Genomic DNA, 144,179 nt, shown 5'->3' on the forward strand with positions numbered 1-144,179 from the left:
TGCAAGGATTTGACTGGTAATAACTCTGCCCACTCCCCGGACCCCTCAGAATTGGACATTGTGTTAGTTTGGTGCAGTAAACACAAAAAAACTGTAATAATAATGTAAACATACAGACATCTGGACTGCCTTGATATTTGCCTGTGATCAATGAAGTTTCAGTTTTCCTAACTGAACAGGTAGCCTGGGAGTTTTCATTTGGCAGGCTGCCGCAGTGGTTAAGAGTGCTTTCAACCAGTACTGTTTCTTGTGTCGGTTGTACCCTTCTTGAGGACTTGAAATACCGATCTGTGCTTTATAAACTGCAGGTTTGACTACTGATAAATACTCCCTGTGGTGCTTCCCTTGAAGACTTTTGGGAGGTTTTACCTAGTAGTGCAAGGGTTCTCGAATTGTGGTGTGTGAGCATCAATTCATGTGGTCTGCGGTGCCGCTGGGTACCTGGGTTTGAGGCCAAAGATGGGAGATGGCGCATCCATTGCAGTGAAAGATTCATGTTGCTTTTTAATTGTATATCCACTGCTTTTATTACTTACATTGTATTCTATTGTATTACAGTTTGAATTTTATGGAATTCAAATTGCCATACAATAAAGGGCAATATATAAGAAATAAAAGAAGCAGTTAGAATACAATTAAAAATCATACAGTACATTACAATTACTCAAACAGGAGAAAAATAATTATGTGGTCTGCCAAGACCTTCAGCAATTTTCAAATGGTCTGTGGGGGAAATGGCTTGGGAGGCACTGATCTTCTACCAAATGCAGCCATATCTTCCTTACTATAAGACAAAGGAACTTGGGGGCCTCCTTCTAAAGCTACATAGTTGCTCTGAGAATGATGAGCTTGAACTGAAAGAGTTCAGGGAGTTATGGAGCCTAATGCCAAGCTGCTGTCCTCTCATCTGAGCCAACAGAATGGGTCTCCACTACATCCAGTGGATGAATCAATGTATAATTTGCTTTTAATTGTTTGCAAGCCTCCCTGGACCTTGGGAAAGGCAGATAAAAATGTTTGTCATTCCCCTTTATAAAAACATTACACAGAAATGAATGACACAACATATACATATAATATAAAGTACAACTAATAAGCATAAATGTGTTTATTGCATTTATATTTCACTTTTTGTCAGGCCCCCAAGGTGGTTTACAGTTTTAAAATACTGATTTATTTGATAAGATTTGATCTGACTCTTCCTCTGAGAAGCCTAGTATGTGATTCTCCCTCTCATTTTAACAACCCTGTGAAAAGGTAGGTGGCTCAAGATCAACCAGTATGTTTCATGGCAAGTGGGAATTTGAACCCAGGTTTCCTTCACCCACACTGGTTGTAGCAGTAGCCTGCCTGCAGCACAGAATCAGTAGAACAATGGTTGCTTTTACAGCATTTTTTTTTTGAGGAATTGCAATATATGTGACCACCGCGCCCCATGACAAACCAGTTTCCTCCAAACGCATTGGCCATTTATAGAACTAGGATCCATAAATCTGCCGCCTGCTGACCTGTTGGATTAGTTTTGTTTCGGTTGTGTGTATGTATATTATTATAACTGAAGATATAATTGCAAGATAAGAACAAGAAAAAGCACCATCCACAACTGTCAGTGTTGCTTTCCTGCTCATTCATTCACATTCCGCCCACTATGTTGAAACAATCCTAACACTGCGCCTGCGCACCACAAGCGTTTCAGCATTTCTTTGCTCATGCGTACCAAACGGAACCGCCCAATCCCGCCCCTTGACAGTGCTGCGCACGCGCGGAATATTCATTCATCTCTTGATACAGCAAGCCCAATGCGCGCTCTCGAGTTTGGCGGTCGAACTACGCACGCGCAGAATGCACTTTTATTCTTTCCCTTCCCCGCCTTGAGGGCCGCATGCGCAGAACCCTCCTCACCCCGCCCCGCCTTTTCCCTCACATTCAGCAGCTTTGATTTGCCTTTATCCCAGCGCAATAGTAGGGAAGAACTGCGCATGCGTAATGTATCACCAGTCTCGCGTTTGCCTCCGCCTTGCTTTTTTTTCTTTCTTCCAACCCCCGCTTCGTTCTCTCGCGGTCGCTTGCCGAAGCAGCTGCGCGCGCGCAAAAACGTGTCCGCCTGCGCCTCCCTCCCTCCCTCCTGTCAATCTCGGGCCACCCCCGAGTACGCACGCGCGCGAGGGGAAGGAACGCGAGATCCTTGACAAGAGACCTTTTTTGTCAAGGCGCGCGCGCACGCGCGCGATAGGGACAGACGCCGGAGCGCGCGGCGTGAGCCAGAATGACTAGGTGCGCTCGTGCCTTTGCGCAGGCGCAGCTGCCCGCCCCGCCTCGCGCTGCCCGCCCTCTCCTGTGTGGTGTGTGTGCGCGAAGAGAGAAGATGGCGGCGGCGGGGCCAGCAGCGTGAGGCGTTGAGGGAGACGCTGAGCTCGCTGCTGCCGCCGCCTCCCCCACCGAGCGGGGACGGGGGCGCCATGGCCGTCCACGGCGCGCAGGTAAACGCCTCAAGCCGAGCCCGGAGTCCGCCACCTTTTATTCCCTTTCCCTGCCTGAAGGGGTTTCCCCTCCGCGCTGTGGCCCGGCCAGGCCTCTCCTCCTCCTCCTCAGGGCAGGAGCACGCTGCGTGTGTGCCTGGCTTGGCAAGGGCTGGGCCTACCCGGCCGATTTCTGCAGGCTCATCGCGTCGTGTGTGTGTGTCATGGCGAGCGAGCGGGTTGTGGCGGGAGGGCTTTCTCCCCGCTAAGCCACGGGGCGCCTCTCTCTCTGTACATGATGAAAAGGAGGGGCTGGTGGGGGGGGGCGCGCGCGTGCTCGCGGAGGAGCACAGCCAGGCGAGGGGTTTAAAGGCAACCATCCCATTGCACACTTTACTTGGAATTGAGCAGGAAAGAAGAAATTGCGGGAGCGGGTGTGTGTGTGTGGGGGGGGGGGAGCGATCTCTTCATTGACCTTAATGGAAGAGCACGTCTAAAATATTGTGTATGCGGGATTTTATACCCCCTCCCGAGTTTCAAGCACACATGGGTAGGGGGGTTTCATCGATACATTAGTAAGGATGAATTTGCTTGAGCGGCTTTATTCGGAGAATAAAACCCATTGGTAGGACTTCCCATTTTGTTTTGTTTTAACTCGCAGTTTAAAGCGGGAGGAGGGGTTGTGCTGTTGCAGCTTTGCAGCTTGATTCTCTGAGCAGGTTAGGGAAACTGGCCAATATTCAGTCATGAGACTTTGCTCCTGGGTAAGAGTGCGCTGGTAGGAAACCCAACAGCGTGCTTTGAGGGAGTAAATCTCCCTAGGTTCAGCCATAGGGTTTTATCTATAGGTAAAGTGATATACTCAAGTGATATTACTCAAGAGTAAGCCTCATAGGGTGTATAGGATTGTTGCAGCTTTTCAGCCAGGCACCTTTTACTTTTGTTGTTGTTTAGGAGTAAGTTTCCCTGGGTTCAGGTATAGAAGAATTTTACTGCTAATGTTATTGGGCTATAACTCCCATCTCCCTGATAACTGGCCATGCTAGCTGGGGGCTGATTCCAGCTTGATCCCTGAGCAGGCTTATTATTATTAGGAAGTGAATTATACTACATTCATAATAGGACTTTGGTCCTAGATTAGTGTGCATGAGGTTGTAACCTCAGTCTTTATACCTTTATAAGTGGGTGGGTAGATTAACTTGGGAGGTAAGAAATGGAATTTTACCAGTGATGGAGGCAACAAGTGCAGAAGGTAGGGAAACACTGAAAGTAGGCATTGCTTTTTGTAGAGGAGGGGAGGGAATTTCAAAAAAAGTGCCCACGGACTTGCATCCATTCATTCACTCTTTAGTTCTCACATGCTTAACTTGGAAGTTTTAGTCCTTGCTCACAGACTGCCAGACATGCAAGAGAGTTAAAAGTATTGGACAGGTGCTAATTGTGAGTAGTTTTATACTTGTTTGTTGCACTCTGGTAGTAGGTGAATACATGGGGTATACATAGGACACACAAGTAACTGGGAAGATTTCTTTTGCTCATAGAACTTTCATCTAAAGTTCATGTAATTGAAAAAACTTGTGTTGAGGCAGGATTCTCCACATTCAGGCCTTCCTGAAAACATTACAAGACTGCAAAACAGTCTACAGTCAGCTTCACTAAAGTAAAGTGGAGGATCTGGACACACTATGCTGGACACTGAAGGACAAGGACATTGTTTTAGTAAAATGAATTTGTATGACTTGCATAAAGCAGCTATGTCACAGACTATGTATGAAGGTGACTCACACCCTAGAGTACCCAGTAGTCTGACCTATATATAAAAAAATACCATCTTAATATGATGGATCATGTTGACCCCTGGGATTTCAAAGAAACACGATTATCTCTTCAAGAGAGAGAAAATGTTACTTAAATGCCAGTATAACTTGTTTTGTATCAAATTTCTAGATTTGGGATTCATCTGATGTCTTGGTTTGTAGATGGAGTAATATAAACCCCTTCCCATTCCCAAGTTATTTTCTAGGAGACCTTTGTTTTGGGTAAGGCAGTGGCAAATACTAAGTGCTGTTTTCACAGAGAAAATTGGAGGGGAGATTAATACTGAACTTGAGGTACAATTGCAATGAATCTTTGTCTGGCTAGTTAGAAAATATAACTTGATACTTCAGGGGGGGGGAAGAGATTGGATATGAGTCTTCGAACTGAGACACATGGTGGTATCTTCTACATCATAATCTGAATTCTGCTATGTATGATGCCTGGTTGTTTCGATCTGGAACTGTTACTACTTTGCTGTTTGGATCTAATGCTTGACTTTGGCTCTTTAATAAATTTGTAGAGGATCTTTGGTCAGTGCCTTGAAAAATATAGTAAATGACAAGCAAAACATGAGTGTAGGCATTTTGTGGTTGTATGTTACTGTTCTACTTGGTTTTCCCCTAGCTTTTTGTTCTCATCAAAGACTTCTGAAATAAAGTGCTGTTCCCCATTGTACTGTTCGGCTACTGACGCCCAGAATGATTCAGTTCATCCAGATCTCCAACTTGCTGCCTTCCATATGTTTTGAATTACAGCTTCCATCATCCCCAACCAGCATGGCCATATTGGCTGAGGCAGATGGGAGTTGGACTCCAAAACATTTGGAGGGCTTCAGTTCGGGAAGGCTGTTTTTAGTAGTGTGTCCCTGTCTGACGTGGGATATATATTAAACACAAATGACACCTATAGTCTGTATACATTCTTTCTGGCTAGTCTTTTGGGCATGGCTTAACTTCTACAGTGAGGGGCCATAGTTCAGTGGTAGAGTATCTGCTTTGTGTGCAGAAGGGCCTAAGATCAAACCCTGGCCTTTCCAGGGAAAATACTGTGTCTGAAATGTTGCAAAGCTGCTGTCAGTAACTGTTGACAATATTCGCTAGATGGACCATGGGTGAACCAAAGGTTAGTTCTACTCAGAGCGGACCCATTGAATTTAATGGGTCTAAGTTCATGTCCATTAATTTCAAATATTTTACTCTTGGTTGGGTAGAACTAATATTGGAAACAACCTCAGTGGTTTCCGTTGGTATAAAGTAGCTTACTATGTTCCTGTAGGAAGTTGCTTTATAGAGCAGTCCAAACTGCATATCTGCCATGCTATACAGTGGTATCTCGGGTTAAGAACTTAATTCGTCATGGAGGTCTGTTCTTAAACTGAAACTGTTCTTAACCTGAGGTACCACTTTAGCTAATGGGGGCTTCCTGCTGCCACCATGCTACTTCCACGCGATTTCTGTTCTCATCCTGAAGCAAAGTTCTTAACCCGAGGTACTATTTCTGGGTTAGCGGAGTCTGTAACCTGAAGTGTCTGTAACCTGGAGCGTATGTAACCCAAGGTACCACTGTAGAGGGATTTGGATGAGCTTCAGCTAGTGAGTAACACCAAAGTGTTCCCGCCCAAGGGATGGACAGACAGAAGCTAGAGCAAACACCAAAATTGCCTGATCTGGCCTCCTTGCTGCACCAGTCTGAGAGCTGGTGTAACAGAGTCATTTTTCTTCCAGGCTAACTGGCATGAAAGGCATGGCCATGGCTGAAGTGTTCCATTAAGTACCACTGCTTTGGGGCAGAAATTCGGATTGATTAATCTGGCTTAATATTGCCTGCACAGACTGACAGTGGCCCTATTGATTGGGGGTCCTTCTCAGGCTATCCAATGATGCCAGATTCAACCTGGGACCATCTACATTCAAAATAGCTGTTCTACCACTGAAGTGTGTAGATACACACTGTCCATATAGAGTCCATGTAACATTTAAGTGAAAGTAAAGAGTGTGGCCCATGGTTGGTGTGGCATGGTTGGTGTGGCTATAGCAGTATTTACCCTGTCAACTGTTTGTTTGTTTGTTTGTTTGTTTGTTTTTAAAAGGCAGTACCCTTCAACCCTCCCCTTAGTATTGGTGTAGATCTGGCTGTGTGTGTCCCATAGACTGTTGCTTGATCTTCTAATCATGGTTAAGAGCCGTAGAGCTCTTGCAGGCATGTGTGGCCTCTCTTGCATATAAATTTGCCCCTTTCTTTTCGTTTTGGTGCTAGCTATGGGTGGTGTTATGACAGCATAATTTGGAGATTGTACAGCATTTTCCCTGTACTGATTGATAGTGGGAAAAGTTTATAGAGATGATATTAAACCTTTCAAAATACATAAAGAATGAGAGAAACATGCCTTAAACTAGTCTCATTTAAAGTTTTTTTTTTTTGCTAAACAGGATGTTCTGAACACCTGAAAGGGAGTGTGCATTTGCATTTCTAGCAATTTTAATAGTTAGATTAAAATGTTGTCATTGGATTCAAAATTCAGAACTTTCCACAAGGCTTTAATTTCTACTGCAATAGAAGGTGTTATAGTTGAAGCCATTATGTACATTATTTTATTAATAAGCAATTAGACTTATTCAATGCCGGAGAAACCTCATGGACATGATTCTTTGTAGTTTGTATCTGGTGCAGTGGCTAGAGTGATTGTCCTGAAAGGTAGGATAGAAATCTTTTAATAAATAGTGCTAGATTTGATTAGAAGAAGCCAAGGTTCACATAAATGAACAACTGCAAAGCTCAGTAGATGGCCTTAGACAAGATACAATCTCTCAGCCTAATCTGCTTCTCAGGGTTGTTGGGCATTGTGTGCAGTAATGTTTCTTGTTTGTCATAGATTTGTTCCTGGTTATAAGAAGTCAATTAGGTGACATGTTTGCATGTGGGTATAATGGTGTCCCAACTGACTCATGAACACGCTGCTCTTTGCTACTTCAAGGACTGACCAATTAGTAATAGTGATCACTTATATTGGTTTTTGGAAGTTTAAAAGCATTATCTCAGTACTTGGTAAAATGAAGCAGCTTCTAGTTTGTGTACATGGATGAATAGCTGCAGCAGTCTAATACAGGAATCCCCCCACTTATGCGTGATCAACTCGTGTGCGACGATGTATACATGTGGCACTGGGAAATAAAAATTTCAAATAAATAATTCAATTCAAACCTGAAATGGTGGGAGAGAGCTGGAAAGTTTTTGTGGCTCATGAGGAGACTCTCCCCAGAGCCTGAAGAAGACGTCAGTGAGCCAAAGTCCAGAAAGAAATTTTTAAAAAGCTATTAAAAGAAAAGGAGTCCAAGGGTTCCAAAATGGTGTGCAGGAGCTCTCACTGCTTCCATGTTATCCTGGTCAACAGCTGTTGGGCAGGAAGCTGTATTGCAGCAGGCTCTCCACTTACACACATTTCACTTATGCGTGTGGTGCCCAGAAGACAACCCTCTCATAAGTAGTGAGTCGCCTGTATTTGAAATTAAGGATACCATTTGGCAATGATAGCAGTGGCACAATAGACTGTAATGTAGTAACAGGCAAGTGGTAAAAGTCAGGTCTGCAGTCTCTAACAACAGTTGTGTAAACTAGACTAGTATTACTACCATTCCCTGTATAGCAGATGGGGGTGGAATTGAATTTGAGAGCTAGTGGTTTGCAAAAGACTTCCTAGCAAATTTATGTTAGAGATGATATTTATGTAAGTTATAGGCTGCGGGTGTAGCCAACATGGTGCTTTCTAGATGTTGGAGAGTGTCTGATCAGCACTGACCAGCATAGCTAGTATGCAGGGATGGATGGCCATTGCATAGCAACATCTATATGGCACCACATTAATTATTCTTGCTATACATTTCTTAAGTTGTCCATGTGTAGGTCCTGCAACCATGTTGAAATTACAAAATGATAGTTGCTGTAAATTGATTTCCACCTATTCAGCTGTTCACTTGCAACATCTCTTTAAATACTGCATTAGGTTAGAATGATCCCACTGAAGTAAGTGGCACATGTTCTTTTAATTGTTTGATCTTCAGGCTTGGCTAACTTCAATTTGTTAGTTTAGAGTCTTTGATTTCAATGCGGATTCTTTGGCTTAAAATTTCCTTAACAGGCTCATTCTCAAACTACTAAGTGTACACCTTAACTTTTCTTGCTTGAATAACTTTGATAAAATAGATCACATTTTTAAAAAAGTAGTCTGCAGGATTCACTCATTTATCTTAGTATAGCTTCTCTCTGATATTCAGGATTTTTCATTCTTCATACTTATTAGGCAAATATGCCTGAACCTGAAGTCTGTTAATTCCCTTGTTATTCATATTAAAGGTTCTTGTTCCACTGTGATTATTCTAGTCATTGTATAGCACAGATATGTGGGTTTTTAAGCTGTTACAGTAGTACAATTAATTTTAAAAAGCAAAATATTAACATGAGCATTTCTGGAACTAAATGAAAACACTCATCATTTGTTAGAGTATGATGTTCTGTATATAGCAATTTTTCTATATTTTAAGGCTAGGGGGCATCAACTAGACACTGCTAGGAAGGCTGCTGATTTTCTTGGAGTTTAGACCAGTATTCCTGAAAATGGGGCCCCTCACCCTTTTAGAGTGTTTAGAAACTTGGGGGGGGGGGAGACAATTCCAGCCACTCAAGCATTTTTGCAGTCGCATACAAATGGCAGAAAATGACAGGAGAGCAGCAGCTGTCGGAAATCTACATAGAAGTTTATTTCGGAGTTCAGTATGCAAAAGCAAAGCAGTTAAATCCTAACATTTGAATTTAGGATAACATATACTACCTAGCAAATAAGTTAGCAAAAGTGGAAAGGCAAGATACATGTTTAATAAATAACCTACCTGCTCAAAACATTTTGGTAAGTCAAATAAACAACCTTCATTTTATAAAATGTAGTCTTACAGTTGACAAAAATTTATATCCTTGCTGTTACTTAGTGTAGATGTGTTTTCAAGCTTGTGCATTCTGATTGTAAATGTGTACTTGGAAATATGTACCGGTACCTCTAGTTTCAGTGAAACTTAACTCCCACATAGTTGTGTTAGGATTGCAGCCAAAGTTGAAAGGCCATAGTATGCCCTCAAGTATACCTTTACCTGTAGCATCTGTCCAGAAACCTTGGCTTCTGCATACTGGCCTGAGACATTGCACATCAAGTCTTGTTATGGAAAATGGCTGGGCAACAACAAAAACAAAAACCACCTCAGCTTGACTTTATCTACTTGCTTCTGGCAGTTCTTTGGTTGCAGTAGCTTTCAGGGGCTAAATCACTTGACGTTGAAATACTATTGCTAACTTTATTGGAATAGTGGGCTTGCAGCAGAATGAAAAAACAGGCTGGACTTGATCACTTTAGAGTATATGGGGAGATGCAGTTTTGGAATACTCCCCTATGAGCATCCTGCAGATGGAAAACTGGAACTTTAGCGGGAAGATTCAAACCTCTTTGCTTGCTGTGGTGGGTTCCTGTTTTCTGGGAATTAAATGTTAAGAAATATTTCAGTAATGTGATTCTGTATTTGCAGCCTTTAGTGGTGCAGCCCATTATACCACCATATTCTGTTGCATATACAGACCAGCCCTCAGATTCTGCTGCCTTGATTCTAGAACAGAGTTTGAATATCTCTGCCTCATCACCTTTATTTAACACTGAAGGTGGTGTTTTAGTTTGAAAGGCAAACATGCCATTGCTCTAGGTTTATTATAGTAACATAGCTGTCCAAGGTTTCAAAGATCTTTCTTTACACCAAGAAAACTTCTGTACTGTGATATCGCATGTTTCATTATATGCAAAATACATTGGATATGCAATCTTTTGTTGCTGTTATTTAAAACATGCTTTCTACTTGGAATTACGTTTAGATGGGCAGTATTGTACAAATTGTGGTAGCCTTGAAAGCTGTTGTGAAATTACTGGAATGACATAAGAGAAGAGAAATAATTTCTGCCTGTTTTGTTCTGTGCAAATCAATTGGGTAGAATAATTTTAGTGCTCTTCAGCATTACAGATGTAAAATTTCTGGGAATTTTGAATCCTCACTGGAGGGATTTGGGGAGAAAGGGATTTTTTTTAATGGAAGAAAAATAATTTTGAAAGCTTTCTTTACCTAGGGGAATATTTACAAAAGTTGAACCTCAAATATAAATTCCAGGTAGGGGGTACTTTGTGACCAAGAGTTGTTAATATGAAAGATATGAGAGTGTGGAAAATTGGGTGAATGAATTAATGTATATGAAGCAAAGCTAGATTGGGGGGGGGGGACTGTTATTGAATGCTGGGTGGGAAATCAAACAGAACTATTGTGTAAAAAAATGCGAAAGAAGTGTAATTGTAAAACTCAGAAACTCAAAAATAAAAATCTTAGAAGCTTTCTTTACTTATCAAAAGTCACTTTGTTACTTTAAGAACATGAAATGCCTTATGTATAACTTGGTTTAGCATTTATCTGGTATATTAAAAATAGTTTATTCAGACAAACTGCTGAACTGTAAGGAGTCTATCTTCTCTTATGGTTTTGCAAGTTTATGAAGGGCAGGAAAACCCCCAATAAAGATGAGCCATCAACGTAATAATTACACAAACTATTATTTATTCTTAAAATTATTATGTCTCCTCCAGTCCTACACAGTGTCAAGCAGACATAAAGCACTAATTTGTTTATAAAAAGAGTCAAGAAAAAGGGTAGGGGAAACAAAACTCACTAAATGAAATGTATTCAGTTGCTTTTTCTTCATATTTATCATGGACTTCTAAAAATTGAAAGTTTACCCAGATGGAAACACATGTCTACCCTTTCCCATGTCAGTTTATTTCTTAATTTGGTATACAGTATTTCCAAACATACACCAGTTTCTTTCACGTGCTTCAGAATATGGAGGAATCTGAAGTAGGTAAGAAGCAAGAGCTGGAGGCTTTGTTGTGCAAAGGCTTTGCCACCATGTTGCAAGAGGGATATGTTTGGCAGGATCCCAGACTACATTTCTTGGCCAAATACCTGAAGAAGTTTTGTACTTTGCAATATTTGAAACTACCTTTCCAGCATCAGGTCCTAAGTGTGCTGCTTTTTTTGTAATCCATTCAAATGTGGAAGTAGTGATACCATCACAGGATTTTTAAAATGTATTGTTATTATTATTTCAATTTCTATACTGCTTAATATATTTGTAAAATATCTCTTAAGCAGTGTACTGGAAACTGAAACAACAACAGAGAACTTTAACAAAATATTGCAAAATAACACAGTTACATATAAAAATGATACATTGATTCGCCCAGGGTCAAACAAACTCAGCTCACCCACAAAAGTTTCACAATGAGAAAAGATCTTGGAAACAGCGGACCCTAATCTTTCTTTTTGGACTTGCTTTTTATGGGCTGGCTCAAGGTGGATGGCACCTCTTCAAGGTGCACACAGCTGTGTCCCATTCAGCTGCACTCTCTGCACCCAGTTCCTGGTACAGCAGGTTTATTGAGTTTCCCAGGGGGTCCAAAGGATGGGTAAAGGGGCTCCCTTCACTCACAACTCTTCATTCACCCTCTGTCCTCTCCTCTTCTAGCATTTTTACTGTCCTGTAGCAGGACGTGCTTTTTATGGGCAGACACCAAGGGTGGTACTTCCTCTGGCTTCCCACAGCTGTGTCTCATTCACCTTCTGTCGTCGTCTCCTCCGCCTCCTCCTTCATTTTCTTAGATTCTGACTGGCTGCTGTTACTTATGCATGCATGACACCCAAAATGGTCTCCAAAGTCACTTGCATTTCTCCTTTGAATTTTGGGTCCAACGTATTTGCAGCAGCATGAATTGGATGGCAACAAAATTATGTTCTGTACTTTCAGTCCTTTGAGGCTTAGCGACAAGGAAAAAATAGGTCTACAGTGGTACCTTGCAAGACGAATGCCTCGCAAGACAAAAAAACTCGCTAGACGAAAGGGTTTTTTGTTTTTGAGCTGCTTCGCATGACGATTTTCCCTATGGGCTTGCTTCGCAAGACGGAAACGTCTTGCAAGTTTGTTTCCTTTTTCTTAACACCGTTAATACAGTTGTGACTTGACTTCGAGGAGCAACTCATAGAACGCGGTGTGGTAGCCTTTTTTTGAGGTGTTTAAAGACTTTGGTGATTTTTGAAGCTTTTCCAAAACTTTCCCGACACCGTGCTTCGCAAGACGAAAAAAATCGCAAGACGACAAAACTCGCGGAACGAATTAATTTCGTCTTGCGAGGCACTACTGTACTTTGGCTTCCCCCCTCCCAAAAAGCTCAACAACTTATGCTTGCCTCCGTTAAAAATGCTCAACAACTTCAGGTCCCCCTCCCCAAAATGGTTAGATTACTGCCAGTCCCCCCCCCCAGAGAAGATTGCAGTCTCTTGGGAGTTGGATGTCCCTGCTTTAGAAGAAAGATGGGGGGCGGGGACCCTCCCGGGCCTTCATGTCTCTGTACCTGCTAACTTAAGTTGATTCTAATTCTTCTCTGAATCTTTGTGTCAGCCATATTTTAGAATTCCCATCTAACATTTTTGCATGTACAGAATGTGCTTTCTTTCTGCAAATTGCCATATTGCAAGAACTCTTCCACATGAACCTAATAATATAGGCGACCTACACAGTTCAGTTTCAGTTTACTGCCATAAACATTCTACATGCTGTTGTCTGCTTTGTACAGGTCTGTTTGTAGTAGAACTTGCTGGCCTTGAGCCACTGGATTATAGTCATTTGTCAGTTTAATGCTGCTTCAGCAAAGTAGATATTGAGTTTGAAAGAACTGCATTGCTAGAGCTGCAGTTTTTTTCCTGTTCAGTTGAAATGCTTTATATATAACCATTTAACATACCGCTCAGGATTAAGGAACTTTGTGTGGAACAATGGTGCTTCGTGGCAGGAGAGCTTCTAGCAATTCTAAAACATGTTTATAATTGAGACTAGAAATTCCTGCTTTTCCTGTGCATTATTCACGTTCTTCAAAAGAAGCCGCTTGTGAAAAGTGTGTACTGTGTAGTGGTAGTGAACTTTTGTGTACAGTGTCTAGTAGTAAATGTGCACATTGCTTTGGCTCTGTGGAAGCTTCCAGAGAAGGCTTATTTGTGACTGCAGTTCTTTCTTTGGGAAAGGTGGGACTAATATATAGAAACATTTTTCTGAAGTGGCTTCTCACTGTGTCATAGGGTTACTGTCTGTTTTGTACATTGCACATATTAAATTGTGGGGCATTTTTGCCAAGGTGAAGTCAGAAAGGCCCTTGCAAATGCACATCAGGAACTGTTAGTTCACTGGTGAGACGATAAGAAGCTTATTAGGTCACTCAGTATCTGATTAAGTTGAAGGTGGCCTGTGTTTGATCAAGATAGAACAAGAGTTGAGTGTTGTATTGGAAAAGTTAACATGGCCAGTAGTATTGAGAGTTCTTCAGATGCCATAACTAGATAGTTTGTCATACAGTACCACATGTAGGAGTGTGTTTTTGAAAATAAGTGCAGGAATGTCTTGGACACAACCCACTGGGATTTCTCTTCACACTGTAGCATTTTGTTACATCACACTGCTGTTTTAAATTTGCTAATTTGGCTTGACACTTTTTTAAGCTGATAATTATTTGGTAGAAAGCCTTTATTATGCCCCAGAAACCACTAATCTCTCAACCCTTTCCCTCAATAATTGTCAAATAGGTAAAATGTGTTTTTGACTTGTTGTTCTGGTAGTGGCTGCCACAAACCCTCCTCATCAACTTTGAGAGTTCCCTAGCAGGATTTGCAGGTTTTGGAATGCAGATGCTATCTGGGTATGGAGTAAAGTTTCATTGGACAAGTAGACTACTCCCTGCCTTTTTTTCCACCCTCAAATCATCCTGATTTTATTGTCACACTGAGACAGTAGAGACAGCTTTTGAGACTATTGCATTATACATGTGTTCTGTTTGTGATTGGAACAGCTACTTTCACACCTAGATTGGATGGTGATGTGGTAGTCAGGGTGGTAATCCCAGAGTGTCTCTCTCTGTTTGTATGTGACTGATTTAAGTGTCAAATCAAACTTTTCACAATAACTTTTAGGATTTGAAATGTAAATAGTTTAAAAATGTCTTCAGATGTCCATGCTATCATAGTTTCTCTAGAATTAGACCAAAATTCATAGGTGCATGTCAGAGTGGAAAGGGCTAGTCTGGCTACTGCCTAGCTTCTCATGTTAGTCTCGGCATTCTGGGTTCTGAACAAGAAGACTGGGCTTCTGGAGAGAGAAATTGGCTGGGTATGCATATGTACTTGAATACAGAGGTGGTAAATTAGACTGCAGGTGAAAAATAATGTTGCTAAATATTTCCTCATGTAAAAAAATGTAAAGAGAAAAGAAAAGAAAAGAAACTTCATACTAAATGGAAAACTAGCATGTTGGGAGAAAAGGCTCCAGTGCTGTGCTAATTTTGCTACTTGTAGAAAAATAAGGGGTCACTACTAATTGGTACCCTCTTGCATTCTGAAGGGTTTCAGTCAATTTTTCTACTTCAGTAGTCTACCACTTCATTCTCTTGAATGGTCTCATTCAGAATAGGGCATTATTGAAGGTGGCAAAATGAGAAGGGTAGTGTTTACTTGGGACTGTCAGTGCTAGGGGAAGGTTGTGATGATATACAAGGTAAGCTTGGCTAGAATATGAAATTGCTGCATTAACTTTAGATTAGCTGTGGTTGGTTGGTATATCCTTTGTCTCACAGCATATTTTCATGGCACCAACTATCATCTCTGAATGAGGTGAAGCACTTGACTGTTGGGGCATCCAGCAAAAAATTAACTCACTGGAATGAGTGTATTTTAGTTTGTGGTGTGGTCACAGTTCTTTGGTCCTGAATAAACAAGTGATTTGCCGGCAGCAGCACCAAGGAGGCAACAACCAAAGCAATATCCAGGGCTAGTCCCAAGTTCAGGGTCTAGACTAGCAGAGTTCACAACAAGGTTTAGATGAGAGGCAAGGTCAGAGCACTTCAAGGTCTGGTTTGACACAGGGCACAGAACTGCTACATAGAATGTATCTAGTCCCTTCTCTCCAGAGGTTTCCTTGAGAGGAAAATCTTACGCTTAAGGAGCTTTTACTCCTGAGGAGTCCTTGCCTGCAATCAGACACTTTTCCAGATGGACTAGGCTTCCACCTGGCATTTAAGGCACTGTCTTTCCCTTGGGCTTCAGACTGTTCAGTCTCAGCTTCATCTCAGGGTCCTGGCTTTTTGCCACTGGGTGCAGACTGACCTGGGGCCTGGTGTAAGAACACGGCCTCCTGGGTCTCCTCTGATGAGGGTACATAACACAAGTGTCTGTTGAGTTGGCATTGCATCTCTATTTTGAATCTCTTTTTGAGAAGTTCATGGATACACTTGTCACAGACCTGAGATGATAATGCTTCATTTGACACACTTTCTTGGTGGCTGTAGTATATCAGGCACTTCACATATTGATTTAAGCCTCTGAGAGAAAAATGTGGTGGGAACAAGTTTTATTTGTGTAACAGCGTTTTAAGCTGCATGACTGCATTTCATTCTTTGCATGACTTCATCTAAAATGTTTCTAACAAGTTATCATTCAGTATGTTTTTGTGCAAGCAGCTATTTTTACTTTGGTGTGAAATTGTGTCTGTTGAATTGTTTCATTGAAATGAGTGTTACTCCTTGATTAGTGTTGAGAAATCCACTGAAATATGAGAAAAGGATTCCAGTATACTTCAGTTGTGGCTTACTTTGAGGTGTTACATAGTTGATATCAAGCAGCTGCTTAGATGGTCCTTAACAGATTAACAAAACTTTAACCAAGTTCCAAAAGCAGTTTTCACTTCAGGGCTGTAGCCGAAGCAGAATTGGTATTAGAGGCTGCAGCATCATTACCATTAAAATTGTCTCATTTAGTTTTTGAGCTTTTAAAATCATAAGAGCAGTATCCCTTGACGTATTTCCAGTAGCAGAAAGATTTTTGTTTGCACAACAAAACGTCCCCTTCCCCTCCATGCCCCGCCATCTGCTCCAGAGAGTTGCGGGGATCCCCAACATAGATTTTTTTGGGGGGAAGCATGATAATACGTTACGTTGTTCAGCTAAAAGTCCTTTGTAGTAACTAAGCTACTTCGCAGGATACTTCCCAAAGCTCCTACTACAGTATACATTGGTGTTTCCAGGACCCTTTATATATGTTCACACCATTAGTGGCATATCTCCATCTGCTTGTTAGAAGCTCCATTTGTAAAATTGCTTGAATGGAATCCCCAGACTGCAGTTTTTCTCCACTGATTGAAAAAGTGAAGATGCTTGAACGCCAGGATGGCACCTGACATCTCTACCATCTGGAGGTGCATGCCTGGGGTTCATTGGATTTGGACTGTATAATTCTGTCAGTTATATTTTATCTACAAAATCAGAATGAATTTCAGGAACCAAAATGCTTTTTCTGTGCAGGAGCAGTCACCATTGAGAAAAAGAGGTGGGAAATAAGCCAGTATCTATATGGTCTGTCCATGGATCAAGTGACTTTTCTTTTTTTAGTTCTCAAAGGTCTTAACCTAGCTCAAGGTTGTCATCTGAACTATCCACATGTTTAACTGAGAATCAATCACAGTCAGTCCATCATTTGAAAAATAAGACTTTAGAGCCGTCTTGCCCCAAAATGGCAACTAGACATTCTGTTTTGGCAACTGCAACCTTCATTTAAGGAGCCATTTGGTGCCTAGCTTATATATCTTGCGTTTCTAACACTAATTACATATGTAACCTTTACAATAGCTGTACACAAGACATGGATGTTTAAGCAAAAGCATAAGCATAATTGGTTTAATCTTTCAAAATTTAAATGCTGGGGCCTTCAGTTAACCAGCTACTTGCAGTTCTAGAAGTTGTGGTTGGATAATTGTCAGCTTCTTGTATAAATTAGAGGTCACACAAATTTCCAATGAAGAGATTTCTCAGGATTCTTTTTGACAAAGGCCATTGAAATTTCCAGCGAACATATGCACAACAGCAAGTTGTGTTGCCATGATCAACTTCAGTTAATCTAATTAAATACAATATGTTTTACTTTTTAGTACATCTTTGGGGAATTCAGCCCCGATGAATTTAATCAGTTCTTTGTGACTCCTCGTTGCTCTGTTGAGGTAAGAACTATTTTTAATTTATTTACCTGTACAGTCATACCTCTTGTTATGTTTGCTTCATGATACGTTTTTTCATGTTGCGTTCTGCGGCAACCCGGAAGTACCAGAAAGGGTTACTTCTGGGTTTCGCCACTCGCACATGCGCAGACGCCCAAAATGATGCCATCCACATGCGCAGAAGCGGCGAATCGCGACCCACGCAGACGCGGGTTGCATTCCTTTCTGGTTGCGAACGGGGCTCCGGAATGGATCCTGTTCTCAACCAGAGGTACCACTGTATGTGTGAAATGTTGAAATCTATTGTATGTTGAAAGCATAGAAGAAAGTTAGTTTAGTATAGATCAGTGAGTACCCTATAATACTGCCACACGGTTTTGCTTCACTTCAAATTTTGAATGTTGTTACAGTTGTCAATAGTATATCAGCCCACCCCATAAATCCAATGTGTTTATTTTATCAGTCAGCCTGGTAAAAGACTGCTGTGTATGTCAAATTGTAAAGAAGCAACTGTTAATTAAAGGGCACACTAAATGACTAAACAACAACATGCCAACTTAAATGTCAATCATCATTAAGGGCACAGGAGAATATGTGTACAAGAGAGAAAGGCTGGTTGGTGGTGGGTTCAGATTGTTCCATTCAGTGGAGACATAAGTTATCTTTGGTGAAATCTTCTTTCCCCACCACCAATGCAACCATTTGTTTTATTTTCTGTACAGCTTCCACCCTACAATGAAACCATTTCATGTGGCCTTAAGTCCACAGGAGAGCTCCATGATGGTAAGAAGCCATTCCTTCTTCACAACTGTTTCCCCAATCCTTTTGAAGTCCAATGTGTTGCAGGTTCGTTTCTTCTGTTCAGCTTTGGGGGTTTGGGTTAGTTTGCTACTTAAATGTACTAACCCAGTTAAACTTATAGCAATCCATATTTTATGGTTTCTTTAGCTAACAGTAAACCCTCACTCCCAACTGATGGCTTTGAAAAAGTTCTTTTAAAAGAATCCAGTGGTTTTGAGGCCTTGTTGGATCAGTGCTGTTAGTTGTTGATTATTAGGGACTTGTAAATGTTAAAACTTCAGCACTTCTCAATATTGAAATCTGTTTTTCTTTAAGAAAGAGAATGACTTGGACAGGGCTGGAAAAGTAAGCATGACTGGTCACTGATCTGTTGAGACATGAATGTATATTGCCTGTACTGAAAGTTTCATTAGATGAAGTTTCTTCCTGGGCACAATTCAGACTTTGTACTGGTTTTAATCTTTACAGGCTAGTCTTATGTATGTTTACTTGGAAGCAAGTGCTACTGGGTTCAATAGGGGTTACTCCCAGAAGAGTGTAAATGAGAGGGCAGCCTTAAATCCCTAAATGTTTTAGTCCCATATAGACCAGCCCAGTTATTAAGATAATCATTAGTGGCCTAGGTGTCACCACCTGCTAAGGGGGTTTGTTTGGGGATGGTACTTCAACTTGGTACCCATTGTTTCCCAAATTTGACATCTTTTAGGGGCCAAATGAAAGTATTATATTTTCCTAGGGTTTCAGCAGTTTTTAACATTGGCCTTCAGCCTCTTTGAAAGCAACTGCTGCTGCTTTGATTACCGATTGTTTTTACTGTATTATGTATGTTAGCCACCTTTAGAGTAGTCATTGAAAATATTTTCACCCTTCATTTCAGAAAAAAAGTTGCCATTTTTTGGATGCTGGTATCAGATGTTTACGTTGCTTAGTTGCAGTGACCTTTGAAATTCCTTGTCTTAGAGATGGGACTATGATAGTTTTACAGAATGTGTTTTTGTTTTTCTTGGTTAAAGTCACAAAATTCTACTCTTAGTGCCAGCCATGTGAAATATAGAGCCTTGAACATCCTATTGTTGAAAATCTTTTGACATTCCAATCTATGCTGACATAGTATTGGAAAAATAATTAAGCTATTTTCATATTTTCAGTCTGCACAATTTATATTTGATTAGGAATGTTTTTAACATTTGTGATGAAAAGGAATAACTTGAGGTGAAGACAAGTGATTGCAAACCTATCTTGTATCTGCCCCCACTTCCCAAGAAAAAAAGCACCACTTTAATAGAAGTTTATTTTTCTCTCCTAGGGGAAGAGTATCAGAGAATTGAATTTGGTGTAAATGAGGTTATTGAGGCAGATTCATCTGTGCTGAATAACAATGACTACAGTATTTCAAGTACTCTGAATCCTCAGGCACCGGAATTCATTCTTGGTTGTGCACCTTCCCAGAAGACGCCCAGTGATATACTCAACGAAGCCAACTATAACTCCATAGACTGCCAGTACACTGATTCTTCTCTCGCTTTGGATAGCAGTTCTAATGCTGAAAATGATAGTTTACCTGGGAGCCTTGGGCAAAGGGAACGCAAAAAGAAGAAGAAAAGACCCCCTGGATATTACAGTTACTTGGAAGATGTTAGTGATGGCATTGTTCCTGCCGAGGCTTTGGTAAACGGGCATGCAAGTTCATCAGGACTTAATAGCATAAGCACAGAGGATGTAGACCTTACAGGCGATGCGCCATCGGTCACTCCAAGGACTTGTAACAGCCCTGAAAATTCTGTGGACTTCACTAGCGAAGCTGTGTCTGATGATTCGGTTTCTAGTGCTCTAGATGCTACAAGGACTGCAGGGCAGCCTGAAGTATGCAGTGTTACTAATTTGGAACAGTCTTGTGTCCCCTCTGAAACTGGGAGGGACAGCCCATTAAGGACAGCTGTTGTACAGCCATATGCTGGTACTGATACTACTGAAAACCTTGGTGTTACAAATGGACAAACACTTGAATCCTCTAGTGAGGGCACAGCTGCCAATGGGGTAGACTTGCATCCTGTGGAAAGCACCGACTCAGACCAAACTAAGCCTGAGGATGCTTTGCCTACTACTGAGGCAACCACCCCTGTTTCAGGAGCCGTTTCTGTTAATCAGCCTGCAAAATCATGGGCAAGCCTCTTTCACAATTCCAAACCTTCTGTTTCCATGCCTATGGCTTATGTTGAGACTAAGTATACCCCTCCTGCCACATCTCCTGTGGTCCCTGAGAAACAGGTTGAAGTCAAAGAGGGGCCTGTTCCAGTTTCTGAGGATCCTGTAGCCATAAGGATTGCAGGTATCATTAATGTGCTTCAAGCTTGAGCTACAAAGAGTGTAGGAAGATTTGAAGGAGTGGAAAGTTTGAGTGAACCTAAATGTCCTAATGCTTTAGTAGCACAATAGTAAGAAAATGATTAACTCTGTGTTAGAGTGACACTTCTTGTTTAGTGTAATGGCTTCTAGCTTTTTGTTAATGTAGTATCTGGTTAAACACACAACTGTGGATTGATGCTTACTTCCTTTTCAGTGTACAAGTAAAAGTGAACTCTTGCTTTGATGTGCACACACACAAAAGGATGTGTTTGTTTAGGCTGGAGCAATTTTGTTCTCTCTTCTAGAGCTAACCTTTCGCTGCTGCAGTGAGAGCCTATGTGTGTGACTCAGTTTGGAAAGTTTTGCCAGCTCAGGACTGAGAGCTTGCTATGTTAGGGGGTCTTTGTTCTTTTTAATAACTCCTTCCACCCAGGACCTCTTTTGGGAGGACTGAACACTGCTCATTTATTGCTAGGGAATATTGAATACAACTACTCTCCTTCACTCATACATTTATCTGTCTCACCACAAATAAAAACACACATTTTACTGGCCCATGGCAGCCTTTGAGCCACCAGACTAACACTGACTCTGAATGTATAAGCAGTATTAACAGTGGCCACTAGGACTTAGGCTGTGATCTGTGCTGTGAGCACCACATACTTTGTAATATCTGATACATAGCCAGAATATGCAAGCACACGTAGCTTGACATTCTGCTCATTGTACACAATGTGAAAGTATTCTTTAAAACTGACAAATGCCCTGTAACATGATAACGGGGCACAGAATGGTGCTGAAAGTTGCTGATTCTTCAGAAACGTATAACTTTATCATCTGCATGCATTCAAGGCACAAGCGACCACTGACATGTGTGCCGTTTTCAACCCCAGAAGGGGGTGGAGTGGGGCTGTGGGGCTACGCGCAGTGCTGTGGAATGGCACACAAATGGGGAGTTGCCTGAAATCAGAGTTGCATCCCCATAGGCAACTAGATTGCATGACGAGTTAACTTGTGCTGCAGACAGAACTTTTTTATATATAATACAGAAAAATAATACTCTTGACTATAGAAAGGCTTGTATAACTTCTTGGTCTTGATATAATTTCTTTATATTCCTTTATTTCTAAATATATATATATTTTTCTCTACTAGCAAGCCATTTTCTGCATGTCTAATCCCCCAGAGTGGTAGTTCTTGTCACATTTGATTTCAAGTCTAGGTTTATTAATCTCTTTGACCTAAATTTCAATAGAAACATTCAAAAGTGTAAATGCATGCAACATTGTTGGATGGTGTGCTTATAATGATTTACTTCATACAAGTTGGCAATATGTTCATTTTTAAAAAGATCACCAGTGTTTATTTGGTTTGACTTTTTTAAAAAAAACAACCACTAGTGTTTATTTGACTTTTCATTAAATAGTAGTAACCTCATCAGTAGCATTATTCTACCTGGGTTATTACAACCTTTGGTGGTGGTGGGAACAAGACCTATCTATATATAATGGCAATAAAAGTGTAATATGTGGCATTAAAAAAATTATAAGCTTCTTGGGGTGGCTCCATTCTATTTAGTCATTGGTGTTTGTATCTGCAAAGAAAAAGTATCTTGCAAGAAATAACTTGTTTCTGTAGCAGAGCATTTTATTAAGAGTTCCTGTTGCTAGTGTTGATTACATAAACAGGGTTGGTTGCATGTCAATCAGGATCCAGCTCTTAGAACTTTATGCTGCCATGTAAGCCCAGCCCTGCTTAAGTTCCTAATGCAGATGAGGTCAAGCACTTCAGAACAGGCTTAGAGTAATACTGTCTACTGCTTCATTTTACACCCTGGTCTCTTGTAATGCACTTAATGCTTGTTGCTGTAACAGCAAATGAGATGTTTTTGCACGTCCCTTGATTGTGTATGAGATTAGAATTCAAAAATGGATGTTGCAAGAAGCTTTATACAGAGTATAACTAAGCAAGCATTGGAACTGTAAGTGTAACTCTTAAGCGGGGAAATCAGAACTGTTGTACAGGTGACACAAGTCATTAGTGGACAACTGATGGTACATGCATGTTGGAGTGGTTCCAGGTGAAGTTTTATACCTGTACTTTGCCTCACCTTGCCTGCAAATCTGTGGGAGGATAAATACTGGTAAGCATGATAAGACATAACCAAATGTCTTGCAACAAGAAAACAATGTGTGTAAATTCATTTCATTGGCCACAAGGGGATGCTAAAATACTGTTTGATTTTCCTCCACTACATGTGTAATAGGCAGTATATTTGTTCAGTTGAAAGTGGATTTGCTGACATTTTTGGATGTGTTCTTCATTTAACAGAATTACTGGAAAATGTAAAACTAATACATAAACCAGTATCTTTGCAACCACGAGGGCTGATCAATAAAGGAAACTGGTGTTATATCAACGCTGTATCCTTGCACTGGAAAAATATTACCTGAGTTAATTAACTGCTTGTGTTTCTCATACTGAAAACAAAATAGATCCTGTTATCAGACTTTAAATTTAAAAGTTCAAAATGGGAATGGGGTATATTTCAAATTAGAAGTATCATTAAGGCTGCTGAATGGCTTCCTTGTGCCATAAAGTATTTTAAGTTCATTTTTGTTCTCTCTTTTTGCACAAAGACTTGGGTGTGTTAAATGCTGTCTTTATTAACTGACTCCTTAATGCAGTTCTATAGACACTGCAAGCTTTGGTTGCTTGCCCTCCTATGTATCACCTAATGAAGTCCATTCCAATGTATTCGAAATCACAACGGCCGTGTACTTCAACACCAATGATAGATAGTTTGTAAGTAAATTGCAAGACAATCACAATGTTTGAATTAGAATTGTAAGTCAGTAGACATTCTTATCTTCCTTTTAAAAATAATACTAATTAAAGGTTGGAAACATTCAATGATACTAGGTATTTGGTAGCTTAATTGTCCCTTCACAGAGCAGTACAAGGATAATATTTGGAGCAAACCTAAATTAATCTCTAATTGCCATATTGTTTGATTTTCAAATTATGCTGCCATAGTTACAACTCCCTCTCTTCCCCATTCTGTGATTTGGGAATATTTCAATTTATCAAAGTTAAAATACACACCCATTTCTAAACCAAAGCCCTGAGCTTTGGAGAATCTCTCATTCAATGGCTGGGTTTGGACTACCTTTCCTGATTTCATAAATCAGATCCTGGTTCACTATCCTAGTTAAGCCAGACGTCTCCAGTTACGTATAACAGGGAGCTTTGGTTTAAACTAAAGCCAGCACATAAAGGGAAGCAAGGGCCAAGGATGGAGCATGTGGCCCCAGTGTGCATTCCCAGCTTCATAAACTGTGGGAAAGATTGTCCGAACCTAGCCAGTGGATTTCATTCAGAAACAGTTCAACATTGCCATTGTGAATTGGGGCTCCATCTCCTTCAGCTAACGTGAGTCAACTTTCCCCATCGTGGCTCTCCCTCCAGACGTTTTGGATTATAACTACCACCAGATGGTAGTTGTGGAAAACTTCTGGATGGTGCCAGGTTGAGAAACGCCACTCCAAGTAGTATATATGCTTAGTTCACCTACCACATGGAACAAAAACTTGTCCATCTCAGCGCTAGAGATAAAAATATTGTAATAGTTACTTTTAGTGCATCAGCTGAGGAAGAGGACCGGTAAAATAAATGTATGTTGACACTCAAATGAGATTATAGTAATCTGAAGAGAGGTAAATTACCCATTTTTATCTTGTAACAAACAAGTTAATAATTTTATCTTATGTGAGCCTTTCCAGTATTAGACTTGATCAGATGTTTGTGGCTAGTTGTATCTAGTAACATTTGCTGTCTCTGTAGCTAACACCGATTTCCTTTTGTTCTACTTCAGTGTCCGCCTAATGAATGAGTTTACAAATATGCCAGTCCCGCCTAAGGCAAAACAAGGTGGGTAGAAAATAATCACCTGCTAACTGTCTGGTGACATATTGGTAGAGTGGAGGAGTTCAATGCTGTCTTTGTATGATACAGCTGAGGTTCTTACATTTCTGCAGTACAAATTGGCTTTCACCAAGAGGCTTGTGTGATGTCAGGTAAAAAGAACCTTTCTGTTTAAAAGACATAAAACATTTTTGCAGCATCTTTTTTCAGCTCTTAGGACCTTACATAAAATATGATCTTGTTTCAGAAAGAGAGTGTTCCTTCTGTACTCTTAAGATTGGTTTGTTTTTAAGGTGGCAACAAACCTCTTGCATCAGTTTTGGAGGTGTTGGGAAACTTGCTGTATTCAGACACAATCCTTAGGTTTGATGTATCAGTACAAATAAATTGTATTTCCTGGTTGCATGAAGTCAATTGCTGTCATTCTCTCCATGATGATCCAGTGCCTCAGTTTCTTTTGTATAGCTCTCTTAATCTTTGCATCACTGGCCTGTAGGTTTTTTACCTAAATTCAGTTCTCTGTAATTTGATGGTGTAAGTAGCCACCTATGAGAACTTTAGTAGTTGCCTTGCCTGCTTTTCAGTGTTGTGTGATTGTGGTTAAGCCACAGACAAACCTCCACAGCATAGTGTTGCTAAAAGAACAGGGGCAGTGATTACTTCATTATTTGTTGAAAATGTAGCATTGAATCTGTCCCACCCTGTACTTTAAATTCTGGCCTTTTGTAATAGTTAAGTTGTTGATCTTTGTCAAATTGCTCTGTCTTTCCCCTTTTTGTTTTGGCAGCTTTAGGTGATAAAATTGCAAGAGACATCAGGCCTGGAGCTGCCTTTGAACCTACATACATTTATAGATTGCTGACAGTTATCAAGTCAAGTCTGTCGGAAAAGGTGAGATTAGATCTTTTGAGCTGTTTCTTACCCTGTATTATGTAAGCAGCTGTAGAAAAATAGTTTTTGCAGTTCCATTTTATTACGGCCCTAATATGGTTAATTTCATTCTTCAGCAGTGGTGGCTTATCCTTGGTTGCATCTGGAACACCCAAATAGTGCCAGACATGCTAAGGGAGTCAGAGTTAAAAGAATAGTAGGCTTGTTTAAAAAAATGAGTTAAATGTGTTGGATGTCAATATAAAATGTAAGATAATGATAACTTGTGGTAATACTGAAGGTGTGGTGCCAGCTTCCTCTTCAAACCTTGAGGCCTAAAGAATTAGTCTTCATATGCAGTTCTAGTATTTATATGCTGTGTTTACATTCAAATGCAGACATATAGTATGGATGTTTCCATAACTCTGGAATCAAGAGTACAAAGGAGACCCAAGGATATAACACAAAATTTGTAGTTAAGGTTTTATTGAAAGCTAGAATTAGCAAACCCAATGTTTCCTTCATTCAGCTTCTAAATGTGCCAGAATAAATGCTTCATTGATGAGTGGTACTTTTTATCAAAATCAGTTTCATTCAGACATCTTGTCATTTGAAGTGAGAGCTATTGAAAGGAAGTTCCTTGGACTGATGAAAGGCCATGTTAGAGTACTTTTTCTGTGCAGAAGTTCTTGCACCAAATTCTCAAACTTTAAACTCTCCCGAGTTTTAAAAAGCAGTTTGGAGTACAGTGGGGGAGTAGTACTGCTTTGGAAACTTAATTTAACTTCAGTGCACTGAGTAATGTACTTGTGCCTTTGGATCACTCCCAAGAACCTAAATAGGAAAGTTTTGGAGACTGAATGGCTATACTAAAACACCTTTTTCTTCAGGGCAGACAAGAAGATGCTGAAGAGTATCTGGGATTTATTCTAAATGGCCTACATGAGGAAATGCTGATTCTGAAGAAGTTGCTATCTCCACACAATGAAAGTAAGTTTTTTAAAAAATGTTAATTAATATGTATATTTATATATAGCATATTTGTATATGGACTGTATGCAGGCATAATGCTTATTTATGGGGGTTTTTCCAACTATGCCATGAAGTATGTAAACATAGTTAATGATTTGACCTTAAGCCATTTTGTGAATCAACAGTTTGAAGCAGGTTTGCAAACCGTGGTTTACATTAACTGTAATTAATCGTTACATCTGCATCGCAAACCAAAGCTAAAACAGTTTTCTCACTTCTCCAGCCACTGTGTCCAAAGTTACCAAGCGGTTCTCACTGATGTCTCCCTACTTTCCCTTCCTCTCCCCCAATCTTTGAGTTAGACGGTAGTTTCTCTCTGAGACTTCTGGGTTAAAGAAACAAATTATGGTGTGCCCTAAACAATCTTAAGTCTTACGCCTGCACTGTGCTATAGTCTTATGTTTTGAAAGAATGGAGGTAGAACTACTCATGTAACTGCAATAGTTGCCTGAGCAGGTAGAGGAATAATACTTGCTTTTAATGATAAAGTTTGCATAAAGCAGTGTTTCCTTCTAGACAGAAATTATCTACTCTTGAGTATCACTTACCATATAATTATATATATATATATATATATATATATATATATATATATATATATATATCCAGAAACAGAAAATATACATTTCCTCCTCCCTCCAGAACTTGCCGTTTCCAATGGTCCGGAGACCCAGCCTGTAAATGAAGAGGAAGAACAGGAGGAGCAAGGCGAAGGAAGTGAGGATGAATGGGAGCAGGTTGGACCACGCAACAAATCCTCTGTCACTCGGCAAGCAGATTTTGTCCAGACACCAATTACAGATATATTTGGTGGTCACATAAGGTACAATAAATTGTAATTAGTGTTAATAGAATGTTAGGATCATGTTTATGGGTGAGGGGAAATGGACAAAATCAATGTATGCCACCATAAGTACAATCGAACCTCTACTTACCACCACCTCTTCTTACGGTCATTTCAAGTCGTGACCGCGGCAAACCCGGAAGTAACCGGCGGGTTTGCTGCTGTTTGTGCATGTGCAGAAGCGACCATCACCGTTCGCACATGCGCAGAAGCAGGCCATCGCCGCCTGCGCACAACGGCACCTCTCCCAGCGCCCCTTTTCAACCACCAGATGGACCTCCAGAACAGATTATGGTCGCAATAGAGGTTCCACTGTAGAAGCTTATTGTTCATAAATATAAAATGTGTTGTGCATTAAGGTACACCCCAAAAGTTGATATAGAGAGATTCCTATAAGCTGGTGCTGCCCCAAAGAACGTACCTTCATTTCCATTCCTTGGTTACAGGAACTCGAAAGAGCCAGCCCTACATATTTCTGAGACGACTTCTTTGTATGTTTAATCTGGTAACAATTATTAATGGCGAGCACATCGTCCTCTGTTGACATCCAAAGGAAGCAAGATGAAACTGAGGGATTCCTGTTTTCTTCTTTTTGCTGAATGGGAGAACCACAAATCTCTAATACCACATGTGTAGTCTGCTTTCTGCCACGCCTGTCCTACTCACTATACAAAGTAGGTCACCGCAGAAACAAGATCCCATGTTAGGATGTTGGAAAGCTTTCTCTTGTGAGGCCAGCAGCGGAGATAGGAATGGTCTAATAGTAGTCTACCAAACATAAGCTCTAGAAATAGTTGTATTTTCCATCCCACACAAAAATGTAGATTAGTACTTCCTCCCCCATCGTGTTTTTGGCTCTTCATTGCCTTCATGAGTACCTTGTTTCTTGCAAAGAAAGAATAAGAATGCATTAAAATCCAAATCTGCATATATCTGAACTTTTCATGCCAAAATGTACTTATAATTATCATGCTTCACTCATGTATGTGTCTTTGTGTGGACTTTGCCCTTAAGAGCAGTAGTTGAAAAGTGCTGTGCTGTGGTGGATTTTTAGTATAGAAAAAAGAACTAAAAATTGTGGCAGGGGACACGAGAGAGGTTTATAAATTACGTTTGGTCTCAAGAAAGTAAATACGTAGAGATGGTCTCTTCCCCCCTTCCATTAGAACTCAAGCTCAACAGATGAAATTAATTGGCAGTAGATTTAGAGTGGTTAGAATGAAGTACTTCATCCAGGTTCCAGAATTCATTGGCACAAGATGTGGCGATGGCCACTAGTTTAATGGAGAAAATACCTGTCAATGACTCCTATAGTCAGGATCGCTTTGTAGAATTTTTGGTGTTCACTAAACACCCGTTTCTGGTAGGACATGGAGCGGAGCCCCCCACCCCAGTGAATTCAATGACCAGGCAGAATTACTTTGAATTGGGCTTGAAAATTAAAAACTCAGCACATAATAGCATGGATGTAATATGCTCCAATAAATGTGGCTGCAGCCTTCTGCAATAGCTGTAGTTTCTGAACATGTTTCAGAGGCAACTCCACAAATTCAGGTGTATTTTTTTATTTTCAGAAACAACCTGCATGGTAGCAATTTCAGAAAGTCAAGATAATTTTCATCATTGCATTATTGCTGGTATTGCTAGTACATGCTTATGTTTTGTTTTTAAAAGAACTGAAAGAAAACATTTAGAAGTTGTGGATGCACTAATACAGATAAGACAGCAGACGGAGAGATTGATAGAGATTTTCCATTATTCTGTTAGCCCATAATGTATAAGCTAGAAAAACTTGGTTGCTGTGGTGGATGTTGATGTGTTGGTCAGTCTTGATAGCTTCAGGGTGGATATAGTGAAAATATATTGATGGAAAAGAGTTATAAGGTTGTATGTAGTTAATGTTCTTCTTGTTTAAGAAATTAATGAAACTGCTTCATCTTTCTAAGACAGTATTGTGATGATGATTCTTCATTGCTCTTATTTGATAAGCTAGCTTAGTTAATAAAGTTAATTCCCAAATTATTTTAGCCATTATATTAAGGTGAATGGTTTGTTTGTTTTCTGTAATCAAGCCATGTAGATCTTTGCACAGGTCAGAAGAATTCTGAGTAGCTGTTGGTCATTATTCCAGACTTCTGATTTAAATTCCCAGGATGAAGGGAAACTATAACCGTTGAATATCTATAGCTGGTATAAATTTGTAGCTGGATATACCCTCACTTAAACAAATAAAATTTTGAGGCCAGTCTTTATTCCTGGTGGGCAGCAGTTTAAAGAAAGAATGAGTGTGCGCCATGCTCCTGGACTCTTCACCAAACATTGCAGTTTTATTGGTGTTTTTCTGTGTTGTGGAAAAATACCGCTGCAAAATGCTAACCTGAAATATTATCTGGATTAAGTGTGGTCTCATTCTGACTTGAAGAAGCCTCTGAATAAACAGCATGTTAGTTCTTGATGAGAAAGGTATCCCAAAAGTGGCTCTCATGTAATGGGTGGGGCAAGTTGTCTCTTACAAACATCAACCTTGCCATTATGAGGGCTTCACATCATCCAAGAAAGACCTTATTCTTTCCTTAAAATAAAGATGCTACTGTATAAAGAGGTGACTGGGTGCCAGTATTAAAGAGAACCTGGGGTTATGTGTGAACCAAAGTAACAATTTTCTTTAGCTTTTCACATTCAGTATTCATGAATAAGCTTAAGCAAGTTGAATACAATTGTTTTAAGAATCTGGATGTGTTGGTATCTTTCAGTGGACTGTAAATTTGAAAAATAATTGGACATGAGAAAGGAAGTCCTGTATGTGGCTATTTCCCATTCAATCCTAATAATACTTTTAAAGAAGAGGAGGAGAAAGGAAAGTATTGTGTTTAAGCTAGGAGGATGGGTCAGTAACTGAAAGAAGTACTATTCTTTCCTCCCCATCCCATGCAGGGGACGTATCTTTAAACTGTATTTCATTTCTGCATAAAACCTGACATATTCAATTTCTGGATACTGAATCTGGTCATTACTTTAACCATATGTCTTTATATCTGTCAAAATCTGGCAGGACTTTGTAACACAAGAGCCTCATTTTAAGCCTGCCTACTGAGTTTGGCCATGAGACATTTTTATATGGGTTTCAGGAAGATATATGTGAAGGTATGTGTTGGCAGTCTCACCATCAGTCATTCTAGAATTAATTTTTGAACAGTTTTCACAAGTGCAACTTCTAACTCATTTCTTTAGGTCTGTGGTTTACCAACAAAGTTCGAAGGAGTCTGCCACTCTGCAGCCATTTTTTACTCTGCAGTTGGATATCCAGTCTGATAAGATACGCACAGTTCAAGATGCTCTGGAAACCTTGGTGGCAAGAGAGTCTGTTCAGGGTTATACCACAAAAACCAAGCAGGAGGTAAGTTATTTAATGCCTGGGTACACTTTTGAAGTCAAACATTACCATTAATCATTATGTCGGTGTTTAATATTGTCTGTGTTGACTGACAGCAATTCTCAAAGATTTCAGGAAGAAGTCCTTAATCCTGTTACCTGACATCCTTTCAACTGGTAATGCTAGGTACTGGACGTAGAACCCTGTGCAGTCAAGACACATTCTGTCCCATTGAGCACATTCATAAGACAAGTGCAATATGTGTTATGCATCCATAAAGCCTAGAGTCTCACATCTGTGGCTGATTGAACACAGCCATATCGGGACAAACTAATGGGGCAGTAGAAGAGAACCAGGAACCAGACAACTCTTCCGGTCTACTTTGTGCTCCTTCCCTTTTATATGGTAGCTGGGTTGTTTGTGACTGGTCTTTATTATGTCTGTGTAGCATAAATATTGCTGTGCTGCTTCATTTTAAAAGCTGATTCAATGAACTGCTTTTTGCAACCAAAGTGATTTCCCCCCAGTCTGTTCCTAATGAGAGTCTTGTGGAATTTAGTGCTCTAGAATGACCTAGTGCTTAGCTCATTTATGTAATTAATTTGCATACTTTCTCAATTTATCTTGCATTCCAAAGAACCCCAAGCAATGTACAAAACAGAAATAAAAGAGACTATTAATAATTGAATATAAACCTGTGAATTTTGGGACAATGCAATGTTATTTTAACAGTGACCATGCCAAGATTACTTTTCTGGGAAGGCCTGTTGGAATTAAAATGTCTTCAGTAGATGCTGAAATCACAAATATTATTGTATTAAAATGGTTTCTTTTACATTTTTTTGTGATGTCAAGCCATGCAGATGAGTAAAAATTGCAGTGCTTTTGTCCTGATTTTTTCAATAGTTAATAGAACGATGTGCCTAGTTGTATTTTTCCACTGCTGTGCTCTCGTCGTCAGATGATGCTTTGATAGAATCAGAGGTGGGTTATTTAACTAGCCTTAATGTAGGAAGCACACACCATCTTTGTAAACAGAGTGGTTCTTTACAAGATAGAAAAGAGTGGGCTTTACCACAGTGCTTAGGCATTGGGAGGAGAGGGCAAGAACCTGAAAAAAGGGTGAGAAGCATGTTGCCCTGAAATTATGTGTAGGCAAACGCAGCCCGTCTGGATTTTATGTCTGACATGATGTGTGGGAGTGAAAGTGGCAGAACATCTCTTTGGTTGTCTGAGAGACCTCCTTGTATGGGAGGAAAACTTGCAGTGCAAACTTCTCAGGGCTTGCCACACGGATTTTGTTTGGCCAGCCACTCACTTCTGGGTTTTGGTACATATATGGTTTTAGTCTCCTCTTTACTTGACAACCCAAATGTTCAATTATGGCTTCTAGAAGAAATGGGTGTTCACTTGAGGTGCTAGTCTGGTCTGGTTTATATTTTAGTGTCTAGTCTGGGAAGAGTGCAAACATCTCGTATTGCATTTTAAAAAAAATAGTTTTCTCTAACATATTTATGAACAAAATCTCCTTTTGCACTTTGCACCAGTCATTAACAAAAGCTGATTAAATATGTGATCATTAGCTCATAGGAGTAGTGTGCAGAACTGGAGTCAAGAGCTGAACTGAAAATAAATTTTGAACCAAAATTTGTCCACCAAGTGCTTTCTGCAGTGAAAGCCTTCATGCCTATGAAAGTAGATATATATAGGCAGGTGACTTTAAATGTTGTACATAGCCAGAAACATTATTCTGCTCCCCCCCCCCCCGGGGTGGAAATCCCTCATCTGTTAGTCTGGCAGTGCCTAAAAATGGAAGGAAGAGGTGTTTGTGTGTGTATTAAACTGATTTCAGTAATTTCCACTTCTGATTCTGAGGAAATAAGCTTAATTAGTGACTAGCAGAGATTTGAGGTCCAACTAAAATTCTGCTTTCACCATGCTAGGTGGAGATCAGTCGAAGAGTGACACTTGAAGAACTCCCACCAGTCCTTGTCCTACACCTCAAACGATTTGTCTATGAGAAAACTGGGGGGTGCCAGAAGCTCATAAAAAATATTGAATATCCTGTTGACCTGGAAATAAGTAAAGGTAAATCTTCTGAACAAAGCATCTGGGTTTTTTGTTTGTTTTACAGAAATAGATTATTGTTCTTTATGCTTTTGGCGTGGGGGGCAGGCCTGTTTAGGGATTTCAGAATCAGTGTATATCTTCAGGACTGGTTAAGCAGCCCAGATTGAGCTGAGTTTAACGCCAAATATCATCTCCAGTGTCATTTTCAGTATATTTCTTTATCTTAAAAAGCTTGCTGTACATTAGTGCCACAGTCTTCATAAATCAGCACATGACTATTTCTTCCTCAGAATTTAATCACCAAAATCTTGCAGCACTTGGGTGGACTTCAGTGTAGTGCTAAGGTTCCATCAGCTTAAGAATTCTTGCTTGTGCAATTGAATGTTTTGCTCCCTCAGTCTGTTCAGGATGTTTCCCCAGCCCCCTGGGACAGATTTGGGGAGGATGTGGGGCACATGGAGCTGGAGTGGTGGCATCCTGTTAGACAAGCAGAAATCCTTGTGCTGACAGGACATGGTACCAGAATACTGCTGTTTCTCTCAAACTGATGCTATTTTAACAATTTTGCTATCTTGTTCTCTCATTCCAAGGTTTGGAATGCTGTGATTTAACTCCTTGAAATAACAATCTCTGAAGTTACTTAATCTCACATCCTAATGTATAAACATCTATTTTTAAAAAATAAAATAAAGACCTAAAAATAAAGATCTTCACACCAATGTACTATAAAACTTATTGCTTGCCATTTACTCTTGTGTGTCATACCCAAATCTTGGCCAGATATCCGACAAAAGGAAGCCCTCATGTTGGCAAAGATCAGTGAGAAGCTTATATCTCCTCAGGGAGGATGGCCATACATCCTGAGCCGGTCACAGTGGAATAGAAGAGCTATTGTTGACAGGCTCAGCTTTCAGTAGTTCTTTTGTTCCTTGCAGTGGGTGCATGCTCTTTGGTTCGTTAAATGTGGGTAAAAGATAGGCGGAAGTAATCCTACAATACTAAAGACAGTGATTCACTTGAAATTCTGTTTGCTTTTTCAGAGCTGCTGTCTCCGGGGGTCAAAAGTAAGATATTTAAAGGCCAAAGAACCTACCGGCTCTTTGCAGGTATGTGCTCATTTATCTCAAATGTAATTAATTTTGTCACAAGGGCTCTTGCTCTTTTAAAATATTGGCAGTCCTCTCAGATCAAGCATATGCACTGCTAAAATTAATTCTTTTTTTAAAAGTTCCCTGTTGTGTGCCTTAATCCAAGAATGCCAGTTCAACAAGGATGATATTCTGCAACCACTCCATATTATTCAAATTAAGAAAGTTATTCAGAATTACTTCACATTACAGTGGTACCTCAGGTTAAGTACTTAATGCGTTTCGGAGGTCCGTTCTTAACCAGAAACTGTTCTTAACCTGAAGCACCTTTTTAGCTAATGGGGCCTCCCGCTGCTGTAGCGCCGCTGGAGCACGATTTCTGTTCTCATCCTGAAGCAAAGTTCTTAACCCGAGGTAATATTTCTCGGTTAGCGGAGTCTGTAACCTGAAGTGTATGTAACCCAAGGTACCACTGTACTCAGACCTTTCAGTTGATGGCAGCCAAATGTGCAGTCAACCTTGTGGAATTTAGTACTTGAGTCAGTACTGACTGTGATTGTGACTGTGGATTGAGAGATAGTCGCTCGCAAAGTATTGAAATTGGGGAGGGAAGTAACCTGCTGCTTTCAAAAAGCTTGCATTTAGTTGTTGGTTGTTTTGCTGCACAATTTTAGTGATTGCAGAAGTTCAGCAAACAAACGAATCTCTCCTAAGCAGTCTAAACTAAAAGAGTCAGAGTTTTATCTCTCCCCCATTTTTAATATTCTCCAAAATTACTGAATGAATTTCAGGTGACTCCCCTGTTTTCTCAAGCCCTCTGGCAAGTAAGTTTGGGAGAGAGATGGAGTTTTCTTACACTTGAGTTGAGGTTTGAAGAGCATAAAAAAAATCAGTATCTCCCACTATTTCTGACGTTTTGTGCCAGCCCAATTGAGGGCACTCCTTGCTTCTTTCTTAAGCCCCTTTCTCATGCCCAAGGGTTCTGGTCTTTGTGTGACAAGGTGTAATCATCTGGCTAATAAAGCAAACTGATATTTGTGGAACTCCATCCGTCCGCATAAGTAGACAAACATTTGGACAAGCCAGCATCCATTGAAACTTGTTAATGTTGCTTCCTTCCCTGTTGTCTTATTAGTTGTTTGGTTTTGGTTTTTTGACAGTTGTCTACCATCACGGAAACAGTGCAACTGGTGGACATTACACTACAGACGTCTTCCAGATTGGTCTCAATGGCTGGTTGCGCATAGATGACCAGGCTGTCAAAGTGATTAATCAGTACCAGGTGGTGAAGCCGTCTGCTGAGCGCACAGCCTACCTCCTGTACTACCGCCGAGTTGACCTGCTTTGAAAACTCCCCGTTTTTCTGCTGTGTTTGCCAGATTACCTGCTTTCTAGAACGCCAACTCTCTCTAACCCTTATTTCTCTTCCTCCCCTCAATGAATTCTTTTCCTTCTCTCTTCCTTCCCCTTGCAACTATGGGATAGAGTGAAAGAGAAGACTACCTTTTTGAGGTTTGTGAACAGCCTAGTTGGTGTTGGCTTATTGACTTTGCTGAATGAAGTCATTAGGGTTTGAAAGACTCAGTCTCACGAATCACACACAAAGTATTTCTTCTTCTTTTTTTGCGCTAATGCTGAATCCTAAGAGATTATTAAAACGGGGGATTTGCAACTGATTCCCACTTTCTAATTGCATAGTAGAAGCAGCCCTGCACCAGCAACAGAACTTGTAGATTTCTGTGAAAATGTTTTATCTTTACTTAAATAAAAAAACTAAAAAAAAATCCTCTCTAATCCTCCCCCACTAGTTTTTTGATAAATGGTAAAAATGAGCCAGTGTCTATCAAGGAAAAAATGGTCCTCCTTTAAAAGAAAATACTCTACAAAAAAAGTATAATATACAGAGTTGCCGGTTCCTGATAGGGAAAAATACACATTTTAATAATTGTGCGATGAGAAACTGCTTAAGTACACATTGCAGATCAAAATACTTTTGAGTTAAAATGTTAGTCTATATAGATGGGTGATTGTAACTTTATTGCTATTAAGAGATTTCAAAACTGCATTTATGCTTCTGTGTACATGGGATTTTAAAACAAAAAATGGGCAAAATAATGAAAGTTGATATTTTTTTCAGTCTGCTTTGTTTAATTTTGCTGTCCGCTCTCCTATAATGTTGAGTTCCTAAGTGTACACAGTCTAGTGATATCTAGGAGTATAAAGTTGTCGCCCATCAATAAAAAAAAGTCACAAAGTTGATTTAAAGCTCTGAGAGTGTTCTTTGACCACGGGGCTCAGCTGAAAGCAACAGAGACATTCAAATGAACAGGAAAAGCTGCGAAGCCAAGTCTCCTGGTGGGGTGCCAAAGACAAAACTGAGAAATACCAGTTTTGTACTTCCTGACCGGCTTCACTTTCATCTCCAATCAAATGGCTTTAAAAGGACATTAGACAAATCAATTTGGTGTAGTTCTGTCAATGGCTATTAGACCCAGTAAACTAAATGGATGTTCAAAAGCTGTATGCCTGGGGGGTAGTTTGGGGAGGGTTGCCTTTGGGGCATCTGTGAAACATCTGGATAGGATGCTAGACTAGATCAACCTTTGGTCTGATCCAGTAGGGCTCAGGCCACGTGTCTAAAGTCTCCCAATCCAAGCTTGTAAATGACGTTTCAACTTGATTGCCTTTTGAATTGGAATGTTCATAAGGCAACAACACAAAAAGCTTTTGTAAACTACCGAAGTTAACCCTTTGTTCTTTCAGGCTGTCCATGTGCCACACAAATGGGTACAGTAGGCAAAAGTTCTGTAAGCCAGTAACATGGAAGGCCATTTACGAAGTTCTGCCATTTAAAAAAGTTTTTTATTTTCTCCTCTCCCAACACAGACCACCAACAGTTGACAACTTGAATCTATTCTGACTTCAGAGCAAATGGCATCTGCTTTCGTTGCAGTGGCTGTTGGTTCTTGGGAGTTTTTAGCGGTGGGGAGAGTCGTTTGTCCCACAATGCCAGCTTGTCATCTCTATTGTTCCATACACATGTCACTATCATCCAGCCCCCCCCCCTCCATATGACACATTACTCAACTTGTACTTAGGATAATTCTGGCCTACAATAATTAGCAAGCACAGTATGATTTCTGGGGAGGGCACCAGGGCCACGTCAAGAGTCCTGCACTTCCAAGCTGTGTTAACTCACCTCTTCATTGATTTTATATTTCAAATCCTTTTGCCAGAAGGGAGTTAAGAAATCTCTGAGCTTCAGTAGCTCTTGCTGTTGTAAATTCTTAGAATATTTATTTCCCCTATCTCTACCACCCAGAGGAAAATGTAAACTTGAAGACCTGGGTGGAGGGCAGTGTCTGTTATAAATTATCTTGAAGGTGTTGCAAAGGCAGGGGACTCCCCTTGTCCCCTTCATGGGACATACTCCTGTGGCCCTCGGTTACTAAATTTCTCATACTTTTGTGCCTTCATACCTCTCTCTATTCAGTTACTCCATTTCCACTCAAAATAGTGTGCAATAAAATGCACATGTTTATAAAAATATGCCTTCTGTGTTAGTTGTAATTTCAAATTTTAATATTTTTTATTTTAAAAATAGCTACGTAAACCATGTAGAGGTTAGGATTGATTAAGCATTATATACATTTTGTTAAATGAATAAACCATGGCTTTTATGATTCTGTACATTTCAGAAACAAAAATAGCAGACTAGCAGCTTGGAGATCTGTTACACCAGAACACCTCTGGCATCCTTTGCTGTTCCGAGATAATCTCTCTCAAAAAATTTGGCACAGTCAGCCTATTTTGAAAAGGTAGCACGTCTTATCTGCCTTGTATGCAGAAGGTCGTTTAGTCCTGGCATCTGCAGCGATTCAGTTAAACGTGTTGTAAACTTAAAAGTTCCCTTGGCAAAAAATGGGACTCCACAGCACTATGTGGTGTCCTAGTGCTATAACGCATTAAAAGCGCTTCATCTTTACAAATGTAGCTGAGTCCAAGGTAGGGTTGGGAAAGACCAGGGTTTGTCAGCCTAGTCCCTACTGCCCACTAGAGGGCATTTCAGGATTCTAGGTGGGTGTTAGGGGGTTCTACAGCACAAGCTGAATCCTCCTGTCAAACACTGCTGGGCGGTAAGGAAATTTTACCATCAAGAAAGATACATTAGTGGGTGGTAAGTATAAAAATATTGACTATCCCTGGGAAAGACACTTGCCTAAAACACCGGAGAAGCTGTTGCTGGTCAGTGTTGACAATGCTGAGCTAGATAAACCAATAGTTTGACTCGGCATAAAGCAGTGACCTATGTACTGTACATCTCTTTGTCCTTGATCCATCATATACTGCCTATGTTTACTCCCATCTTGTAAGCCCTAATTTTGTCTGTATCTTAACTGGATCAAAATGTAGAATGAACTGGCTTCCTGCATGGAAAAACTCTTGTGTCCAAGTCCTACTTGGAGTAAATACCATTTAAGTTAATGAACATGGGTTGATTGTGTCCATTAGTTCAAAGAATCTCCTCTGAATAGGACTAACATTGAATGCAACCTTCCTTTTTTGGTTGGCTTTCTGTGTTGTCCTAATCCTAGATCATTATCTTGAGTTTTACCTCTCATTGGAATCCAATTCAGCACTTTATCTCTCATTTGAATTTTAGCTACTGCTATCCTTAAAATAGTAGAAACAGGAGATCAAAATATTTGAAAGCCACCCCATTTAGCCTTGCTCCAAGATGAAATGTGTTGCACAACTACTGAAAGTCTCTCATCTTTAGGTCAGATTTTTCTAGAGGAAAGGATTTCAAATGTGGACTGTGGCTACAGAGAATGCCTTTGTTTAAGGGTGGACAGCAGCTACTGCCATCAGGCTATTCAGTGCTCTCGGAGCCACTTACAAAGAAATACTATTGCAATTTTTAAAAGCCATGGGCCATAAAATCCATAATTAAATAGTGCTTTGCCTATAGTCATACATACATCTGGAAAGGACCTAAAAGTTCATTTAGTCTCAATCCCTTCCAGTGCAGAAAAAATCCAGTATTGCAGCAGAGCACTAGATTAAAATACTAGAACACATAAATAAGAGCCAGAGGAGTATAGTGGTTAGAGTGTTGGACTAGGACCTGGGATCAGGGTTGAAATTATCACTCAGCCATCAAGCTCACTAGGTAATCTTGGGCCAGTCACACTCAGCCTAACCTATCTCACAATGTTGTGCAAATAAAAATGAGGACTTGAAGAACCATGTATGCCGACTCGAACTCCTTGGAGGGAAGATGGGATCGAAGTGTCATAAATAAGAATAAAACACTAGTATTCAATATTTCACAAATTCCTGGGTAAATGAGGGTTTTCTTCATATGAAAAAGAAAAAAAGTTTGGAAAGAGTTAAAGATATCAGCTACCACTGCTGAAAAAGCCTCATCTTCATCACTCACTTCCTCTCTAAGATTGGTGGGACCCAGAGAAAAGGCAGATATTGCGATAGCTTCAGTGGGAATAGGTTGTCTTTGAAGTAGCCTGGTCTCAAGCCACTGATGACTGTCAAAACCAACCTACGGTAAATTGTATCCCCAAAAGATGGGTAGAGCATGTAGCTGTTAAGAACCTGCAAGGTAGGCTGTGCTGGTGTAATTGGCCCTGTTGTACTTTCTGAACACAGAAGGACTTGGAAAGTTGCTGTCAGAGGAGGTACCACTTGGCTAGATGGGCCAATGGTCTCATTTGGCATCAATGCAACTTCACATAGAAGAGCAAGCCTTATAGCTTTATAGATTTGAAAATGATGCTCTGACAGTCACTAAGTGGAAGTTTAGAAGCTAGAGTGTTAGCACTCCACTGGGGCCAAGTCTGTAAGGACTGAAGCACATGTAACAGCTTCCTGAACCTCGGCCCTCCAGATGTTTTGAGACTACAATTCCCATCATCCCTGACCACTGGTCCTGCTAGCTAGGGATCATGGGAGTTGTAGGCCAAAAACATCTGGAGGGCCGAGGTTGAGGAAGCCTGATCTTGATGTTCCAAAAGCAAGAACTTGTCTTCATACATTAGGAAGACGTGTTAAGCCTTCAGAACCCACCACCAAGAGTATTTGCAGCTTTGGTATACCCACAGTCATACCTAGGAAGACCTGCTTGATCAGTCTGAAGTATCCAAACAAACCCCTGTGTTGCAAAGAGAACGTCAACAATGTCTAGGCAACACGATGACCATATACATACGTAATAGACAATCTTTATAGAATACCTTCAAATCATAAAAAGTTCAAAATGAAATCTTTAGTATCAAAGTCTCTGAAAATCTTTATATGAAGCGAGGTACCAAACTTTGTACGGTGGAAGACAAGCTGTGAAGCTTTGTGTATTCAACAATCATGTCCAACACTGAACAGTAATTCCAGATACTGACTACTGTTTCGTAGAATTCTTCATCAGCGTGGTGGGTGGATATAGAATGCTTCACTTATTTCAAATGAATATATATATAAATGAAAATATCAAATTCTGTGGAGCAGTGCTCATGTAATAATGTAGTCCCTTTTAGTTTTTCACAAACTAAATAATCCCAAATTATGCAATTCTTCCTCATAGAGGAGTTGCCCCAGTCTCTGGATTATTTTAGATGCTGTTTTTGTCACTTTCCAGATCTGCCATATCCTTTGTGAAATGTGATGACTAGAATTATTAACACAGTACTCCCAAGGATGACATCACCATAGATTTGGGGGAAAACATTAAAATATTGGTATTTTTATTTCAGGACCTTTTCCCTAATGATCCCTAGCATGGAATTGAGCTTGCTGCTGCACACTGAGTCAGCAGTTTCATTCTCCACCATAATCCCTATATCCTGTCAGGAACCTTATATATTTCCTGCCATCATCTGTATATATTTCCTGTCAGGTCAGACCCTCGCTAAAGAAACTTTGACCCTTTATTTGGACTTGTGTCTATTAGTTGTTGTGTTTTATGGTCATTTCCAAAGGACAGCTCCTTCTGAAATATTGCCCAACAAATATCCTGTTCTTTTTACTTCACCTTTATGAGAAAGTTGTACACCTTTGCTAAGAAATGACAAGTATGGCCCACTTCTTCTGCAATACTTGCCCTTCTAATTGCATGTATGTTTTTAACGATCCTCTTGGATTTTAATTGCTATGTTTACTTTTATGAGGAATCTCTAGTGCAGGCTGTAAAGGAGACATTATCTGAAGTGGGCTCCTTTATGATGCATTAGATTGGAAGGAAATTGTGAAAGAGGGAAGGAATTGCGTGGTTTACAAATGAAACATCCTGTCTAAAGTGAAAACTTGAGAGCGTGGTTTTGTGTATTGACGTTTGTTAACTAATTGGATTTGGGTTCTATCACTTTTGAATGGGCCACATTAACTGAGAACTGCAACAAGATACCATGCTGGCACAAAGCAAAGATAACTAAGAACATTCTTTTTCTTAACAGAATACTTCTGCCATGTAATCCTATGAAAAACAAGTGTTGAAATCCTGTCAGGACTGAGTGACTTAATTGGCTTTTTCATCAAGGATCATGCAATTGCCAAGTAGCAACACTGAGGCTCTTACAGGAACTAACCAGCTTCATTGAGTAACGCACAACATCGTTATCATCTAACCACAATTTTGATTTTAGTGTGGGCTTCATGGCACCACATTCTTTGCTTTGGAACAAACTGTGTGTTGTCTTAAAAGAACTCTGTAACTGACTGCCTGTGCAAAAGGTGGGGAGAGTATTGTGTTACAGTTATTCTTCGGTGTCAGGGAAAGGCTGTAGCTCAGCAGTAGAGCGTCTGCTTTGCATGCAGAAGGTCCTAGGTTCAATCCCTGGCATCTTTAGGAGTCCCCTGTATAACACAAGTCAGTCAGTGAAGGCTATACTGAGCTAGATGGACCCAGTGGCCTGACTCAGTATATGACAGCTCCCAGTGTTCCTGTCTAGATTTCAGGCCAAGAATAACTGGTTTGACTCACTATTAAAGTCTGGGTTTTGTAATATGGAGACCCCCAAATGAGAATGCCCCCCCCAGCTGTGGTGAGATTCCAGGTGGGCCTTATTTCTGAGAAAGGGCATAGTACAGGGATCACCATAAAATGGCTTCTCTCTGTGTGTGGCATAGCACAAAATGGTGGTGATAGGGGTGTAGCGTAACAACATGGCTGCTGCCTTTAAAAGACCAGAGGAAAAGGACCACAAAATGGTGCTGGCATGCCACCCCAACAATGAATAAAGGTGCATTGCCATGTTTGCTCACAGAGAGAAGCTCTTCTGTCCAGAATGGGAGGGAGGTTGGTGTCCCATCTTATTATTATTTAGACCACTTTTATCCTGCTTGATATATATTTAAAAATCTCTAAGTGATGAATGGGAAACTAAAATACCAAATGTTATAGAAATGCAGCGTTACCTGTTCAAATATTACAATATACAACTTCCTAATAAATATATAAACAGACAGTATTTCCTTCTGCTTCTGATCTCCCCTGTCAGCATCCTGGATCTCGCTTGTATTGAGGGTAGAGAGAATATAGCTATATTTTTCAGGAATGTAAAAACAGTGCTCACTGGAAAGCTTTAAACTGTAAGAGACAAGAGGTTTGGTGGGTCTCCTGTGATGTTGGCACCTGTCTGTCTTGAGAGACAAAGGAGTGCAACTCTAGGGGTGAAGTCAACCTGTTGGAGAACCACAGGGCCTGCTGTGCCTGCGGAGACTGGAAACTCGTAACTGCTGCCTCCCACATTGTTTTTGCTGTGTTAGTAACACCTAACTGAACACTCAGGTGCAAGCCTGGACAGTGTATATTGGCTGCCCAGACGACAAGACCCCCCTCTCAGCCTCGCTGATGTGGTCCAAAGGAGATGTCCCACAAGGCAGTGGGTATGGACTTTTCCTTGAGGTTTACTCCAGAAGCCTTTCTCACTTATGAGTATAGCTGGCAAGGCAGTGGAGGTTTAGGATCAGAGTTTTCCTTCTCCTACATGGGCTACTTTCCCAGGTTGACGAGCCCCATCTGCCCCTCATTTCCCTCTATGGCATGTGCAGAAACCGCCTTCTTGACCATTGGCCCTACTATTGGTCTCATCTTGCCCAGTCTGATGGAGCCTGTCTTTGCATGCAGGGCAAATCCCTCACTCACTGAGGGTTTGAGGCCCATCAGCTACCCTCACCTAGTTTAGCCAGTCGAAGCCGTTTCCTGGGATGTGGCTGCTGTCACATGCTGACAGCTTCAAGGAGACACAGGTGAGAGCTGAGTGTAGGGTGGGGACCAAAGGTGGACAAACTACCCCAAAAGGAGTGCAACCTGTCCCCCACCAGAGGTGCTACCCGTCCCTTAATACCTCATACAATCCATATACTCCTATGTAGAGTTCTGGATAAAGGAAGAATCAGCCCCCACCCTTGCCATAGTCTGATGGTGGCATTTTGGACCATGTGAAGTGTCTTGACTTTTCAAGGGCAGCCCCATATATAGGATGCATTGTAGTAGTCCAGATTTAATATCACTAGAGCACGAACTCCTGTAGTCATGTTTATCTTCTGCAGGAAAAACTACCCACATCACAGCCATCATTTCTGAAAGAATTTCAATGCTTACTTATTTCATTTAATAAACACTTTATAGAAGTATTTATAGACCACCCTAGCAGAAAATATCAGGGTGGTATACGACAATTGGTATATATAAAAACCTTTAACACAGAACAAAGGCATCATTAAAGTAACAGACTAATCAGAACGTTTTTATAGTTGCAAAGGCCTGCCAGCATAAAAAAAAGTCTGCAGGCGACTCCTGGAAATCAAAAGTGAGGCTCCTACCAGATCTCTGCTGGAAGAGCATTCCACAGCATGGGAGCTGCAACACTAAATGTCTGGCTTCTAGCTGAGGCCAGTTGGGCCTCTGCAGTATGGTACACAATGAGCAGAGCTCCTTTGGAAATTCACAGTGATTGAGCCGAATACTTAGCCCTCTCTATGAAGCCAGGTATGCGGGTGGCGCTGTGGTCTAAACCACTGAGCCTCTAGGGCTTGCCAATCAGAAGGTTGGCGGTTTGAATCCCCATGGCAGGGTGAGCTCCGTTGCTCAGTCCCAGCTCCTGCCAACCTAGCAGTTCAAAAGCACACCAAAAAGTGCAAGTAGATAAATAGGTACCGCTCCGGAGGGAAGGTAAACAGTGTTTCTGTGCGCTGCTCTGGTTTTGGTGTTCCTTTGTGCCAGAAATGGCTTAGTCATGCTGGCCACATGACCCTGAAAAACTGTTGGCGGACAAACGCAGGCTCCCTTGGCCTGTGAAGCAAGATGAGCACCGCAACCCCAGAGTCGCCTGCAACTGGACTTAACTGTCAGGGATCCTTTACCTTTACCTTTTTTAATGAAACCACTAGGCCCACAGTTACTCCACATTTTTAAAGCAGTATGAAGCCACTTTAAACAGCCCTGGTTTCTCCCAAAGAATTATGGGAGCCATAATTTTGTAAAAGGTGCCAAAAGTTGTTAGGAGACCCCTGTTTCCCTCCCAGAGCTACAATTCCCAGGGTGGCTTAACAGTTAATCCATCTTCACAGGAAACTCTGGAAGTTGTACTTCTGTGAGGAGAATAGGGGTCTCAGCACTCTTAACAAACTAGTGACCTGAATTCTTTGGGGGAAGCCATGACTCTTTAAAGTGGTATCGTAATGCTTTAAATATATGGCATGGATGTGATCCTGGTGGTTTACTAGGTGAGGCTGTGAGAAAGTGAGCTAGGTCTGAAATCCTACCCAATGCACTTACTGCTCTGGATTTCTGTCAGCATCTCAGCAGCCATGTTTTACATTAGAGCTTAAGAAATGTCTGCCACACTAGTCCAGTGTCCTGTGGGAAGTTCAAAAAGCAGGGGCTAAGCGCAACACTTCTCTATCCAGCTATGACTCCTAGCACCTAGTATTCAATAGCCATTGATAGCTTTATCCTCCTTGAATTTGTCCAATCTTCTTTTATTTTTTTTATTTTTATAAATTTTTTATTGCGTTTCTTTCCAAAGTTTTATAGATTTCATACAACACAAATAATGTAGATACAAGAAACAATTTTTCTTTTTCTTTTTAACAAAAACAAAATGAAAACGAAGAAAGAAATATGAAAACAATTCACCTATTTGGACTTCCCCACACCTTCCGGATCTGCGTTCTTTAAACTTGACAATGTCAGCAATCTGTTACCTTATTTCAAACCTTATTGTAATTTTCATTTGTTATGTTTCCAAATTCAATGTATTGTATCTCAGTTTTAATACCTTTAAAATAAACATAACATGTTCGATTCAAATTTCCTCCTTGTCTCTTTTATGACTTAGTTTACCATTTACTTATTCATATTTGCTAAAGCATAACATTTCCTAATCATGCACTATCTTAAGATTCATACAGCTTATAATGTTTTTGCAAATAGTCTTTAAATTTTTTCCAGTCCGCCTCAATTGTTTCTTCATCCAAATCTCGGATTCTGCCGGTCAGTTCAGCTATTTCCATGTAGTCCATCAACTGCGTCTGCCATTCCTCCAGCGTGGGCAAATCTTGTGTCTTCCAACTCTTTGCAATAAGTATTCTTGCTGCTGTGCTAGCATACATAAACAAAGTTCTGTCCTTCCTTGACATTTTCTGGTCCACCATACCCAGCAGGAAGGCCTCTGGTTTTTTGGGGAAGGTATACCTAAATACCTTTTTCAACTCATTGTAAATCATTGTCCAATCTTCTTTTAAAGCCGTGCAAGTTGGAGGCCATCACTGTCTCCAGTGGCAGTGAGTTCCATAGCTTAACTATGCACTGTGCAAAGAAGTATTTTCTTTTGTCCATCCTGACTCTTCCAACATTCAACTTCATTGGCTGTCACTGGATGCAACAGCATGCATGACTCTGGATTATACATGCTGCCCTTGAAAATACTCCCCTCCCCACCCCCCATCCCTATTTCCTTCTTATTGAAGAGTGAGCTTTCCTGGGTTTTAAAAAGTTCTATTAGCTGGTTCTTTTGGGGGAGCCTCCCTTGATGTGTACACACTCTCCTAATCCAAAATCCCCCGCCCTTGTCCCTTTTGCTAAGGTCTCACATCAAAGCTTTGTGTGGCTTTAGAGCTCTGTCCAAAAAGTGGATTAGGGAGCAAAATTTATGGCGTATTAATTATGTGTCTGCCAGTAACTGATTTATTTTTCCTTAAAATAATAATAACGGAAAACACCTTAGTTCTCTTTTTGGCCAACCATCTTCTGACTCAGCTTTTTTGGTAAAGAAATCCATTGAATGGTTTTTGGAATCAACAGAACTCTGTAGTGGTTCAGTGGCTCACATTCAGGAGACCTGACCTTCAGTCTTGGAACTTGCTTAATTTCCACATTGCACATTGAAAAAGGGGGTTCCTTTACTCACTGCACAGCAAAGTAATATAGCAACTCCCCCCCCCGCTACTGACCTGTCATCTCCAACCACTTGTGAAACGTGGAAGGGTGGGTGATCAGTGGGGCAGGGTTGGGAGCTTTTAACCTCTCTTCTCCACAATTTTTCCACACTGATCTGCTGACATTACAGCTCAGCAGTGGAACTTAGGAACATAGGCAGCTGCCTTATACCAAGTCAGACCCATCTAGGCCAGTATCGTCTGCACTGACTGGCAGTGGCTCTCCAGGAATTCAGTCAGGAGTCTCTTTGCAACCCTACCTTTGCAAAGATGCCTTTGGGGATTGAAACTGGGACCTTCTGAGCCCTTCCCCTTCAGTGGTGGATATGGCTTTGGCAATCAGTTTAGCCCGTGTGCTGCTGCTCACCTTCCCTATTTATCCCATGAAAAGTATCTGAAGCGAGACCTTACACACAGAGCAAAACGCTCACCAAATATATGTTTCTGGAGGGGCGGTCAGGTAAGTTGATTGTGGTGAAAACAATGAAATAAGAACCTTAAAGCTTAACATAAGCTTCTGTAGACTTCATAGAAGGCATGATATAATCTTCAGTTGCAAGAACAGACCCACAAAGCTGAACTGAAAACTGTGAGGTCTTAAGGAACAAGTGCAAACAGTGATAATTACACTATTACCCTTGTGACCATTGTCAAAAAGCAGTTGTATTGCCAGTACAGACATCCTGGCATTGGTGAGACAATTAACTCCTGCTTTGTGATGAAAATCCATTGTCCCAGTTCAATCCAGAAGTGATAGACACATGTTGGTGAATTGCAATGCACTCATTTTATGTTCCAGTCTTCCTGTGAAGTCCCTTTGTTCCAGAATGACCACTTTAATGTCCATTAGATTGTCCTGGGAGGATGCAATGATCTCCCATAGGTTTTTGGATATTGCCATTTCTGATGGCAGATTTGTGCCTATTGATTTTTTTTTCCTGTAGCAAATGTCCTGTCCAACTTAGAATACAAAAGGGCACTGATTTGCTTGTTTATTAAAGTGCTTCTGTGCCACCATATCATAAAATATCAGAGCGGTGTAGAACCCTAAAATATAAAACACTGTTAAAAATGATACTGAGAAGCATTAGAATGACTGCTAAAAAATTAACAATTAAACTGCTACAAAGACTTGTCAGTGTAAAAATGTATTCCAAAGACACCTAAAAGTCAAAAGCAAGGGTGCCTCCTGAATCTCTGCTGGAAGTCTGTTCCACAGTATGGAACCTGCGACAGGAAATGCTGAGACTTTTGTGACACCTCTGTGACATATATGACATTGGAAGATCAGCTGTTGCCTTTGGTAGACAACTGGGAGTCTGACACCTCTGCTAATCTACTGCAAATCATCCAGAGATAGTAGTTCCCCTTCTACCCATCTCTTCTCTACATCATAGAACATACAGTTGATTTAAAGAATTTGCTGCCAAGAGTTGTGATAGCCTGTAGTTTAGAATGGTATCAAAGGGGTATCACAGACATATTCATGGAGAAGACGTCTGCAGATGACCATTAGTCATGACGAGCCCTAATGGAACTTCCACGGCCAGAGGCAATGTATTACTGAATACCAGTTGTTGGAGAACAACAGCACAAAGGAGTGGTGGCTTTCATATGCTCATTGTGGAGGTAATGGTTAACCACTGTAGGAAGCAGGTTGCCAGACTGGATGGGCCTTCCAGATATTGCTGCGTCTATCAGCCCCAGCAAGGAGGGCCAAAGACTGAGATAGATGAACCATTCTCTCTGATCCAACAGGGGTCTTCTTCCATTCTTGACCAGTCTAGTACACTTTTTGAAGGCCCAAAATCCACCACTGGGAAAGAGCTTTATTAGGAGTTGTTCCTACATGTCTCCAAAATAGTGAGCCACCTTGTGAGTTCTTCATAAGAACACAGAGTCTGATGCATCAAACCAATGGCTCATTTAGTCCAGCATCCTGTTCTCTAGAACGCTTTGTCATTTGTCCTGGAAATCATGAAAGCTTGCTCACTATTTCTTGACCTTTTGTGTGGTCCTAATAAAAGTACTTTGGTCCCCCCCCCCCCAATAATTTTTTATTGTTTTCAGTAAACATACATTTACAACACGTTTATAGCATATATGCACCACATAATTATCTTTAGCTCTGCTGAGCTTCGGACTTCCCTCCACCCCTTCGGTAAGTATCATATATTTTCTAACCTTATGTATTTTGTTTAATTAGCTTATTTTTCCACCCATTGTGAGAGTTATTCCAACCAAGCCAGTGTCTTTAATGCTTTACAATTGTCTTTTATATACATCAAATATTTACTCCAGTTTTCTTGAAACTTCTGTTCATCCTGGTATTGTATTCTTTCTGTTAATCTGGCCAGCTCTGCATAAGTTGTCATCTTAACCTGCCTAATCAAACCTGGTCCTAATAAAAGTACTTTGGACTAGCCAAGCTGCTAGCAATCAATCAATCAACCAACCAACCAATCAATCAATCAATCAATCAATCAAATATTTCAATGTGTAGTCTCACAATCTTTTTCTAGACATACTGTCTTGGAATATGAATGACGGTGAAACAATCGATCCTTTTTGATAAAGGATCACACCAACAGAACCTTTCCATTACATTAAGCAGACTTTTTCAGGGAGCTAAAAAATAATCACTGTTATTAAAATATCATTTTTTCCTCAAGTGGGACAGCTCTTGAGTATAGCATCAGAGCTCCCCCTAATGTTCTTCAGGGTACAGGAAGCTGCCTCTTTGGAAACATGGTCTATGAACATGCCAACTTCTTGGGCTCAGGTTTTTTCTGATTACTTTTTGCATCATGGCTTATGACACTTACATGTTTCTGGAAGGTTTGTGGCAACTTACGCAGTGGCTTGCCCTGTTTATCTCAAATGAGTCAATCTGGGAGGGAGAAAAGAATGTGGGTTGCGGTCTCACTGGCACTGCATTCTGCAGCGTGCCCAGGTACTCTGAAAGAAATGGACAAGAGATTCAGAGGCTGATGCAAAACAACAACAACAACAACCTAATCAGGACTCAAATCACTTCCACATTGATTATTTATAGAGCAAACATCCTGATCTGTTTGCACAAAGTTTGCAGGAAGTTTAGGCTACACTTGCTATTTAATGAGCATTCATATTCTGATTTGTTTGTAGGAAGCTGATAAGCTGTGTCAAGCAATTATTATTCCACACCTTCCTGATCACACAAAAAATGGGTGGGAGTATGTTTGTTGCACAAGAGTTTGGAATTAACCTCCCTCCCTTCCTTCGCGTTTCTAAACTGCTTGCTATTTTAAAGTATCTGAGAAGAAGACAAACATACATCTAAAAAGCAATCACGTATTGTAAAAGGAGAGATTTAAAACATTTAAAATAGTATTTTAAAAACAGGTGGAAACAGAATTTCAGTAATAACAGCATCCGATCTCATCCACAACAGGGAAATCCTGTGGAAAAATAAATGTCTTTATAAGACACCTGAAACAACAGATGGATGGTGTTTCACAATGGGCAATAGGGAAGGCATTCCACAGTGCTTTGTGAAATTCTGTATTGCGTTTTGGTTATTTAATGAGCAGTTACTCTGATTTCTTTGTGAGAAAGTTAGACAACAGTACATCAAAGCAATAAAAGGTAAAGGTAAAGGACCTCTGATAGTTAAGTCCAGTCACAGATGACTCTGGGGTTCCGATGCTCATCTTGCTTTACAGGCCAAGGGAACGAGCGTTTGTCCGCAGACAGTTTTTCCGGGTCATGTGACCAGCATGACTAAGCCGCTTCTGTTGCAATGGAACACTGAAACCAGAGCAGCGCACGGAAACACCATTTACCTTCCCACCAGAGCGGTACCTATTTATCTACTTGCACTTTTGGCGTGCTTTTGAACTGCTAGGTGGGCAGGAGCTGGGACCGAGCAACAGGAGCTCACCTGGGGATTCGAACCAGCGACCTTCTGATCGGCAAGCCCAAGAGGCTCTGTGGTTTAGACCACAGCGCCGTCATGATGGCTATGTTCTGTTTCCATTGTCAGGGACAGTACCCTTCTGAATACCAGCTGCTGGGAATCACAGGTGGGCAGAGCGCTGTTGTGGCCAAATCCTGATGTGGGCTTCCCAGAGGTGGCCCAATCCAGCAGGCTCTTCTTGTGTTTTTGTATTCATGCATTGCAATACATTTCCCCATCACTTCACTTCCTGCAGTTTACTGTGCAAGACCTCCCAATCAACTGTAATTGCATAAACAGAACTTGCTGGCATGTGATTGCATCACATCTAAAAAAACAGTGACAGACTGGAAATGTCCTAAGCCAATGGGAGCAAATGCTCAATATACAGATTGTCTGGAAGTGACCTTGACTGCAGATGGAATAGCTCATTACATCTCAGCTAACTACACCAGTGAGGTTGCAAAGGCAAGAGCTATGGGAATGGCCACAGCTCAGTGACAGAGCATCTCTGTCGCATGCAGAAGGTCCCTGGTTCAATCCCCCATAGCATCTCCATGCAGGGAGAGCTGGGAAAGTCTCCTCTGAAAGAGAGCTGCTGCCAGCCAGTGCACTTAACATCCGAGCTAGCTGGAGCAATAGTCTGGTTCGATATAAGGCAGCGTCTCATGTTCCTATGCTCCTTCACCCCGTCAACCTCTCGCAGCTTCGGAAAGGAGACTCTCGGCAGTGCCTCCAGTCAGCCCGCCTGGGCAGTGGGGAAGCCGCGTTTCGGAGCCGAGCGCAGCCATAGCAGCATCTAAGAGCCGGAGGGAAGCAGCGCCTGCAGAAACGCCATGCGCATTTGTAGGGAGGAGGCGCGCGGCCAATTCTGCAGCCACTCCGGCCAAAGAGGTCAGCCCGTGCCTTCCTCTGAAAGTGAAGGCAGGGGCAGGCGGATCGGGGATCTACCGGCAGATCTCAGGATGCTTTTCAGCAGGGATTTGTGTCCCCCAATTTCTTCCCGCCCTAAAATTGCCCTGCTGGAATGAAGATAGTTCGGACTAGCCAGAAGTAGATTAAAATAAAAATGCCAGAGAGCTCAGAACTGTGAGTTTCCACATCCAGTTTTGCTGCTTAAAACAAATTCCTGGACTCCGCGCGCTTTTGCGCCTGGGTCCGCGTGATGGATGGATCTGGGGATTCTAGTAAAACACGCGCAAAGTAAACACCACAAGCCCGAAGCTCGCTCGCTCGCTCCCGGTCTAAGGTCCCTCCCTCGCCCCCTTATCTCGCCAATCCACTTTCTCAGGCAGGAGGAGACGTCTAGCCAGCTTGCCCATTTCACTCTGGTTACCAAAATGGATTGCTCCTGTCTACGCTTCTCCCTGGCGCTGTTCGTTGGGGCAAGTGCAACACTTTTGGGGAAGGGATTGCAGTGAAAAAAATCTGGCAGCAATTATTCAGCTGCCCTAACCGTCTCCTTTTAACTTCACACGTTAGGTTCTGTTCAAGGGAAGACTGCGGGGATGGGAAGGGAGGAGAGGCGGCTTTTTTGTTTTTTGGTGGAGGGAGTTTCAGTCAAATCTGTTGAACTTCGCCTTCAGTGCAAAGCCCCTTCTCTCCTGCAGAGGCTCAGATGCTGCTAAGGAAGCGCATCTTCCAGGGAAAGAGAAATGATTCACTCGTATCTTGTCATAAGGGGTGGGCAGTGAGGGGGGAGGAGGAGGAGGAGGAGGAGGAGGAGGAGGAGGAGGAAAGACAGGATGGTATAAAGCAAGAGACCAGACACTGCTCTGCCACAGTTGCTCTGAGGTCCTGGGAGAGAGACGGAGTACACACTCTTCTTCCCGCTTCTCGTCTGCCCGCCTCTCCTAATACTTGAAATAAGAGACTTCGCCACCCGCAGGTTCCAGAGGAGTAAATATAACAAAGAGGGTCTCCTTCCCCCTCCTTCTTCATATTTTGCAAAGGTGAGTGCCGATTTTCTTCCTTAAAAAAAATTCCTTACAATCGGTGTTCTTGCCCCTAAAGAATCCAGAGGGCGTAGCATTTTAAGTGAGAATTCTAAGCCTGATCCTTAGAGATCAGTCTCAGGGGCTCTGGAGATTTATAGCCAGTGAATCCGGACTCCTTCCCCTCATCTGCTTCCTCAGAGGCATGGGGTAGTTTTGTCCATTTTGGCTCTGTGCTTTTATTTTTGTGTCTTCTTTTTTGTGTAATGCTTTTATTTGCTTGCATTTTCAGCCTGCTCTTTGGATTGCATCCAACTTAAGTTAGAGCTAGGCCCATTGAAATGAATGGACGCCAATAACTTGGGTCCATTAATTTCAATGGGTCTACTCCAAAGAGGACTCGGTTATTTAAAAATTGCATTTATGTCCCACCTTTCCTTCCAAGGAGCTCAAGGTGGTATACATGGTTCTTCCCCTCCTCAGTTAATCCCCACAACAACCCTGTGAGGTTCAGCTTCATGACTAAGTGGAGATTTGAACCCTGGTCTCCCAGGTCTAAGTCAAATGCTCTAGCCACTGCACCATACTGGCTCTAGATACATCCCTTTGAGAATTATTTAAAAAAAAGAAAGTGGCAAACAAGAGCAATTATTATTATTAGATGGAGCTGATATTAAGTTGTATATCCACTTTGTTTTATAGCTATGTGTATTTTTTATTTTTAATGAAAAGGTGACTGAGTTTATTTATTAAATGAAACTCACATGCGTCCACATCCATCCATGCCAGCTCTATGCAAACTGAAAGAGTGTGACTGACAGGCTCATATTTGTCCACTTACAACTTTAACCCAGTCCAAAAGCCAACATTGTGTCTGCTAGGCTATATACTTGCTCCCTCACAAGGGCTGAGTCCTTGGTATGTCTGTCTCCTGAACCAGATCATTTTTGCTCAATGTTTTATGGAACACAGCAGAGCATCTGGTGCAATCTTCACCTCTCCTCATCTTATGCATGGATAACCTTTGTTCCATGCATTGCCTGCTAGTAAATGCTTCAGTGAAGATGACTAAAGAATTTACATTGTGCTTGATTGTAGACCTGCTGCAATCAATGCACCTAAAATTAGTCATGCCCATTAACTTCAATGGGTCTACTCTGAGTAGGGCCAGCATGGCATACAACCTACTTTCTCTTCCTCCCACATTAGCTCATTAAAAACTGCTGACTTGAGTGCCAGTAGACCCAAGACGTAGTAATTTGAATAATTGTCAGAAAATATTGGATAGTTTTATTTATTTATTCTGACATTTAAACCCCATCTTTCCTCCCAGGAGTTAAGATAGTGGACATAGTTCTTCCCCTCTCCCATTTCTTCCTCACAACACCCCTCTGAGGTAGGTTAGGCAGAGAAACAGTGACTGGACCAATATTCCTAGATGACTGAGGATTTGAACTTAGATCTCCCGGGTCCTAATACACCACACTGGTTCTCAGCAATAATGTATTTACCTGTCTAGATGTTGGATGAGTTGTTGTTTTTTTAATCAGGAATGGGGGGGAACCTGTGGCTGCACAGATGTTGTTGGATTCCAGCTCCCTTTATGATAGGATCATACAACATAGTCTTGCACTGAGTCAGATTGTTGGTCCATCTAACTCAATAGTGTCTACACGGACTGGCAGCAGCTCTCCAGGGTTTCAGGCAGATGGACTCTCCCAGCCCTACCTGGAGATGCCATTGGGGGATGGAACCTGAGACCTTCTGCATGCAAGGCAGAGGCTTTTCCACTGAGCTATGAATCTTCTGGGCTGGGGCTGATGAAGGGTAAAGTCCAACAGGGTCTTCACCTTAAACAAGCTGCTACTTGTGTGAAATAGCAAGCTGCTTACAAGTTATATTAAAGCAACATCATTCATTCTAAAGCTGGCACATCCTAATAGGCTTGCTCCCATCTATTCAGCCCTTCTGAAACTCCTCATTTTCCATCATGCTCTTTCTATTAGGAACCCATGGCGGATGGCAGTCTTCAGCAGATTCACACGACTTAGGCTGTTATCCTGTAAATACTTACCTGAGAGTAAGTTCCATTAAACGGTACTTCTGAGTAGACATGCATAGGACTGCTCTGTACTAATCCAGGGCTATGCATGTTTACGCAAGCCTAAATCCTACTCTGTTTGGTGGGGCTTGCTTACTCCTGGAACAACATGTACAGGATTGCAGCTATCGTTGGTTAAAATATATTTTTGCGGGAACATAGCTGATGCTGAAGAACAACCAGAGAACATGTTGTTCATTTTGGTTAATGGTGTAAGAATTGCTAAATGCAAAAAGGAAAAAAAACAATATCCTTAACTAGTCAGCTCTTCAGTGGGTTGCTATGTACTCTTAAGAATCAGAAGGGTTGACTATTTGGGCTGGGGTAGAATGAATAGGCTTCTATGGCCTATAAACTAAGTGGGCTATAATTTTAAAAGGGATTATTAGATCCTATGGGCTGATTTCAAGATGGGACAAATCTCTGTGTTGAGAATGTGAGTTCAGCATGGACTGCTGTGGCTGCTGGAAGGATTAATCCCATCTCCCGGTTGAGAATTAACCATTATCTGTTTATTGAGCTGCACAGTTCAAATACCTATCAAGTTTTTAAACAGATCTGTAATATGAAGACAGGGGTCCCCAACCTTTCTGGAGGGAGATTGGGGGCACATTTCAGAATCTGTCAATGTACCCATTTCACAGAAGACAAACTGACAATGCAGAGAAACCCCTCCTCAAAGAGCAGGCAAAACATCTACATTCCCTCCCCAATAAAATACAGACACAGGGACACAAGAAGCTGCCTTATACCAAGTTAGGTGACTGGTCCACCTAGCTCAGTATTGTCTACACTGACTGGCAGTGGCTCTCCCAGGTTTCAGACGGGAGTCTCTCCTGACCCTACCTGGAGATGCCATTGATGATTAAACCTGGGACCTTCTGCATGCAAAGCAAGTGCTCTACCACTGAGCTATAGTCCTTTCTCCAAATCCCAGTTCTCAGGGTTCCATGTACAGCATAGATTGAAATCTCTTTGCAAAAACACAAAGCAATGCTCTGAGCACTTGGCCAAGCATTCATCTGATAGTTTCACCTGCTGAATGCTGTGCTCATGCACAGATCCACCATGCCTTATTTTCTAAGAAGGCAGTTTGCTCTTGGGAATCATAGCTGATGGGACTCTGTGCAAGAAGTGTGACAGAACAGGGGCTTCTTTTATTGGCCAATCCTGCCTCAAGCCAGGGGTGTGGGGTGACTCTGCTTTTGTTCCCAGATCAAATATCACTTCAACTGATCATACCAAAGGTTTCCCTTTTGTTCCATCCCTCCAGATTCTTTTTCCACATGAGGCTTCTCCTGGGTCTGCACCAGGAGGCATTTTTTCTGCCGACTCATGGCTTTCTGATCCATCCCAGATGTTGACGCGGCATCCGTAGCCTAAGCCCGGCGGATTGAAAAGGAGGCCATGCTCCTACAGTTTCCTCCTTCCTCCTCCCCACTCCCACCCTCTTGCTTAAAACAAAAGCAAAGTTTATTCAGCTGCCTAGATGGCAGCAAGATCCTTTCAAAAGAACTTCAGGCGCATACCAAAAACTTCCAACACAAACACAGTTTTGTTTGGGCAATTTTCTTTTTGGAAGGAATCTCAAATCCTGTGAGCCCACGAGAGCTTGACTTGAGGGGTCGGTGGTGGTATAGAAAGCCCTAAATTACGGTATTGGGAGCCCAGGTATACCAGAGAAAGGGCCTCTTCCAGGCATACCCTGCCCAATTATTAAGATCCTTCTGGTGATCCACTGCTTGCTATCTCAGCTGGTTTGCATGTCGCTCTTTTATCCCAGGGGAAGAACCTTTGTATTTAGCCTTTGGGGCCATCGTTCTTTGCTGACTCTGCTACTTTTGCTTTCTTGCACTTCATTGTTTCCTGAGACAATTGGGTGCCAGCAACAACAGCAAAAGCTTCTCCTGCTTTGTTTTTGTTTCCAATTTAAGCGTGGTTCCCAGGAGTGCAGTGGCCAATTCAGAAGCACAGGATACCTTCGTGACAGTCACCGTCAAGTCCCCTCACACCCTTCCAAGATTATGCAGCTTTCTAAGATTCTACAACAATATTATCATTATACAATATTAATAATTAGGGGTGCTTTGCAACAATCAGTGCAGAACCTCCATGTGTTGCCGTTCAGCTACTATTTTCTGTACACATACATGGGCAAATGACTTGGAGCAATCCAACATCTACTTTTGGAGTTACATGTTTTCCATGAAGTTCCCTTGTTTGGAACAGAAGCTGCACACTATTCTTTTGAAATGGAAGCACCTTCTGCTCTCAGTGTTCCTAAATACTTAGCTTTGGCTCAAAAGGCTCCCGTTTCATGCTGACTGGATGCTGGAGACAGGGACCCTGCTGCAGAAACCCTGGACCACGACCCCACTGATGCTGCCAGGCTGTCATTATTCTTAGGTGGGATTCAACCACATATTGGCAAATACAGGTTGCACCATTGTCAGTCAGTGAGGACATTACTGAGCAAGACAGACCAATGCAGACTCCTTAAGAAATGCAAGAAGAGCCCTGCTGGGTCAGGCCAATAGCCCACTGAGTCCAGCATCCTATTCTCATAACGGCCAACTGGCAGATCACGAGTGGCATCAGTGTTCTCCCTGCATGTGATTCCCAGTGACTGGTATTCAGAGCCATACTGCCTCCAATAGTGGTGGCAGAACCCAGCCACTGATAGCCTTATCCTCCATGAATTGGCCTGATCCTCCTTTATAGGCATCCAAGCTGTTGGGCATCTTGGAAGGAGGCATCCCTTGGGAATGAATTTCTCCAAGAAAGGAAGCACAGCAAATCTTGGAGGAATGTGGTGTCCATGGACCCACCACCTGATGAGAAGTCTGGTCTATCAGGCTTCTCCCTTAACCCCCCCCCCCACTATAGTGTAAGGAATGGGGAACCTCTTCCTGACCCACCAGGCACCTGACCCAATGCGGCAGTGAAAGGCATGGCTTAGATTCAGGGATGGGGGATGAGCAGCTTAGCCATTGTGCTACATAATTGATTGATTGAGAGAGAGAGGGGATCCTGCTGTGGCTTAATGATCTCGAGTCTTCCAAAGTGAATAGCGGGTCATTCCTCTGCTTCCCTGCACAGGGGCACCTTGGAAATCATAAGCTGGGAGAGAACTCTTGCTTCTGCTCCCCTTTATCACAAGACAGAAGAGCAGCGGCCAAGCTCCCAGCTGGAGGCCAATGCTAGACAGTGCTGTTAGCTTAAGCTGCATAAAGAGCAGACAGTTCCCTTCGAGGTCAGGATGGGATAAGGAGGGGAGAGTAATTAAAGTGTTTGCCTGTCCCCACATCTGGACTGTGTGTGACACAGCAGGACTTTTCTCTCTGAACATATTTATATGGGGCTGCATCCAGTGTTGCCTTTCGGCTTGCATGGCAGACTTCCACTGGCGCAATGGGATTCCCCCCCCATCTCTCTTCTCCCCCACAGTCCCACTGGTGATACACCCTCAAAATTTTCTCCAGATGGTTGGAGAACCCTTTGAAGCAGATTTTTTGGGGTGTGGGTTTGTGTGCAACAGGAAATCCCACTGGGCAAGTGGAGTGTCGCCCATGCAGTGCTGGATAGCATTGGCTAGGTTTATGACGCTCTTCCTCCAGGTTGTTCTGGGCAGCATTCATAGGGTCCACCAAGCAGGGGTGGATGGGTCAGCCTAAGCTCACCCCATTCATTTCTCCTGGTGTCCTACCTTGATCTCTTCAATCCGGTTTTGTGCAGATTTCTTTGAAAGAATGCATGAAAAGATTGCATTTAAATTGGACACACTATTTGTACGCATTTCCTTCAAATGCACATTTTCCAATGTTTTCCAGTGCAGTTTCCCCATAAAACACTTGCTTGAAATGCATTTGAACTATAAAACATGCATTTTTTTTAAAAAAAAGTGGAAACTGCATTGCAAAATTCAAAGGGGTACAAAATTCAGAACTGTAGTTTCAAGAAAGTTCAGGACCGTCAAATTGAAGTCTTCTGCAAAAGAGAGGCCAAACAACATTTAAGGCTGTGCCTACTCCACACACACACACACACACACACACACCTGCAATAACCTTGGGAGGAAGGTTAGCCTAAGAGATAGGGACCAACACAGGTCATGGAGTGAGAAGGATTCAAACTCTGGTCTCCCTATTCCTTTCTGGAGGCGGAGTGCTGGACTTGAGAGAAGGTTGTGGTCTGATCCAGCAAGCAATATAAAAGGTGCCTTGCTGGCCTATCCAGTCCAGCATCTTGCTTTCCACTGTGGCCAATTAGATGTCTTTGGGAAACCCCTAGCAGGGCATGAATGCAATAGCCATCTCTTGCTGTTGCTGTCTCTGGCAACAGGTGTTCAGACTGATACAGCCTCTGAAGAATAGAGCTGGAGCAGAGGGATATTGATTTTGTTCATGCTACTGCTCTTTTGGGGAGTTAAAAGCTGGTCAGGAGGCTGAAGTTAGAGCTAATTAGAGAGAATTGCTCAGAAGCAGGATCTAGGCCAGGCATAGGCAAACTTGGCCCTCCAGATGTTTTGGGACTACAACTCCCATCATCCCTGACCACTGGTCCTGTTAGCTAGGGATGATGGGAGTTGTAGTCCCAAAACATCTGGAGGGCCGAGTTTGCCTATGCCTGATCTAGGCTAAGCAGAGGAAGTTTGGGATCTTTCTTCTTGAACCAGATTCCATTCCACAACCTTAGGTTGATCCTCTGAGCCTTTGGATTCTGGAGAATGTCAAGGAATGTGAGACTGGCCGACGAGTCAATGCTTGCTTGGCGCATAATTTCATTATTTCATTTTAAATCATGTCATTGCTGAAATTCCTGGTTCTGGCCACTGTCAGTGACAGGATACTGGATGACTTGAGAGGGGAAAGAGAACTTGTGGACATTTTGGCCAGTCTCTTTGGCCAGTGTTTACTTCTCTTCTTCCACAGATTTTTATCAGTCTTGAACCGGCTCCTCCTTTTAGAGAAGCACTTTCTGCATCTTGTAAATTACTCACGCAGGACACTGCAAGTCACTCAGCACTCTCAGGCGGAGAGAGGATTGTCTCAGTGTATTCTTTTCATAATCCCTCTGAGAGCTGGTTCTGACACATGATGGTTGCCATCTGGAGGCTGCTTTAAATTGGTCCACGTGGTGGTTGTCATCACGTGGAGAGCTGCTCACTCTAAAACAGCTATCCTAGGTCTTAGACAGTGAGATGGTTCCCAGCAGCTCTGTTGAGAGTTCTTAACTCGGGGACCTACAGCCCTCCAGATGTTGTTGGAGACCATGAACATCTGCAGGGCTGCAAGTTTGCTGCTTTTGTTATAAGTGAACTGGAAACCTTTTCTGAGGGGGTGGGAGAAACAAAGCTCAATAGCAGAGCACCAGCTTTGAATGCCGAAAGCCACAGCTTCAACCCCTGGAATCTATACTTTGAGGGGGATAATTTAGCCAGGTGATAGGGTAGAATTCTTTCTAAGACCCCGGAGAGCTGCTGGCAGAGAAGACAATACTGAACTGGATGGGCAAATAGTCTGACCAGATTAGGCATCTCCTGCAACCTCAATAATGCAAAATGTGTGCTCGGCCACTGGACTTTGACACCTGTCCCCCCAAATTAACTGCAGTGGGTCCCTAAATCTGATAGATGGCAGGAAAGGATTTTTGGTGGGTGTAAAGGAACACAGGAAGCTGCCAGCATTGTGTGCACTGACTGACAGCAGCTATCCAGGGTTTCAAATGGGGAACATTCCCAGTCCTAACTGCATGCAAACTAGTTGCTCTACCACAGGGGCATTCCTCCATTAGATGAATGGTTTATCTAAACTGGGAGGTTGTTCCCTACCTGTTCTAGATGGGTTCACACTCTCCCGAAAGGGTGAACCACGTCACTTGGAGCAAGCTCAAGCTTTGAAGCTGTGCTTGGCAAAATGGGCGGTCACTCTCCTATATTGTTGGGCCTCCGCCAGGCTTACCTGGTTCCAGCAGGTTCACAGATGCATGCTGGGCTGGTGCCCTTTAAATCCCCCACAATTCCCTTTTAAATTAGTGCTGCTCCAGAGCATTGTGGGAAACTAAATTGGTGGCCTCCATTGAGTCAGGTGTTGCTCATATGATCCATTATCTGGTATTTTCCATTCAGAGACGAATAATACCTCTGGGAACAAAGAGACAGTGGTCACATTCACACCATATATTTATACAAATATGGATCTACAGTGGTACCTCTGGTTACATATGCTTCAGGTTACAAACTCTGCTAACCCAGAAATAGTGCTTCAGGTTAAGAACTTTGCTTCAGGATGAGAACAGAAATCGTGCTCAGGCGGCACGGCGGCAGCAGAAGGCCCCATTAGCTAAAGTGGTGCTTCAGGTTAAGAACAGTTTCAGGTTAAGAACAGACCTCCGGAACGAATTAAGTACTTAACCTGAGGTACCACTGTACTTTAAACAGTCATGACTTCCCCCAAATAATTATGGGAACCGCAGTTTGCTGTTCAGAGCTTCCCTATTCTCTTCCCAGAGCTGCAGTTCCCAGAGTTCCCTGTGAAGAAAGATTGATTGTTAATCTGGAAACTGCAGCTCTGGGATGGGAATAGGAGTCTCCTAACAGCTCTCAGCACCCTTAATAAACATATAATTTTTTGATGGGTGGGGGAAGCCATGACTGTTTAAAGTGGTTTTAAATGTGCTTCAAATGTATGGTGTGGATGATTGCAAGGACAATACCCTGTCTGTTAACATGGTAAGGTCTAGCTGCTGGAAGGATTTAAAGAAAATTGGCTGAGGTGTCCGATCCTGCAGGCTCTCCATCCTCAGTGTGCCTACATAAAGCAGCTAGTTTGCTGCCTCTTGCGTGTCTGTGTGTGTGTGTGTGTGTGTGAGAGAGAGAGAGAGAGAGAGAGAGAGAGAGAGAGAGAGCGCCAACAAACATTACATCAGATTGGCACATTGCTTCCTCTGTAGCTTTACTGCAGAGAGAGCAAGCGAGCAAAGGCCTGGCCCTGTTTGGGAAAGACGGCCTGCGAGGTCTGATGGGGCAGCGGGGGGGGGGGGAGGGGGAGGGACGGGACGACGCGGCTTATGGTAACCGTCTGCTTCCCTACCTAAAAAGCTGTCCGCCTTGAGCGATGGGCCAGGCTAAAAGGCCACATTGTGGACGCTTTACAGAAGAGCATCTATTTATAACCCCCTCAGAGAAGCCTCTGAAAGTAGGAATTGTTCCCCTGAAGTAGGTCAGACTGTCTACAAAAGTAACAGCTTGAGGTTAGCCACACCAAGCCAGCCTCTTGCTTGAGTGGGGTTTTGCAGGAGGGTGTGTGTGTCAGTTGGGCGACGAGGACAGGACCAAATAATGCTGGAAAGAGAATGAGGTTAAGGCAATATTTGCCCTGAAAAAAAGGTGAACTCATCAGCCAGGAAGCTAACAGGCACATAGTTTGAGAAAGGAGAGGGGGTGGCTGCCTTAGGTTTATCAGTGACTGTTGGATGGGGAGAGAATGAATGGTGGAGAAGATGCTTTAGATGCACAGAGCTTAGAAGGCAGGGGCCCCTCTAAAGGGAGCTTGTTTCAAAGAGATTTCCTCTGCAGGGGGAAAAAAAATCTCAGTCTCCCTCTCCCTCCCTCTCTTTCTTCAGCTAGAATTGCCTAAAAAGAAATGTTTCTTGCTAAAGTTTCCCTCAACTATACAGAAGTGTCAGCCTCCAGATGCTTGGATTTTAATGTTTAATGTGTTTTACAAGGCTGTCTTCAGTTTAGGGACAGAGAGGAATTTGCTTTTCTTTGAATTTTTATGACAAGCACTATACTTGGAATGTTGCACTTCTGTGAGTTTTGCGACATGGTTCTCCCACCAGACAATGTGTACGAAAATGCATATATTTGGGGAAAATGCATGTAAAATGCATAGGTTTGTGAAAAACAGAGGCAAAAATGCTTCCCTTTGGGGGGAAATGCATACAAACATATGGGGCGGGGGGAGGGGGGGAAGAATCACACTACGGTGCTGACAAATTTCCATGATGCTTTTTCTCCTTATATACACAAAAGTCACACTTTGCAGTTCATGTGGTCACGGAGAGGCTGGGAAGTGCTCCCCCCACTCTGTGAAACAAGTTTAATGAAGGGAAGGAGGTGCTTGACACAGTGGCTTAGCAAGTAACTGTCTGGAGTGCCTCCCATCTTCTTTAAATGGGGGTGGGGTTTAGGGTGAGCTGTGTGGGGAGAGGTGAGGGGGTAAGTGAGGTTGTAAAGGGAGGGTTGGTCAGGTGCAGAGGGAGGGCAAACAGGTTTTTGGGGTTGGCAGGCAGAGCAAGCAGAAGTGGCAGCCCCTAGGTTGTCGGCTTTTAAAAATGCAGATTGCTGTGGAAATGTGAACTGAATTTAAGACCGGAAGAGTGAGAAACAAAGAGAAACTGAAATTGACAGTTCCATTCGTCCCAACTTCAGTTATTATATATGATTATATGTACATATATGATTATATGATATATGTATATGATGATATATTTCACAATATATCATATAGTGTGTTATAAGAACACAGTGCATAAACAAACAAAAAGAACCATGTAATCAAAGCATAGCCGAATAAACATGCGTGCTTAAACATCAGGCGTGGCAATGAAAATATTTTATCAGGAGCCTGGAAAGTTGGAAATTTTAGCAGGGAAAGTACATCTGTGCAAAATGGCTTTATGGCTTTGGGTAAAAAAGCTTAGCTGAAAAGTGTTTGTTCATGTGTGAAATGTATGGGTAGCATCTCACTATGAGGGAATCTGACTGCGCGAGACCACTGGACACGTGTACTTGTTGCATCAAAGCCATTCTCCGTCAATGTTACCACTGACTTAGGGCACATCCAGGCATCCTTTTGTGTCCTGGCACTTTCCCTGGGGAAACCCACATTTTATCGCTGAATCAGAGCAAACGGCAATCCACAGAAAACCTGAGTGCTCTGATTCAGCAGTAAAGCACAGGTTTTCTGGGGAATTCACTGGGACAAAATGAAAGAAAGAAAAGAAAAACCACTCAGACATGGAGCATTAAAACCCGGACTGGTGCCGAGAAACATGGCACAAAAGGAAGTCTGGATGAGCCCTTAGTGTAGGCATCTGGCTTGCTTTCCAACGGCCAGCTCTTTCCATTCCAGCTGCCTGAAGAAGGAATGTCACAAGGTCTTTGTATGCAGTGTTGGCTGCAGTTCAGTGGTAGAGAAGTTGCTTTGCATGCAGACTGTTCCAGGTTCAAAACTAAGGCAGATGCCTATGTTTCCTGTGCTCTCTTAAGTCACTATTAAAATTGTTCAACATCTCAGATCCATCAGGGCTCATCTTACATCGTTGCAGCTAAATATCTTTTTTGCCCAACTCCATCCCCAGACCTCACGGATACCATTCTAGAGCCAGTCCAGCACCCTTGTCTTTCCCCAGCAAAGTGACATATAAGCAATATAGTAAATTAGAGAAAATCCTGGTGCTTCCTTTGCAAAATGGACCTTTCATTTGCTCTGATATTGCTGGTGACAGATTTTGGGAGCTGGCAGAGGGTTCTGCGTCTGTTTTTCTGCCAGGCAGAAACAGCTCATAGCTCATGGCTGACCTCTTCAACCTGGCTCTTTGGGAATGTCTGCTGTCCTTTTCCATTAAGATGGGATTCTGCTTCCATGATAATACTTGGCAGGACCTCTTCTCCTGTCTGGGCTGACCTGGAAATCAACAGGGATTGGGGCTATTGAAGAGCTTATACAGGGTATAGATTGTAAGGGCATCTACTTTACATGCAGAAGGTTCCAGGTTCAATCCCTGGCATCTCCAGGCACGACTGGGAGTGATCCCTATCTGAAACCCCAAGACTCACTGCCAGTCAGTTTAGACAATACTACCAACGTCTAGGAGAACGCTGGCCCTACTGTTAGGCAGAGTGAAGCATCCACCTCTGGTAGCAGATGCTTGGTGCAAGGGGTAGTAAAATCTCAGAGGACAGAGTTTGTGCACCATGCAGCCTGCCTTTCACATAAACTAGCTTGCTGCCCTCAGTTACAGTAAAGGATGCTGTCATCTGTCTGGAAGTTAGAGCCTGTTGCTAGCACAGTTGGCTCCTGAATATGTCATGGGAAGGTGCCATCTACTCTTTCATCTCAGACATCAAAATGTCTTGGGTCAGCCCTGTCTGAGAGGAGGGGCACTGATGTGGGAATGAACCAAGTAATGGATTCCTCTCATGTTGAATGGGAATTCTGCCATTACCCCCCAAAACATGGATGACCTGCTCTGCCGAGGCCCCCATTCCATGCAGCTAATGTCAGAATGGGCAGCAACAACAACAACAACAACAATAACAGAAGAATGTAAGCTTTCTGTTTCATTTAATGGAGAAAAACATGACAGCTTGAAGAACCCCATTTTATAAGTTAGAGAAGCTTTTTCTTTTCTTTTTTCCAATTATTTTTTATTGAGTTCCAAAGATGTTAACAATTTAACTCCTAATTTAATACAAATTTAAAATAAGTTTTATAACTTGCTTTCCCACCCTTCCTCCTTGATGTTTCCATCTCCACCCTTTCCCACTGCATTATATAACATACTTTTATCTGTTACATTTTTCCTTCATTACGACTAATTATTCATTAGGGTAAGGAAACTTTTTCAAGCCACATTCCCTTCTGAGGGAGACATGCCAATGGTGGGTGTGCAGGGTCAGAGCCAAAAGTGGATAGAGCAGTGGATGTGAATTTTACCTTTTCTCCAGGACAGTAGTCCTAATTTCTTCACACTCTCACATCCTCCATCCAAGCGAGCAAGAAACATTAGAGTTCAAGGGCATGTTTCAGCCAGCCAGAAACATAAAAGCGTGTGTGAAATAGGGATGGTGAGGGGTGTGGCTAGGAAGAAGGTGTGGCTTGGGTAGTGTCATGAAGGCCAGACAGAGAAGCCCAGAAGCCCAAGAGCTTGCCCAGTGTCAGGCTGAGAATAACTAAACTCTCTTCACTTTCCCTCTTCACTTTCTAGATCTGTTGCACAGACCAGAAGAGATCCCTTTGTGGAGTGTTTCTTCTCTCATCCCAATTCCACTGAGCAGAAAATGGCCAGAAGTCCCACTCTGACTTGGACTGTCGTACCATTTGGGCTACTCTTCCTAGTCCATGGAATCCATTGCTTTTTCTTGCCCAATGCTACCGAGTTGGAAAGCATCCTCAGTAAATACCAGGAGGAGCAGCCCCACTCAAGGACCAAGAGAGCCATTTCTCGATCGGACAGAGAAGAGATTCTAATGCTTCACAATAAACTGAGAGGTCAAGTCTACCCTTCAGCATCCAACATGGAATACATGGTGAGTTCAAAACAATAAGTGAGGCTTAGCTCTGCCTCAGAATTTCCCTTCCACTCCTGCTCCTTTGTGTGCCATTTGTGCTTACTTTCCCAAGTTCTGGACATTAATTTTTAGGAAATATGCACCACAAACAGAAGCCGTCTTCTTGTACAGCTTGTAAGTAAAGACTATGTATTTTCCTTAGCTGCAGCTTTGGTGATACACAGACTTCAAGATCCCAGTCGTTACATTAGGATGACCAAAGATACGGTAATACTCAATTAAATGGAAGCAGGGCACAGGAAGGTTTTATTACACATTACAAGGGAGACTTAATATAGGCTTGCCTGCTTGGGTGACAGCCACCAAAACTGGTAAGCAAGCATCGATATCCCCTTTGTAATGTGTAGTAAAAGCTTCCTGCTGTCAGGTTGAGGTGTATTTTCCCATCTTTGCTCTACATCACTGGCTGCCACTACTGAGAGCGAATAAACACACCATGGTTGATTCCTATAACTTTGCTCTTTAGCACTGCTAAGGAATTGCTTTTCCACAAGCAGCTGGAGGTGAAATAAAAATGATGCCTCCATGTATAATTTAATATAGTGCTATATTATCTAGTGTTGCCCTTTTCTGTGGCCAATTTTCTTTTATAATGTTGAGACTCACAGGTAACTACTGTTCAGAGTATTCAGCCACCCAGAGTTATTCAGCAAAAGGGCTTTCGGATATTAAATGAAACTTGTATTGCTTCTGGTTGAGTGTGGCTGAGGGATTAACAATCATCCTTATTTTGCTATATAAAAGAGTGGGGAATGAAAGGTCACCAGTAATTTAACTGAAGAAGGAAATTCACTCATGAGGGGGCTTTAATCACTTATCTCCCAAGCCACACTCAACAGGAAGAAATGAACTAAGTGGAGCATGGCAACAGAAACCTTTTCTGTTTCCTTTTCCTATATCTAGTTGTACCACTTTCTGGTACCCAAAGTGTTTCCATAATTAGAAACAATCAATAGCTGGTTTGTTAGCAGAATGTTAACAAGAAAGGCAGATGTTAAAACCAGACCCAGAAAAAACCTTTCCAATATGTATCAGAGGGTTAGGGAGGAATTTGTTTGGACCATCTTTTGCAGGGGACAGGTGCAGCTGAAATATGCCCTTCACCAGATTTTGCAAAGCTGGTGTGATGCACAAAAACTACAAACCCCCACCCCCAAATATGTATTTTACATATGTCACAGATGATGCATTGGAAAGCATTGAAAAGTGGGTATTTTGGGCAAGAAAAGTGCGTACAAAATTCATATATGTTACATGCAGACTTTTCCTGTGTTCTTAAAAAAGAAAGGAAAAAGCATGGAAGATAAGAGTGTGGCATGTGAATGTGGAGAAACTGGCCCACTGAAGAGAAGGAACATTCTTATGTGTTGCTCTGTCCACTTTTGTCTCTGGTCCTGGCCATCTATAGCATGTGGTTCCCAGAAGGTTGCTCAGAAGGGAGTGTGGCCCTCAGGCTATGGCCCAGCTTCATAACGGACTCCTTGACTTAGGATGGGAGGGAAGCATCACATTTTGGGTGCCATCCCTGTATTGACTGTATCTCCATTCTTCAGCCTGGCCCTGGAGACTAACCTATTTTTGGTCTCATTTAGGCCATATGCCTGTTAACAAATTCCAGTAACAAGGAGTTTCTCCTTCAAGTGGTTTCCTGAAGCAAATTCAGCTCAGATTGCAGCTTCTTGAGTCATTGCAGCTGGAAAGGAACTGTTAGTAGGTCAGGTCAACCCAGGGCTACCCTCTGCATAGTTTGGTTATTCGCTCAACCTCTCTTGCTAGAAAAAAAAGAAGGCTCTTTTGCCAGGGCTCTGTCATGGCCTCGCCTGGCCAAGCTGTGAAACTCAGGGTGGAGCTATGCTGATGAGGAGGGTGGGTCTACTCTTGGTGCTAAATGCCTCCCAATGAATTCTGGAGGAGAAAGTAAAGCTAGATGGGCTGTGAATATGGACCTGTTGAGCCCAATTCCCTCCCCAGAGGATCCCTGAATAACACAGAGGGCCAGTGTGTTGTGCTGGACTTCAGATAAGGAGGCCTTGGTTCAAATTCCTGCTCAACCATGAAGTCCACTGGGATGGGTCTTGGGCCCATCAAGATGGGTGTCCCTGATTCAGAAATGACACATTCTGGAAGAATGGAATGTATCTCAGCCGGCTTGTTTGAATGTCCATTATTGAAAGTGATGATGCATAGAACATAGAAAGCTGCTTTATAGGGGCCAGACCATTGGCCCATCAAGTTCAGTATCATCTGTACTGACTGGCAGACGCTGTCTAGGGTTTCATGCTGGAGTCTTTCCCGGCCCTGCCTGGAGACGCTGGGGATCGAACTGGGGACCTTCCACATGCGAAGCAGTTGCTCTACCACTGAGCCAAAGCCCTTTGATGCACATCTAAGGCTATATACACCCAAGGAGCATTGCTCCTCACTCACCCTCCTCTCTCTCCCAGAGGCAATTCAGGTGGCACGAGACCATTTCTCATGTTTCCCCCATAAGAACCAGAGGTGAGTTTCTCACCTTCCGGGGAGAAAAGGAAGCAGTGTTATTTTCTTCAAAAATAGCACCTTAAAAATTAGATGTGGTGAAAACAGAAAAACAAATATTTTTAGCCCAGCAGCTTTCCAAGTCCTTTACTATTTGTCATCCAGGTTTTGTCAGTGAAAGAGGAATTTATAAATCCTTTCCAAGAAATTTCTATTACACACACACACACACACACACACACACACACACACACCCCTTAACACATTTATGTGGAAATCCTAAGCCTTTGGAATGCGTTTGATATAGGTCCAGTTTTCCACAGACTAATGAGTCAGAATGTGAATAAGTGTCCATGTACCCTACCTTATAGAGAGCAGTTCTCTCTTTGAAGGTGTCCTCTGTTGGCAGGAGGAGACTCCTCTGTTTGATTGTCCTGTCTGCTCCATGCCTGGTTTAAGGTATATATTTTAAGATTTTATATATGGATGTTTTATGATGGCCTATATTTGTAATGCCTAATAAAGGTTTGGCAAAGTAAGGAGGCTTAAGGTAAACATCACTTAAGAGGGGAGAGCAGGAGGGTCTTGATGTTGCCCACCAATAATTTGCAGCACCTTGCCAGCAGTCAACAAGAGCAAGCAAACTGGCCGCAGTCTTCCTTGCTATGTTGCAGAGTCTCCTGTATGTATTCAAATAACTAATTCATTTAATTTATTTTAAAGCACTTATAAGCCACTTAATCTTTTTATAATAAGTGGCATACAATGTGAAACAAAGAAACAATATCATTAAAACAAAAGCACAACCTAAAACCAGCAAAACAGCAACATAAAAGCATATAAAAATGAAAAATAAAATAGGAATTGAGGGATTTATTTTGTTTGCATCTAAATGTATAAATTAGCGTATGCCAATATTATGCAATTTGGCACCTTCTTCATTCTCTTTTTGGGAGTGGTGTTGATGTGTAAAGGACTACCCCAATTAGGAAGCCAAATTCTGTGATACTACAACAAAGAAGGCAGGTTGGCAGGAGTGGGAAAGCTTTTTTTGCTCCATGGCTCAGATCCTCCAAAAGATCTGCTTTGTGGGCTAAGTTTGAGAGATGAGTGGGTTTGCCCACTTGTCAAAACTCCTTGTGCTTCAAACTGAAAAGGAGAGGGAAAGAGACTCTCATCTGTTCCCTTTTAAGCTCTAGATGTCTGCAGCCAAGCGCTTCAAGGCAGTCTCCACACTTCACCCATCTCCTCACTTAAAGCAAAGGGCTTTAACTTCTGAGATTAAATCCTGCCGTCTGGGCTGCAGGATCCTGTTCCCTGCTGGAAGCAGGTGCTGTGGCTGATACAGGATTAATAAATACACTGTCTTCCCACACATCAGCCAATGTCAGCTGATGGGCGAGTGGGCATGATTTATTGTGGCAAAAGCAATTCAAGTGTTTCATGGAACCTGATGGGCAACATGGTCCAAAAACATCTGGAGGACCACATGTTACCCATCCCTGGATTACCTTTCAGGCACTTGGCATGGCTCTGCTAGAGTCTTACACACACACACACACACACACACACACACACACACACACACACAATTATAATCTTTGCAATGAAAGCTAAGATCCTCAGGATGTTAAATTGGGTGTGATCTCTTGCTCTCCATAATTTGGTGGCCAGGTGCACGAAAGACATGGTGTCCCCGTCGTGTGCAGTCTCCAGCTGCAAATCTATTTAGAATCACAGCTTCGGTTACGGCTGGGCAGACAGCAGGCGGTTCCAATGCTTATGAGGGCAGAAATGGCCCTGCTGCTTCTCTGAAAGTAAACACACAGCTGAGACGTATTTTCCTTGGCTTTTGGGTTCCTTGCAGCTCAGTGTTGCAGCAGCAGCAGCAGCAGCAGAAGACACTTCAGGCTAATGTCTATTTACTCATCCAGCATGGTTACAGCTTCATGTTTTGCTTTCGCTCAGTGTGCTTGTCTCATGTGTTCCCTGCCCCCCTTTTTTCCTGGGGGCCATGAAGCCTATAAAAGAGTCTCACAGACCAAGCAGAAAGGCCAACTCTAAACGACTCTCCTGGGGCTGGCTCATAATCCGCCTTTCATCGAGTCATATTTACCTAATAGGACTTGGAAATCATCAGCATTCACCTCTGGAATACAAACGGAGCTTTGAAGTCCTTTGTGTTTCAGTGCAAGCAACACACAAGCCAGTGAGTCCTTGGTGCTTTTCTTTTTCAGTCCAGGAGCTCCTCCGGAGAGGGGATTAGCAATCACAAATGGTTTTATTTTCTGCACGCCCATAGCAAATGCTTCCAACTAGAGCTGGTGCTAATTTGAAGCGCTTTGCAAGAACATGTGTTCTTGGCTCGAGTTTAACAAATCCCCCTCCCCAACTCCTCACCATGCTTTGGCTCAGAAAAGTTACACGATCTAAGCATGGGATGTACTTAAATGACCCAAACACAATGCAGGGTTGCCAGAAAGCCAGGTACTTTTACCTTGTCTTGGCATGGGCTTGGTTTACATTTATGTTGAACCTATGATTCGATGCTGCACTGCCAATTTTATATGCCTGTGAAACACCTCTTTTCTTTTAAAGAAGAAAACACTCCCAGTAAAGCCGAACTCAGTGCTATGTCCCAATTAGCACTCTAGCACAAGCAGGATGATGATGATGCTTATAGCACAGGATTGGGGAGCCTGTGATGCTCTGGTTGTTGTAGGGCTCCCAGCCAGCATGGCCAGCAGTCAGGGATGATGGGAGCTTTAGCAGTGCGCTGGTTTCCTCATCATCCCCGTGTTATCATAAAAGTCAGTTCCCTTGGGGGGAAAAGGCACCAACCTTCCCATAATTTCCATGGTACTCACCACATGATGCCCATAGCTATTTCATCATTTCTCCGCAATTACAATTTATTTCCATTAAAAAAAAAAAAGAAATTATGGGATGCATATTTCTTTTTGGCCAGCAATTCCTCCCTAATGCAATGCATTTCTGTAAGTCACCTTCACAAAGAGCCATTGATGGGCAGGATCAGAGCCAGTGATTGGCAGAGCCAACTGATTCCAGTTTTGTCCCACCCTCCTTCCTGCTGAGTTCTACAAGGAGCAGTGCTGAGACAGAGGAGGGGGAAGCTAACAGGCAGTACCACCTCTGGACTGGTTGTTAAGTAAGATGGCTGGGCAGGTGGATGCAAACTGAGGGTGGACTGAGGTTGGTGGGTCAGTGCCCCATTCACACCAAAGGACCAGCCTCCACTGGTTCCAGTTCTTTCCCAATCTTTCTGATGTTCAGGCTGCAAGTGCTAGTCTTCCTGCATGACCTCTAAACAGTTAAAGCAACCTTTTCCCACAAACTGGACAGGATGCCCAATATGGAAATAACATCACAGTATAAGCACTTCTTCTTTTCCTGGAATGCAAGGATGCTCTGCAACATTCCGTACTGAGACACACTCAATGTCTTGCTTCTTTGGGTTTAATTCTGAGGCTTGGTTGGAAAATGCCGCCATCTTCATTTTGCCTCCTCTAATGCCTTTCTGTCTTTCTTCCACATAGAGATGGGACGATGAGCTGGAGAGATCGGCCGAGTCCTGGGCCCATGAATGCATTTGGGATCATGGGCCTGCCACCCTCCTTAGGTCTATTGGTCAAAATCTGGCTGTTCACTGGGGCAGGTAAGATGTGTTAATTGTCTTATGGTGTCTGTGCTTGCTGCCCTGAGCTCCTTTGGGAGAAAGGGTGGGATAAGAATTTAACTATGAAGACAGATAATGAATGAATCTAAGATGGCTACCAAGCCAAGCAAGGCACAGTTCTACACATATCTACTCATGAGCAAGCCCCATTGAATTCAATGTGATTTACTAGTACGTAGTTAAGTGGTTGTAGTATAGAAGCCTTTAGACCACGCCCATATGGCAAATTTACAAGTGTGTAGGCAGTTCGAAAGCACGTTAAAGTGCAAGTAGATAAATAGGTACCCCTCCAGCAGGAAGGTAAACAGCGTTTCTGTGTTCTGCTCTGGTTTGCCAGAAGCAGCTTAGTCATGCTGGCCACATGACCCAGAAGCTGTACGCCGGCTCCCTTGGCCAATAAAGCGAGATGAGCGCCGCAACCCCAGATTCGGCCACGACTGGACCTAATGGTCAGGGGTCCCTTTACCTTTACCTTTAGGCAGGCGGAAATGCCATAGGAAGGTTTATTCTAAATACAGGTCTTCTCTCCACACACTCTTCCTATCAATAGAGCCTCTGCATGTGTTGAGCTTCACTCATCAATGGAAACTTGTTTAGTTTCCCACTGCCAATGCACAACTTTTAGATGCCCCCCTCCTGGTCTGTGGCAGTGGCTCAACCATGCAACAGGGAGCAGCATTTAAATGTCTCTGATATGTATCCTGGTTTAAATGCCCGGACCATTCATACTCCAGGATTGCAGAGCTATTGTTGTCACACACATTTCCTATATGTTTGGGTTTTTTGTTTTTTTTTAAATTACTCTGTGCTGCATGAATTTTCTCCATTAGGAAGAATGTTGGTGATATGATGCAGGCAGGGAAATGGTCCAAGACGAAGCAGAAAGTCAGTAGCAAGACAGAAGCCAGGGCAGAATCTTCTGTAACCTACAGAAATCCATATTTGGTGACAGAACACGACGTCCAAATGGCTAAGCTCCTTAATCCTTAGTGTCAACCCATGTCCTGCTAGGCTCTGTAGCCTGCTAGGCACTTTGGGTTCATTCCCTGATTGTGAGCACATAACGTGGACTAAGAGGGAGCGTACTTTCCATAATCCCAGTTGAAGGCTTCATCCTAACACTGTACTGGGCAGGGTAAGAAATCATGCTTGTTGATGCAGCTGAATGTTTTTGCCAGCTCCTAATTTGAAGAACTGGCTGCCAACTGGAGAGTGGGCTGAGCTCCACTCCCTACTTTCAATTCAGGGTTTATATCTTCCACTTCCCACACAGCCTAATGGTGAAGTTGTTATTTATTTTGCTACACCTGCAGCCTGGTGAAAAGAGAGTCCCTGAGTTTCTGAAGAGATTTTGCTTTCTCTTCATTAATGTCCCCAGAGAATGAGAGGGCTCCTAAAAAGAAACAGCGTGGGAGATTTCATGCTCAGAACTTTATAATGCAACTCACTTTGAATCCCATTTTTAAGGGGGGAAATTCCATTCTGCTCAGTTGCTAAAAGTCACCAGTCCCAACCTGCCCACACGTATACCATTCTGGAGTCAGTCCAGGGCTCATCTCCACTTCTTTCCCCAGCAAAGTGGCATATAAAAAAACCTTGTGGAGAAATTCATGGTGCATCTCTTGCAAGATGGGAAACAGGAGGCTAGGCTAGACTGGCCCTGGTCTGATCCAGCTGGGCTTTTCTTCTGTTGTGGATTCTTGACTGTGTGAGAAAGGTACTCTGCCATATACTCAAGAGAGGCAATGGTATTCTCTGCCCGATTAAGAACACAAGAAGAGCCTGTAGGACCAGGCCAATGGCCCATCTGGTCTAGCATCCTATTCTAACGGTTGCCACCCAGATGCCTATGGGAAACCAGCAAGCAGGACCTGAACACAAGAGCACTCATGCAACATGCAGCAACTAGTATTCAGAAGCATGAGTGCCTCGGACTGTAGAGGCAGAGAAGAAGAAGAGAGTTTGGATTTGATATCCCGCTTTATCACTACCCGAAGGAGTCTCAAAGCAGCTAACATTCTCCTTTCCCTTCCTCCCCCACAACAAATACTCTGTGAGGTGAGTGGGGCTGAGAGACTCCAAAGAAGTGTGACTGGCCCAAGGTCACCCAGCAGCTGCATGTGGAGGAGCGGAGACGCGAACCCGGTTCCCCAGATTACGAGACTACCGCTCTTAACCACTATGCCACACTGGTAACCATTGATTGCCTTCTCCACAAATTTGTCATCTCCTCTTTGAAAGCCTTCCAAGTTGGAGGCCACCACTGCTTCCTGTGGGAGTGAGTGCCATAGTTTAACTAGGTGCTGCAAGAATAAAAAGTAAAGGACCCCTGACAGTAAAGTCCAGTTGCAGATGACTTTGGGGTTGCGACGCTCATCTCGCTTTACAGGCTGAGGGAGCCGGCATTTGCCCGCAGACAGTTTTTCCGGGTCATGTGGCCAGCATGACTAAGCCACTTCTGGCACAACAGAACACTGAAACCAGAGCAGTGCACGGAAATGCCATTTATCTTCCCGCCGGAGCGGTACCTATTTATCTACTTGCACTTTGACATGCTTTCGAACTGCTAGGTTGGCAGGAGCAGGGACCGAGCAACGGGAGCTCACCTCGTCGCGGGGATTCGAACCACCGACCTTTTGATCGGCAAGCCCAAGAGGCTTAGTGGTTTAGACCGCAGCACCACCCGCATCCCTTGCTGCAGGAATAGGCACTGCCTTTTATCTGCTCCGAATCTTCCACCAGAACTGGAACATATCTTTGTTTTCCTTAGGTATCGCTCTCCAGCTTTCCATGTCCAGTCTTGGTATGATGAAGTGAAAGATTATACCTATCCCTATCCCCACGAATGTAATCCCTGGTGTCCAGAGAGATGTTCAGGACCGATGTGCACCCACTACACACAGGTAAGGAAAACAGGGTGGGGCTTCTGTTGGAACTTGCTGCTTCTTGTTACAAGTCTGCCAGAAGTGGGCAGATGTGAAAATGCTAGAGGACTGATCTCGTGTGGTGAGTGTTGACATCATTTGTGCCCTTGTGCCCATTTGCAGGTGGTCTGGGCAACGACAAATAAGGTTGGCTGTGCTGTGAACGTCTGCAAAAGGATGGACGTGTGGGGCCAAATCTGGGAGAATGCTGTCTACCTGGTCTGCAACTACTCTCCTAAGTAAGGAATTGGGAACGGGGTTACATTCATTTCTCTTCCTCTTTAAAGGGGAATCTAACACATTTGGGTTTTCTGAAACAACATATGAACTGAAGCACAGAGATCCTTTGAAATTTGCACTTTTCTGAATGTTGCAATGCAATTCTCCAGCCAAGTAATATGCAGAAAAGGAGGGTAAAGATTGCATATATTAGTGAAAATAATATGTAAAAATGCAATTGATTAGGTGCCAAAATGTGTACATTATGAGGGGGTGATGAATTTTCATGAGGACTTTGTTTTCAAAAAACCCACAAACAGATGTGGATATGTGGAGAGCTGAACTTAGGGCTGGAAAGATGAGAACTTGATAGGCACTGATTCACCTGTCTCTATAAGGGATGCAAGCTGAAGTACCGGTAATTGCAGTTTTGTGCATATTTTATCTCAGTTGGCAGGAACTGGGCAGGCTATTTCCAACTGTCTTTCTGGTTATGAGTAATGCCAAAGCCCAATGGGTCAGTTAGGGACACTGCTGGCACTGCTGGTGACATAAAAGACAGGGGATTGTATCCAATGTAATGCTAAGTTAAAGTCACCTAGTGGTATACTTATCTGCTGGCCAAATGTGTTGCACCAGCAGAACATTGTTGTGCAAGCAGATAATCAGATTGCTGGTAACTTTGTTGCACAACAGATTGCACAATCCATTGCTAGAGCAACTGTTACATTCAATTTATCTGTTGCACAATAGTTAAAAGTCACCTATCTGCTGTAGCAAGAGCCCGCCCTCATGCTTGCAAACACTGGAGAACACTGGAGACAGCCCCATAGTGTAAAGACCAATGTTGAACACCAGGCTGGGTTGAGGAAATGTAATCAGTTTTGGACCCCACCAGTGCTTCCATCACTTAAGAATATAAGAGGAGTCTGCTGGATTAGACCAATAGCCCGCCTAGTCCAGCATCACAGTGGTTGGTCAAATGTCTACGGGAAGCCTGCAAGCCAAACATGAGCACAACACTCTGCTCACCTGTGATTCCCCACCAACAGATTCCCTGACAGTGGAGGTGGAACAGAGGTATCCTTAATCCGAACCTTGCGGGCTTGTTTGTATCAAAATGGCAGCTCCCGCTCCTTGAATGTTTTGAGAAGTGTGTTTCTGGACAGGCGTGGCTCAAACATAGGTCTCTCGCCTCTCCTGAAGACAAATTTGGTGCTGAGTGATTTCTGCCCAGTAAGGATGAGTGGGTTAGCATGAAGGAAACATTGTGTGAGTCTGATGTTCCCAGACACTGGCAATTTGTCTGGCTCACACATCACAGCTAGTATTTTGGATCTCTTGGAAGACTCTTCGGAAGCTCTCCAGGATGGGGAATGGAACATGTTCCTGAGTGGGGAAGACCTGAACATCCGTGCTAAGTTCCTCCAGCCACCTGAATGTCCTGTGAGGAAAGAAATGGAGGCAGCCTTGACTAACGGCTTTGTGGAACTAGTGAGGGGGAGCCAGTGGCAAAAGCCTGTCAGTGACTGGCTGGTTGTGAGGTATATAAAAAGGCAGCTTCACTTCTGAACTCTGCCAAGTTATCGCTAGAGTGCTGCTCAGCTATACATTTGTGGAAGGGAGCAATCTTTTCCCATATTTACAGTAATCTATCATTGAGTAAGTACAGTAAGGACATTCAGTTCTTCCGTAACTCCACGGTGCTTAGAGGCCTCAGGAGGGTAAAGATCCAGGCAACTGGCCTGGAACAGTCCAGTGAAGCAACTGCATATGTTAAAGTGTGGAACAGAGGATGCTTGAGAGAGGAGGAATTAAGGAACTTTCAAAATGTGTGCTCACTTTTCAGAGGCAACTGGATTGGAGAAGCACCTTATAAAAACGGCAGGCCGTGTTCTGAATGCCCGCCTAGCTATGGAGGAAGGTGCCAGAATAATCTCTGTTACAAAGGTACGTGGTTAAATGGTTTGCAAGATGTCAAGAGAATTGGTGTATGCTAATGCATATGCATAGATGCCAATGTAGAACTGTATTTTCCCCTTAAGGCTGTGACCAAAGGGAGGGGGATCTGTGTGCTTGCTCAGTTTGCTGTCCAGCTGCTTGCTGTTGATGGGTTAGCTTCAAGGCCCACCCGCTCTCCCTTTGTATGGTTCTGACCCCATAGTCAGAGGCAGTAATGCTTCTGAATTCCAGTTACTGAGAGCCATGGATGAGGAGGGGCAGAGTGTGCTTGCGCTCAGGTTTCTCACAGGCATCTGGTGAGCCACTGTGAGAAGAGGATGCTGGACTAGATGGGCTGTATCAATGTTAGTCCTACTCAGAGCAGACCCACTGAAATGATTGGACACAATCAACTGAGGCTCATCAATTTCAGTGGGTCTACTTTGAGTAGAACTTTGCCGGTGGCAACACAATGAACGCCAGGGTTACTGATGTGCAGTGGGCTGGCTTCTACACCAAACTCACATACCCTTCTCTAGTCCCCATCTAGGAAAGCACGAGTCACAATCAGAGATCCAGGGCAGGCCAGCCAGGCAAAAATACTCCCAGAGGGTGCAAAGCGAGGCCAATAGAGATTGTGGCCTTGGAAGATAAATGGACGTGCCTTGGGGATATCTCATGGGCTGGACAGAGAGGCATAGAGGTCTCCATTTGATGCCTGCCCCCAGGTGTGAGGTTCCCTATGCCTGGGCTAATCAGATAGTAATTTTTATATTTGTACAGGTCTTGTTTGTTACTTCATACTCCAGTCAAAGCCACACCGTAAATATAAAACACATGGCTTTCCCCAAAGAATCTTGGGATCTGTAATGTACTCTCCACAGAGGTGCTGTGGTGGTGTGGGTGTGACCTTTAGAGGAGAACGACCCACTTTCCCCTTCTGTTTGCTTTGCATTTTAAGCTTTCAAGCAGGAGCGAACTTCTAGGCAATGCAGCCAACCCCCCTAAGTAAATTAAAGGGAGCAGTCGCTCCATCCCCTGCGCCTCCACCACCTGCCCCACTGACCTTAAATATTAACAAGATGCTTTTTCTTTCAACCTGCTGGGATGAAAAAAGATGATGGTTATGTCCAAAAACCCGAGACCGAAGAGACCAACGAAGTGGAGACGCCCCAGGTGTCGGACAGCAAACCTGTGTGGAAGCCCAAAGCCACAAAACCTGTGAAAGAAAAGCCAACTGCTGTGTCTTACATGAGTAAGAGAGCATTACTGTCTCCCTCTCCTGAGTTTCAAGATCCTTTTAAAATATATATATAAAAAAAAACAAACAAACCTGCAAGGGAATTTTTGGTCACCTGTAGCTTTTTAAAGGGAGAACCCCCTTAAAGCTTCTAGACCAAGGCTGGGGAAGCTGTGGCCCTGCAGATCTTGTTGGACTCCAACACCCATCACCAGCATAGTCAATGGTCATGGATGATGGGAGTTGTAGTCTAGCAACAGCTTGAAGGCTTCATCTACACAAGTGTGACCATGTGGATATCTGTTACAGTACTTGCCCTGCTGATGGTTCTATATTTTCTCTTCCCCCTTCCAGCACAAGTGATCAAGTGTGACACCAAAATGAGGGATAAATGCAAAGGATCGACATGTAACAGGTAATCACTCCCTCCCTCTCTTTCCTTTCCCCACCTTGCTGGGAAAGCAGAGGCCTCACCCTTGGCAAAGTCTCACTATATTTTCAAAGCAAAAGATGGGTTGTGCTCTGTTTGTTGTGACACTGATCCAGTGGCTATGTAGAATCCCCTTGTCTATGAAGCCAGCCTTTCAGGGCCCGTTCATGCAAATGACGCAGCCAAATTCAGCCAAGATTAAGGGGCCTCAGTTGATTTCGTGCAAGTGCCTGCGATGTGTAACCCGCAGTTCCCAAAGTGGCCGACACTGTTTGGCTAATGTTGGCACTGACCTTTCAGCACCCTCGCTCCAGCAATGTTTACTTATCTCAGCTGGACCATCAATTGCCTCCACCCACCTAGCCTGCGTGTGATGGTTTTAGTTTAAGTACAGTACAGTTTATCACTTTGGGGTTTTTGTGTGTGTTGGGGGGGGGGGGACTGGGGAGGGAAGCATGCCAAATCCAAACCAAACATTGGTATTAAAGAGAGGGTTGTTTGAAAACGTAGAGTGGGGATGGTGTTCCGTTTTTATGCATTGCTTTTTTTTGTTATTGTTTCTCCTTAAAAACGTGGGTAGTTCAAATGAGGTTAGTAAAGCTGCACAACATTTTATTTGCAAATCAGTGGAGTCTGAGTACTTGCTTTTGCAACATAGCCCACACTCAGCCTAGCTCTATTGGAGTTTTAAATTTTTTTTTGCCATTGAAAAGTGCTTCTTGAAATGTCGTGTGTCCATTTAAGTCACTAGTCAGTAAGACTTAATTTAAATAATTTTTTTTTACAGAAAGACCTATTCTTGCTGGTATAATCTTAATATTTACAACCAGATGAAGGTTTCATTTTTTGAATAATAAATTTTCAAAGTAGTTTTTACAGTTATATCAAAAATTAGTGATTTGGTTATACTATTAGAAATACAAAGACACGTAATTATGAAATTATTATTTATATTTGGACAACTTTTCTGCTGTACTTTATTGGAAGGAGAAAAATAATCATTTCCTTAATAACAATTTAAACAACTTATTTAACTAAAACAATAACATTATAGCATATGTATCCATGTTTGTTAACTGATATGGTTCAATGATTTTAAAACAACAAAACTTAGACTGAGTTTCAGCACACATGAAAACTTAAAACAAATCCATCCTTATCACCCCATTTCAGGGGAAGTTTTTATTCATTTGGGGTTCAAAGAAGGAGGAAAAATGAAGGGAGGGAGGAACAAGAGAGAGACATAGAAGAATGGGCAAGTCGGAATGTATGATAAAAATAAAAAGTGGGTTCTCTGTTTCAGGCAGGGTCTACAGATAGTTCCTAAAGGCTTGAAGACTATTACATGGCTAACTATACTCATTTTTTTTGCTAGATACCTGTGTCCTGCTGGCTGCTTGAACAATAACGCAAAAGTGTTCGGAACCTTCACCTATGAAAGCGTAAGTAATAAAGTAATAAACAGAGAGATATTTGCAAGTCCCAAGAAATGGAGGATAATGATGTGCCTTAGTGACCTGCGTGATGATAGAACCACCAGGCATACTCACCCTGGATAAAAGCCAAGCACACAATCACAGCCTTGTGTTCTGTGTAGGTGGCTTTCAGTTCAATAGGGCCACTCCCATAAAAAATAAATAAATGCATGATGTCTGGCCTCCAAAACTGGGATGTCTGCAGAATGAAGAAGCTCCAGATTCTATTGGAGCTCGAAATTCTGCTAGACATCATGCATCACTAGCTAGGCCTTACCTTGGCTCCATCCAGACAGATACTGCTCTAGCTTACTCCTGATAGGTCACATTCCTCTTGGCTCTGTCTCTAATAACGGCAAGCATTTTATATACAAAATGTATGAGCCACACCCTTCAACATAAACTTCCAGGGCAATGTACAATTTAAAGACTATTATTGTAATAATAAAACTAAAATTAAAAGATCTACAATAAAACCAAAGCACAGAAACAGTAGCATTCATTTAGTGATCAGCAAATAAAATCAACAAATTTTACATTCCACCCCTTGAAGTCCAGGTTTCCCTTGTACTTGTTCCAATCTGTGTGTGTGTGTGTGTGTGTTAGTATTTTGAAAATCAATGTTGTCAGCTATGCTCCATATTAATTGTGGCTTGTAGGCTATGAATGGCAAGTGCCACTAGATCAGTTCAGGATTTTGAGACAGCCCTGTGGGCATCAGTTACAAGATTGCTGCCATAGGGACATGACACAACACAAAATGGCTTTCAGATCTAAAAGAGCAGAAAAAGAGGGCCACAAATTGATGCAATCATTGGAAAAAAACCCATCTTCATTAATCACCACTATACTCACTCATAGAGAGAAACTCTTTCAGCCTCTCCTCTGTTCAGAACTAAAGGGAGGGAGGGTGTTCTGGAATCTGATGGCACATGGGCATGTTTAAGGGGATGTATTCAATGTGGGAGAAGCTGAGCCAGAACAAACAGAAACTGAGCAGGAAGAGCAAACAGTCTCCCATACATTACAGATTTTTTTGGGGGAGAATATTTATTGAGGCCTTTTCCAGGTGCCATAGGGGGGTACTGGAGGGCACTGTGGCACCCAGGGGCACCGCATTGATGACCCCTGCTCTGGATTAATGAGAGACTGCTACCAAAAATGCAAGCTATTTATCAGCTAGGAAGAGTCTTACAAATAAACTCTATTAACTGTCTTCTGTAAAAATAATGTTCCTTGCAGTCATCCAGTATATGTCGGGCTGCCATCCATTCTGGGGTGCTGGATAACAGAGGAGGCCTGGTAGACATCACCAGGAAAGGCAGAGCAGATTTCTTTGTGAAGTCTTCAAGAAATGGCATCCAATCATCAAGGTAATTTACCACGGGGGGAAATCTGAGCAGTAAATATTCTGGGTGATGGTTTTGGTGGGATCAGATTTTTACTTGGGCCTGATGCACTCACCAGTTGGTTTCTACATTTACTGAGCTGCCTGGAAGGCTCTGTAGTCAAGGGCATATGGACATCACAAGATTGATCTAGCCAGATCTAGCCCAGGATAGTGTTTCCTTACAATGGCCAACCAGAAGACTCTGGGAAGCCTGCAAATAGGGCTTGAAAGAAGTAGCCTTCCCTTTATTCTGTTGCCCATGGGCAAATATTTGGAGGTATATTGCCACTGAATGTGGAGGTTCTGCTTAGATCTAATGGCTCATAGCCTTATCTTCTGTGAATTTGTTTATCCCCCCCCCCCCTTTAAAGTATCTAAGCAATTGGGGGGTGAATTCCATTGTGTTTTCTGCAAAAAACTACAGTGGTACCTCTGGTTACGTACTTAATTCGTTCCGGAGGTTCGTTCTTAACCTGAAACCGTTCTTAACCTGAGGTACCACTTTAGCTAATGGGGCCTCCCACTGCCGCCGCGCCACCGCCACCGCTCGATTTCTGTTCTCATCCTTAAGCAAAATTCTTAACCCGAGGTACTATTTCTGGGTTAGCAGAGTCTGTAACCTGAAGCGTCTGTAACCTGAGGTGCCACTGTACTTTCATCTGCCCATCCAGAATGTCCTGTCATTCAGTTTCACAGGAAGATTTCGAGTTCCAGTATTAAGAGAGAGGGGATAAATCAGGATCTGCAGAAGAGAAAGTCTAACTCCAGCTTCAGCAGTGATGCGCTTTAAGGAAATGCTGAGCCATGGCTATGTGTGTGACTTCCATTATCTTCTGATTGGTCCCTTCTCCACCTATGAAATGGAGTTCCTGACATACTATTATTAATCTGAGAAACCTGAAGTTTCAAACTTCAGACTCCTTTAGGGGTGGCCAAATGATCACAGAAAAATGGCCTGTTTACTCTTCTGCCTTTAACTGCAGTATAATTCAGAAAAATAAATAAATGCTGGTGAGTATTTTCATGGCATTAAATACACAAACACACACTCCTGCTAGTGGCTGCAGGTCAACTTGTGATACGCCCAGCAGCAGGGGCTTGTTTAACAGTTACAAAATCTGGAATTTATGCATGCTTACTCTTTCATCCTGCCTACTTCCGATATCTAACAGATGCTGGTCCTCCTATAATGGTGCATGGAGATTTGATTTATTCAGTGCATATCTTTTAGTTAGAAACAGCCAGTTAATACTTTTTGTTTTCTGTCTTTTGCATTTCACAGCAAATTCAAACCTTCTAATTCCTTCATTGTTTCGAAAGTCACAGGTACGTTTTCTTTATAGGGAGCCTATAATAGCTGGTAAGATACCATGCCATTCAGGGGTTTGTTAGGCATGGAAAAGCTTCCTAGAACTGTACATTATACTAGAACTGGCCTTTGGTTTACATCCAGGATGTGGGGGATGGGATCTGGCAGACAGGTCAGGCTGCTCTCTCCCCCACCTCTTGTGGGCCAGGTTTGACACGTGGAGTTGTGGGGACAGAACAGGGGATCTTGCAGAGGGCTTGGCAAAGCCACTCTGTAAAACAGCACTCGAAAGACAGCTTCTCTTGATCCAACAATCAACTTATTGTCAAGTGTTGCTGAACCCATTTCAAAGCTCCACTCAAGAATGCCACTTGGTGGATGATAATTCCCTCACAGGGTTGTAGTCCCCAGAGTTCTCTGTGAAGAGGAAATGACTGTTAAACTTGGATTGCCATATTTCTAAAAGAGGAAATCCAGACACAAAGGTTGTTGAGCCCAGACACTGTTTCCTATTGCCATATTCCGGCTACGTCCGGGAAATTCCAGATGTATGGCAACCCTAGTTAAACCCTTCTGTGAATTGCAGCACAGTGTGGGGGCCAGGGGTGTTTCTATTAACTCGCAGCACCCTTCACAAACTACAGCTCCCAGAGTTCTTTGGGGGAAGCCATGGCTGTACTATCATAGTCCTTTAAATGACTGCTGTGAAAGTAGCCACAATCTCTTCCATTATAATAATCTTCTGATGGCATCTGGCTGTTACTCATCTCTAAAATGAGATTAGGAGTGACCTACTTTGCAGAGGTGTTGCAAAGAGTTACAGAAAACATGGTGAAGAACATTACAAGTAAAAATTGTTATCTAGGTGAAATAATAATGAAAATAATAATACTAACGAACATTGCTAGTTGCATTGTCAATCTGTGACAAGAAACAGCAAAGGAGCTGCTTTCAAAATCCCAGTTTTGATTAGGTTGGTCCAAAATGTGTCCTGCAATTTACTTTGAACTGAAACAATCTCTTCCTCTTGGCTTCCCCTGCCACCCCAGCCATCAAGATGTGTGTCTCTTTCATGTGCCTGTAAAAACAATATTCATAATTATGACAAGAGCAAAGCATGAAAGCTCCAAGAAAAAAAGAACACACACAAACACTCAAAAGCTAACTCTGGCATTGTCCTGAAACAGACCCATTTTCCATCCAGTTACAGTTCTGATCCAGGCTAAACACAGCTTTTTGTGTGTGTGTGTGCCAGACCCCTGTTCGCCTGAACAAAGGCATTAGAAAGTTAGAGACGGAAAGGGGGGGGAGAGGGACTTTCAAAAGCAATGCCATCAAAAGCCTTTTAAAGTTAGGATGCCACTTATAATCTGCCAGGAACAGAGTGCAGACCAGACAGGACACTTACAAGGAAGAATGAGGCCACTTAAAAAAAACCAAAAAAAACAACAACCTTGGATTCCTTCCCTCCTTTTAAATGAAGGAATCTTTTTGCAGTTTAGCCGATCTCCAAGATAAAGACTCTCAAAAATGTCTCCTTTGTGTAAAACTGTTTGAAGAGAAGGGACTTGGATGTGCAGGGCTGGCATCTTTCGGCACTCTGCCTTCCAGCTGCTTCCAGGACCCTAATGCCCGTTAAAGCACCAGCTGTCCTCCCTGGATGGCCCCTGAATTTTTCTTTGCTTCTGATCCTCAACAGTTTCTGGATTTAGACTCCCTTTTAAATTTCCCACCATGCCCTTGGAGTTTGCGTCACTCTGGAGTCACCAAGGGAAATGTAAAGGGTGACCTGACCCGGCTGGTTCACAGCAGCCAAGACAGGTTAGCTGACAGAAGGGGTCCACCAGAGGATGCTTAATGGTCCTCCCTTACTAGTGATCCAGGGACGGCATGGGGTGTTTCATTTATCACTGACTGGTTAGCACAGGCATAGGCAAACTCCAGCCCCCCAGATGTTTGGGACTATAATTCCCATCATCCCTAGCTAACAGGACCAGTGGTCAGGGATGATGGGAATTGTAGTCCCAAACATCTGGAGATCTGGAGTTTGCCTATGCCTGGGCTAGCAGTTCCCGACATCAACAGAGGCTGCTTTCCAATCAGCAGCTGCAAGGCTTTCAAGGGGATGACTGAGCCACTCAGGAGCTCCTACTCAGGATGCATATTTCCTCTCTCTGCTTGATCCCGCTGCAGCAGCACCAGAGGAGCCTTTGCCCAAGGACTTCTCACCCCTGGAACTGGTCCTCTTAATATGCAATGGGTGGTGTGTGCATGGGGAGTCTGTCTCAAGTGCTTCCTTCCATCCCATGGACCTCACAACTTGACCTTGTGTTCATTTCCACAGTGCAGACTCTGGATTGTTACACCACAGTAGCGGAGCTTTGCCAGTTCAAGAAGCCAGCCACTCATTGCCCAAGGTAAATGCTGGAGTTATCCTTGGTGGGTATGAGTGGCCCAGGACTTCCCCCTGCATGAGTCCCCATTGCAATGAAAGGGAAATTCATTTGTTTATTTTACTCATATAAAGTATTTATATGCTGCACTCTTGCAAAACATCAGAGTGGTGTTCAGCAATGCAGAAACATTAAAAGCACTATGATGCAATCATAAAAATGAAAAGCCACTCATAGGATGTTTTAAACAATGGTATAAGCCTGTTAGCTTGGAAGTCAAAAGCAAGACTGGTGAAAGCAGAGAGAAGGCTGGGAAAATCCACAGCAAACAGCAGTAGCTGGTGGGATGGTTCTCTGGTGGGGACAATCAGCACCACAGAGAGCAGAAACAGCTCCCTCACTGGGAGGTACCGTATTTTTCGCCCTATAGGATGCACCAGCCCATAGGATGCACCTAGATTTTTTTTGGGGGGGGGGGAAATAAAGGGGGAAAAATTATTTTCCCCCCCCAGGCGCAGAGCTGGGGCGGGGGAAGCTCGGGCTTCCCCCGACGCCAGCCCCCAGAACAGGACCCAGAGCGATGCCGAAGCTGCGTGTAGCTTTGGCATCGCAATGGGAGCTTGCGGGGCTGGAGGAGGGGGAAGCCCTCCGCCAGCCTTCTAACCAAGTCGGGGGACAGCGGGAAAGGCGCGCTGCGCCTCCCGCTGTCCCCCGAGTTTGCGGGGCTGGCGACGGGGAGGAGCAGGCTTCTCCCCCCCGCCAGCCTTCTAACCGAGTCGGGGGACGGAGGGAAAGGCGCACTGTGCCTCCCCGCTGTCCCCCGAGCTTGTGGGGCTGGCGGTGGGGCTCTCCTGAAGCCTGGAGAGCGAGAGGGGTCGGTGCACACCGACCCCTCTCACTCTCCAGGCTTCAGCGAAAGCCTGCATTCGCCCCATAGGACGCACACACATTTCCCCTTCATTTTTGGAGGGGAAAAAGTGCGTTCTATAGGGCGAAAAATACGGTAAGTGAGTAGCAGGGGCATTTCATTCAGTTCCTGACTGACTAGCAGCTCCCAATGTGGTTATATCTTCTGAAGCTGCTAGCCGGTCAATAGCCACAGAGCTTGGCAGGTGCTGACTGAGCCAATCCTGCCTCCCTGTTGCCTCTCACCAGTCAGTGGTAAGGATTTCTCTTCCCCATCCGGCCCAGTAACTGCAAAAACAGTAGCTGGTGACTCCCAGGAGCAAATTCCTTCACCAGCTGACAATGACTCTTGGTTTGATCCAGCAAGCCTGTTCAAATATATATATGTGCCAGGCAAATTTTGTAGGGTGGTGGGAGACAGAATCCGGAGCTTCCTGCCTAAAAGCTCATTGTTGTAACATAAGGGGTAGTGAAAGTGGCTCTGTAGGGAAACAGCTATTCTCATACAGTGCCCTCCAGATATTGCTGGGCCACAACTCTCTCATCATTCCTGACCATTGGCCAGGCTGTCTGTGGCTCACAGGAGGTGGAGTCCAAAAACCTCCTAGGTGGAGTCCAAAAACTCATTGGCTGTCCGTGGTGCAAGATGCTCATTTCAATGCATTGCCTTTCAGGTCTTACTGCCCAGCTTACTGCAAAGATGAGCCATCCTACTGGGCACCGGTGTATGGCACCAACATTTACGCAGATGTAAGTAACCTTCTTTTCATCCTGCTTGGCAAAATGGGCTGTACATAAACAGTGGAGCTGTTGTGGCATTTTTGGCTTCTGTAGTTTTATGAATGACAGGGCGCCTTCCACCGATCGTGCAAGTTAACCCCTCTTACGAGGGCTGAATATCACATCCAGAGTGCAAGCCAGGCTGTGTCACTGAGAAATCTGAAGGCTTTCCTGAAGAGAGGCAGATAAAGCTGGATGAGGTTTATTCCTTCCATTTATTACCCAAACAATCTCAAAGCGGTTTACCGATAAATAAATAAATAAGGGTGTTTTATCACATTGAGCTAAGATGTGGTTGCAAACCTGCTTTCCATGTGATAAATGTAAGGTGGAGGCAGACTCATATTTTATAGGCAAGTGACAGAATTTGTAGTTCACTGGCAGCCAGAGGATTGCCAGAAGAGAATTCTCAGCACTTTGGGAAGCCTACAGTTCCCAGGATTTCTTGAGCAAGTGGTGTCCTCTGTATTCTAACAGCATTGAGCTGGAACCAATGGTCATGCTGACTGGGCCTGAGAGGAGTTGTAGTTGAAAGCACCCAGAGGCCATTCATTTGGTGAAGGTTGGCATAGGGACATTACAGAGCAGGCCTGTAATTCTTATGATTCCTTGAGCAGATAGAAAAACCATGAGATACTCTATAGCAGAAGGTGAACATCCTCTGCATGTCAATAGCACAGAGGCTTAACACACCAGGAGTTCTTAGGGCTCAGCAGAAGGAGCCAAAAACATTTATTCCCTGTTGAATTAGGGATGTGTTCAAGAACAACATCCATCTTGTTTGGAGACCAAATCTTTGCTCTCCAAAATTGTTGGCTGGCAACAGAGCCTGACAGTGTTTCATCAACGTGTGGGTTGGCAGTGGAATAAAGTTACTACTGCACAGCTAGAATGGTCCAAATTATTTGATGATTTTGTTCCTACTGTAGAGCTTCTTGAATTGCGTTTTAAAAAAGGAGAAAAACCCAAACAAAAACTTACAGTTGTTTCCCTGCAAGGGATAAAGCTCGTTTTGGACACTGTGTGGCCTTAGCATAAGATCTATTTCTTTGTATGAACTGGTTTCTTTTAAACTCCTCTTTAGATCCTAAGTTAGCACTCTTCTGCCAGATCTTCAGCAGTGGGTCGAATGGAAGCATGGCTTCCTACCCAAATATGACTGCTCAACTGCCTTGGCTTTGGCAGTTATGAGTAGTGGACTAAATTGGATATAAGATAGAAGGAGGGGATGGGTCAGGGAAGGTTTGTGCTAAAGAAATATGTGCCAGTGTGCATAGTTATCACTTGATGCCTACAGGATGAACTGATGATTGCACACAGTTTGGTCATGGTCTCATTCTGCCTTATGGGAGGATTGGCTCTGGGATTTCCATTGCACTTCCAACACATAAAGATTGGCACTCAAGTGGTTGAGTTGATCTCTCTCTCTCTCTCTCTCTCTCTCTCTCTCTCTCTCTCTCGGAACATCCCCAAATCACAGAAGCCAACCCCAACTTCTGTTTGCATCCTGGAATGTCCCAGTTTTTGGTCCAGTACTCTGGTGCGAGTTCTCGTGTCAGACTACAGGAGCAAAAGATGCTTACTCTGGCGTGAGTCAGCAAAGACGGGCCAAAGTGCTGAAGGTCCAGTGATTTTGGGGGATGAAAATGTTGAAGGGTATGAGTTGTTGCCTTCTGTATCTCAGAGGGGAGACCATTCCACAGACTGCATGGCACCATAGACAAAACTCTCTCTCGTTATTACTACTACTATTCCAACCACATGAGTAGTTGGCACTCTCCCACTGTTTTTGGACTCCCAACAGCACCAGCCAGCACAGCCTTGGGTCAAAGGTGATGGGATTTGTAGTCCAGCAACACCTGGAGGGCACCGCATTGACTATACTATATTACTTCTGCTTGGAAGCATGCAGTGATCAAGTGCAGAGACCATGTGTGAACTGGTCCCTGTTCTTTATATGGCAGGTGACTTTTTGCAACATCGAGACCAAGCAGATTTCCATTTGGGGCTTTAAATTTTGCCCTTTACACATCATTTAGCTCAGGGGTCGTCAATGTGTGGCCCATGGGCCAGATGCGTCCCACAAAGACCATTTTACCGGCCCATGAGCTGCCTGCAAACTGAGCTGCCCGCTTGGCAAGTCCCCCGCGCACTGTGCTAAAGCGGTGCGGTGTGGTGCAGTGCAGCGCAGCGCAGGGACTCACCAAGTGGCACCAGAAATGGCATCTGTGCATGCGCAGATACCAGAAATTGCTTCTGTGCATGTCCAGACGCTGACAATCGCTTCTGTGCAGACACGATTTTCAGCATCTAGGCATGCACAGAAGCAATTTCCGGTGCCGTGGACATGTGCAGACGTGATTTCCAGCGTCGCGCTGCGCCAGTCCGGCCCACGGATGATCTCCTTGGGAATGATCTGGCCCATGGCTGGTAAAGCTTTCTGACCCCTGATTTAGCTCATTTGCTTGAGTACATGTGTATCCAAAATGAACTCTGATCACGGCACAGGGCTATAGGGAAGTAGGAACCAGTCTTTGCGGAGGACCTTGGACTCAGGCATCTTTCCCCTCTGCAGCCCCATAAAGACTGAAGCTTTTTTTTTGGTTCCCCCTCCCCCTGAGACCTGTTTGGTGTGCTTTCCTCCATGGGGATAAAGAATACTTAATTCTGGCCTGTGTGACTTGAATTAAAAAAAGAAAAAGAAAGACAAGCTCACTTTTTTCCCATAGAAACCAGCATACTATTTTAGCTGGCTCAGGACTGAAGCCTTGGGAAAGGTATGTTTGCAGGGAAAGAGGTCATGGTAGCTCTGGAAACGCTCTTGAGAGCTCAAGGAGCCAGAGTGCTTGTAATCAGTGGCAAAATAATGAGACCACAAATGTGCCGGAGGCGCACTCCAGGCTTGGATGAACTGAGGAAGCAAGCAGTTGAAAGTAGTGAAAGCTTATCATCAAAGCCAGATGGCCCATCAAAACCCTGCATAAAAGTGGTTTCCCGAGTTAGAATGCCGTTCTGCCACCCTGCAGAGAGCAAGGGATGGTGCTCAGCTGTTTCTAAAACAGACCAAGGGGAAGAAAAAGAAAAGAAAACCATATTGAAATATCAGCTTACAACAGCCAAGGGTCAGCAGAATGTAGAGTGGGATCTGATTTGCAGCAAGGGTTTCTGATTCCCGGTTGTTTGGCAATAGTGACAACGCCAAGGCTCCCCACTCCACTGAACAAGCAGGTTGCTGAAATTAATAACTTTGGGGGGAGCATGGGGACAGGAGCAGATTTATATTCTATTATTCACTCATAAACTTGATAGTGACTTTAAATAATAGTAAAATGCAACACAGAGGACAGCAGTTGGGGGGGGGTGTGCTGTTTGTATTGCCAACAAAGAGAAAATGCAACCCCTCCCAAATAAGATTAAAAAAGAGACATATTTGCATAAAAATTGCATGCAAAATTAGAATTAACAGGCTGTATGCTTGATTGTATGTCTCCCTGCTATGTACAAGGCCAGAACAAAGAAAGTCAAAATCTCTCTGTTCTTTTCTAGTGAACTTACATGCAGCTTTTGTTCAGTAAGCTCAGTAAAGTGTTATCAGGATTTCTTTTCTCTCTTGCCTCCATTTCTGTTGGTTAAGTGATTTTGCTGATATGGGTTTTTGTTCCTCCCACAGCACTGTGCCAAAAAAATCTCATTTCCCCCCCATTCTCCATCAATTTATAAGTAAAGAAGCTGCTTTTGAAAATTATCAAATGCATGGTGTGGATGCATTCCAGGCTAGGGATAGAGAAATTGAGGCTGCTTGGCCATCTTTTTATATCATAATTGCTGTTTTTTAAGGAAGGGAGGAGATTCCTTCCTGTGCTGGGGCTTATCCTCTTTAAATAATTTTGCAACTTGGTAGTGAAGATAAGAAACTCTTGCTGGGAGCAAGCGAAAGGCAACACCAGGGGGTAAGGGGGTGGAAGGGGTGTGCCTTGACCGCACTGGAGGTGAATTTTGGAAGGCAGAACAGCCCGGAAATGAAGGCTTTGGAAAGAACTATTGGAAAGGGAGGCTTCCGTAGTGCATAGCTGCAGAATAATGGCCTGTGTGACTTTCTTGAGGACAGGGTGATATATATTTTAAATGTCCCAGTTTTAGATGCTTTGTGGCTGCATACTCAGGCAAATTCAAAGCATATCTGCTTTAGCTGTGTTCCTCCACTCTCCTTGACCATATATAGAAGCCCCCAAATCAAGCTGGCAGTCGGAATGGGCAGAGCTGCCAGCACAGAGGCAGTGATAAATGTTAAAAGGGATGAAAGAGAACCTGCCTTTTATGGCTTGGGTGGGAGAGAAGGAGGGGAGACCATGATCTCCAACGTGTGTGTGTGTGTGTGTGTGTGTGTGTGTGCGCGCGCTTTAGCTCTTTCTTCCTCTGTAGCTGCCTATCCACAAATCCTCTTGAATCCAAAGACTGGCTTCCCCTACAGCTTCGGTGTTCCGTGCTATTTCCCTCTTTCCCAAATAGCTTTTAAGATGCAGTGATCTGTCAATGGTTGTTGAGATTCTCTCAAGTTAGGCTTGACATTTTGGTAAACTTTAATGTGATCTGGTATAAAGGTATACATGGGCCTGTATTTTATTTTATTTTAAAAAAAATTAATGCTGCTTTTTGAAAGATGCTGGGGTGGACATTGCTGTCACGGTTGACGATGAGGGAAGAGAGGATTTATTTTGGACCAGGATGCTGAGTGCTGGGGCTGGTGTTGAATGCCCTGTGCCCTCAGCCCTGGCACAGGCCAAGCGATAACAAAATGATAACCTGGAACTGTGTTTGTGTGAATAATGTCCCAGCTAGTATGCAACATTGGTTGAGTTCCATGCGATGCCTCTGAGCCTCTGGGCTTCGTAAGTAACTGTGGTTGTTCTATGACCTTTCAGAATTCCAGTATCTGCAAGGCTGCTGTGCATGCAGGGGTCATTGGGGACAATGCTGGCGGGTACGTGGACGTGATGCCTGTGGAGAAGAAGAAATCCTACAGTGGCTCTTCAAAGAATGGGATCCAATCTGCAAGGTATGGCAGTCACCCCTCTTCTGACTGGGCTCTTTCTGAAATGGTTCTTCTGTTGTCTTCCTTGTTCTGCAACGTAAGAACTGAAGAAAAGCCATGCTGGACCAGAGCACAGGTCCATCTAACCCAGCATCCTACAGTGGCCAGTCAGATGCCTACAGGACATCCACAAACAGGAAACAATAGCAATTCTCACATTTGTTTCACACAATTGCTACTCACACACAGAGAGAGAGATAGCATGTGAGCATGTGAACTCCATATGGCCACCATGACGAGTAGATCATAGACTGATAGATCATAGAGTTGGACCCTGAGGACCATCTAGTCCAAACCCTATGCATTGCAGGAATATGCAGCTGTTCCATACAGAACATCTTGGCATTATTAGTATCATGCTACCATCTGAGCTATCCAGACTGATAGTCACTGGCAAGACTTTTCCTCTATGAGTCTGTCCTTTCCTCCACATCTGATTTACTGAGAAGCACCACATCCTCTGACAACAAATTCCATAAATCAGTGATTGGCTGTACGGCAAAGTATTCAGTAAAGAATTGATTCACAGTATTTTTCTTGAGAGTGATCAAGGGGGGTAAAGAAAGTTGGTGCTCAGACATGTTCCATGTTTCTGCTTTGTCTGAGAAGAGAACTAGTAAGAGCAATTATTTACAGAAATTTAGAGGGATTCATCACCTGGTTCTGATACTTCCTTTTACAAAAGTGATGGTCCTTTGGCATGGATAGGAATCATAGGAAGCTACCTCATGCTCTGAGCATCCGGCTCAGTATTATCTAGTCATACTGGCTGTGTTTCTCTAGGATTTCCAGTGGGATTCTTTCCTAGACTTACCTGGAAACAGCAGGGATTGAACCTGGAACCTTTTGCATGCAAAACATGGCCTTTACCACTGAGCTATGGCCTGTCCCTGGTGATCCTCAGATGTTTGGGGAGAGCATCTTCTTTGCAAGCAGAAGGTCCCAGGTTCAATCCACAGCATCTTCAGCTATGACTGTGAGAGTACCCTGCCCCAAATCCTTGAAAGCAGCTGCCAGTCAGTATGGACAACACTGAGCTGGATGGACCAATGGTCCAATGGTCTGACTTCGTATGTTCTTATGTTGTTGGACTCTACTCCCATCAGCCTAAGCCAGTGCAGCCAATAGTCAAGGATGATGGGTGTTGTAGTCCAATGTTATCTGAAGAGCCACAAGTTCCCCATCCTTGTTCAATGGAATGCAAGTGATGTCCCTCCTCACCATTAGAAGAATTTTATTTCTAGAAAGCATATAACAAGGCAATAAAACACTGACGGGCTTTTCTAAATATTATTTTTTTACACTGACCCTGTAGGATGCTAAGCACACCTCTATGAGTTAGTTTGTGGGGAGGCCCCTAGATCTCAGATGACATCAAACAGTCAGGCATGGTGCCTCATCAATCTTGCCTTAGATCCCATGGGGGTTTCTGGGAAAGTACATCTTGGATAGCTCCCTCCCTGCTCTTCTCAGTCCTGCGTAAGCTTCACTATGTTGCTCCCTCAGGAGGAAAAAGGCTTTTGGGAATATCCCAAGATAGCTCACATTGGGACTTCTGTAAAAGCCAAAACTCTCAGGGTTGTGACTGGTTCCAAGACTGTTGCTTTTTTCTCCCTTTGATGGAAGCGAAAAGGGAGGGCGAGTCAGCAAGGCAACTTTTGAATACTCTGAGCATGGTGAGGAAGAATGGGAGAAAGTAGCCCACCTAGTAAAGCAAACAACCCTATACAGTCATACCTCGGGTTACAGACTCTTTAGGTTGCACATTTTCGGGTTCCGGACTCGCCGAAACCCGGAACTACCGGAACTGGTTACTTCTGGGTTTTGGTGCTTGCGCATGTGCAGAAGTGCCGAATTGCGACCCGTGCGTGCGCAGATGTGGCGCTGTGGGTTGCGAACGCTGCAGGTTGTGATCACGTTTGCAACCCGAGCGTCCACTGTAAATAACAAATTTGTCTGCATCAGCCAGCCACCATCTCAATTTTGAAATTGGTTTCAGGGTTTCAAACATTGAATAAAATCCCCATTGCCATTAAATGAGTTTGAACAGAGGAATTAGCAAGGAAACATTGACTGCTATGCCCCACCGCCAACCCAAAGAGCCAAGCTTTTCAGATGGGGCCTGCTGGGTTTACTTTGAATCTTATCTCCTCTCTTGTAGCCATTGGAGAGTCACCTGAGACCCCCCCTGTCTTTTCAGGGTGAGGGAATCCATATAAAGAATTTCCTATTGGCTGTGAGATGGGGGGAGGGGGGCAGAGGACTGGACAAAAGTGTGGAGGATAAATGGCTTCTTGGCCATCATAGATAAGACCAGAATATCCCTACTTAGAAGCTGTTCAGAAGACCAGATACTGGAGATATGGTCCCCAGGAGGCTTCCTATGAAGAAAATATGACAGGGTCAGACCTGTTTATCACTTTATGCAATTTTCCAACTATTTAAAACAATCAAAAGAAGATGTAGGGGTTTCCCTCCACTCCTGTAATGGAAAAACTGCTTATGCCTTCCCTTTTTCTTATTTCTTGTTTCCAGCTTAAAGACACAGACAGAAGGAAACGCCTTCCGAATCTTTGCTGTGAAGCAATAAATTTCCAAGAAGCGGAACCCCGTCTTTCGGGAGGAGGAGGAGGCGCTATTCCTAAGTGATGGGAAGCCCACACATGATGGCGGTCGGTCCTGGCATGCAGTACGACGAAGTCCTCTTGGTCAAAACTCTTTCAGGAACGACAAAGACTGCTGCTGGAATCACATTCTGACTTAACTATCCACATCCCATTGGTGTCAGCTCAGTGTTTTATTATTATTAATATTACTTTCAAACATTTAGGGTCAGATTTTGAGAGCGGAGTGTTCAACACCTTATTTTCTGGTGCACAGCTTATATTGCTCAAAGACAAGAGTTTTGCACTTCATGGAATGAACCTACCGCTTAAGGGTGAGTGTTAGCTTGAATAACTATGGAGGCCTTGCTATGTGTGTGATAGTTTGTGTGTGTGATTGGGTGTGTTGGAGTGCAGGAGACACAGAGAGAGAATCCAAGTCTCTTTGGATTCTTTTCTTGGGTTAACAACAGGCCCATTAAGTGCAGTGCTGAAACAACATGTGGTAGACTGTTCTGTGGATAGTTCAAAAGACACACCTAGCTGTCGGAAAAACAAAATTGCCTTTCAAAAAAGCACCATCTCCGTAAACCGGGAATTTCTCTCAAACAAAGGGAAAAAATGTGGAATAGCTGGGTTTGCTGGCCAAACAATTGCAGGAAGTTAGGAAGGCTAGGGGTGTTAAAAATAAATCAAGGAACTAGAACCCCTGTCCAGGCACATTTCGCTTGGTAGACAGCATTAGACAGCATCGTTTTATTTACAATTACCTACAATTTATTTTATTCAGCAGAGCTGGTCATATCTTAATTATGCAGTGATCTCTAGAAGTTGATCTTTATTTTGTTAGAAACTTACAGAGCGTTTGCTTTGCCCCTGTTTTTGTACAGATGTGGGGCTTTATTTTATTTTTATTATTATTATATATATTATGTATGTTGGGGTTAACCACAACATATATATTAGAGAACTAATAGATCTGGTTTGTTTCCTTGTATTCAATAAGTATATAGTTAGATCCCATGCAGATCTCAACTGTCTCCATGATGAATGGAGTTGTAACATTCACCCAGGTATTTCAAGGGTTGGATTTTAATCATTTATCATTCTCACCCCCCTATTAAAACCTTTTAAATCCAGCCCAATCCACAGCTGGGATCCAAAGAGTGTGCTTTTGTCTGTCTGCTGGGAATTTGGACATAGCAGTTCCTCTAATGTCCAGGCTCTGAGTATCATAGAAAGCTTGAATTTTTTTAAATTTTATTTTAAGGAATTCATTCCAGTTCCAGTTCATTCCCTGCAAAGAGGGACAAATTCCATTCTGGTTCAATTAACATATTTATAATAATTCATAATTCCTTCATGTAGTCCTAGGTGTTATTGTTTTCCTCTATCTCTCTAGACATCAGAATTTTTAAAAACTGCTCTGGAGAGGTATAAAATAGAAGAAAACAACAAAACACACACACACAGTGCAATGTGGGGAAAAATTAATTCACATTTGGTTCACCTGGAAATTATAGGAACTGCTTTCTGGTGTAGTTCAGAGATAGCTGGATTAATTCAGTGAAGTAGTTCATTCCGAGCACTAATGCGATCACTTATGTAACCAAAATGGCACCATCCATATATAACAGAAGTATCAGTGGATCTGGAGGGAACCCCAAAGTCTGCATAGGTTCAACATATCTTTAGGTTAAAAAAAAAAAGTAGAAAAGAGGCAATGCTCATGCTCATTTGCCATGGAATGCTGACTAAGGAGCGGGTGGGTCAGAAAACATGGGCGAGGGGAAATGGAATGGAGCAGTAGAAATCTTGAACAGTGTCCCACGCCACAACATTTTATTGCAGGACACTCTGAATATTGGCGTCTCATCTCATGCCATATCACATTCTGCCAAAGATTATAATCTGAACATTTAGTTTCTATTTATTTAGAGTGAATCTTTACAGGAAGCAATAGTTGTTTCTTTGCTTTTTAAAATAATAATGATGCAGATGATTAGATAAGTCAGTGCCTTGGTGAGCTTTGCAATCCTGGACTTCAAGGAATGCTTGTCAGCTGTGGTGCTAAAGTGGTGCTAATCAGGGATAAACAGAATTACATCCCACCCCCATAGCTGCCCCAGGAATTGTCCCCCATAAACTGATTTCATATTCCAAAAAGTCTTTTGAACAAAGGAGGGGGGGATGTAATACACAGACATTGTTGTTTTATCCAAAATATACCAGTGGGTGCATTCAGATATAGAACAACTACAACAAAGAATAGCCTTTCCATTCCTGGGTTCATGATTGCTTATTTTGGATGCGTGATCTGAATAGATCTCTTCTCTGTAGGCTGCAAGGGCCTGCAGGGCTGGTTTTTTGTATATTTGCTTTTTTTCTATGAAAAATGATGTATTTTTTACTATTTCCTTTGTAAAAGAAAAAGTTTACTGTAAATGACTTTGTTTTAGCTTTGCATGGTCTTCTCGATGGGTTTAGGATTTCAGACTGATTCTCTAGCACCACAGCAAAGTATCTCTACAGCAAAACAGACTCTTTTCCGGCTGTTTTGGTTTATGACATTTGTGGAAATAAAACTCTTGAGAATTAAATGAGACCATTTAGCGCATAGCTTGTTTGTTTCATATCTTGTCTTGCTGGGTTTGTTTCAAGGCTTTTCAGAATTGTCACACAGAACAAAATTAACTCATCTTCTTTTATATATCAGGGGTGTCAGCCCCCAGGCCTGGGGAATGAATTCAGTTCTCCAGACCCCTCAGTCTTGCCCTCAGAACTCTTCCCCAGACCACATTCTTCACTGCCTCTGCTTTGTGCCTTCCTGGAGAGTTTTTGTCATGCTGGAATATGTCCTCTAATTCTAGTGACAACCCTTGCTTGCCTGGATGCAGGGTACAGAGGGGAGTGGGAGTGTGTAGAAACTAGCCTACAGTATAAAAGGAACATTTCCATGTGTTGCTCCACCCAATTTTGCCTCTGGCCCCACCCACCACTGGTATGTGTCCCGTCCCCCCCCCCCCCCCAAGTTCGCCCAGAATGAAATCCAGCCATCAGGCTGAAAAATAGTTTCTCCTTCATGACATACAGTATTCTTATCTATTCACTTTTGGGGGGCAACAGGGCATATATACTTGTGATTCAAATTCCAGGGAGGGTGTCCTCGCAGTTAGGAAATGAACACACAACATGCATCCAGGCAGGCAGTGAGCTGTGGCAATCTCCTCTTAGAGATACAGAAACATGTAGCACAGGAAGGATGTTTTGGACTAATGGAGCCTGAAGTATCTAGTTGTGTTGTAGCATTGATAAGACTGAGCCACACTGTCTTTGACACTTGTAGCCAGCTTTGCTTTGTCTGGTCAAGCAAGGAATGAGGAATTTTCACTTGTTTTGATCATAAGAGCCCCGGTTCACCTGAAAGTTTCATGTAGTCTAACAGGAAACAAAGCTATCCCAGAAAAAATGTATCACCTTAGTTCAGGTGGCTGGGGTTGACTGGAACTGTAGTTCAAAACATTGGATTATCAAAGGTTCTCTGGCTGTTTATTTCCACCTGCAGTGTCCTAACACGAACTCCTTATTATATCCGGATCTCCCAGTTTAACAGATTTATAGATTGCCTTGTTTATATCAAGTGGCAAGCTTGCCAACATTTTAAAAAATAAAATATGTGATTTCAGTAAATAAATGAAGGGTTTTTCTGTGGTCTTTTTTGCAGAATGTAGCATTCAGCTATGGCAGAATTGCTGGCAAAGCTTTCGCTTTGCACCCCTTGCTTTGCTCTGTGATCCATACTTTAAAATTAGCACCAGGAGAAATTCACAGAGAGGTTTGTGCATGCCCGTTCTTAGGGATGTAGTGTTTAGAAATGGGGTCTCCTGCAAAGAGCCAGCAGCCGAAATATAAACAGCAACCCAGGAAGATGGTGCAGGGAAGTGTTCCCTGACTGTGACAGAAAATGGCTTCCTTCAGGACTCTCCGTGGGCAGGTTGGTCAAAGTTTATAAAAAGAGCATCCTTCAGCAAACATTTGATCCTCAAAGTCAAATATTAGCAATTCATAAATTGAGAATCTAAATATGAGTCATTTTCCCATAACCAGCCATTTGAAAAAGGAATGTTGCATGAAAAAGTAAGAAGAACCCTGTTTGATTAGGATGAAGGCCCAATTAAGGGAACCTGAACACATGCATTTAAAGCACTATGATGCCATTTTAAAAAGTCATGGCTTCCCTCAAACAATAAATCCTTGTTCAGGGTGATGTTAGGAAGGTTGGACTAGATGACGCTTTGGGTCCCTTCCAACTCTAGAACTCTATGATTCCTTGAGTCTATGGAGTTATATCCCAGAGTTCCCTGGGAAGAGGAATTGATTGTTACACCACTCTTGACACATCAACAAAACTTTACTACACGTTTGTGGGATGGGGGAGAGATTTACCACCATATTCCCTTTCACAAAACTCCACTTTGACTCCTCCCTTTGAAAGCAGTCGTAGCAATGAGTTCTGGAGAGTTTTGGATTTAATTTAAACCTGGGAGACACACAAGCCTTTCAGCTCAGAGCGCTATGGAGTAGAATGTTCGTAAATCTTTGAGGGCTGGTTTTTTTTAATATAGAACATTCAGAGAAGCTGAGCAGGTGACAACCTCTCTCCTTCCAAATTGCAGGCTTTCCCTTAATAGTGTTCTTATTTTGGAAGGTGGATTCTTTCCAGCCTGGAGAGAAAGGGCACTCTGTGATCCACTGTGCAGCTGGTCCCTAGATGCCAGCACAGGCAGTCAAATGAATGCCAGCTTGTACCTCTCACGGCCAACCCACCCCCAGGAAGTGGAGGCAAGGGTTCTCCTCTGCCTTTAGGAATCTGCCTTATACCAGGTCTGCTATAGGCACTTCCACATGAGATGACCTGTTTACTGAGCATTCATCCTCATTTGTCTGCAGGGAGACTAGAAAACGTTGGCTTTTTGATTCAGTCTCATTTGTTTATAAGGAGGTTAGATCTCAATGGGGCAGTGGAAAACCTCATATTTAAAGGTGACCTATCTAATTATCAGGGACTCAGGTGGCGCTGTGGGTTAAACCACAGAGCCTAGGACTTGCTGATCAGAAGGTCGGCGGTTCGAATCCCCACAATGGGGTGAGCTCCCGTTGCTCGGTCCCTGCTCCTGCAACCTAGCAGTTCAAAAGCACACCCAAAAGTGAAAGTAGATAAATAGGTACCACTCCGGTGGGAAGGTAAAAAAACGGTGTTTCCGTGCGCCTCTCTGGTTTGCCAAAAGCAGCTTAGTCATGCTGGCCACATGTTCCGGAAGCTGTACGCCTGCTCCATCAGCCAATAAAGTGAGATGGGTGCCGCAACCCCAGAGTCAGTCACGACTGGACCTAATGGTCAGGGGTCCCTTCACCTTTACTTTATCTAATTATCGCTTCCTGAAGCAACATGTAAACTGAAACACTGCCATTCTTCACAGTTCACACTCTTCCATATTTTGCAATGGCATTCTGCAGCCACATAATGTGTGCAGAAATGCATTTGCTAAGGTAAGCTGTACGTTATAAAAACGTGTATGTTAGCAAAAGCAGCATACAAAACTGCATTATATTAGAGGAAATAATATGTTAGACAAAATACATATTGCAAATATGTTACATTGTCCAGAAGTGCACACAAATCTGTGTATGTTAGGAGGATTTTTTACCAAGATGATGAAGAAGTTTCATGAGGACTTAAAAAAGAAAAAGCAAGTGGATGTGGAAATGTGGAGAACTGAACTTAAGAGTGGAAAAATGAAAAATGGAGAGAAATTTAAATGAACAGATTTGCCCATCCCTACACCAAAGCAAGTGCTAATCCAATTCCACCCTTGTCAATGCATTTCCCTGTCACTTATTGCTAAAAGTTTGATCATTAGGGAGAAGCAGGTTTGCTGTGCAAGATCTCCTGATCGACTCTAATTGCATGACCTGAATTGCCAACACATGACTGAATCCCACCCCCAAATAGCGATGGTTTGGAAAGAATTTGTGTATCTGTGTAGCCTAGTGTTGTTCTGTTCTGACTGGCAGTAGCTCTCCAGGGGCTCAGGCAGGCGGTCATTCCCATCACCTGGTATCTGATTATTAATTTTTAGAAAGATTCGTAAACATCATTCAAATTTCTGTCTAAGTGTTGTGAATTATAAAATTGTTGATGGAACACAGGTAAAATCCGCACAACTTTTTCTTAAAGAAAAAAACCTAGTAAGACGTAAAATAATAATTAAAACACAAAGAAAACCAGTATATATTTAAAAATGAATATAGATGACTGCACTATTTATCTGAAATGGGGGGGGGGGGGGAATCAGCAGGCATCTAGAACAAGTTGACGTGCCTAAGCAAAATTGGCTGTGAGGTCCAAAGCACAAGTGCTGCCACATTGCCACGTCTTACACTTAAAATAGGGTGACCATATATACCGAGGGGTCTCCATATGTCCATGGGGGGGGGGGGTTGGTGACCGGGGGCAATTTTCAACATAATAGTAAATGTCTGGGGTTTTGTCTGTTCCCTGGCAGAAACGGAAGCGCTCTGCGGCGGTCGCTTCCTTGTTGCCTCCTAGATGATGATTTATGAAGTCCACTCACCGCCCCGGCATCCGCCAATGCCAATCGCCCAAAAACAAAGCTCAAGGACTTTTTTTGGAGGAACTGTGTTTGGATTTGTACTTCTTGAAATATGGCAACCATAACTTAAAGCACATTTAAGCCACAAAGGCTTCCGCCTAGAGGGAACTGTAGTTTATCCCTTTAAGGGCTGCAGTTCCTAGCATCCTTAAAAAACTACAGTTCCTAGGATTCTTCAGCAGAAGCCATGCACTTTCAATGCCTTTTGTGGATGTGACCTTCAGTAGGGTGGCCTGTTATGAACCATCAAAATGAGGTCAAAAAGAAGACTGTCCAGAAAGTCTGGTTATGAAAGATTGCTGGTTACCGAAAGCCAAGCCCAAATTTCAGAGGGCCTTTCGGCTCAGCTCATAATGAGCTTTGCTTTACCCTCCCCAAACTGAGAAAGCTTATCTATTTTGATTGATCGATTTCTCACATATATAGCCCTCCTTTCTTCCCGAAGGAGCCCAGGGTGACATCTCTGTAATAATAATAATAATTATAAAATAATAATAAAACTACAATAAAATTGTAGATCCAACCTATTCATTCTTAAGGAAATCAGCCCTGAGTGCTCACTGGAAGGACAGATCGTGAAGCTGAGGCTCCAATACTTTGGCCACCTCATGAGAAGAGAAGACTCCCTGGAAAAGACCCTGATGTTGGGAAAGATGGAGGGCACAAGGAGAAGGGGACGACAGAGGATGAGATGGTTGGACAGTGTTCTAGAAGCTACCAGCATGAGTTTTGACCAAACTGCGGGAGGCAGTGGAAGACAGAATTGCCTGATCCATGGGGTCACGAAGAGTTGGACACGACTAAACGACTAAACAACAACAACAATAAAATTAAAAAGTTCATTTCTCAACCAACCCCAATTCTGAATTTTGATGCCATCAACTAGTTAAGTTATAACTAGGACAATGTTTATTTTATTTCATTTTTTGAAACTCTGCAACAGGATTAGTTTAGGTTTGCTTATGTAATTGTGAGTGCTGTTGTGCGGTCCAAAAGAGAGACAGCCAAGGATGCCAGGGCTCACTGGCACAGAGAAAAAGGCATCTGTTCCTTACCATTACTTTCAGATAGAAGAATTCTGCTTCATCCATCCTACATTGTTTTGAGCATTCCGGCTGGTGTTCTTTTTCTTTAACCCACACTAAGGGTAAGTGGGGATAATTTATTCCTTTAATAATAATATTAAAAGAGAGGGGAAAAACACACCCAGGAACATCTCATCACTTTGCTTGGACATGATTCAACTAAATTAACACAAGTGGAATGACTTCCACTTGAGCAATGGGACTTCCCCCCCTACTTGTGTGAGTGTCCTGTATCTTCCGCAGATCTGTTCCAGATAGTCGGGGGAACCTTTGGGGGGGTGGTGCAGCAAGGGGCAAGGCGGACAACATTCCGTTATCCAATTCCCTCAACTGTTCCTCATATGGCTTGGTTTCCAAACCCTTGATCATCTTGGTTGCCCTCCTCTGCACACGTTCCAGCTTGTCAACATCCTTCTTAAATTGTGGGGTGCAAAACTGGACAAAGAGCTCCAAAAGGGTATTGTATAGTTAGAAAAGGGCAACCAAAATGATGAAGGTGATGGAAGGTCTTCCCTGTGAGGAAAGGTTGCCATGTTTGGGACTTCTTTGTCTAGAGAAAAGGCAGTGAAGTGATAGAAGTATATAAAATTATGCATGGCATGGGGAAAGAGAAAAGTCCGCCCGTCCCCCTTATTACACCAGAACTTGCAGACAACCAATGATGCTGAATGTTGGAAGATTCAGGACATTTAAAAGAAAGTACTTCTTCACGAAGCACATAGCTAAACTATGGAACTCACTCCCACGTGAGGCAGTGATGGCCACCAACTTGGATGGCTTTAAAAGAGGATTGGACAAATCATGGAGAACAAGGCTATCAATAGCTACCAGTGACACTTTTGAATACCAGTTACTTGACACCACAGGAGGGGAAAGTGCTCTTGCGCTTGGGTCCCGCTTTGGGTTTCCCACGAGGATCTGCTTGGCCATTGTGTGATGCTGAACTAGATGGCGCCTTGGCCTGATCCATGCACCCATGACAGACTAAAATTCCCAAGATTCTTTGGGGGAACCCATGCCTGTTAAAAGTGGAAACTGCTTTAAATGTATAGTGTGGCTGTAGTCTGCATCACTTTAAGGGTTATATTGCCAGTCCGTGTGATTTCAGCTTCTTCTGTTGCTGTTTCAGATCCCGAAATGGAGGCTATCATTATTGTAACGACCCATCTGTTCCTCTTCCTCCTTTCACCGGAGGCACTTTGCAGGGGCCAGCACTCTTGGCAGGCAGAGAATCAGAAAGGCCGCTCTTAATTACACCAGGTTGATTTTGACGTCAGTGCCCATCAGGAAAAGGGTTTGAAGTGAGCTGAGGACAGGCTCTACTTCTGGCTAAGGAACTGGGCCATGTCTTGGCTTCAAAGTCTCTGGTCCAGATTTCCAGGACCAAAGGCTACGAAATCAGGCAGGGCAAATGAGGTGGCAAAGGACTGCAGCATGCAGAAGGTCCCAGGTTCAATCCTCATCCATGTATGGCTGGGAAAGTCCCTGGAGAGTCTCTGACAGTTTGGGGGTTGGAACATTAGCTTTGCATGTGGAAGGTCTCAGGTTCAATTCCTGGCATCTCCAGGTAGGGATACGAAGGACCCTTGCCTGTAATCTTGAAGAGCCACTGCCAGTGGTATGAGGCAATGTCTTATGTTCCTACAACTGTTTATTGATTTATTTTTTAAAAAAGGGATTTCAGATAGGAAAGACACCAAAGAACAGGACAAAGGACACATCTGTATAAAACATGCATGTGCTAATTCATAAGCATAGATGCCCATGGTGAAATAGCAAGGCAACCAATGATCCTTGACATTCTGCATGACTGTTAAAGAGTTTTAAGAACACTTTGAATATATGGTGTGGCTGTGACCCAAGACCTGCTGGCCACTATTCAATAACAGACAAGCAGACAAAAGAGAACACCAGAAGGCGGAAAGCTGGGGGGGGGGAGGGGAAACCCAGGTTGTTTAGTATGATAGAGGGAAACAAGTCACCCTCTCCTGAAGACAATAGACTGTACCCAACATAGCCCTAAGCTAAAGTCTTTGCTTTATACTTGTTGCGCAGATGGGATGTTGACGTGCAAGGCAAAACAAAAGTGCACAACCAAATATTGTTGCACTTCAGATTGCATGGCAAGAACAAGCTTTTGCACTACAAGAATCTTACCTAGCAACCTATGTTTGGTTACTACATTTCCCCATGTCACTAATGCCACCCAGCACTGCCATGTGGCCCCTGGAAGGATGTCCAGATAGGAATGTGGCCCTCTGGCTGGAAAAGGTTTCCCACCCTTGTGTTAAGAGAAAAGAAACTCTGCACCACTTTCCTTAGTTGGCAACCTTTCTTGCTGCCATGGATGCTAATGAAGAGATCTGACTGTTGCCCTGAAAGGAGCCAGATCATTTGCATGTTGGGAGAAGGCTGGAAAGGGGCCACCTACCCTTTCTGCGAGCTTTGATAGGTGCTGCTTTCCTGTTTCCATTGGAAGAGGGCGCAGAAATGGCACAGCTTCGTGAGGCAGGGAAACAGAGCTGAGCAGCATCTGCTTTTTCTCAGCTGTCTCTTTGATCTCCCTGGAGTGCAAAAGGATGCGAGAGGCCAAATCTCAAAGAAGCCAAGAAGCGTCTTTTTCATTCCCCCTTCTCTCCAAACTGATGATGGTGATGGTGATGGTGCTGATAAATATGAAGGGTAATTATTTTCTCGTTTTGTTTTTTATGAACCTTTTGCAAATTATATAAACTCCAGGAATCAGCTCTACGGATGCAGCTGTTGGACAGATGTTTCCCTATTAAAAAACAACAACTTCCATTTGTCTTTGGATTATTAGTTTTTATAAGGAAAGGGCTGCCATGGCACGTGACTCTCCTTTTGTTTTAGTCCAGAGGTTCTTAGGTAATGAAGGAAGATCTGCCATACGCATTGCAATGCTGGATTGCCCCTTTTATATGAGGATATTAGCACAGTGCTAAAGAGGGACTGGGACAGGGATGCAGGTGGCGCTGTGGGTTAAACCACAGAGGCTAGGACTTGCCGATCAGAAGGTCGGCGGTTCGAATCCCCGCGATGGGGTGAGCTCCCATTGCTCGGTCCCTGCTCTTGCCAATCTAGCAGTTCGAAAGCACCTCAAACTGCAAGTAGATAAATAGGTGCCACTCCAGCAGGAAGGTAAACGGCATTTCCGTTTGCTGCTCTGGTTCGCCAGAAGCGGCTTAGTCATGCTGGCCACATGACCCGGAAGCTGTACGCCGGCTCCCTCGGCCAATAAAGCGAGATGAGCGCCGCAACCCCAGAGTTGGTCACGACTGGACCTACTGGTCAGGGGTCCCTTTACCTTTACCTAAAGAGGGACTGACCTGTGTAGCAGCCTCTCTTCTGACTTGTCACTATTCTGTGGGAGTTGTCTCTGGTTAAATCACTGCCCCCATTTTTCATGCCCCCATTTTTGCCTTTTGGAGAAGGACCATAGCTCAGTGGGGCAGAGTGCTTGGACTGCTGAATTTGCAATGAGTTTTAGATACCAGGAATGGAAAAACAGGGTAGAAATCTGCCCTTCAGAGTGAGGGCACTGGTGATCCTACTCGCATTGACCTCAGTCTGAACTGACTTTAAGATGCCATTATATAGCCAAGTCTTGTTGGTTACTTAGTGACTTTATCCACGTCAGTATGTAACCCTCAAATTCCCAAGGTGTAACAAAATAATGAAACTGGGCTTTCAGGCTTTGGTTTGTAGACAGACAGTACCTCCAAAGTGATAGGGCAAAGCCCACAGTGTTTACACCAATCTCACTGTTATGTGTAGTTTAACAGTTTAGGAAAGTTGCACCAAATACCTGCAAAACCTAATCATGTATGTATGTATGTATGTATGTATGTATGTATGTATGCATGTAGTTAGTTAAAAATGACTATTTCCTACATCAGAGACAGTGAAGCCTCAACAGCGCCACCTTCAAAATTGTCTCCAGCATCCCCCTGTAACTGAGAGAGTATGTAGTTGTCTCAGGCTATATGTGACTGAGGTTATTTCTCCCTCTTTCATAATACTAGAACCCAATAAGACCATCCAACGAAGCTGAATATTGGAAGATTCAGGACTTCTTCACATAGCACATAAACTATGGAACTTGCTCCCACGAAAGGTAATGGCTGCCAGCAACTTGGATGCCTCTAAAAGAGGATTAGACATTCATGGTGAATTAGGCTACCTATTAGCCATTAGGCTATGCTCTACCTCTACTGCCAGTTGCCTGGTTGCACAAGTGGTGGAGTTCTGTTTGTGGGCATCTAGCTGGCCACTGTGAGAACAGACTGCTGACCTAGATGGACCTTTGGCCTGATCCAGCATGGCCCTTCATACACTCTGTGTATGATTCTGCCTTGAGCCATTTCTCTACACCTCTTCTTCATGAACTTTTCTGGTGGCCTGTAATATTCCTGAAAAGATACAGCAAAATGCCTTAGATTTGGGACTTGCGGGGGCAGGAGATCTGTTCCTTTTTCAATTTGTTTAATTCCAGATTTTGCCAGTGCATGCTTAAAATTCTCTTCTTGATTCCTATCCCTTCTGAGTCACCTATGGGGCAGAAGTGAAGTCAAGTAGCAGCTTCAGAAGAGGAAGAGGAGAATATGGTTTGCATTACGAAGAACCTCCTTCCAGTGCTGATTGGCAGCCCTGCCTCAATGTGTGCTTTCAATTTCCCCCCTGAAATATGAACCAGGTAATGCTGCCAACACAGACTCTGTCCTCTCAAATGCCTCGCCTATTCTAGCAGTTCAAAATAGTTTGAAGGGCAGTTCTTTCACTGTATTGCAGTGATGGGGAACCTCCAGCCTGCAAGGCCAATTTCGGCCATGGTCAACTTGCCCAATACCTGACGATCAGCTAACTATCAGGCTTTGCAAAGCACTATGCAGTGGTGGGGGAGACGAGCTTCATCCACAGGCTTTGCAAAACTTGGCCAGTGGATCATTGGTGCTTTGCAAACTGTGCCTTTGTCTGTTGGTGTCAAACCATGTGGGCACAAATGGGCCACCTGACATTATTGTGGTGCCAGGTGATTGTCTAGTAGGCAGTGCTGCCCACTTGTCAAACTTGGTCTGTGGAGGTTGAGGGAATGACTACATCTCCCCACATGGGAGATTCCCAATTTTCCGGGGATCCTAAGAATAATAATTTAATCAAATGGCACAGGAGGAGCAGAAGTACATCAAGGAAACCAAGCAAGCAGGGGTAAAGGATCAAAAACCTTAGTCAGAATAACCTCAAATCGAGTTAGAAGAATTGCTAAAACCTCTTCCCTAATAAATGCATTTTGGTGTGCAGTTTTGTCTATACAGTGGTACCTCGGGTTACATACGCTTCAGGTTACACACTCCGCTAACCCAGAAATAGTGCTTCAGGTTAAGAACTTTGCTTCAGGATGAGAACAGAAATTGTGCTCTGGCGGTGCGGTGGCAGCAGGAGGCCCCATTAGCTAAAGTGATGCTTCAGGTTAAGACCAGTTTCAGGTTAAGAACGGACCTCCAGAACAAATTAAGTACTTAACCCGAGGTACCACTGTATACACATTTGTGTAATCCGCTTCCCCTAAAATAATTCAAGTTTGTACGTTATTTTCCCTAAGGCCTGCATTTCCATGCACATTTCCCTCCAATAATCCAACCACATTTTGTGGGGTTGCAAAATTCGGAGAAGTGCAAATTTCAAAGGATAGCTATGTCTTGGTTCACATATTGCTTTAGAAAAGGCAACACCGTCCAAATTTCTTTCTGCAGCTTGGCACCCAATCAACACTTTCAGAACAGGGGTGGAGTGGGGGGAGAGAAGGGTGTTTTGCTTTTGACATGTGTACAAATTTGCCCTTGTGTTTGCCATGCCAACAAGTTGCTCTAGAACCAAAGTTTAGGCTCTGAGGGAAGGAGGAGGGATTTTGCCAAGTCATTTTTTTTAAAGGAGCACCCATTCATGTAAGCATGCTGGGAAATAACAGTTCCCAAGTCATTTGGAGCTGAAATATAGGAATCTGCCTTAACCGAGTCATACCACTGTCCCATCTTGCTCAGTATTTTTGACATTGATTGGCAATGGCCGTCCAGGATTTCAGGCAGGATTCTCTCCCAGCCCTATCTGCCAATGAGTGAATCTGGAACCTTCTGCATGCAAAGTAGATGCTCTAGCACTGAGCGATGGTCCCACCCCAGGTGATAATCATCCTAGGGCAATAGTGAAATACACTCATACCTAGGAGTGAATCCCATTGAACTCATTGGGACTTAATTCTGGATAGATATGGATAGGTTTGCAATGTGAATTGCACAAAGTTGGATTAAAAATAATTTTAAAAATAGGCTAGTATCCAATTAAGTTGTACTCAGGATATATCTATTGAAATTAATGAACCTATGTTAGTCATATCCATTAATTTCAATGGGTCTATACTGAATAAAATGTAGCTGGATGCAATCTATGACTGATTCTAAATTGCTATATATATTTTTCTTGTTTGCATACATTATTTTTCTCACACTACCCCCTCATAAATGACATTTTTTCATGTTTGCATGCTTCCAAAATTGGATGAAGTGCTATTTCAACAAATATCACCTGGTTTCAAATAGTACAGGAGTAGAGGACCATTGCACTTTTTAAAGCTTCATTAATTAAAGAGAGGGAGAGGTGTTTTTTTTTTGTTCTGCCTGGTCCTTGTTGTCCTCTAGAAATATACCCACAAAATATTTTTTGCACACTTGACAAAGCATGAAATGGCATGCAAGGTTACAGACTCCTTGGCAGTCTTTTACTTGCTTTTGGAAAATATTTGAAATTTCTCTCTCCCTAGTTCTCCCCTTACCCGATTAAACTAGGGGGAAAGCCCCTCCTGAATGAGTCATGTCAAGCTTGGTTTGTTACCTCAGTCAAAAAGGTAGCGTCCTGACTACAGGTTTATTTTGGAGGGCCTGTTAACTGTTTTGTGGGATTGTTTTTGGCAGTAAAGAATTCAGCAAGACTATTTCAGTCACAATCCTGAATAACCCAGCTGTATTTAGTGGGGTAGAGTGCTGAACTCTGATGTAAGAAGGTGGCATTGACATTGTATGGATGAAAAGAATTGTAATATTTTCCAGCAGCAGTGCAATCCCAGTCACCTCTTTCTTCTCTGGAGCTCAGGTCTGGGAAAACAGCAGCAAAAGAAAACAAACTTTTGCAAGTTTGAAGCAAATGCATTGTGGTGAGGGGGCAGGTGTGATGCTAGGTGATTGCCTCCTTTGCAATGATGTCATGAAGAAACCTTCTCCAATCCATGAAGCAGTTTTGTATCTTTAAAAATGGGCTCTTTGCCAAAAACAGAGTTTGCAAGCACCACTCATCGCTTGATTACTGCCGCCTCCAAAGCCCTGTGTCCTTGCCTGCCTGGTTTGATTTCATGCTGTTAGGCCTATGTAATCCCATTGAAATCTTATCTTGCAATGGTACAAGTCAACTTTGGCACAAATCAGCCCTTTTGTATGCTTTGAGGCAGGGATGGGGAGAAATTTAGTTTGCATTTTCTGACCTAATTTGCATTTCCTGAAACAAAAAGCAAGCCAAAATGCAGCTATCCTTTGAAATTGGCACTTCCCTGAATTTTGTGGTGCGGTTCTTTGACCCGAAAGAACATGATGGGAAAGTGTGCATAAAAATGCATATGATGGTGAAAACAAATGCATTATATTAGGGGAGATGGTTTGCAAAAGAAATAGGAAAAATGCACTCTATGGTGCATTTTTATAAGGTCTTTATTCTCCCTCCACCCCAATCAAGAAATGTAGCAAACTAAAATGAAAATTGGAAAAATGAGAAAAGTCTGCATTGACATTCTTGGCGAAGTCTCATTCTCAGAGGCTGGTCTGTCTTCCTTATGCAAGCTATCTTTCCAGAGCTCTGTATTCCTTAAGTTGTTTTGTGCCCTTTTGCAGATGCCAGTGGAACGGTAAGATTTAGGGATTTCCTTTGCAATAGTTCAGAAGACCTGCTTTTCTAAGCAACTTCTTGTAGCACCTGTTGGCTTTTGGTGCATTGCTCATCTGAGACTGGGGCCATCTTGCTCTGACCAACACACCCCAAGGCAGTTAGAGGATTCATATCATCAAACTGGGATTAAATTAAGCTGGACAAACAGGTGTTCTGGTCTCCAGGGGTCAAAAGCATTGCTTGCAGCCTGACATATTGCAGGCACATATTTCATTTCATTATTTATTGGTGTTTCTTTTTTTAATTGTTACTTGCTCTCCATAGTCACAGGCAATCCCAGAACAGGGTACAAAACTTACACTGAAACAATACAATAGACATACAGTAAAAAGTACATATCAAGCTACAGTATGCTTTCCTGTGCTCAAAGGAGACATGGCCTTGCATCCTTTGATGTGCCATATCAGAGTAGTCCTTTGTCTGTCATAAGACCCTGTCAAGATGCAACAGAGCTCATGGTTATTTGTGCTCAATAAGCAAAATTTATTACTTTATTTATAGTTTATGTTCCACCTTTCATCTTACTGGATCCCCAAGGCAGCCTTGGTTCAATGTCAGGGCTGTGTTGAGTTCAAGATGGCTTTGATTCCTTGGGATCTAAACACAGTTTAACAATGCATTGGATTTTTCTCACTCCCTCATATTTTTTGTTTCATTTAGGTGTCCCATTTTTAAATCCAGGAGCTGGTCTTCCAGATACTCTTCTTAAGCTTAAGAGCATAAGAAAAGCCTCCTGAATCAGGTCAGGGACCCATCTAGTCCAGCATCTTGTTCTCACAGTGGTCAAAGAGATGCCTATGAGAAGCCAAGAAGCAGGATTTGAGCACAAGAGCCCTCTCACCTCCTGCACTTTTCAGCAATTGATACTCAGAAGCATTAATACCTCTAATCATGGAGGTAGAGTATGGCCATCACAGCTACTAGTCAATGACAGCCTTCTGCTCCCTGAGAATGTCCAATCCTCTTTTAAAGTCATCTAAGTTGGTGGCCATCACTGCCTCTTGTGGGAGCGAGTTCCATAGTTTAACCATGAGTGAAGAAGTACATTTTTTTTATCTGTGCTGAATCCTCCAACATTCAGCTTCACTGGATGTCTGTGAGTTCTAGTGTTAGGAGGAAAGGAGACACCCCTCCGTTCTCCACCCACTTTCTCAGGTTCTTGGATATCTCAAAACCAAAGAAGATTATGATTTACTCCCAGGTCAAAGTTGTGCTTGAACAAAGAAGGAAGTGCATCAATGTTTCCCTTCATTTAACATTTTAGGAACTGCCAAAGAAGATAAAACACACTGGTATCAATTGTATAGCTACCATAATGCTGAAGACTGACTTTTTGCATGATGGTGACTCATAAAGATACTTAAAGCAAGGATAAGGAACCCTTCTCAACCTGAGGGCCACTTTCCCTTCTGGGCAATATTCTGGGGGCCATAGGCCAGTGTTGGGCAGGGCCAGAGGCAATTAGTATGGATTTTTCTTTTGCACAATAGGCTAGTTTCTGCACACGCCCTTCTCTAAACTCCACCCAGACAAGTAAGAAGCAGTATCAGAGTTCCAAGGAAACATACCAGCTGGAATAAAACATTCAAGGAGGGTGCAATCAGGGCAGCTAAGGTATTTGGCCTAGGAAGAGTTCCACAGACCAGATACAAGGTTTTTGAGGGCCCAATTCACCCCCCAGGCATCAAGGAAAAGAAAGAGGCATAACACACAACAGAGGGCTTTGTTTTAAATGTGCCTTTTGAGGCTGACCACTAGTAAGGAAAGTATAAACCCCAATAAGAAGTAAATTCATGTGGGCAGTTCTGAAATGCGACCAAATTTCATAATCTGGAAACATTTATTGATGGAACAGCCCAAGCAACAAAAACAAGATCCAAGGACATGTTGCCTTCTGCTTAATATAGGCATGGAAAACAAGCCCAGATGATAATGGGGAATTAGTACAATGACAACTACCCATAACCCATCCGTGATAGTGTGCAATGTGGAGAGCGCGCACCAGTAGGTAAAATGCCAACCCCAGCCAATATGTATCCTGATCCTGGGTACATTGAATAACATTAAGAACACACTGGATCGAGCCAGTGGCTTCTCTAATCCAGCACTCAATTCTCATGGTGGTCAAGCAGGTGTCTGTAGGAAGCCTGGAAGCAGGACCTGAACACAACAGCACCTGGAATTCCAGAATCATATTTCTTCTGACCAGTGCTTTTTTTCTAGAAAAATGGCACTCGTAATGAAGTTTTTATAGTAAGTGCCACACTTTTTAAAAACAAAAAAAGAGGTGCTGGTACTATGTACTCTTGGGTATCTTCTGGAAAAAACTTCTGACATTGGATCTGGAACACAGATACTGAGGTAAACATAGGCATAGTGGTAAGTTTGTAGCCACTGATATGCACTTGAATCAACTTGCCTGACAACTCCTGTTGCTATGGGGACTGTGGCAATCATGTGAATATATGGAGCCTCCTTCTGTAGGATCAGATCATTGGTCCAGTGCTATCTATTTTGGCTGGCAGTGACCCCACAAAGTGCAGTTTTTTGGTTGCAAGGTTACATAACCATAGTAATAATCATAAGAATTATAATGCATTCACATTTTTCACATTTGGTGGCTGTGCAAGAAGGCAAAGCAATTCTGGAACCAAATAAGAGGTGCAATAAAAAGACAAGCAGAAGCGCAAATAGAACTAGATCCAGTTTTGCTTTGATTGACTTTGTATAATTAAGACAGTTACTTTGCATCCCTCAGTGTGGTTACTGGGAAGCCACAGCATAATCCTAACCACATCTACTCAGAAGCCCTATTGAAGTCCATGGGGCTTTCACCCAGGTAAGTGGGGCCAGGATTGCAGCCTACATGCAGTTGAACTCACTAGGCATTACTTCCTTGTAAGCATGCTTAGCATTTATTCAATTATCTTCTACAATTCTTGCTGCCAGACTTCTTTATGCAAAATATTGGAGACAGTCACATTCCGATAATAATCAAATGGGAATCAAAGTTGTTTGAATGTGCCATTCTGGCAGAACATCCTAGTTACATAAGAGTAAGATAGAGGTGAAGACAGGCCCTCCAGATGTTGTTGGACTCCAACTCCCATCAGTCCCAGCCAACATGACCAATGGCCAGGGTGGTAGGGATGGTAGTCAAGTAACATCTGGTGGGCCACAGGTGACCTACAAATCTGCTAGACCTACAAATTTTAATTTCTCTGAGTTCTTATTTTTATTTTCCCATCTGATTTTGTCCCATTTCTGACCAGTTTGTTAAATTTTTCTTAAAAATTAACCACAAAATTTGCCAGCATTTTAGAATGCACATTTTTGTATGAATTTTTGACTAGGTAAGAAAGTGTTTTTCAAGCAATTTCTCCTACTATGATGCATCTGGAGGGTGCCTCTTGGAGTAAGAGAAGGTAGACAGAAGTGAAAATATTTTCAAAGAGAACTGGAAAGCCTTTATTATTATTATTTTGCATAGTAGTGCACATCCTCTAGAAAATCTAGGCTGTTTATTTGCAATGCTCTTGATTTAGAGTTTTTGTGCGACTTTAAGAATAAGAACATTAAACAGTGTGCAATATTACAGTACTATTATGAGTATTGTCAAATGCAGGCTCCCTCAACCTCAGCCTTCCAGATGTTTTGAGACTACAATTCCCATCATCCCTGACCACTGGTCCTGCTAGCTAGGGATCATGGGAGTTGTAGACCAAGAACATCTGGAGGGCCCAGGTTGAGGAAGCCTGGTCAAATGCTTACTGCTTATTTTCAAAGTTATTTGATTAATTCTGAAAGCGAAAAAATGCTTAGTAATAATTCTCCTTTTTGGTACTTAAATTTGAAAAGAGATCCCACATGCTTCATGCTTTCTCTAAACCCTTCTGCTTTCCATTCAGAAAAATCAGACGCCAACCAGGAAGCAAGATGGAGATTTGGGTTTATTGGATTATTAGCCCTGGAGCAACATGAAGCTTCATATTTTTGCAATATGACGTTTTGCAGGAGGAGAGATTTTGCGAAAGGTCAGTGGAAGTGTCAAACCTCAAGAGCATATTACACAAGCGAGTGCTGAACTGCTGCTGCTTCATCTGACCTTTTTACCTTTATAGTCCACAGATCTCTGACAACAATGATTCTATGGTTCTAACAGACTTGGCTTTTTGGGGTGTGAGAGTGTGTGTGTGTGTTATTTAACCAAGAGTAAGCGGTCTCCAATAAGGACCAAGCAGAAATGACTCAGGGAGGCTGGAACCCATTGAGACTGATAGGGCAGAAGGCAGGGAGGCCAACAGTGGGTGAAGCCAGAGGCCACATTCTCCCCATACATTTAAAGCACTGTAATGCCGCTATGAAGTCCCCAAAGAATTCTGGGAGCTGCAGTTTGTTAAGGATGCTAAGATTTGTTAGGAAGCCCCTATTCCCCTCCACGGGCTGCAGGTGCTTCACAGAGCTACAACCAATACCTCTTCCCAGGAATCTCTGGGAATTGCGGCTCTGTGAGGGGAAGGGGGGAGGTCTCCTAACAACTCTCAGTGCCCACAACAAACTACAGCTCCTATAATTCTTTGGGGGAAGCCATGACTGCTTAAAGTGGTATCACAGTGCTTTTAATGTATGGTGGGAATGTGGCCAGAGTCAATGGCAGGCAGAGCAAGGTAATTTTAGTTTTGTTCCCACTGTCCCCCATATTGAGTGCAACAAATACAACTTTGAGACCAAGGAGAAGGAGGAAGCCGACAGCCACTGCAGCCCTCCGGTAGGGATGGTGGTGGGAATTCAACTCAGTTCACATTTAAAGGTGAGCTTTTTGTATTTGCCCTGTGTGAAATAACATGCAAGACAAAACACAGCCACCTTTTGAAATTCATGCTTTGCCAAATTTTGCAGCCAAGCAATGCATACCAAAATGTATATATTAGGGGAGAGTGTGCATATATTAGTGAAAATAGCATACAAAAGGCATTATATTAAGGAAAATTGTTTGTGAAAATACGTAAGTTAATCAATGTGATTATTAGGAGAAATTAACACTAAAATGCTAAGATTTTTATTTTTTTAACTCCACACACAAATTGTGAAGAAGTGAATTTAAGATGAGAAAAATGAGAACCAGGGAGAACAAAAAATGGGTCAATTTGTCCATTGCTCCCCTCTGGATTGGTTCTAAGTAGGAAGGTGGCTGGCTGGCTGGCTGAGGCGCATCCCCTTTGCCCTAATGTGCCAGCCTCCTCTGCCCCTAGTCTTAAACTGCTGCATTGTATACAAAGCTGTAGCATATGGACTTGTGGCTGGCAGCTTCTTACATTCCTAAATGGAAAGGGAATGGAGGAGGAGGATGAGGAGGTGAGCAAGTAAGAAGAGGTGTAGGAAAATGAAGAATGGATTCCGCCAGGACAATTCTGAGTAAAACAGGGAACAGGGTAGATCCCAAAATATTGAATTGGACTGCAAACTGGTACATTCTGTCCATCTGCTAAAATTAGGAGTCGCTCCAGTGGGAACACAGTTGTGTACAAGAATGTCTTCAGCAAGGTCTTTTGCCAAGCCACTGACGCCCAGAAAGGGAGAGATCTGTCATGTAAAAGCAATCTCAAATGACAGATGGTATAATTATTATTATCTGCTGTACAAGAATGCCTGAAGACCACACCGAACTCTCTGCCATTCACAGGTCTGCCAAAAGGAGCCCTTTTCTGTGCCAAGAGAATTCATATTCCACGCTCATAATAACTCCAAAGAAGGAGGGCTGGCCTAACCTTGAAGTGGCAAGGAGCCGGTGCTCTTGGCAGCAGGTTCAAGAGGACAGACCTCTTCCACTGTGTCCTTTGGGGTGGGGATGGAGAAGAGGGGGAGAGTATTTCCCTCTCTTGCACCAGACACCCAAGTGCTCAAGCTGGTTCTGAGATGAAGTTCACATATGGCACTCAGTTATATTACCATATTTTTCCATGTATAACACGCCCCTTGTATAACATGCCCCCGAAACGACCTATTGTCACAGCCAGCAGCCACAAATCCCCTCCCGATTGCCACAGTGGGAGCCAATCGCAAGCAGCACTAACACCCGCCCAATCGCCACTTGCAATCTCCTGCTCGCAGTGACAACCATTCACCCGTCCACCAAGCCCCAATAAGACGAGCCCCAATTTTACACATAATTTTTGGGGTAAAAAAACTCATCTTATCCATGGAAAAATATGGTACTTTTCAGATTTTTAAAGAATTTGAAATGGCTTTAATCAATGCTTTTTTTCTGGGGGTACGCAGGGTGTGCACATACCCCTAAACATTTTGTGAATCCAATGGTGGCTTCACTTCCTTTCCTGATGATTTTCTGGAGTCCAAATGCAAGTACCCCTAAACATTTTTAAAGAAAAAAAGCACTGGATTTGACTAGAATCAGGATTGGACTGAGGCTATCTGAAAGACTGCATATCCCTATACAAACCTGCCTGGGTGCTAAGTCCCTTGGCATACCCTACAACATTTATCCGATGAAAATAGGGATGTCCCATTCCATAATCTTACTGGGTTGCCTGAGCTACTCTGGGCAGCTTCCGATATATATAAAAACACAATAAAACATTTAAAAACCCTTCCCTATACAGAATTGCCCTCAGATGGCTCGGGGTTGGATAACTCCATACCCTTCAACATTTCTCCAATGAAAATAGTGACATCCTAAGGAAAAGTGGGGCATTCCAGGATCAAATCAGAAACTGGGACAGCTTCTTTAAATCAGGGATGTCCCTGGAAAATAGAGACACTTGGAGGGTCTGTCTTGGCTGCAGTGGCGTAGCGTGGGGGGTGCAGGGGGGGCCGGCCGCACCGGGCGCAACATCTGGGGTTAGGGTAAATCCACGGGTTAGGGGGCGCAAATCCACGGGTTAGGGGGCGCAAATCCACGGGTTAGGGGGCGCAAATTACTTGCCTTGCCCCGGGTGCTGACAACCCACGCTACGCCACTGCTTGGCTGAGCACATGGGGACATGGCTGGAGGCGATAGAGAGTGAGCCTTTTCTGTGGCTGCTCCCATACTGGGGAATTCCCTCCTGAGAGTGCTTAGATTGGCTCCCTTGCTGTTTTCCTTCCACCAGCAGACTAAGCATGCTGATCACTGGGCTGCTGTCAGGGCAAACTGTATTTTAACTTCTGGTTCTAAATTAAATCACCACCATCAGTATAGGGGTTGAGAGAAGGGAAAGCAAAGAAGCCCAACCTATGTCCAAATCTGGTTCATTAGGGTAAATGGGGCAGTGCCCCACTAACGTCAGTCTGCCCTCAGCCTACCTATTGTTTAATTAAGACATTTTGGCACTGAGACAGACCCCAAAATGGTGCCCCCCTCTCTGCCAGTGAAGAAGGGGTGAGGGAATATCTACATCAGGAACAAGGGGGATGGGTGGGTAGAAAGACCAACATTGGGATCTGCTGCCCCATGGATCCTGCCTCCTGAGGCAGTCACCTCATCCTGCCTCATGCATCGGCCAGCTCTCGCAGTTGGGCTGCTGTGGGTATTTCTGCTGCTGTCTTTGGAGCCAATGTGGCTTCTGTGTTGTTGTTTTTATATTGTTGTTGTTGTTTAGTCGTGTCCGACTCTTCATGACCCCATGGACCAGAGCACACCAGGCATTCCTGTCTTCCACTGCCTCCCACAGTTTGGTCAAACTCATGCTGGTAGCTTCAAGAACACTATCCAACCATCTCATCCTCTGTCGTCCCCTTCTCCTTGTGCCCTCCATCTTTTCCAGGGAGTCTTCTCTTCTCTTGAGGTGGCCAATGTATTGGAGCTTCAGCTTCAGGATCTGTCCTTCCAGTGAGCACTCAGGGCTAATTTCCTTCAGAATGGATGGGTTTGATCTTGCAGTCCAAGATCTCCTCCAGCACCATAATTCAAATGCATCAATTCTTCGGCGATCAGCCTCCTTTATGGTCCAGCTCTCACTTCCATACATTAACTATACGGACCTTTGTCGGTAAGGTGATGTCTGCTTTTTAAGATGCTGTCTAGGTTTGTCATTGCTTTTCTCCCAAGAAGCAGGTGTCTTTTAATTTTGTGACTGCTGACACCAATAGACACTATGTAAATACACATTAGTTTAATGTTTTTATATTACAGACATTAAACTAATGTGTATTTACATAGAGTCTATTATTATTAACAAGTAGGATCTGGACAGCAGATGGAGTAATCTTACAAGTCACCTACACCACTGGCTTCCCCAGGATGAGTTTATTGAATTTACAGTGGTTACCTCAGGTTACAGATGCTCCAGGTTACAGACGCTTCAGGTTACAGACTCCACTAACCCAGAAATAGTACCTCGGGTTAAGAACTTTGCTTCAGGATGAGAACAGAAATCGTGCAGTGGTGGCACGGCAGCAGCAGGAGGCCCCATTAGCTAAAGTGGTGCTTCAGGTTAAGAACAGTTTCAGGTTAAGAATGGACCTTCAGAACGAATTAAGTTCTTAACCTGAGGTACCACTGTATATTTAAATTACAGGCATTCTAAATCAGCTCCTCTATGCAAATTAGTGTCCTCTTTTGTCCTCCTTTTTGGGGAATGCATTTCCTCTTTTTAGGACCAAAGCATATGTGGCTGCTGTTAATGAAATGAGGCTCCATCATCTTAACAGTTCCTCTAAATATATGTGCTTGAAGCTCAGGGTCTCAAACAGTCCATACTTTGAGATGTCAGAGTTGAAACAGTCTCTCTAGGCACCTAAGCAAGCCTTGTGTGCTGTTTATGTCTAAGTAAACAGAGGTTTATTGAGCCAGCAGTGCCTGGGTGGCTTCTTAACTTTGGTATTCTGTATGTGTGTGTGTATTTGTACATAAGGAACAGTTACACAACGGTGATGTAATATTACACCACACAGCAGAACGAAGTTGTGTTTTGATGCACCAAAGCTCATGGCTGTGTTTTCCAGGAGCCTTGCCACTCTCCTAAACAAGTTCATCCTCTATGCTAGACACTTTTTCCAGTAATATTTGGCAGAAGGAGATGGGCAAGATTGCATAATGATCTGACAATGAGTCAAAAATGGGGAGGGAGGAGAGATAGAGATTCCTTCCAGAAGATACTATTTCTTTCTATATTTTTAAAAAGGTTGTTGTTAGTTGCACAACCTGCAAGACGCAAATGTCCCAAGACCCACGTTACCACCCTTTAACCTTACATTTGCAATATGTGGTTGCTTTTAATTTTCTACAGTGCCTTATTTCCCCCCCCCCACCTTTTAGGGTAAAACTCTCACAATGTGACTCACAGCAATGAATAAATACAATATATCAAACGAATAAAACTTTAAAGACAAAACCGGTCCATTTAAAAATCAAAACAGTCACAGCTCAGGCTTGAAGCCAAATAAAGCTATCGATAAGAAGCTGAGCTGAATTTAAAATGATCTAATATCCATCAATGAACAATACACACCACCAGGGAAGGGAATTCCAAAATGTGGGGCCACCATTGAAAAGGTCCTGTCTTTAGTACTTGCTGATATATGGTTGTTCTTAGAGGCAAATCAAATAGTAGAACCTCTGATGATGATCCCGGGTCTCAAAATCCCAGACGTCTCCAGTTGAAAGAACCAGATACCATGGGGAAGGATAATACCTCAATCAGAAAGTGGCTGCTAATCCAGATAGACAATACTGGGGTAGATGGACAAATAATTTGACCAGAAGACTAAGGCAGCTTCCTATGTTCTCTGAGACTAGATGTGGCTGAGAGAAGTGGGCGTTGCTGTGTTTGTGTATTCACATGCCAGCAAATAATCATTTTTAAAAGTCACGTACAGCCTCTTAGCACATTGTAAAAAGTTGCTGATAGCAATGGTTTCGTCACTGCCTGTTATGAATTAAATTATTTGCTACCCTCTGTGTAGCTGCTTCTGATTATGTTTCCATTTGCTCCAGGCTGCTATGAACGGAAAGCACTCCACATTTATATAGAGCCACCCCCTGCGGATTCTGGGCTGTTGCAAACTAAACCATTTAGCGCTTCATATATAAAAATTGCTGCTAATCACCCCTTCCGCCTGGCCTGTTCTAGGCTATGCTGTGTGTGCTGAGGAACTCTAGAGGAGTAATGAGCTGGCAACAAACATACCAAAATTTAAAGATGTGAGCAGCCACGATAATCACAGATGGTATCTTCTATATCGCTGAGTAAGAATGATTATTTCATTAAGACTGACAGCTGGTTTTGAAAAATGCCTTGCTGGTAATTGGGTTGAGCACTGACAGCTAACACTGTAGCACCTAAAAACAACAACCCTGAATCAAGTCCTATATTGGGTGGTTTGTATCTTGAATGCATTAGTGATTAAAAAGGATGGAAATCACAGGTGAGTAGGAGGAAGACCAGGATTTACTGTTAGGTCTCTAGGTGATATGAGAAATATAATTCATTGATTTGCATTTATGGTATATCCCACCCTTTCCCCTCCCTTATTTAACCCTCACAACCCTGCAAGGTATGTTTGGCTTAGAGGCAGTGAACAGCCTATGGTCACACGGTGAGCTTCATAGACAAGTGGGGGATTTGAACCCTGGCCTCACTTGATGTGCACTACCTGATTTGTTGCCCCATCCACACTTCTCTTCCTTTAAGTCACCACCTACCTGTGCACAAGGGACACGGGTGGCACTGTGGGTTAAACCACGGAGCCTAGGACTTGCCGATCAGAAGGTCGGCGGTTCAAATCCCTGCAACAGGGTGAGCTCCTGTTGCTCGGTCCCTGCTCCTGCCAACCTAGCAGTTTGAAAGCACATCAAAGTGCAAGTAGATAAATAGATACCGCTCCGGCAGGAAGGTAAATGGCATTTCCGTGCACTGCTCTGATTTGCCAGAAGCGGCTTAGTCATGGTGGCCACATGACCCGGAAACTGTACGCCAGCTCCCTTGGCCAATAAAGTGAGATGAGCGCCGCAACCCCAGAGTCAGCCATGACTGGACGTAATGGTCAGGGTCCCTTTACCTTTACCTGTGCACACACTGTCATCTATGCACATGCAACAGAGGCAGGGCTGTCTTTACCTGGGGATGCAAGGGGTGCAGGGCACCCAGGCGCTGAATTCTAGGGGGTGACAGGCGCCTGCTGCTGAAGCTGCCTAAGCTCTTTATCTATCTACCTGTTATGAAATAATAAGTAATATTGATCAAGCTAGAAAAACAAAATACATATATACTGAGGTACTGTATACCTACTGTTTCACTAAAGGACTTCCGACTTTGTGCGCTCATTTACAAAGACACGCCATGCCAGCATTGGCACTTGTCATTCACAATGGCGGCACTTGTCAGACTTGGGGGTGCTGGGCGGATCTTTGCACCCCAGCGACACATATGCTAAAGTCTCCCCTGAACAGAGGTCTGAAATGCACCCACTTCCGCTTAACCACGGCTTACTTTTTCAAAGCTGATGGAAGCTGTTTTGAGGGGAAATGCATGAAGCCCCTGCATGCAACCACAATGATCAAGGGATGGAGAAGGATTGATCAACAGAGAAAGATTGCAGCAAAGGTGAGTAAGACAGAAGTTTACAAAATTACCGGTATGCATGACATGGAAAAAGTGGATAGAGAAAACCTTTTCTCCCTTCATTTTGAACCAATGAAGTTGAAACTTAGAAGATTTGGGACGTATAAAAGAAAGTGCTTCTCCATGCAGTGCATAATTATGTTATGACATTCAGTCCCACAGGAGGTAGTGATGGCCACCAACTTGGATGCCTTTGAAAGAGGAGATCAAGGCTCTCAATAGCTACCAGCCATGATGGCTATGTTCTCCCTCTGCTGTCAGGGGCATCATACCAGTTGCTGGGAATTGCAGGTGGACAGAGTGCTCTTCATCATTTTTTCATCATCATTTTTAATTTGTATACCGTCTTTCTGTCTTGCAATACTCAAGGCGGTTTACAAGCTGAAGAAACAAAAAATGTACATCTTATAACAATCTAATGCAATACAAAAATGTGATAATAAAAATAACTTTAAAATAGGCAGCCTACATCAAAAAAGTAACACTCAACAATCATTAGAATAGTATAAAATAATATCAACATATAAAAGTTAAACAGAAATCCACTCAACAGTTACAATAAACAATATCTAAACTATAATCAATAAAATAACGGCAAGCCACAGTACATAAAACAATACAATACACATTGAGAAGCAAAGACTAGAGGGTAGAGCAAGGTAGGTGGAAGGAGGCCTTCCCTGATGGAGTCTCTCCCCTCACAGTTCTTCCTCCAGGAACAGCTCCCTTATGAGGACTCCTGGGGCCAGAGGGTGGGGCAAGGCAGGTGGAAGGAGGCCTTGCCTGATGGAGTCTCTCCCCTCACAGTTCTTCCTTCATGACCAGCTCCCTTATGAGGACTTCTAGGGCTGGAAGGTGGGGCAAGGCAGGTGGAAGGAGGCCTTGCCTGATGGAGTCTCTCCCCTCACAGTTCTTCCTTCATGACCAGCTCCCTTATGAGGACTCCTAGGGCTGGAAGGTGGGGCAAGGCAGGTGGAAGGAGGCCTTGCCTGATGGAGTCTCTCCCCTCACAGTTCTTCCTCCAGGAACAGCTCCCTTATGAGGACTCCTAGGGCCAGAGGGTGGGGCAAGGCAGGTGGAAGGAGGCCTTGCCTGATGGAGTCTCTCCCCTCACAGTTCTTCCTTCAGGAACAGCTCCCTCTTGTGCTCGGGTCCTGCTTGCCGGTTTCCCACAGGCATCTGGTTGGCCACTGTGAGAACAGGATGCTGAATTACATGGTTATTCTCTTATTCTTATTTCTCAAGAGACTACAGGATACATATTGACTTGGCTTCAAATACTGGTGGTGGGAGTGTGCTGGAACTGGAGTAAATGGTAATATGTGCACAGCCTCAGTTTTCCCCATGGTATTCAAAACAAATTCCTAGGTGGAGAATTCTTTAACTCTAAACCTATATTCATGTGTTCTTCTACACATAGGTAGGGGACGCGGGTGGTGCTGTGGGTAAAAGCCTCAGCGCCTAGGGCTTGCCGATCGAAAGGTCGGCGGTTCGAATCCCCGCGGCGGGGTGCGCTCCCGTTGCTCGGTCCCAGCGCCTGCCAACCTAGCAATTCGAAAGCACCTCCGGGTGCAAGTAGATAAATAGGGACCGCTTTCTAGCGGGAAGGTAAACGGCGTTTCCGTGTGCGGCTCTGGCTCGCCAGATGCAGCTTTGTCACGCTGGCCACGTGACCCGGAAGTGTCTCCGGACAGCGCTGGCCCCTGGCCTCTTGAGTGAGATGGGCGCACAACCCCAGAGTCTGTCAAGACTGGCCCGTACGGGCAGGGGTACCTTTACCTTTACCTTTACACATAGGTAGAACTGGCCTGCAAGGGGCATGCACTTAGCCTCACCCCTAATATCATGTGAATTTCCCTGGCACTTAGTGTTATAAAAAGCACACTTCTGCGTCGGGGGAGAGGTTGGGCTCCCCATGCAATCTAGAACCCTGATCTTCCACATGTATGAATGATCAGTCCATCTGATCAGCATGGTGTTTATTTGACAGAGTGATTAATGCATGGCTCTGACCACTGTGTACGTACACACAGTTGGATCGGGGCCAAGAAGCTTAATACAGCAATAAAGCACTAAAAGTACAGCATTCCAACTTATGCAAGTCAGCCAGAGGTTACATTAGGAACTCACTTTGTTTATTTTCTAGGGTGTCTTTTCTCTTGCATCTCTGTTTCGTGTGGTGGTTTTGACGAATCCTGCTTTTACACACATACACACACATTTCGGCCCATGATGTTCTCTGCACCTGAAGCAAGTGGTTTACTGCCGGCAATATTCAGCTCAGCAGGCATTTCATTTAAGATTCCTGCTCTTAAATGTTTGCAGAAGGAATCACCCATAAATTCAGGTTGGTTGTTTTCTAAATGGTGCATTTTATGCCTCATTTCTTGCTGGATTTACGGCATTTGCGCAACTGGCTTAGCCTTGTTGGCTCCAAGCTCTTCTCGGCAACATCTGCAGAAAGTTCTCTTTTTGTTCTTCTGAATGTTGTTATTGTGTGGAGAGGACGGGTGTGTGGGGAGAGTATGCACATGTTTTTGTGGACATAAAGTTAAGTGCTATTTTGTGAATCAAATTGAGTAATGGTCACTTTGGGGTTTGCTGATATCAAACTGGAAGAGATTTCACAACGCTGTTCATGAAACTGGCCATTTTCAAGGAGGCAGATAAGGCTGTGAGAATCAACTAGACCACAACCCAAGGGCAAGATGCTCTGTAGCATGGCATGCACACCAAAACACATTTCCAATTCAGTGGATCAGGGTGGGTAAAACTGTTAGGTAGCAGCAGCGTTAAGACTTCTAGATCAAATTGATTCTGGGCAGCCAAAACTCTGGATTCCATTCTATTCTGGAGCAGAATCCAGAATGGCCTTGGCCATGGTCTGCTAACATCTAGAGCATGGAAACCTTTGGCCCTCCAGATGTTACTGAACTACAACTCCCATCACCCCTGGCCATTGGGAATTGTAGTTCAGCAACATCTGAAAGACCAATGGTTTCCCAGAATTGTTTTCAGGTAAGAAAGAGCAGGAGACAAACCCCTGCTCACTCCCTTTCCATAATCAGGGATTATGAAGGAAAATAAATCCCTTTTATTTTCCCCACAGATAGACCCTGGACCAATTTGTCTGCAATCTGACAGGCTTAATCCACTCTGGCTCCTATGCCGGTGAATTTCATCTACTTTGGCCAAAAGAGGAAACGTTACCGTTGCTTTCCCATTATACTGCATGGGAAATACAAACCTTTGTTTTATACAGAGTGGTTTGGAATCAAAACACAGATTGAAATCAAGAGAACACAGATCAACTCAGAAACAGACTAGACTTTTAAAAGAAAAGAAAACACAAAGATACAAGGCAAATTTTGGTGCCCATTCACACCCCTATTTGTAAACCCATCTCAGTTATATACATCTATGGTATATTTTGTACCTAAAATTTAATTGGATTGATGGCCTTTTTTCCTTTGTTTCAAATCTGAATTGCCTATATTTCAATGAGTCTAAAGCTATAAGTAGGAGCCAGGAAGGATCTCCAACAATGACAGAAGAGAGAGATGGAGAAAAACAGGGAAGGCCAATAAAGGTCACCCAATGAAGGCGAACATTGGAAGATTCAGAAAATTGCTCTCAGAGGAGATAGTGATGGCCACCAATTCAGATGGTTTTAAAATAAGCTAAGGCTATCAATGGCTACTTGCCCTGATAGCCATCCCTCTACTGTTGAAGGCAGTATGTCTCTGAATACCAGGAGCTGGCAACCATAGGAGGGGAGACTGCAGTTGTGCTCACATTCTGTTTGTAGGCTTTACATGAGCATCTGGTTGGCCTCTGCAAGAAAAGAGTGCTGGATTAAAGACTTAGGACATGAACAGGGTGATAAAGGGGAGAGGCACATTCTTCCCCTCACTTCCTTGCAAAAATCAATGATGACTGTCTAAAACATGCAAGCCCTCACTTGCCACTACAGTCATCAAGCCTTCAACATGCATGTATAAACTCAAACAAGAGTTTTCTTATTGGTGTTTTGTCAGCAGTGACTGTCTTAAACATGCAAGCCTCACTTGCCATTGCAGTCACCAAGCCTTGGCCATGGACCTGTGAACTCAACTCTAGAAGCTCAGCACTCCCTGAACTAACCTCTTCTAGCTGAAAGAACAGACTTCTACAACGTACAGAAATGTCTACTGTTTACACCCTGATTAATATGATGAAGGTTAAAACACTGTACATTTCCACCAAGTCCTGTGAATATTTTATTTGTTCCAACTGGCAGGATGTAAGGGAGGAAAAGTTCCTTCCGTTCAATAGCACTCCACTCATGGTGGTCTGGCGCAAGTTTAAATGATAGTTTTGAAGGCTCAGAAGACAGCATCTTGGAGCCTTTCTTAGAAATCAATATGTGCGATGCAATTAATTTTCTCTCCTCTGACGATGACAAAAAACAAACCACACACTTGTAATAATAATAACAATTATAGGAAAATCCAGGAACATTGATTGAAGAGAACTGAAAAATGCAATTGAGAGCCAATTGCAATAGATATTTGTAAGCAAAGCTAGGGTGGGTGTGTTCCTCCCTCTTTAATATTCTTAAGAGAACATAAGAAGAGCTTGCTGGATCAGAACAATGGCCCATCTAGTCTCAGATGCCTGGTGAAAGCTGAAAAGCAGGACCTGAGCACAAGAGCACTCACGTTTCCTGTGATTTCCAGCAAGTGGTATTCAGAAGCATTACTGTCTCTGGCCATGGAGGCAGAGGATAGTCATCAGTTGCATTGGCTCACAGTACGTTTCCGAGCACAATTCAAAGTGTTGGTGCTGACCTTTAAAGCCCTAAACGGCCTCGGTCCAGTATACCTGAAGGAGCGTCTCCACCCCCATCGTTCTGCCCGGACACTGAGATCCAGCGCCGAGGGCCTTCTGGCGGTTCCCTCATTGCGAGAAGCCAAGTTACAGGGAACCAGGCAGAGGGCCTTTTCGGTAGTGGCGCCCGCCCTGTGGAACGCCCTCCCATCAGATGTCAAAACGATAAACAACTACCTGACATTCAGAAGACATCTTAAGGCAGCCCTGTTCAGGGAAGTTTTTAATGTATGATGCTGTACTGTTTTTAATATTCAGTTGGAAGCCGCCCAGAGTGGCTGGGGAAACCCAGCCAGATGGGCGGGGTATAAATAAATTATTATTATTATTATTATTATTATTATTATTATTATTATTATTATGGCTAGTAGGCATTGAGAGCCTTGTTCTCCATGAATTTGCTGAATCCTCTTTTCAAGCCATCCCAGTTAGTGGCCATCACTGCCTCCTGTGGAACATCATTGTTACTGGGATGGAAAAAGAAAATAAAAATAAATAAACACCGACAAGAATAGCAGCCAATCAAGGATGTGAATAGACACCTATTCATTTTTGTTTGTTTGTGCTGAAAAAAAGTCACCAAAGGATATTCAGCTCAATTCCACCATTGAGTGTTTGTCCAAAAGTTGAAGATGCCAAACTGAATGCACAGCTGAGCTGTCCGTTCAGCACTATAATCTCCAGGGAAAATTGGGAATCATAACAGCTGGCTCTGGGTTTTTATAATCTGGAAGATTGTACAGTGCACTTGAAAAGTGAGTGTTCAAGTTTCTGATTTGAACTGACTTTATCTTGCATGTTTCCTGGCCAAGGGTCGAAGAGTAACCAGGAGCAGTGGGGCCAGAGAAAATATGTTGGAAAGGTGAACAACAAGGTAGGAAGCTTGAGGAAGCAAGGGTGAGGCTAAACTGGTTGCAGAACATTTTACAGCCTGAAGGTCACGTTTGGTGCTGGTGGGTGGGGCTAGAAGCAAAAGTGGGTGGAATAATTAATGTAAATTTTGCCTCTGTACCATAGGCCAATTTTACACACGGTTCCACAATGCTCTCTTGCCCATCTGGACAAGAGTTCAAGGACACATTTCAGCCATGCAAATACACTCAGAAAAAAATGCAAAGCACAGTCAGTGAAGGCATGGCTGGAGATGGGGTGTGATCTGGGGGAGAGTGCTGAGGGTTTCCCCATCCCTGGGTTAAAAGGTAATGCAGCAAATAGTGGGAAAGACCTCTGTCAGAGTCCCTGGAGTGATCCTGCCATTCACAGTAGGCAACTGATGGATCAATGGTCTGACTCAGCATAAGGATATTGTCATATATCTTCATTTGCTGCCATATGTCCACCTGCATGCTGGCCGTAAACATGAGTTTGGGAATCCTGTGTTTGCTACTGAACATCTCCTTCCATTATGGGTTGCTGTGCTACACTGGAGGCATTACAAACATGTAACTGTTGACCTGAGGGGGGCAGAGGGGAAGAGTGTACTAGCTTCACCCTCCCCTGCCTGCTTTCATTGCCTTCCACGAGTTGGAAGCTACATACGGTGGGGAGCCTTTTGTATCAGTGGAGGCTCCCTGCATGTCTTGGAACCTTGGTACAGGGAACCTCCATGGATACAAGAGTCCCCCCCTTTTAGACAGCAGACTTCCAGTGTGTGGAAGGCAATGAAAACAAGCATGGAGAGGGCAGTGTGATCTCTCCATTTCCCTGACTCACTCAATGGCTGCATTCACAGGGCACAGGAGCTGGTGTGGTGTAGTGGTTAAGAGCGTTAGTCTCGTAATCTGGGGAACTGGGTTCGGGTCTCTGCTCCTCCACATGCAGCTGCTGTGTGACCTTGGGCTAGTCACACTTCTCTGAAGTCTCTCAGCCCCACTCACCTCACAGAGTGTTTGTTGTGGGGGAGGAAGGGAAAGGAGAATGTTAGCCACTTTGAGACTCCTTAGGGTAGTGATAAAGCGGGATATCAAATCCAAACTCCTCCTCCTCCTCCTCCTCCTCCTCCTCCCCTTCTTCTTCTTCTTCTTCTTCTTCTTCTTCTTCTTCTTCTTCTTCTTCTTCTTCTTCTTCTTCTTCCTCCTCCTCCTCCTCCTCCTTTCCCCAATGTTTCCCTATCAGTTTCCTCACTATATCTGAGCTTTCACACCATGTAAAAGCCACTTCTGCAAATCTAATGGAATATAGCACATCTTTAGCACTCATTTTCTTTTTCCAGAAAAAGACCCATTTACAGCTCCTTTAACCCAGAAAATTGTGGCAGTAAAGTGATGTGATTTTGAGTGGTAGACTGGCATATAGTTCTTTCCTGCTGTTTCCCTGGGGGAATCATGGAAGAACAGATGTAAGAATGTGCAGAAAGGGTCAGGAAGCTGTGACATTGCCCAATGACATCTGTTTTGTATCACATCATGCCCACTGGTATGAATGACATTTAGCATGGCATGCTGGTATATTGGTCATAAAGCCACTGTTTCAACATTCAGCTTCAGTGGATGTCCATGAGCTTTAGTGTTGGAACAGAGGGAGAAAAACTTTTCTTTCTCCACTTCTATCATGTCCCCTTTTACTTGCATTTTCTCTGAACCAGTCAATCTGATGGTTGGGGACGTCACAATTTTCATCTCCATCAAGGCTTTGGGTTCAGCTTACTCCAGCTGTGTCCACAATTTTTGTTGCCCTTTTTACTCCTCCACCAAAGTTGGCAGGGGCCTCGAAAAAAAAATCTTTTGGGGGAATCGATCAAGCTGCCAAACTGAGCGCTAGTCGCCCTGCCCTAGATCAGGTCCCTTTCCAGGTTACACCCCCTCTCTCGAGGTCACAACCCTTAATGGCTCTGCTCTGCACCTCAAATAATTTTGCATGGCAGGAGTGTGCACTTGCACTGTGATAATGCCTCTTGCTAGCCTGAATGGAGAAGTGTGTGGGTATAAAGACCCCTGGATTTCACATTGCTAGAATGTAGCCTACTTTCTGGAGGGAAAAGTTGCACCCCTTTTTCCTCCACCCACATTTGCGTCTGGCCCCGCCCACAGTTTGCTCCAGCTCTGCCAACCATGCAGCCTCATTGTAGCAATACCTGTACAAAGGGAAGGTGGGCCTCAGGTTGAAAAAGGTTCCCCACCCTTGTGCTTGAGACAAAACAGGAGCAAATGCCTCTTGGTATTGAAAAAAGTGGTTGGAAAACCCCAATATGGAAAGCTCTGGGAAATGTGCATCAGACACTTCCCTGAATCTCTCTCCTCCAGAGTTTCAACAGATGACTGAAATCACAACATCCCCAGTCTTTAAAAGCCCTTGTAATTTCCCCCTGGACATTTGCCAACTCCAGTGGTTAACAAGAATGGGCTCCATATTTTGCAACTAATAACATTTCACCCTCTGCGTCGGGCTTTTTAGGGGAAGATTGTGGCCTTTGAGCTTGACTCTGCTTGTTGATGACTTAACAAGCATTATTGTCTTCAGGCTGATTTCATTGCAATCAGTTTATTCCCAGACTGAGTCATTTATGTGATCACGGGAATTTTACAATTAAGCTTCTCCTCTTGGGCTCCTAGAGCCAAGAGGCAATGAAACACAGTGGTGTTGGAGCAGCTTCCCCAGGATGCAACCCCACATTGCTCTGTGAATGCGTATATAAAATCAGCAGCGGAGATCCTTTTTTGCAGGCCAAGGGTCACATTCCCCTGAGGGCAACCTTCCAGGGATCACATCCCAGTGGTGCGAGGGACCACAGGTGAAAGTGGGTGGGGCAAGAGCAAGGGTTGGGAAAGGGATCTGGCCAGAAGGTCATTACAGTGACTTCACTTCCTGGAAGCCAAGTTGCAGTGATGCCCTTTCTTTCCTGCCACTTCTGCATCATGGGCCACTTTAACACATGGGGTGGAGCCACTCTCTTGTCAATCAGCTGGTGTCAGGCAATGGAGGCCTTGGTGGTGGGGCTACCACCAGAGGCTTCCTGGTTGATGCTGACCCGTGACAGGGCCTTTTCAGTGGTGGTGCCTCGGTTGCAGGATGCACTCCTTAGTAAGGTGCACCTCACTATTATTATCAACTTTCAGGAGGAATTTGAAAACATTCTTGTTTACCCAGGCTGAAGTATTCTTGCTCCTGACATTAAATGTATGGAAAAAGAAGAATGAACAAGTGTCTTTTTAATTGGATTGCATGAAAAAAAAGGAACTCCCCAGCCAGAGATGGAAGATTCCAGGCGGGCTTTTTGTAGGTGGAAATGTTCACAGGGCCATCCCATCAGGCAAGAGGTGGGAGGGAAGAGAATGTTCAGCCCATCCCTTGCTCCAGCTTAGAGCAAGGAAACAATGATGACTACCGGTAATTCATAAAGAATTACTAGCTTACTTTGCTCTGAACATTTTCTGCCAAAAAATAGATGTATTTTATATTGTGTTTCACTCCTGGTTATTCCAGACAGTCCATTTATAGCACAACAAATGCAAAGGTGTTGCTTAATTAGTTGTTTTGGTTTCAGAGATCATCCTTCAGGGGAGGCATTTCTGCTTCATGGAGATCCTTAGCCAAACTATGGAACTCACTCTTTCAGGAGGCAATGATGGCCACCAACTTGGATGGCTTTAGAAGAGGATTAGACAAGTTCATGGAGGAGAGGGCTATTGAAGGCTACTAGTTGTGATGGCTAGGCTGTGCCTCCACAGTTGGAGGCAGCAATACTCCTGAATGCTACTTGCTGGACATCACAGGAGGAGCACTGGCGGAGGAAGAGGAGTGTGGGGGGAGCGCACCACCCCTGGCAGCGCGATCCCGGTGGGGTGCCATCACGGCTGACCCCCCACCTGCGCTGGGTGCCACGCCCCGCAAGTGGTGTGCCACGCCCCCAGGACGAGCACCACGCCCCTGCGGGTGGCGCGGCACACCCCCAGGACATGCGCCAGCCCTGCTCCTGCCTGCTCTCTGCACCCTCCCGGTGCCGGAGCATGAAGGAGGAGGAGAGAACACTCTTGTGCTTAAGTTCTGCGAGAACAGAACGTTGGACAAGATGAGCCATTGGTCTGATCCAACAGGCTCCTTTTATGTAGTGCTCAATCACATCACACAGGGTGCTCCCAGATTCTCACTCTTTGCTGTTCTGCAAGCTGCAAGGGGAACAGAAACTCTCCCACACTGGAGAGCCAGTGTGGTGTAGTGGTTAAGAGCGGTAGATTCGTAATCTGGGGAACTGGGTTCACGTCTCCGCTCCTCCACATGCAGCTGCTGGGTGACCTTAGGCTAGTCACACTTCTCTGAAGTCTCTCAGCCCCACTCACCTCACAGAGTGTTTGTTGTGGGGGAGGAAGGGAAAGGAGAATGTTAGCTGCTTTGAGACTCCTTCGGGTAGTGATAAAGCGGGATATCAAATCCAAACTCTTCTTCTTCTTCCTTGTAGACCTTTGACGCACCAATGATATTTTGTAGCTGGGTTAGCAGTGCATGTTTCAATAGCTTGTTTCAATAGGGATTGGGTGATTATTATTATTTTTAACAGTGCCAGGGTTATGGGTTTTTTTTTAGTGTTTATTTAAATAATTTATATCTGACTTAACTGCAATCACATCTAAGATGTGTGCAAAAAAATAAAATACTGAAAAAGTATAAACAAAAAAAATTCCTTCCAGTAGCACCTAAAAGACCAACTAAGTTAGTTCTTGGTATGAGCTTTTGTGTGCATGCACACTTCTTCAGATACACTGAAACAGAAGTTGCCAGATCCTTCTATATGAAGGATCCTTCTATATGAAGGTGCTACTGGAAGGAATTTTTTTTGTTTTGACTATGGCAGACCAACACGGCTACCTATCTGTAACTGAAAAAGTATAAATCAGTTTAAAATCTCATTTAAGGTAAAATGCTGGTTGGAAGCTGGAGCTAACTAATCTCAGATAAACTCCTTGTCAGTTTAATCACTGACTTAAATCGCTCTTTAGATTTTGTCTCGAGTTTGCTGAGACTGAGAGTGAAACTAACATGAGCTTTCTCCAGATTTCAGAATACTTAGTTACAGCTCCGATGTGAACTTTCTTTTTGAATGATGAGTGCTCCCTCTCTTGGAGAGAGGGAGCACATGTAGGTCTTAAAAAAAATAACAGGAAGGCAGAAGACAGAGAGACAAACATGCAAAGAAGATGATAATTTTTAAAGACTAGGTAGACTAAGGTGGCATGTAACATTATACTGCTAACTCATATAAAATATCAAGATAGTATACAATATATCAAGACAGCTATGTATAACATATATCAAGAGGGTATAAAGCTATATACAACAATAAACATAAGCACCATCAAAACAATACAAAATTATCATTAAAATGACTGGTTAATATAAATGAAGTTACATGTGTTTTATCTCTTTTTAGCTACTGTTGATTTTAATAATCTTTAGACTGTTTTATACAAACCTGTGTTTAATTGTCTTTTTAATTGAGAATTGTAATTAAAAAAAAGATTATTGTAAACCACTTACAATCAAGTGGCATATAAATATTGTTAAATAAATAAAAATAAATAAATAAATAAATAATTATGTTGTCCTTTGAATGCCACCCAAGTAAGCAAATGCAAGTTGTTACGAGCAAAAAAAACCCAAACCAAACCAAACAAACAAACAAACATACAACCGCCCCACCGCCCCCTAATTTCATTATGGCTGTGATTATGTACAGTAATTTTTTTCATGTTGTAAGTCACCTTGAACTGTGGAAAAGCAGCATACAAATAAAATATGTATGCATTTATGTGTTGCAGAATCTGTTTCTGCAAGAGCATGTTGCAGAATCTGAGATTTTTAAATAGAGAAGCATTAAAAGGAAGCTGATTCTGTTTCCTCCCCCTCCCTCTGACCCTGCTGCCTTTTGGTGTTTCCTTTCTACTAAACCAAATCTGTGTGTTCAGAATGGCTTTGTTTTAATAGCAAGCAAAGCTGGAATCCCAGAGACTTCTTGAACTGATTTCTCAGTTAAAAAGGTCAAACAACAGATGTAGCTGTTCCTCATGCAATGTTCCATGTCCTGTTAACTTTGGAAATGTAACCAAATGTTCTGCCTTTCTTGAGTTTGCAAACCATGATCTGCAAGCAGGTCCAGTGAATGGTTTAGGGAACCTACATCCAGAAGGATAATTGAAACTTAACAGATTTGAGCTTGATTAGCAAGCTGGCTGAGAGATCCTTAGGAGCCCAAAGGAAATAGCAGGGTGAGCATGCAATAAATAAAAACACAGTCAGTCAGTGAGCAAATCCTATGTGGTGTGAGAATATATTCTGAGCCGGCCCATCCATGGGGGAACTGAAACATTTGGCCTAGCCCTACATGATTTGCCAATTCAAGTGTAAGCAACATTCTGCACACTAAAACACTGTTGGTGTTTTTATAAGAACACAAGAGCTCTACTGCAATCAGACTAAATGTCTGTCTAGTCTCAGCATTTGGCTTCCTAGAGTGCGCAACCAGAATATGAGTATGAAGATGAAGACACTTTGGTTGTCTGTCGCTGGTCTCTTCCTTGAATTTGCGATGACCAAGTTAAATATTCCTCTGGCTGAGTTCAAGCACTTGAACAGACTGAAAAGTATCTCTATAATGGTCTATAACATTGGCATCTTCTATAATTATATTATAATCTGCCCATTTGCTTTTAACTCCTGAACAGTTTTGCTGGTGTGTTCAGGAGGCAGTTACAAAATGGGGGAAGGTAGTGGGACGTGGGTGGCGCTGTGGGTAAAACCTCAGCGCCTAGGGCTTGCCGATCGCATGGTCAGCGGTTCGAATCCCCGTGGCGGGGTGAGCTCCCGTCTTTCGGTCCCAGCTCCTGCCCACCTAGCAGTTCGAAAGCACCCCTAAGTACAAGTAGATAAATAGGTACCGCTTTATAGCGGGAAGGTAAACGGCATTTCCGTGTGCTGCGCTGGTGCTGGCTCGCCAGCTGCAGCTTCGTCACGCTGGCCACGTGACCCGGAAGTGTCTTCGGACAGCGCTGGCTCCCGGCCTCTTAAGCGAGATGAGCACGCAACCCCAAAGTCGGACACGACTGGCCCGTACGGGCAGGGGTACCTTTACCTTTACCTTTAATGGACTGTATATGGGGAAATGTTATCTAGAGCAGTGTTTCCCAACCTTTGGCCTCCAGCTGTTTTTGGACTACAACTCCCATCATCCCTAGCTAGCAAGACCCAGTGGTCAGGGATGATGGGAACTGTAGTCCATAAACAGCTGGAGACCAAAGGTTGGGAAACACTGATCTAGAGGGTCCAGAATGCCCCATGCCCTCTAGAAGCCGCAGTGGGAAATAGTTCTGCTTTCTCCTGATTCTAGTGAGGCACCGATGTCTTTGTGACATCATCAGATATGACTCCAATCCCAGTCCTCATCTCAGACCTGTTTGCATGTCTAGCAATCAAGAAGCTGAAAGGACTCAAAGTTGGACATATGTCCTGTTTTACAGTAGGACAACTTCTTTATTTAAAGGTCTGTCAGAAGATAGCCTCAATCTGAAGGGTTGAGGCTAAGCAGGGGGAAATAATCTGGTCCACCATGCCCCCTCAGTCCAGCCTACTACCAGGCCAGTCTCAGCAAGCCCCCACCCTCCACCAGTCATTCAGTGTTAGGTAAAGGTAAAGGGACCCCTGACCATTAGGTCCAGTCGTGACCGACTCTGGGGTTGCGGCGCTCATCTCACTTTATTGGCTGAGGGAGCCGGCGTACAGCTTCTGGGTCATGTGGCCAGCATGACTAAGCTGCTTCTGGTGAACCAGAGCAGCGCATGGAAACGCCGTTTACCTTCCCGCCGGAGCGGTACCTATTGATCTACTTGCACTTTGACATGCTTTCGAACTGCTAGGTTGGCAGGAGCAGGGACCGAGCAACGGGAGCTCACCCCATCACGGGGATTCGAACCGCTGACCTTCCGATCTGCAAATCCTAGGCTCTGTGGTTTAACCCACAGCACCACCCACGTCCCTTCCATTCAGTGTTACTTTATTGCATATTCCATCAACTGGTGCACCCACTATGTTCTAATGGTGGGAATCTAACCATTAGACATTGGCAACAGGCCTTGAAAGAGCAGACATAGGCTATCTCACCCTCCATTTTTAGAGCAGGGGGATATTGTGTGAAGTACGTATGTGGGTTGTAGCTTGATTTGTTTACTAGCTTCAATCTCACTCAAAAACACACACACTTAAAAGTTCTGCTTAGGAAGTTCTGCAGTGGAGGCCCCACCTCCCTGTCACAGTCAAACATTATGTCTTTCCTCTCCCTTTTGATCTCTTTGGACTTTTCCTCTGTTCTTTGCTATGGACCCCAGCGGCGTTTCCACATTTTATATGGACCCAGTGGGGGTAGCTGACAATTGTCATTTGCCTGAGAGGTCAGCGGTTGATTTGAAACTGAGATATGTTGGTTTGTTATTTTTTTAAAAAATCATCCATCTCCATCCCTGGTGGGGCGCTTCCCATGGAAAGTACAGCAAGGAACTCGGCTAATGGCAAGCATGGAATCTGTTTCAATTGAGCTGGCAATTTCAGCTGGCTGGCAGGTGGCCTGTAACAAGCCATTAAAAAAATGTGCGTCATTCCTGCAGCTTTCTTCCTTTTTTTTTTCCTGAGGAGAAGCACATCCGGAAGTTTCTTAATGCTTCCTATGTTGCAAAATGGAGAGAAACTTGAAGATCCTCCAGGCAGAACTAGAATTGAATACATAAATTTATAAAGAAAGCCCAAGCAGCATGGATTGCACAAACGTATTATTAGCTCCATGAATTGTTTTTGGGGCTTTGCTGGAAACTCCCCAGTAAGTCATGATAATGGACTGAGATATTGAATGTCTTTTTTCCTGGACACCTTGCAGATGGCATTTGATGTGTTTTTGGAAGTCAGCATCAAACACAGATCATTATGCTTGACTCAGTTTTTTGTGGGGGGTTTTCTTCTGCCCATTGACTGATGGCTGCTTTTCTAGAGAAAGAAAAAGGCCTACACAGTGATAAAAAGAAATGACTCTAAAATAAAGATTGCTGGGAACTTCCAGCAGATGACTGGTCTGTTACCCCAATTGTAGAATCACCTCTAGCTAATAAAAGGGACATTGTAGCTCATCTGGCAAATTGCCAAGTGACTGTTAGTTAAAACCCACTAAGCAATGCTTCCCAAACTTTTTCTGGCCACTGCCCCCTTGGTACCATAAACTCACCCACCATGTCCCCTACCCAATAAAAAGCATGATTTGGAATAGGAGTTTGCACAACCCACTAAGGAAGTTAATAACACAATAAATTTCAAAACATTAATTAATTGCACATTTTTCAAAACCCAATTAATTTAACTAATAATAAATAATTTTAATTTTAAAAAAATAAAATGATGATGATAATAATAATAATAATAATAATAATAATAATAATAATAATTGCCATTTACACCTTCAGCATCCCTCTGCTGCACCCTGGCCTCCTAGTCCCCCCCAGGTAATCCCATTCCCCCCCACAGGGAATCACAACTATAGTAATCACACTGTCAAACATACACAACACTCACACTACGAATTTGTGCATGTCTACTTGTGCATGTCTGAGTTCAATGGGGCTTATACTCATCTAGGACTGGTCCTACCATTAGGCAAAGTGAGACAACTGCCTCAGGTGGTGGATGGTGATGATGTCCATCTTCACCATTGAGTGTGAGAGCCCTCTCTCCTCCTGTGGCTTCCAGCAACTGGTGTTCAGAAAGCATTGCTGCCTCCGATCATGGAGGCCAAGCATAAGAACATAAGAAGAACTTGCTTGATCTGGCCAATGGCCCATCTAGTCCAGCATCCTTTTCTCACAGTGGCCAACCATATGCCTGTGGGAAAACAGCAGGCAAGATTCAAGCACAAGAACACTCTCCCCTCCTGTGTCTTCCAGCAACTGGTAGTCAGAAGCATTGCTGCCTCTGACTGTGGTGGCAGAACATAGCCATCATGACCAGCAGCCATTGATAGCACTCTTCTCCACGAATCCAGCAGTTTCTAGCTTTGGGGAAGCATCAGCTACATCTGAAGGCCTCCTGCTCTGGATTCTTCACTGCAACTTGGCGAGTGTTCCTCTGATGCCCAAAAGATGGCAGCACACATTTCATTCCTGGGTAAATGGAATGTTCCATGAGCCACCAGAGGGGCTATTGTGAGTAGGATGAAACACTAGTAATCTAGAAGACAAACAGCTCATATGGTCCTTTCTGGTTTATTTGTTAAAGTCAAATGGTTCAGCCCAAATGGTTTTCATGGCTCCCTACCCCCCCCCCCCCACAAAGCACAGGTGGGAGAGGATTACTTTTTATACTAGACAGACAAAGGATGAACCTTGACAGGAAGCCAATGAGCACATTTGCAGACACTTTGAGAGAGGCTGTCTGGCAATCTTGTGCGGGAATCTTATGATTCAGCAGCAGTTTCTGGTTAATTAAATTATGTCTTATCTCACCAGAGGAGAGGAGGAAGTGGGCCCCAATTCTCTGGTGGTGACTCTCCTTTGGAGAGGCAAGCACTAATGAGCAATTTCAGAGGCAAAGAAAAATGCCTTTCTTTATTAAACCTGAGTGGGAAGCCAAAGTTATAAAATGACCAAAGTGTATTCATTCCAAAGGGGCCGTAGCTTGGTGGTAGAGTATCTGTCTTGCATGCAGAAGGTCTCAGGTTCAATCCCTGGTAGGGAGGTAGGGCTGGGAGAGACTCCCATTCTAAAGCCTTGGAGAGATGGTACCAGACAGTGTAGAAAATGCTGAGCTCAATGGACCCAATGGTCTGATTCAGCATAATGCAGCCTCCTCTGTTCCTATGTCTGAATGAATGAAGAATTAAAACCCACCACCTAAATCATGGGTAGGCAAACTAAGGCCCGTGGGCCGGATCTGGCCCAATTGCCTTCTAAATATGGCCCACAGACAGTCTGGGAATCAGCGTGTTTTTACATGAGTAGAATGTGTGCTTTTTTATATATATATAAAAAAACATCTCTGGGTTATTTGTGGGGCATAGGAATTTGTTCATTCCCTCCCCCCTACAAAATATAGTGCTGCCCCCCACAAGGTCTGAGGGACAGTGGACCAGCCCCCTGCTGAAGAAGTTTGCTGACCCCTGACCTAAATCAGAGAGAGAGAGAATCTGCTCAGATGTTGTTGGAATGAATCTGCCATCATACCCCACCATGCTAAAAAGGTAAAGGTAAAGGTACCCCTGCCCGTACGGGCCAGTCTTGCCAGACTCTAGGGTTGTGTGCTCATCTCACTCAAGAGGCCGGGGGCCAGCGCTGTCCGCAGACACTTCCGGGTCACATGGCCAGCGTGACAAGCTGCATCTGGCGAGCCAGCGCAGCACACGGAACGCCGTTTACCTTCCCGCTGGTAAGCGGTCCCTATTTATCTACTTGCACCCGAAGGTGCTTTCGAACTGCTAGGTTGGCAGGCGCTGGGACCGAACGATGGGAGCGCACCCCGCCGCGGGGATTCGAACCGCCGACCTTTCGATCGGCAAGTCCTAGGCGCTGAGGCTTTAACCCACAGCGCCACCCACGTCCCTACCCCACCATGCTGGCTGAGGCTAAATGGAGTCCAACAACATCTGGAGGGCCACCATGCCTGAGTTATTAGACCAGGCTTCCTCAAACTTGGCCCTCCAGATGTTTTGAGACTACAATTCCCATCATCCCTGACCACTGGTCTTGCTAGCTAGGGATCATGGAAGTTGTAGGCCAGAAACATCTGGAGGGCTGAGTTTGAAGAAGCCTGTATTAGACAATGGTTTGAATCAAGGTCAAGGATTTCTGGGGAATTCAACTCAATAGTACTCAATCTGAGTATTACAAGGGTGTGATTCCAGAGTTTTCCTGCCATGAATGCCACTCACAGCTCTGTGCCTGAATTTCCCAGGGTCTGCTATTTGGAACAACATTTTTTACAACCTGAGGTTCCCGTGTGGCAACTCAATCTCAACCCCAAGTTGATGAATTCTGAAAGATCTGACAACTGCTAGAGATGGATTCCTGGCATGGTTCACTCATCCCCTGGTATAAATTTCCAGCTGTTTAAAAGAATGAAACTGGAGGGGTGGAGGAAGAGATGCCCCCCCCTTGTGTCCCTCTCCATGTGCTTCAACAGCCCCTAGCAGGATCATTTAGAATGAATTTCGGTTTGACGTCTTTTGGCAATCCTGTTGCATAGAGAGCAAGACAAATGGTCCTCTTATCTCAAAAGCAGCAACCCACAAGCACTCCTGTTTCTAATTGGAGCCTGGCAGAACCTCTTTCTTCCATCCATCAAGCTGGTGAATAAAAAATGAGTATCCTTACAGCTGGGACTCTCCAATGGTGAGTAGCAATGTTTGGGGAGGAGGTAGAGAAATCCAGGCCATTTAGTACCGTCATTCCTCTCCTTGGCTCAACATTAACTTGTTTTCCATTGTAGTTTTGAAGAACCCGGTTGACTTTATCTCTTAGTTGAGGGAGGATAAGAAGCACTCCTCTCTCCAAGGGCCTTTGATAGTTGGTCCAGCACTCCAGAAGGGGCCAAATGACAAGGCAGGACCTGAAAAATGTGGCTCATTTGGAAGGCCAGGAGTACAAATCTCTTTGGAAAGGGGGTGTTAGGTTTTATTGGGGGGTTTTTTGGGGGGGGAGGGGTCTTCATCTCTATATTTCTTGCACCCCTCTTTTGATGAAAAGGGATGATTTTAAGAGTGTATGTGTGCTCACTCTCTCCCCTGCCCACCTTCTTAAAACAGCCAGAGGCAAAATGTATATGGGTGGATATTTTATTTTTCTTCATGTGCTTTCTAGGATCACATTCTGTTGCACACACTCCAGCAGGAAGAGACTCCAGGGGTTCTTGCACTTACCCAGGGCTCTGTTCCCTTGGAATGAAGGTCAAAAGAGACAGTGATATTGTGATAGGAATTTTGAGGTCTTAGATATATGTTAGATGTTCATAAGTGTACCAACCAAGCATGTACATAGATCAGCACAGGAAGACCAACCTGAAACCATTTTGATTCCCAAACTGAGCAAAGGTTTGCTCTGCAAGTTCAAAGGAAAATGGAAAAGCCTCCCATTGTCTTTTCCTTCACAAATCCTGTCTTAAGGGTATGTATGTGTTTGAATAGGGTGAGCCTGTGACCTGACTCAGGAACTAAGTATTTATCATTACTAAATATTTATCATTACAAAAGATTGGCCAGGCTCCCCAGGGTATCCAATCAAGTAAGCAGGCAATCCAATCAAGTGACCATTAAACAGGTAACCTGTCAGACGAGATAAACAAGTCACTCAGATTTCTGTTTTAGACCACCTTTTCTGTGATGTAGGTATGATGTATCTGGGGGTGGTGGTCTTGAGTTACACCCCTTCTGTGATGTATGTGTGATGTTTCTGGGGGTGGTCTTAAGCTCGAGGGCAAGGAATTTAAAATGTCTATTTAAGGCCTTGCGCGCCATTGTTCTAGGTTCCTCCTCCCTCCTGTGTTGTGGTGAGTGAGGACCCTGTTGCAACAGATCAATAAACATCAGGCTTACTAGCTGCTTTGCTTCTCAATATTCTCTGGTTGGCCTCTGTTATTTTCTCCTACCAATAGGGAACCTACATAAGGACTCTATATGGGAAGCAAGCAAAACCTACTTTAATTTTTAAAACATATGCCCCTTCTTGGGGTCAGATCAAACCATCTGTCCAGCTGCTGTCATCACAATAAAACAATTACAAATTTGTAATTGTAAAAAAGCAACAACCCAACACTGCAAGTATAAACAATAACAGACAAGGATGGCAGATTCTTTCCTGGACTGCACCACACACACACACACCTACCTACACCTTGTGCTTGAAATAGTCCACACAGTTTCTGCTGAAATCTGGACTTCAGACGTGCACCTGGGGGCATGTGGTTTCAAGACCAACCTTGGCCATGTCATCCAGAACAAAATGGCCTTTCTTAAGTTCTCCTCTCTGAAGCTCTGGGCTGATCAGGGTTTATGGGAACTGTAGCTGAAAACAGCTGGAGGACAGCAGGTTACAGAACCAACTGAATGTCCAATGGGGCATGATGAGCCTTATCCCTTATACACCCAGAAGACTGCTGCAGTCTTCAGGAGGATTTCTCCTGCAAGTTCCAACAATCTCAGAAGGCACAGTGATTCAGATCAGGGCTTTTAGTGTGGCTGCCCCTGCTCTGTGAAATAGCATTCTTGTCAAGATATGACAGGCACTCACTCACTGCACTTTCCAGAAGCAGCTGGATAAATGAGTCTTTACTTGGAGCGTCCAGTTGTTAGGGTTTGGGCCTTGTTTTAAAGATATTCGTTGTTTTTAATTATAATAATAATAGTAATACATTTCAAACATTAAAAGCTTCCCTAAACAGGGCTGCCTTCAGATGTCTTCTAAAAGTCTGGTAGTAGTTGTTTTCTTTGACATCTGGTGGGAGGGCGTTCCACAGGGCAGGCGCCACTACCGAGAAGGCCCTCTGCCTGGTTCCCTGTAACTTGGCTTCTCGCAGTGAGGGAACCGCCAGAAGGCCTTCGGTGCTGGACCTCAGTGTCCGGGTAGAACGATGGGGGTGGAGACGCTCCTTCAGGTACACTGGACCGAGGCCGTTTAGGGCTTTAAAGGTCAGCACCAACACTTTGAATTGTGCTCGGAAACGTTTAATATTTTGAAACCTTTGAGGCGGGGGCTTTGAAAGCAATTAATAAATCAAAGTTAATTAACTAATACATTAATAAGCTCATTTGTTGGGGCTCATCGCATCACTGAACTCAATCCAGATTTGCATACTAATACTGCATCTTCTTTTTTTCTGCTTCTTCAATCTATGTTTAAGTAACATCACCACAAAACCCACCTGGGTAACTCCCACCTCCCATTTAAGGCTTAAATGATGGATCTGATTACTCTGCTGATTCAGCAGCTTGACAAATTGCATTCCTTCAGGCTGGGAGTCTGAATGTTCAAAAAATTACGAAATGCATTGCTCAGCAAAAGAAAGGGGTGAGGAGGGTGGAGAGAGGAGCCTTTATGGAGGCCTATAAACCGGTGGCCATATTTGTTTAGTTTCATGGAAAGCGCTCTCGGAGCGAGTCATTTCGCCGAAGTTCAAAGTGTATGGTTTCAAAAGGGTTTCAACGGTTGCCAAAACCTTCCTGGTTCCGAGGGTCTTGTCTTGCTAAGTGGTTGTCATGGGGACAATTCTTTCCCATTATTATGCCTGGAGTCTTTCCTAAACCACATTAGAAGTGGATACTGTTACAACGGTTTCAGAATCAACAATGGAAGCTCAGAAGAAGACAAATCCTTTCCAGATGTTGTAAACTAAGAGTAGTTTACCTTTCATGCAAGAGAGAATGATTTTTGGAATGATTCTTAATGCCTGGGGGGTGGGGGTAGAATTACCTCTAACCAATCACCTGTTATATCCTTGTAGTTAAGATCGGAAGTACAGTGGTACCTTGGGTTACATACGCTTCAGGTTACACACTCTGCTAACCCAGAAATAGTGTTTCAGGTTAAGAACTTTGCTTCAGGATAAGAACAGAAATTGGCTTCCGGTTGGCACAGCAGCAGTAGGAGGCCCCATTAGCTAAAGTGGTGCTTCAGGTTAAGAACAGTTTCAGGTTAAGAACAGACCTCCAGAACGAATTAAGTACTTAACCCAAGGTACCACTGTAGCTGAGGTACCACTTTACACATTTTGGGATAGGTCTCCCTTTTAGCATGCTTCTAAGAAGTTTACATCTGAGCTGTGAAAGGATACATTTGAATTGGGAAATAGCCTGTGGCTTGTTCCTTCTTCACATTCTGTTTCAATATAGGAAACCTTTTTAAGATGTAAATGAATTTGTATATATTCAAATTCATCAGGGATACAGAGAAATGCAAACAGTGGCTTGTTTCTGTATCATATATTTTTATCAGACATTTTGCTTGTTTTCTATATTGATCCTTTATCCCCTCTTTTTGGCACAGAAAGATTGGCCTTAGTCTTGCTCCAGCAATGTTCCTTTGAAGATTTGAAATTTTAATTAAAAGCTGAGAACTTGGGTTGTGGCCAATGTTAGCCTTACTTTGGTTAGCTGAAAAATTCCTGACATCCGCAAAGTAAGTTGCTGAGCTGTTTTTAGGAAGAGTGATTTTTTGCCAGAAATTCCACCCTGACGCCATTTTTACACCAAGAAGCCATTTTGTGAATTTTCCTGATGTTTGGCAAGCCTAAAGACTTGGGTCCATGTGAACACTGTATACTTAAAGCACTACAACAATGTGAATAGTCATGGCTTCCCCCAAAGAATTCTAGGATCTGTAGTTTCTTAAGAATACTGAGAGTTGTTGGGGACCCATATTCCCCTCACAGAGCAACAATTCCCACAGCGGCTTAACAATTAATCGTTCTGCACAGTGAACTCTGGGAATTGCAGCTTTGTGAGGGGAATAAGGGCCTCCTAACAACTCTGAGCACCCTTGACAAACTACAGCTCCCAGAATTCTTTGGGGAAAGCCATGATTGTTTAAAGTGATAT

At 43.3% G+C, this 144,179-nt stretch overlaps 2 protein-coding genes across 3 annotated transcripts; both read left to right on the forward strand.

Moving 5' to 3' along the window:
* The first annotated feature begins 2,169 nt into the window (after positions 1–2,169).
* USP10 (ubiquitin specific peptidase 10) lies at positions 2,170–36,042 on the forward strand. 2 transcript variants are annotated; one of them, XM_028740083.2, is made up of 14 exons: positions 2,170–2,480; positions 17,370–17,438; positions 18,158–18,281; positions 19,543–20,565; positions 22,914–23,005; positions 23,278–23,387; positions 24,457–24,512; positions 25,294–25,397; positions 26,267–26,366; positions 27,051–27,231; positions 30,484–30,649; positions 32,569–32,713; positions 33,736–33,801; positions 34,944–36,042. In XM_028740083.2, exons 1-14 carry the CDS (start codon positions 2,460–2,462, stop codon positions 35,129–35,131), a joined length of 2,445 nt encoding a protein of 814 aa, XP_028595916.2. In that variant the 5' UTR covers positions 2,170–2,459; the 3' UTR covers positions 35,132–36,042. The 2 variants fall into 2 exon arrangements, with proteins under 2 accessions (XP_028595916.2, XP_028595917.2); XM_028740084.2 differs by having other exon boundaries at positions 2,174–2,480; positions 18,158–18,218.
* Positions 36,043–51,903: 15,861 nt separating this feature from the next.
* CRISPLD2 (cysteine rich secretory protein LCCL domain containing 2) lies at positions 51,904–97,046 on the forward strand. The gene is made up of 15 exons (XM_028740082.2): positions 51,904–52,122; positions 65,201–65,522; positions 71,600–71,718; positions 74,510–74,642; positions 74,787–74,902; positions 76,732–76,832; positions 77,941–78,078; positions 78,418–78,478; positions 79,869–79,935; positions 81,211–81,341; positions 82,641–82,684; positions 85,012–85,084; positions 86,641–86,716; positions 91,669–91,802; positions 94,374–97,046. The coding sequence occupies exons 2-15, from the start codon at positions 65,274–65,276 to the stop codon at positions 94,426–94,428; spliced, it is 1,497 nt and encodes a 498-aa protein (XP_028595915.2). The 5' UTR covers positions 51,904–52,122; positions 65,201–65,273; the 3' UTR covers positions 94,429–97,046.
* The last annotated feature ends 47,133 nt before the right edge of the window (positions 97,047–144,179 follow it).

This window comes from Podarcis muralis, chromosome 7 (genome assembly GCF_964188315.1).
Source record: "Podarcis muralis chromosome 7, rPodMur119.hap1.1, whole genome shotgun sequence".
Lineage (NCBI taxonomy): Eukaryota > Metazoa > Chordata > Lepidosauria > Squamata > Lacertidae > Podarcis > Podarcis muralis.

What these genes read in the sequence shown, in the direction of transcription:
- USP10 (XM_028740083.2), top strand. Translation starts at nt 2,460, where the DNA reads ATGGCCGTCCACGGCGCGCAG. An exon ending in ATATTTGGTGGTCACATAAG is followed by an intron (nt 27,232 to 30,483) that starts GTACAATAAATT and finishes TCATTTCTTTAG; the next exon opens with GTCTGTGGTTTACCAACAAA. An exon ending in CCACAAAAACCAAGCAGGAG is followed by an intron (nt 30,650 to 32,568) that starts GTAAGTTATTTA and finishes TCACCATGCTAG; the next exon opens with GTGGAGATCAGTCGAAGAGT.
- CRISPLD2 (XM_028740082.2), top strand. Translation starts at nt 65,274, where the DNA reads ATGGCCAGAAGTCCCACTCTGACTTGGACTGTCGTACCATTTGGGCTA. An exon ending in GAATAATCTCTGTTACAAAG is followed by an intron (nt 76,833 to 77,940) that starts GTACGTGGTTAA and finishes GGATGAAAAAAG; the next exon opens with ATGATGGTTATGTCCAAAAA. An exon ending in GAACCTTCACCTATGAAAGC is followed by an intron (nt 79,936 to 81,210) that starts GTAAGTAATAAA and finishes TGTTCCTTGCAG; the next exon opens with TCATCCAGTATATGTCGGGC.